This window comes from Ovis canadensis, chromosome 1, assembly GCF_042477335.2.
Source record: "Ovis canadensis isolate MfBH-ARS-UI-01 breed Bighorn chromosome 1, ARS-UI_OviCan_v2, whole genome shotgun sequence".
NCBI lineage: Eukaryota > Metazoa > Chordata > Mammalia > Artiodactyla > Bovidae > Ovis > Ovis canadensis.
This window is the reverse complement of record NC_091245.1, coordinates 247656419-247800597: the sequence shown is the minus strand read 5'-3', so window position 1 is coordinate 247800597 and position 144179 is coordinate 247656419. Positions and strand designations below refer to the sequence as shown.

The 144179-nt window shown below is 38.7% G+C and overlaps 2 long non-coding RNA genes across 2 annotated transcripts; one reads left to right on the top strand and one right to left on the bottom strand.

Annotated features, from left to right (window-relative positions):
* Positions 1 to 26014: 26014 nt before the first annotated feature.
* On the top strand, positions 26015 to 101208 carry LOC138425363 (uncharacterized). The gene is made up of 2 exons (XR_011251188.1): positions 26015 to 26147; positions 100639 to 101208. It is a non-coding gene; the product is annotated as an uncharacterized lncRNA (long non-coding RNA).
* A 2261-nt stretch (positions 101209 to 103469) lies between these two features.
* On the bottom strand, positions 103470 to 121177 carry LOC138425356 (uncharacterized). The gene is made up of 3 exons (XR_011251184.1): positions 121005 to 121177; positions 107792 to 107858; positions 103470 to 103580 (listed from the first exon to the last, which is right to left on the bottom strand). It is a non-coding gene; the product is annotated as an uncharacterized lncRNA (long non-coding RNA).
* Positions 121178 to 144179: the final 23002 nt, after the last annotated feature.

The window sequence follows — 144179 nt, the reverse complement described above, 5'->3', positions numbered from 1 at the left end:
CAGGACTGGTCCTGCCTCATCCAGCTAGAGGTTGTGGAGCACTGCTTGAGCTATACTAGCGATGAAACGCTTGGGGGCAAACCAGTGGCAGGCTTTCAGTTGAAATCTAGTTGTATAACATGCAAAAATGCCTCTTAGCCAACACGATCTGTGGAGTGGCATATCACAGACTACGCAGGATCTTCTCTTTAAGGTGAAAAATATGTAATTAAGGGGAATACAGACATTTTTTATTTGGGTGTGCTGACTGAATTGGTCTTCCCAGGTGGTGCTAGTGGTGAAGAACCTGCCTTCCAGTACAGGAGACATAAGAAACATGGGTTAGATCCCTGTGTTGGGAAGATCTCCTGGAAGAAGGCATGGCAACCCACTCCAGTGATCTTTCCTGGAGAATCCCATGGACAGAGGATCCTGGTGGGCCTCAGTCCATGGGGTTGCAAAAGTCAAACACAACTGAAGCAACTTGGCACACACACTCACACACGCACACGTGCACACGCACGCATGCCAACCAAAGTGCATTGCATTTCATGACATGAACAAGACAATTGTCTTTGTGGACAATGAATGGAATTGCTGGTGGTATTAAAAGGAATATGATCACTGTCTGGAATCATAGTGTGTGACACTGAAGAAATTAAGGATGATATTAGTTTCATGAAGTTTCTGTGAGAAAAGACCACAAACTTAGTGGGTTTTAAAAAATTAATTTCTATTGAAGTGTAGTTGCTTTACAATGTTGTATTAGTTTCTCCTGCACAGCCAAGTGAATCAGCTATACATACACACATGCATGCGTGCTAAGTCTTCATATCCATCAAGGAGGGAGTCTAAATCCTTAACTTAATCACATGTCAAAGACATTGTCATAAATACTCTACATGTACAGGTTCTAGGCATTGGAATATGGATAGCTTTGGGAGGGTTTGCTTTTCAGCCAACTACAGGGAGGGACTGTTATCTGACTTAGTGGAAAGGTAAGGTTTGTAAAGCACCCTCTATGAACCAGATATGGTGCTGAGCACTTTGTATATCAGCTTATTTAATCCTGACACCAGTCTCAGGAGGTATTGTTATCCGCATTTCACAGATGACAAAGCTGGAACAGAGAATTTGAGAACATGTCCAAGATTACGCACCAGCAACTGGCACGTGATTTTAGCAACTAACTTTCAGTAACCATATCCCATTATATTTACAACCTCACTGATCTTACGTTATCTAGTGAGCATACTCTGTTCTCCTGGGTGCAATGGATCCATCTAGTGTCTAGTCAGTCTCCTTGTTCTTTATTGAAGGCATGTTTATTTTACGCTGCCATGACAGTCTAGGGTGAGGACAGACATGATTTTAGACGGTGACCTGTAGCCCTGACAATCTTGAATTCATGGGTGAAGGTAGACTTCCTTAAACAAAAAGAGGGGGAAAAAAACACCTCTCAACCTGGGAGCTAAAGCACAGCACATTATCTCCTTATTTAATATCTAAGCTGCTTCAGAGTTCATCATGTATTCAGCAGTGTAGTTGAATTAATCAATCATAATGATACGTTGTTTATCTTGCCTATAGGAGGCAGAAACATTGCAATTATTCATGTTCACGTGCACTTTAAGTGATCCTAAATTATTTTTAGTAGATGTTGCAATTGCTGCTCAGAGGGGAATTTACCAAGGCTCTTAAATATGAACCTGTCCAACAGCTTTACTTGGATAGAACTTTCGCAAGGCCTATGAAACAAACATTCAGGCAGGAACAAACTTGCCTGAGACATTTCATTTAAGGTCTAGGTTTAGGGAAAATGTTAGCTAGGATTTCCGTGTATCCTCCTTCAATCCAGTTGAAATTAGAAAGCAAATGACGATGAAATCCTTTATCACCATCAGGTTAGATGTGGTTTCCTAGTTGCCTGTGTCATGCTAAGCTTAAAGAGGAAGAGTGACAAAGAAGTAATTCCCTGCAGACCAAAGGTATGTTGACACTGCTTAAAACGCCTGCCAGGGCCTGGTTTCTGAATCCCAAATATAATGCTGCTCTACATGGGGAGAGGAAAGGAAGTGAGCGTGGGCATTGATGTGGGCGCTTCCCACTGTTACATAATGGAGAAAGAGATCATTGAAAAAAAAAAAATTCAGCATTTTGCTCCAAATATGCAAAAGTTCAACAACCATGTGTTTATTTTTGCAAAGGTGAGACTAAAACACAAATAAACAGATTTCTGTCATCATGCACATAGTTATAAGACTTTTTACACTTAATATTCAGAGCTGTTTTCTTTGGAAGGCTGTATTTTCCCTTTGCAAGCTGGGTGAAATAAAGGTGTCTTCTCTCCAAAGCCCCTTCCTCCTTCCTCCCAAACTTCAACTCCAGGCAGTTTCCCCTGATTTCGAACAGCTGCTCCTTTCCAGTTCCTAAAGTTTTGTCTCTTTTCCAATTCCTAAAGGTTTGTGTCATAGCTCTGTATTTATCTTGGACACTCCCCTGCGTTGAGCTTATTATCTTATTACTTTGCCACTGCAGAATTTATTGAATACAAGGGAGCTGCTGCTGACTGTGAGCTATGAGTGGAAAGTTCAGAGTTGCAGAGTCTCATGAATTAGGGCACCAGATGCATAAGTAAGATAAACCTGTTACCCCACTAGCCCCTGGGATGAGATTTCTCTCTTCTAAAGGCACCGTCTGCAGAGTTAACAATTCAGATTAAATTAGTTCAGAACACAAGAAGGCAATTTTCATTTGTAAAGGGATTGAAGGATTTTTTTTTTTGCTTCTTTTTCTTTTTAAGCTAGACCAACAGTCTAAACACAAAGATAAATTGAAATGAGATTTCTTTTAAATGGCTTTCAGTAATACAAATAATAATATGAAAGGAAAGCTATTGGTATGGTGCTGAGCAGCATCTGATCATGGCATTTTAATAACTGTAGGTAATAAATTTAAGGTTTTAATTTGCGATGTCGGTATTTTAACTGCTTTACAGAAATATATGATTGGGAACTGATAATAGCTGTTAGGACACTTCTTCCAAGAAAACTAGCAGAAATATTGATATATCAGTCTCTAGGGAGATATCCTAGGGCTACACGGAAGAGAACCATGAAGGAGATACTCTTTGGTTTACAATAACTCACATTCCTAATGCATGTTAATCTATAAGATATTTGGCTGAATGTTTTATACTGGGGAAACTCCTATTCATCCTATAAAATATAATCAAATGCATTTCATGGCAATGAAATGCTCAGGTTTAATGAAGTTTTTTCTTTCAACGTGTAGTTAATATCCTAGAGTTGCAGAGGATGAGATGGTCAGATAGCATCACTGACTCAATGGACATGAATCTGAGCAAACTCCGGGAGAGAGTGAAGGACAGGGAAGCCTGGCATGCTGCAGTCCTTGGGCTCGCAAAGGAGTCAGACACAACTTGGTGAATGAACAGCAACACGACAATGTCCTGTTTCAGAATTATTTTGTCCAGTGAATCTTTGAGTGAGTGATTACTCACTTAAATATTCTATGGAGTCTTTCACAGACATCAGGAGAATGGTGACAAAATGTTCCTTATTTCCATTTGCTTCAAAAGTACAATGATGAAAAATAAACAGCATAGAGAGTCTAACACTGAGACACAGTTCATACTTTTCTGTGGCTCGGGTGACTTGTGGAGGAAGTCATGCGGTCCCTGGTTACCACCTGCTCCTTTGGTCATAGATTAATAACATCTGACCAAGCATGAAGGCATGCTGAGGCCATCTGCCGTACACATAGCTGGTGGGTTTCAGCTTCCTTAAGTAGAATTCTGACTAATAGTCATCCTATTGGGCGGCATGACCTAGTTATTTTGATAAGAATTTGGTACTCATCTCAGTCAAACCAGAACTACTTAGTCTGAGGTAGTGGTTAAAGTATTAGGCCGGCTGTGTAATTTCAGTGATAATTATAAGCTCGCTTCTGAGTTTCCGTAGTATTAGGATGTCCAGTAAGATCTTTGCATTCATCTCTGTGCTTTGATGTGGTGTTCAAAACTGAGAAAAATAGATACCAAGAACCTATGTATTTTAAAATGAATTGGATCCTCTTTCCTCCACACTGATCCCTCACCTCCCACTTGCTTTACCATACAGACTCTGTCACCTTTACCACCATGATCTTCATAATTGTGACTGCTGGACCACTGCTCTCTTTAAGATTTCTTCATGCTCTGGCCTTTGGATGCCAAGGAGCCATGAGCTGATTCTATGGAAGATAAAGAATGATGGGGTTACAGAGAAGGATGCTCCCCTCATCTGTTATCCTTAGTGTAAGGGTTCTTATGAGTTGGTGATACAACCCTCTCCTCACCTTTCTCCTTTAGAATAAAGAGTGGTCCCCAATGTCATCATTATTGGCATTCCAGAGGAATTCCACTCAATAGTCAGAGAGTGGGAGGAGGAGGGAGGGTGCAATAAAAATGACATTAGCCCAAAGAGTAAAAGCACTTATTCTAAATCTAAGAGGCTAGGCCATATATCAAAAACAATTCATCTCACAAAACAGTTGAAATTTTTCCGCTCCTCAAAAATTAGAGGACTAGAATTGATAATCTTAAAATTACGTTATAAAATTTTATGGTGGTGTTCTTAGAACCATTGATCAGACCTCATGCCTCCCTTCTTCATTCCATCTGGAATAAGACTGATTCAGTTCAGTTCAGTCACTCAGTCATGTCTGACTCTGTGACCCCATGAACCGCAGCATGCCAGGCCTTCCTGTCCATCACCAACTCCCACAGTTCACACAAATCCATGCCCATTGAGTCAGTGATGCCATCCAACCATCTTATCCTCTGTCGTCCCCTTCTCCTCCTGCACTCAATCTTTCCCAGCATCAGTGTCTTTTCCAATGAATCAGCTCTTCGCATCAGGTGGCCAAAGTATTGGAGTTTCAGCTTTAGCATTGATCCTTCCAATGAACACCCAGGGCTGATCTCCTTTAGGATGGGCTGGTTGGATCTCCTTGCAGTCCAAGGGACTCGCAAGAGTCTTCTTCAACACCACAGTTCAAAAGCATCAATTCTTCGGAGCTCAGCTTTCTTCATAGTCCAACTCTCACATCCATACATGACTACTGGAAAAATCATAGCCTTGACTAGATGGACCTTTGTTGGTAAAGTAATGTCCCTGCTTTTCAATATGCTGTGTAGGTTGGGTATAACTTTCCTTCCAAGGAGTAAGCATCTTTTAATTTCATGGCTGCAATCACCATCTGCAGTGATTTTGGAGCCCAGAAAAATAAAGTCAGCCACTGTTTCCACTATTTCCCCATCTATTTCCCACGAAGTGATGGGACCAGATGCCATGATCTTCGTTTTCTGAATGTTGAGCTTTAAGCCAACTTTTACTTTCATCCTCTTTCACTTTCATCAAGAGGCTCTTTAGTTCTTCTTCGCTTTCTGCCATAAGGGTGGTGTCATCTGCATATCTGAGGTTATTGATATTTCTCCCAGCAATCTTGATTCCAGCTTGTGCTTCCTCCAGCCCAGCGTTTCTCATGATGTACTCTGCATAGAAGTTAAATAATCAGGGTGATAATATACAGCCTTGATGTACTCCTTTTCCTATTTGGAACCAGTCTGTTGTTTCATGTCCAGTTCTAACTGTTGCTTCCTGACCTGCATACAGATTTCTCAAGAGGCAGGTCAGATGGTCTGGTATTCCCATCTCTTTCACAATTTTCCACAGTTGATTGTGATCCACACAGTCAAAGGCTTTGGCATAGTCAAAAAAGCAGAAATAGATGTTTTTCTGGAACTTTCTTGCTTTTTCCATGATCCAACGGATGTTGGCAATCTGATCTCTGGTTCCTCTGCCGTTTCTAAAACTGGCTGGAATATCAGGGAGTTCACGGTTCACGTATTGCTGAAGCCTGGCTTGGCCAATTTTGAGCATTACTTTATTAGCATGTGAGATGAGTGCAATTGTGTGGTAGTTTGAGAATTCTTTGGCATTGCCTTTCTTTGGAATTGGAATGAAAACTGACCTTTTCCAGTCCTGTGGCCACTGCTGAGTTTTCCGAATTTGCTGGCATATTGAGTGCAGCACTTTCACAGCATCATCTTTCAGGATTTGAAACAGCTCAACTGGAATTCCATCACCTCCATTAGCTTTGTTCGTAGTGATGCTTTCTAAGGCCCACTTGACTTCACATTCCAGGATGTCTGGCTCTAGATTAGTGATCACATCATCATGATTATCTGTGTCATGAAGATCTTTTTTGTACAGTTCTTCCATGTATTCTTGCCACCTCTTCTTATCTTCTGCTTCTGTTAGGTCCATACCATTTCTGTCCTTTATCGAGCCCATCTTTGCATGAAATGTTCCCTTGGTATCTCTAATTTTCTTGAAGAGATCTCTAGTCTTTCCCATTCTGTTGTTTTACTCTATTTCTTTGTATTGATCACTGAAGAAGTCTTTCTTATCTCTTCTTGGTATTCTTTGGAACTCTGCATTCAGATGCTCATATCTTTCCTTTTCTCCTTTGCTTTTCTCGTCTCTTCTTTTCACAGCTATTTGTAAGGCCTCCCCAAACAGCCATTTTGCTTTTTTGCATTTCTTTTCCATGGGGATGGTCTTGATCCCTGTCTCCTGAAACCAAGCCATGCCCGCGGGGCAACCCTAGACGGGCGGGTCATGGTGGAGAGGTCTGACAGAATGTGGTCCACTGGAGAAGGGAATGGCAAACCACTTCAGTATTCTTGCCTTGAGAACCCCATGAACAGTATGAAAAGGCAAAATGATAGCATACTGAAAGAAGAACTCCCCAGGTCAGTAGGTGCCCAATATGCTACTGGAGATCTGTGGAGAAATAACTCCAGAAAGAAGGAAGGAACAGAGCCAAAGCAAAAACAACACCCACTTGTAGATGTGACTGGTGATAGAAGCAATGTTTGATGCTGTAAAGAGCAATATTGCATAGGAACCTGGAATGTTAGGTTCATGAATCAAGGCAAATTGGAAGTGGTCAAACAGGAGATGACAGGAGTGTACATTGACATTCTAAGAATCAGCGAACTAAGATGGACTGGAATGGGTGAATTTAACTCAGATGACCATTATATCTATTACTGCGGGCAGGAATCCCTTAGAAGAAATGGAATAGCCATCATGGTCAACAAAAGAGTCTGAAATGCAGTACTTGGATGCAATCTCAAAAACGACGGAATGATCTCTGTTCGTTTCCAAGGCAAACCATTCAATAGCATGGTAATCCAAGTCTAAGACTGATTACCTGTGCATTAAGATTTGGGAATCTGGGCCCCTGATGACAGCACTCAAGCGCCATTCCAGCCCCAAACTACCTTTTCTCAACTTTTTGTTGTGTAAAACAATGCACTCATATAGTGAGAATACTTTTAGTTGTTTTTGTGTTACAAAGAACTGAATACAGTTTTAATGAATTCAGTCTTATACTAGTACCACTCATTAGGCAGTTTTGAGATCAATAAGCTAATTTTACTGAGCATTCAGTTAGTATTTTGTAACCATCTCAAGTTTAAACTGTTTCTATCAGATACTTGAAGATTTTAATTTCTTTTAAAAACAGAGTTTTTAGCACCCCTGCAGATAAAATTGCTTTAGTGTTCTCTTATAAATGTCTTATTTTTAAATGACAAATCTCAGCACAGTATTTATAATTCACCCCTTCCTTATAAACTCATAACCAAGAAAAGGTGATTCCATAAATCAAAATGGGAAATACCAAACCAGAGAAACTACTCCATCATTAACAACTAGCATAGTTAATCACAATGATTTTTTAGACTAAAAGAGGATGATATTCTCATGCACTAAAGTCATAACCTAATCTCTTTGCTAATTTTAGATAGACATTCATTTCTTTTTACCTTAATAAACCAAATACAATATTTCCTATAAAACTGAGTGACTGGCAATTTTAACTTTGAAATAAGACTTGGATTTGAATTGCATTTCAACAGTGAAATAGATTTAATAAGTAAATGTTTGTCTTTAAAAATGTGATTGAAATGTTCTAGTCTTCTATATATTCACATTTTGATAAGTATCAGTGGATTGCTAAAATAATTGAAATTCAACTGTAGTCTTCAAACAAACACAAAAATCCTTTGGAATAAGATTCTGGCTTGAAATTTGAAAATGTTGAAGACATATTTGGTTGAAAGATGTAGTGGAAACATGTTACCTAGGTTACATGAATTTATGATCAAAAATATAAAATGGATCTTTTAAAAGCATATAATCCATCCTCCTCTAATTTAAATACATCTGAAGTCTGTTGCCAATTTGATGACTCCTGCTTTATAACATCACTCATATTTTTTATATCAAAGGGAAAACATGTTTTCAAGAGAGTTAGTATCTCTGTTCCATAAAGGTACAATGGCTTATTTATAACATGAAATTTGTATCATAGGTCACCAGAGAGAGATATCAGGCTTTTTTTTTGGAAGGAGTTCTTACTGGAAATAGAAAAAGTATGGATTTTTTTAACCAATATATTAAATTTCTATGTAATAGTTTACACTTATGTAAAAGTTGTATAGATTAATGAAAGGGATGTAGCCTTTGAAGCCAGACAGGCTTGCATGGAATTCCAGTTCTTGTAATCCACCTGTGGCTGACACATGTTTAGCTCACCCAACTGGCTTTCCCAGCTTCCTTTTCTCTCCCCATCTTCCCACAGAGAAACTGAGAAAGTAAGACTCCTGCTTCCTCCTCCCTTCCCAATAAATTCTGTCCACGAAGCTGTACAGGGAAGCTTCCAGGGCACTTCTAGGAAAACTTTTTTCTTAAAAACACAGAACAACATGAGGAAAAAGTCATTTCCTTTTTTGCCACCACCTCGACTTCTTCTTGTATTGCATCTGTAAGTGGGTGAAGCCATTGTATTTATCTTCTGACCAGGAATCAGAGAACAAGATGCCAGGACCCCATCTGGCATTCCCATCTGGTTGAATCATTGACCCAGTCCTGGGGTTATCTGCTTTCTGATTCCTTGCTGTGTGGTTTAAAAAAAAAAAAAAAAGTACTTTCATTGCTTGTATCCAAAAGCATTCCTTACTGATGTACAACACATTGTGATGGGCAAACATGTTAACTTTTCAGAGCTTCAATTTCCTTTTATGTAAAATGGGACTAATGATTGCTGTTCTGTAAAAATTCATTGAACAATGCATTTTTACAGACAAAGCAGCGATTCACTAATAAATACTTCTTTAGTTATGCTATTGGATTTGTGTTGCTTTAATCAACATGCAGAAGGGAGAATAAGGACCTTCTAGTTTGCCAAAACTTCAGCTTCCTCTTTCTCATTATTTAATTCTTCCAGCAAATCTACAAGTAGGCTATGATTTTCCATTTACACATAAGGACACCAAAGCTTAGAAATAGAGACCTTTCCAAGATTACACAGTTTGAATGTGTTGGAGCTGGTGTTTGTACCCTAAAGATCACCCTACGTGCCTTAGAAGATAAGAGATCTCTGACCCTGGATCTTGAAAAGGTGTCAACTTAGAGAAAGAGGATTTAAAACTCAGCCAGAGAAGTCCAAGGTGAGTGCCAAAGAGAGATACTGAGAGTTCCAGAATGTACATATCTAGGGATGCCAGTGGGAGGTGAAGTGGAGGACTTGGCAGCAACCGGGATAGACTGCAAGAAATATGACTGAGAAACAGGAGCCAAGAACCAGGGTCCGGAAAAGCAGATAAGGCTGGTGGCTGATTCACATGTTTTCATGAGCTTAGTTGGTAATATGAATGCGTGAGTCTAGTGGAAGCAAGAAAAAATGGATGCGAAGCAAGAAAAAATTGGAGAGGAGGAACATGTCTCAACTAAAGTCATTTAATTTTTTTTTTTAATACCATGCTGACCTAATAAGACACATCTTTGGAAAATATTTTCTTGCTGGCCATTTGTTTGCAGACTTTCAGAAAGTGATATAGCACAAAGTTTGCAAATGATTTCAAAGCCCAAGCTATTTTCCTTACCACGTATTATTTGATATTCATTTACTCCTCCATTCATTCATTGGTTTTACCAGTCAGTAGTTGGAGAAGGCAGTGGCACCCCGCTCCAGTACTGTTGCCTGGAAAACCCCATGGATGGAGGAGGCTGGTAGGCTGCAGTCCATGGGGTCGCTGAGGGTCGGACACGACTGAGCGACTTCACTTTCACTTTTCACTTCCATGCATTGGAGAAGGAAATGGCACCCCACTCCAGTGTTCTTGCCTGGAGAATCTCAGGGATTGGGGAGCCTGGTGGGCTGCCGTCTATGGAGTCGCACAGAGTCGGACACGACTGAAGTGACTTAGCAGCAGCAGCAGCAGCAGCAGCAGCATTATTTAGTATCTTTGGGCCACACACTATGCTAGATTCTGGAGATATTGAGACTCCAGAATGGAACAAAACACAATCCCTGTTCTTAATAGAAAGAATACCGTATTTATACATGGGACTAATCAGTGAGAGGCCTTAGGGTAGTTTTTTACAGAGTGCCCAGATGGACAAAGGACAGAGCCACCGAGTCTGCTATGAGTGATGATGGGAGACTGCTCAGAGGAAGGGAGATTTTACTCAGTCTGTAGGAATAAATAGGATTTTGCTTTTGCTGTACATTGTGCATTGTATGAGGGCAGTAGTTGGAGTAAAGGAGATTAAGAAGAAACTGCTTTAGTGAATTGATGAGAATAGGTGGCTCAGATGGTAAAGAATCTGCCTGAAAAGGGAACTCTCTGGTTCATTCCTTGAGTCGGGAAGATCCCCTGGGCAAGGGAATGGCTATGCACTCCAGTATTCTTGCCTGAAGAATCCCACGGACAGAGAAGCCTGGCAAGCTACCGTCCATTGGGTCGCAAAGAGCTGGACACAACTGAGTGACTAATACTAATAATATTATTTTATAGATCCAGCTCTCTGGTTTAAGTAATTCATTTCAAGCATAGGAAACCGTATGTGTAATGGAGAAGAGGCATTAGAATGGGCAAAGGAGTGTTGCTTTTTGGGGTACACAGCCTTGAAGGAGGGCCAGATAATACCGGGCTTTTATGGCAGTTAAGGCATTTGAATTTTATCCTGCAGGCATTTGAAGAATTTCAGTTAGGAAAATTCATATGCAAATTAGTATTTAGAAAACTAGCTCTTGACTCTTTGTGAAGGCTGGATGCAGAAGGAGCAAGCTTGACTACAGGGAAACCATACACAGGTTTCTTCCATAGCATGGGTGAAATATGAACAGGGATTGGATTAGGATATGGGAAAGAATGGAACTGACAGGAAAAATAGGGAGGAAAGTGATAGGCTATGCTTATTGTTCAGAAAAGGCAGAAAAGAGAGAGAAATCTAGGGTGGTGTTGTCAAACTCTAGTGAGCAACAGAACTGCCTGAAAGACCCCTAGCAGTTTGGGCTGGTGGTTAATTGGCATTTCTGACACCTTTCTAGCTGATTCTGCTGGTCTAGGTACCACACTTTGAGAAAGTCTGGTCAGGACTCTGCCTTGGGTTAGTGAAGGCTTAAATTAATTCTACCATGAACTTTAGAAATTGAGACAAGTGCTGAATTGGCAACATATCTTATTAATGAGTTATAAGCAAGTCATACGAAAATAAGTAGTTAGACAGGGAGTTGATGATTTGTTGAGTCTCCTATTCTAATATGGACTGATATCAAAAGGTTTTTAAGACCACACAGTTTTATTTTCCATAAATGATACAGTCATTGAGACTTCTATAATTAGGAATATAGAATAATTTGGAGAGATGGTTCAGTGAGGTTTCTTTGTAGTAGTTATCATAAGAGGTATAAACAGGCAAATAATAAAAAAAATGAAGTAATAATTCATGCCCTGTAGAAAATATGGAAATGTGATTTTCTCAGAAAAGCATCTTAGAAGTAAGGTTTGGCTGGAGGATAATAAATGGCACTATTGTTTCCTGAGGCTTTTTGTAGATTTCTGTGGTAGTCTACAGCTCCTCAGCTCTTTGCTTCTGCTTCACTGTGAGTTAGTCCAGCCACTGCCAACATATTTGGGTGTATATTTGGGTGTTTGATGGTGCGGCTGTGGCAGTGACCCTCCACCAAAGACTGACTGAAATCAGAGTCTCTGGGGAGAGAAGCTCTGAATCTACAGAAACAAATTCCCAGGTGAGTCACAGTCACACTGAAGTTTGAGAACTGATAGCATAAGTATTTGGTTCACAGGGAAAGAGGTTTTCTTCTCTCAAGAGACATTCCTATACTTATATTGTTGGTCCAGCTTGTGCGCCTCCAATGTTTTCCCTTTAGTCCCCTCCAGTTTTATTGAGATTTAATTGACACATAATATTGTGAAAATGTAAGGTGTACAGCATATATATGAGACATATATATTGTGAAATTATTACCACAGTATGGTTAACGCTCCATAGCCTCATGGGATCACTTGTGTGTTTCTTTGTGCATGTGGTGAGAACATTTAAGATCTAGTCTCTTGGCAGCTTTCAAGTATATAATGCAGTGTCTTTAACATTGTCTCTTAACAAGCGATTATGGTAGGTGTTCATCTCAGTCTACAAACTCTGGATCTTCAGAAGCAGCTCTTTTTTTCTCTCTCCATTCCTCTCTTCTTCCCTCCCCCCCTCTCCCTCTATCTCTCTTCCTTCTTTCCTCCATCCCTCCCTTCCATTCTATCTCTTTGCTTCATTTCCCCTTGGTTGAAGCTTGGTTACCCTCAGTGCTGGGGAGGGGGAGAGAAGTATAGCTTTTGTTTTCAGCAATGGCACAAGTGTTGCCCATAGCACTTTCACTCATGTCCAGTGGGTGAGAACTCAGCCATGTAGTGCCTTCTTGATTCAAGGGAGCCTGACTAATGTCCTGGCTGGGCAAACCCATGCCCAGCTAAATTCTCATAATTTGGAAGGAGGGCAGAATGGATATTGGAGGACTAACTAGCAACCTGCCATGCTCTCTTTACATTTTTCTTTCCTTCTAATTTTGGCTAGCTCTCTAGAAGTTTACCTGAAGATTTAACTTGCATTAAGTGGTTTTTTTCCTCAAAGCTTGAACAATATTATTTCAAGCCTGTTTCTTGAGGATTGAAGAGCTGCCTGGGAAAGCACTTAACCTGCATTCACTGCCAAGTTTAAGAAACATCTAGGCTTGTGGGGGAACCAGTGAATGTCCTGACAGAGGTCTGTGTGCAGAGGGAAGGGCCTCCCCAAGGACTTCTCATCCTGAGGCAAGAAGCCCGCCAAGGCCAGCAGAGCCTGCTAGCGTCAAAAGGGTACACCCAGCCAGTGCAGGGTGGTGATTGGCCCTAAGCTACTGATGGCATGTTTGCACCCTTGGGAGGAAGAGCAGTGTGCAACTAACACCCAAAAGAACTTTGTAATATTTTTGGACCCATGACACATTGCTTTTTGAGAACATTCTAGTAGTTTTTAACATGAATGGGAGCACTGATTTTTCTCCCATTGTGCACACATTTTGACACCCAAGAAACACAAGAGTACACCTGTGTAGGACTGTTGAATCTGAGGGGCTTTCAGAGAGGGGGTCCTCCTGGTGGAAGCAACACAAGGCAGCCTGAGTGTTTGGTAAAACTCTCATTTGCATCACAGTGAAATTTGTGTCCTAACGACGCTGGTCCCAGATGAGGATGGAGGATGGCTGTATCCTGAGAAGCATAGCAGTTGATCAAAAGAACAAAGCAGAGCCAATTAACAACAGTGTCATTGGAAGGACTGATGCTGAACCTCCAATACTTTGGCCACCTGATGCGAAGAGCCAACTCATTGGAAAAGGCCTTGATGCTTGGAAAGAATGAAGGCAGGAGGAGAAGGGGATGCCAGAGGATAAGATGCTTGGATGACATCATTGACTCAATGGACATGAGTTTAGGCAAGCTCCGGGAGATGGTGAAGGATAGGGAAGCCTGCCATGCTGCAGTCCATGGGGTTGCAAAGAGTCAGACACGACTGAGTGACTGAACAACCACTGGGTGCCGCTTGGACGGGGGTGAATAGCCTGGAGGGTCCAGCACATGTGAGACCCTCCCTGGGGACACCCCTGACAGGGAGTTTGTCATAGGTCAGGGCTCTTGTGCAAGCTGACAGAAGCCAGAGACAGCATAATTTAGATTCCCTGTGTGACTTAGGCCAGGTGAAAAATATTCCCTTTTACTGGTAAGGAAAGGACTTCTACTCGATAAATTCTATACTTGAAAGCTCTGGAATTAGAACTTGAAAATATCTCATAATATAAATTGTACTGGTTTGTGCTAAAGAATACTTCCCAGACTGATCACACGCCTTAAATAATTTGAGTTAGTAGAGAATGAGCAACACTTTAAGATGAGACAGTATGTGAAATGTAACTAAACCCGGAGAGACACTAACAATAATCTTCCTTCCTGTGGGCCCTCATAGCACTTTACGTTTCTCCTGTGTTGTTGTTGTTCAGTTACTGAATCATGTCTGAATCATGTGACCCCTTGGACTACCGCATGCCAGACTCCTCTGTCCTCCACTATCTCCCAGAGTTTGCTCGAATTCATGTCCACTGAGGGGCTTCCCTGTTGGCTCAGCGGTGAAGAGCCCATTTGCCAGTGCGGGAGACACAGGAGATGCAGTTCAATCCCTGGATCAGAAATACCCCCTGGAAGAGGAAAATGGCAGCCCAGTATAGTATTCTTGCCTGGAAAATTCCATGGACAGAGGATTCGGTGGGCTATAGTCCATGGGGTCTCAAAGAGTTGGGCAGGACTGACGCAGCTGAGCATGCACGCATGCAGGTCCATTGAGTCGGTGACGCTATCGAATCATCATCCTCTGTTGCCCTCTTCTCCTTTTGCCTCACTGCCTCCATTTTTCCCCCTTCTATTTGCCATGCATATCTTTTTGCCTTTTCATACTCTCCATGGGGTTCTCTAAGCAAGATACTGGAGTGGGTTGCCATTTCCTTCTCCAGTGGACTATATATATATTTTTTTTTTTTTTCAGATTTTTTTCCCTTATAGGTCATTACAAAATATTGAGTATAGTTGCCTGTAAGTCCTTATTGGTCGTCTATTTTATATATCATAGTGCTGTGCTATACGCAGAGTACAAAGAGTCACAACTCTTTGTAATCCCATGGACTATAGCCTGTCAGGGTTCTCTGTCCATGGAGATTCTCTAGGCAAGAATGCTGGAGTGGGTTGCCATGGCCTCCTGCAAGAGATCTTCCCAACCCAGGGATCGAACCCAGGTCTCCCACATTGCAGGACAATTCTTTGCCATCTGAGTCACCAAGGAACCCCAAGAATACTGGAGTGGTTGGCCTATCCTTTCTCCAGGGGATCTTCCCAATCCAGAGATCAAATCAGGGTCTCCTGCATTTACAGGCAGATTTTTTACAAGCTGAGCTACAAGGGAATCCCATATATAGTAGTATGTATGATGCTGCTGCTAAGTCACTTCAGTCGTGTTCAACTCTGTGCGACCCCATAGATGGCAGCCCACCAGGCTCCCCTGTCCCTGGGATTCTCCAGGCAAGAACACTGGAGTGGGTTGCCATTTCCTTCTCCAATGCATGAAAGTGAAAAGTGAAAGTGAAGTCACTCAGTCGTGTCCGACTCTTAGCGACCCCATGCACTGCAGCCCACCAGGCTCCTCCGTCCATGGGATTCTCCAGGCAAGAGGACTGGAGTGGGATGCCATTGCCTTCTCTGAGTAGTATGTATATGTTAATCCTAAACATTTATGTGGGCTTCCTTGGTGGCTTAGACAGTAAAAAAGAATCCACCTGCAACATGGAGGACCTGGGTTTGATCCCTGGGTTGGGAAGATCCTTTGAAGAAGGGAATGGCTACCCACTCCAGTATTTCTGGCCTGGAGAATTCCATGGACAGAGGAGCCTGGAAGGCTACAATCCATGGGGTTGCAAAGAGTAGGACTTCACTAAGCAACTTTCATTTTAAGCATTTATGTAATTCTTACCACACGTCAGGCATTGTTGCAACAGTTTTACAAACTTTCACTCCTTTGACCTTCATAATAGGCCTAAGAATTAGATCCTATAATCTTCACTTTATAGATAAGGAAAGGAAGAGATGGAAAAGCAAGTAACTTATCGTGGATCATACAATGAATAATGATAGAACTGAGATTTAAACCCAGTCAGCCTGGCTCCATGCTGCTTCTCCAGGAGTGTGGACTGCTTGAGAAGTTCTGAGCAATTCTCCCTCTCTTTAAAATTATTACTGATGTAAGGCTTCCTTTGGCAATTTCTCTAGCCTGGTCAGAAGCACCATGTGAGGTTCCAAGAAGTTGACATTACCACGGCTGACATATATTCAAGTCTGTGTCAGCACAGGATGAACCACAGCCAAACATGAGACAACTGTTGAGGGTCTGGGACAGGTGCGCTGATCAAATCCTCAGGCAGAATCAGCACAGGCAGAAACTTGTGTGACTTTGCTGACACAGCTTGCCAACCTCAAGAGACTTTTTGTGGTGATCAGAGTGGGTTGGGAGGAAGTTAAGACATCAGGGTTTGTAACTTTCTTCCTGCATCTTGCAGGGACTGTAATTCATTCTGGGGAAAGCACTGGAACTTCAAGCATCAGATCTATGTCCTTGAATAACTTTTCTTATCCAAGATTTGAACAAAGTACAAAAGTGGTTAAACTGTCGTTTAGACTTGCCAGAGAACACAGAAGTGACTGGAACAATTTGCCATAAAAGGAAAAGTACTCATTTCCAAAGCTTTTACTGAAATGATTGCTTTCCTCAAATTTCAGATTTCCCCCCAAAAGATATAAACCTAGCCAGAGACTCTTGGTTCAAACTGAGGTTGTTTTATCTTAATGACATGTGTGGATTCTACAGTAGAAAACTGTGGAGATTTTAAACCTCACATGTAACCTGAAGTTGGTATTTAGTGGGTTAGTGGGAAACAGATTGAGAACAAGTTGTGGATGAATACCAAAACTTGAAAGAAACCTTGAAATGTTCTTTGATGTGATTGTCATGAAATATCAGCAGTCAATATCCTTACTTAAGCTCTTTTGAATTCCTATGCTGTTGTGATTTGGCCAGTATAAAGAAAGGAGTCATTCATCAACGTGTGGCCATTTCCAAGTCAAAGCCCTACCTTGGGACAGACTGCTTGTCATCTGCTCAGTTGTTTCACAGAGACTCAGTAAAAGGAGCATCTTTCCCATTATAAAGAGGAAATTCCATTTTAAAAAGCTGTATAATTGGATACAGTGTAAATCAACCCTGAAATAATATTAGAACCAGATCACATTCTCAGGTTAAAATCATTACCTTCGGACATAGTCAACAGTTTGATGACAAAAGCCCACTTCCTGGGTTTTATAGCCTGAGAGACTTTCACTTTGTTTGGAAACAAATTAAAGAAAAAGATTTGAGCCAAAACACGTAGCTGCAAACAATATGTGGGGCTCAGATATTTTCCATTTGTTTTCAAGATCAAAATACATGAATTTCAACGAGGTGCCAGATATAATGTATAGTATGGTACAATGAGAGATAGTTCTGACCTCAACAAGTTTACAAATTAGATTAATTTAAGGAATTGTTGCATAGTTTTTACTCTTTTTTTGTGTCAATGGATCCTAGATGGGTTAGGATTAACTTCAGCTGAAAGGGACCAAAAACTTCAAATAACTATGGCTTTAACTAGGTAGTAGTTAATTTTTCTTTCCTGCAAACTCAAGCAAACTGTAGCTAGAACATGATCTCCATGATCATCAAGGATGAAGGATTCAAACTGATTTTCCTTTCGTCTTCAACACTAGATTTCTATCTTATTCCAAGAAGGCTGATCAAGCCCTAGTCATCATGTTGATGGAAAGGAGATGAAGATAAACTCTTCTTATTTAATAACATAATCGTCTGTTGATGCCTTGATGCAAGGCAAGGTGGATAATCCAACTTTTTTTTTCTCAGCTAAAAATGAAGGGAAGGATGAATACTGGAAAAATTGATAATCATCATTCTATATGACAGACATCTTCAAGAATCTTTTCAAATACCAGGAAAAAAAAGGAACAACACAATTACATAAAGACTAAACAACATGCTACTGCAAAAAATAAAAGGGGTCAACAGTGAAATCAGGGAATACCTCAAGACAAACAACCTCAAAAAATCTATGGGATACAGTGAAAGAACTGAGAGGGATGTCCAAGGAATATGGGCCTTCCTCAAGAAACAAGAAAAATCTCAAAGAATCTTTTTAAAATGACAAGATGTCTTTTGAAAACCTCCCATATGCACACATACATATATGATTTTAGGATTTTTTTTCAGACTCACCCTCTGCCAGAGTCTGACCAAGATCCCTAGGAATATGAAAATATATAAACGACACTTTTCATCAGCACCACCTGTGTCACAAAGAGGATTCTCGAGGAAGCATATTTGAGATGGAGCTGCAAATTTTAAAGGTTTTGTTGGAGGGAAAATAATTGTAAAAATAAAAGGAGAGGGAATAGGGTTGGGCAGGTGGGAGGCATCAGATAACTATGCAGAACTAAGAAAACTGTGCAAATTCAATGGAGGGACTTTTGGGCAAAAAGCAAGGACTTTTGCCTTTTAGAGAAGTCTCAGACTGGGCAGAAATGCCGAGGCCCGATTACCTTGCTTAATCATTCATCTGTGGCTTTTCTGGTTACAGAGGGACCTTGAGAGTAATGCTTAAGGGAGGTCTTAAAGGAGGTAAAAGCAGAGACATCACTTTGCTGACAAAGGTCCGTCTAGTCAAAGCTATGGCTTTTCCAGTAGTCATGTATGGATGTGAGAGTTGGACAATAAAGAAGACTGAGCAGGAAGAATTGGTGCTTTCAAATTGTGGTGCTGGAGAAGACTCTTGAGAGTCTCCTGGATAGCAAGGAGATCAAACCAGTTAATCCTAAATGAAATCAACACAAATATTCATTGGAAGGACTAATGCTGAAGCTCTAATACTTTGGCCACCTGATGGGAAGAGCTGACTCATTGAAAAAGACTCTGATGCTGGGAATGACTAAAGGCAGGAGGAGAAGGGAGTGACAGAGGATGAGAAGGTTAGATGGCATCACTGACTCAATGGACATGTGAAGTGAAAGTTACTCAGTTGTGTCTGACTCTTTGCGACAGTCCATGGAATTCTCCAGGTGAGAACACTGGCGTGGATAATCTTTCCCTTCTCCAGAGGATCTCCCCAACCCAGGGATTGAATCCAGGTCTCCCACTCTGCAGGCAGATTCTTTACCAGCTGAGCCACAAGGGAAGCCCAGGAATACTGGAATGGGTAGCTTATCCCTTCTCCAGCAGATCTTCCTGACCCAGGAATCAGACCAGGGTCTCCTGCATTGAAGGCAGATTCTTTACCAACTGAGTTATTGGGGAAGCCACAATGGACATGAGTTTGAGCAAACTCCAGGGAACAGTGAAGGACAGGGAAGCCTGGTGTGCTAACAGTCCATGGGGTCTCAAAGCGTTGGATCAACTGTCTGAACAAGAACAAAAGAGATAAAAGCTAGTGGCTATCTAGTAATCAAGGCTTGCAGCTGGACAGGAGTCCTTTCTCGAAGGGATCTGAGTGGTGTGTCTCATTTTCTGCAACAAAAAACTACCATTCCGAGGTATGAGTTACCATAGGACCATCAAAGCCTGCTGTGGGTCTTAATGTCACTCTTGTAAAATTATACCTCTGTGTTACCACTGAAATTCACTGAGATTTTCCTCATTCATTAATCTTGCATATTGAGTTCATCATGAAGCCAGGTAACAATGCCTTTGGCCATTTTTAATGAATGGCTCAAGAAAGGAGCAGGACACCATCACTATAGGATAACAAAATGGAAGAGAAGCTTCAACATCTGAGCCTTCTGTGTCTGAAATGTCATCTCTACCATTACCTACTAACCTGACAGGGGCTAATGTTGGTCAACAGATGAGTCATGGATATTCCCCATTACCTGAGAGCAAGTTTAATGGTATCAATTACTCTACCAGGCCAAAGAGTAACATCCCACACTCTAGGTCTTGTTCAGGGAGGAAGAATATAAATTCTACATATTGACAAAATAGCTTGATTACTCAAAGTGATCAAAATGGAGCACAGTCAGTTTTGTAGAAATTCAGCTCAATTCCTGTCATGAGTTCATGATTATTCACATAACTTAAAGCCTAGAAGTTGTTGCTGCATAACTTATCCATAAATGATGAGCTTGCTCAGTGCCAGGAAGAACTCCACCATAACAATATGTTAACCCTCTAGTGAAAATGTGAATTTGAGATATTCGGAGTCATTTTTTCTTTCTTTTTAGACAACAGGTACTAAAAGTTGATTTGATTATGCTCTTCAATTAATGGCGCACTTATTAAGTAACTATTGTACTCTGTGGCTTCCTTTATTCTTAATTTAATTTGATTATCCTTTGGTCAGTCTGTATCTTTTTAAAATCTGTATGGTTATTCTGTGTGTATCTGTATCTTAAATTTTGTACATTACTCTATCAAACTCTCAATTTTTAAAGATGTAACACTATGTTTTAAAGTTATTCTCATGTTGCTCTATATCCATCCAGTTCTTTACATCTAACTGCTGCCTAAGATTTCAGAGCATGTGCCATATGACTTTATTGACCCCTGTGCCTACTGGTAGATCTCTTAGGTCACTCTCAACTCTTTGATGCCACCATCAGTGCTTTTGAGAGTCACATCTGCTGAGATAAGATACAGGAAATGCAAGCCATAACTCAGTGCCATTAAAGCACTCTCAGAGTTGAACTGCAAAAACTGTTGAAATAGTAAAAAATCTAGCAAAGTGGTACCTAACAGGGGGTGTTCTGGCTCTCCTTAGGTCAGGAGACATTAGACAACGTCTGGAAACATTTTTGGTTGTCATAACTGGCATCTGGTGGGTGGAGGCTAAGAATGCTATAATGAAGGATAGCTCTCTACAACAAAGAATTATTCAATCTAGAATGTCAGTAGCATGAGATTGAGAAACTTTCTTATAGCACAATCACATTTAACTCTGTAAATGTATTCCTTATATACATTCTTAGAGTTTTTTCTTTAATTTTTTAATTAGAGTATAATTGCTTTACAATGTTGTGTTAGTTTCTGCTGTATAAGAGTGTTAATCAACTGTTTGTACATGCATATCCTCCTCCCTCCCTTCCCAGCCCCTCATCTCATCCCTCTAGGTCATCACAGAGTGTCAGGAGACTCCCCGTGTTATATAAAAGCTTTCCATTAGCTACCTATTTAACCTATAGTAGGATGGAGGAGTCTCCTAGGCTGCAGTCCATGGGGTCGCTAAGAGTCAGCACGATTGAGCGACTTCACTTTCACTTTTCACTTTCATGCACTGGAGAAGGAAATGGCAACCCACTCCAGTATTCTTGCCTGGAGAATCTCAGGGCAGAGGAGCCTAGTGGGGTGCCATCTATGGGGTCGCACAGAGTCGGACACGACTGAAGCGACTTAGCAGCAGCAGCATCAGGAGTGTATACATGTCAATGCTACTTTCTAAACTCATCCCACCCTCTCCTTCCTCCACTGTGTTCAAAAGTCCATTCTCTACTCTGTATCTATTACTATCCTGAAAATAGATTCATCAGTACCATTTCCCTAGGTTCTATATGTATGTGTAATATATGATATTTGTTTTTCTCTTTATGACCTATTTCACTTTGTAAGGCAGACTCTAGGTTCATCCACATCATTAGAACTGACTCAATTTCATTCCTTTTCATAACTAAGTAATATTCCATTGTATATATGTACCACAACTTCTTTATTCATTCATCTGCTGATGGACATTTATGTTCTTCCCATGGCCTGGCTATTGTAAATGGTGTTGCAATGAGCACTGAGGTGTATGTGTCTTTTTGAATGACAGTTTTCTCAAAGTATATGTCCAATAGTGGGATTGCTGAGTCATAGGGTAGTTTTATTTTTAGTTTTTTAAGGAAACTCCATGATGATTGTATCAGTTTACATCCCCGCTAACAGTGAAGTTTTGTCCTGGGTTGTTTTCTTGTTTCTGCTTCCTTGCTGTTACACTGACATTCCTTTCCTTGTTTGTCCTGCTTTGCTCATTGACTTTGATTTCTGCTCTGTCTTGTTCCTCAAACTGTGGTCACCTGTTTTGACTGGGATCAATTCTTGGCAATTTCCACTGGTCTGGGAACTAAGATCCCACATGTTGTGCAGTGCAACCAAAAAAAGAAAAGAGATTGTGTCATAATTTAGTCCATGGATGGCCAATACAAAGGTGTCATGGAATTTCCCTTAATGATGACATTATTTTTATGAGGTTGGATGACCAAGAGTATTATCAGTATCCCTCTAATCCAGAAATATCAAGGGTTCATATTTTGACTGGATGCCTCATCTCTTAAGGATGTTTCAGAAACTATAAGGTGAACATGACAATAATCCTTCTTAGGACGCTACAACTGCTGAAGCTGTTCCAATCCACTTTGTGGATTTGGAAACATCACTCTAAATACCTCAGGATATGATATCTGATTGTTATATATAGATAATGTTAGATCAAGGTATAGAAGTGTAACAGGAGCTGGGGAGGCTGAGATTCATTGTTTCTAGTCCTGAGGTGAGGGTAGTTCTAGGCCAGTCTATAAACTGGGGAATGACCACTTTCCTCTGTCTATCTGAAATTCTGGGGCAGACGAGTGCTTGGCTGTACTCTAAAGAGAATGCTGTCTGAATGAATTAGTGCTGAGTCACTTGAAGTTACCCAGGGGAGTTTTATGAAACTTCATAAAAGCCTGACCAGTGTTTTGTTTTTTTTTTCAACCACTATTGACATAATCTGACAGAATTTTTGAAAAAAGTTAGAGCTGATTCCAGGAGCAAAGCTGGAAAATGGAGAACATCAGGATATACACAATAATTGATATTAGGGAAGACCAATCGTGTGGCCTTCCTCAATATTTCCAGGGATCTCAGAGGCCTGCTTTTTCTGGTTCATTTTTAGTTTTGAATCCTGACTTCTAAATTTTCCCTTCTCTGTTGTGCATTTCATGTACAGCCTTTTAAAACTTGGCATCACCAGGCTGGGCACTATCTACATCCCTTTATTTTTTAAAGTGCAAGGAGATATGACATAAGTGTTGCCTTCTTGCAGTGTACCCCTTCTTGCAGGGGTACAAAGTGGTTAATAAACTTGCCCAAAGTCACCCAGCTAGTGAGTTAGAAAGAAAACATCATGGACCATGTTCTCAGGTAACTTACAGTCTTGGGACAAGGCATACAATGACTATACAAAGTTCCAAGGAGTGCTGGGATGGAGGGAGGGAGAGTGATGGGATAGTTGCTCTGCCTGGTAGAGGAACAATGCCCTCAGAGAGGAAAGACTGCCATACACCAGAGTCAAGATGTGAAAGACAAATAGACACTCAGAAGTTAGGAAGAGGGTGGCGAATATGCAAACAAAAACCCAGAGGCAGGAAAGTATGGCCGCATTCTGAATCACCAACTATGGGAAGTAGCAACAGTAGCTAGAAGGTTGCTCAGATAGAGGTGTGCCATGCTGAGGCTTTATGCCGTGGGCCTTTGGGGGGCATTGGAGGATTTTGAGCAGGGGCAGGGTAGGGCTGAATTTCTAGGTTATTCTATTTCAGTGAGTTCTCTGCTCACTGGCAGTGTCCTTATTCCCTACTGAAGCCTGTCATTGATGTGCTATGAAACCTGGGTCTATGATCTCAGGAACTGTCTGCATGAGCTGACTCCCTGTGAGAGTAAGCACCATATCAGGCATGCCATCATCTCTTCCTCAGTGACCAGGAAGCCACCGGCATCATCAGCTCTCTGGGTGTTTTGCTCTCCCAAGGCAGAAGAAGACAGCTTCAGGGATTCAAGTCAATTTCCTTCTAACTGAATCGCCAACTTCCCTGTGGAAATACAATTGTGCCCGACTCTTTTGAGACCCCATGGACTGTGGCCCACCAGGCTCCTCTCTCCATAGGATTTCCCAGGGAAGAATACTGGAAGAATACCCATAGAAGAGAAGGATCACTTCCACCAATCCTTAGGTCCTATGATACATATGGTGCTGGCCTCAGCCAAGCCTCTGTGATCTACCCAGTCATCTTCTCTATTCACCTCCCTTAAAAACTTTGGGATTCAAACCAGCAACTGCTTCCTTCTATTACAAGTGTCTCAAAAATGATGTTCCTGTTCACACTACAGCAGTTAGAGGCATAAAGTGCTCTTGAGAGAGACTCGCTGGTTCTGAAAAATAAGGTTCTTTTCAATATTGTGAGAATATTCAAGAACTGATAAAGTTTCTGTGAATTCTGCCCTTTAAAGCCCCCACCCCAAATTCTAAACTGAAGCACTAAGCAGCAGTTATCTAAAATTGTCCTAATCATTTTGCCATAAGTAACCTTTCCCCAAACAGTCTAATGACATAAAGAGTTTTCCTTCAAAAGAAATGTTCCAAACTTCATTTCTAATATTTTTCCCAAGATGGTTGAATTATCTGAAATGTACATAAGACTTATAAAATGGAAATAAAATTACCTTATTAAGACTTTCATCTCATATTGAGTTTCTGAAGTCATAGTTCTCCTCTGGGACAGGTCTGAGGCAAAATGATACTATAGGAAATATTTGTGCATACTTTGTTGGCATTTTTTTTTCAGGGATATCTGCTTTCAGATTTTATACCTTAGTGTGGCTGTACAGTCATGTAATATCTCTCACAGGTTAATTCTCATTTTGAGACAGATTGCTACATTACAGGATCCAGATTTTCCCTAGCTGAGACTCAGTGAATCAAGGAGTGGGGTTAGATGAATCCTCCCTGTCTTTAACGACTATCAATGTGCATTTATTAACTAACCAGGGAGTGAGAAGTTGCTAGGAAAAAAAAAAATTGAATCGTGTTCACAAATTGCCTTTGGACTTATATAGACTGCTTGATGAACTTGGGAACCAGGAAGCTCCATATCAATAATCAAATGGTTCTAAATGTGTGAGAGGATTTGATTCCTATTTACCCCTTCCACTAGACTGAGCTCCATGAGGGTGAGGGCCACGTCTCTTTTTTCTTATCCTGATATTTCGCATACACAGTATTGGGCACTTAGGTATAGGCAGAGAGAATGAGATGGCCTGGAAACTAATTGAAAGTGACACATGAGAGGAAAGGGAATGGGTGTTTTAGTTATCTCAGGCTGCTCTAACAAAGTGCCAAAATCTGGGTCGCTTAAACAATAGAATTTTATGTTTTACATTTCTGGGGGTTGGAAAATCCAAGGTCATAGTGCTGGTCAAGTTGGTTCCTGGTAAGAGCTCTCTTCTTGGCTTGCAGATGGCTGCCTTCTCCCTGGGCACGGTGGTGGTAGTGTAGGGAGAGGGGAATGGAGAGAGGGAGGGATCTTCCATCTTCCTGTTGTTACAAGGCCACAGTCCTATTGAATTAGGGCCCCACCCTTATGACTTCGTTTAACCTCAATTACCTCCTAAAGGGGGCTTCCCTGGTGGCTCAGCAGTAAAGAATTCACTTGCAAAGCCAAAGATGTAGCTTTGATCCCCTGGAGAAGGAAATGGCAACTCCCTCCAGTATTCTTCCCTGGGAAATCCTATGGAGAGAGGAGCCTGGTGGGCCACAGTCCATGGGGTCTCAAAAGAGTCAGGCACAACTTAGGGACTAAACAACAACAAAATATCTCCTAAAGACCCTATCTCCAGATATAGTCACACTGGGAGTTAGAGCTTCAACATACACATTTTGGAAGGACGTAAACCTATAGCAATGGGTTTCAGAGAAAGAAGGGCCTGAGGTCAAATAATGATAATGTACTTATGCTCTGTATGATCTCAGGCAGCTTAAAGTTTCTGAGTCTCAGTTTCTTTATATTAAAATGAAAATAATAATAGATACCTACAGGTTTATGAGAAGGATAAGTAATATAAACAACACTTGACTCAGGACTTAGGGAAAGAACTCAACAAATATTTGCTCCTTTGTTTGTCTTTGTGGGCTTTCCTAGGACTGGCTTCAGATGGGACTGAGGCATGCCTGGCAAACGCTGGAGGGTGGGATGTCCAGAAGCCGCTTTACATGGGGATCCTCAGTGAGGAAGAATCTGGGTTCAAGAAGCCTGACTGTTGAACATCATACAGGTGAGAGGAATTTGAGTGATAACTGATTTATCTGAGCCCTCCTTTAACTTGTACTCAAGTACTGCGGTGACCAAGGACTTGAACAAAGAACAAAGACGTCGTCAGTAAAAATGGTGATGAGAAATTTCACTATAAAACCTGTGAATGAAGTATTAATAGCTTTACATGGATATTTCTGAAACAGAATGGAGGACAGGAGTGGGGAAGGAGAGAGAGAAAAAGAGAGATATACATATCTCTATGTATATGCTATAGTATATGTATATATGTGTGTGTTGTATATATATGTATGTATATAATGTATAGCATATAGATATGCTATAATACAACAGAACAAAATCCAAGTCTAGAATCTTGAGTTCTCTGGTTCGCTGGTGAAAATGCTCAGTGAATATCTGATGAGAAACGGTGGTGCCCTTCTGACCTGACAATACCCAATATATACCTGGCAGGAAGGAACATTTGAGAATTTGTGCCCAGATAGAAACATACATTTTTCAAAGAAAATCTCCTAGAAATACTGTAGATTTTCAGGTGGATGGAATCCAACCTGGGCAGAAAAGGGCTAAAAGAGAGGATGTTCTAGATGATTATTATTAATATGACTTCTTTGGGGCTGGTAAGTCTAGAGGTCTAAACGGCCTGGAACTTTTATTGGCTATTTGGTGAGATATATGAGGAAAAGAACTGCATCTGCCACCAGAAGTCTCACCTGGAGCAAACTCAATTCTGCTACTTGCTAGGTATATAACTCTCTTTTTAAAAATGCAAGGTCTAGCTTACTTATATATATCATGATGATCATGTATTATCCTATAGGATGATGCTATGGATTGAATGAAATAAAGCATGAAACACTTGCACCTTATGGGTCATGAACATGTATATTGAACTGAGTTGCCTGGGTAGCCAGACTCATGGAGTTTTTCCATCCCTACCTTCCACTAGCTGTATCCACTTTAGGAAGTCTTTAATAATTGCTGACTTATTACTAGATTCTACCTTTAAGCAATCTGTAAATACCACCAATTTCTCTGATCTGTTTCTACCTTGCCAGGTTTTATTTATTTATAATTTGTCCTGTAACTCATTGGTAATAGAGATTGGTTGTGAGAATGTAGCTGCATTGCATGAGTAGCATTTTTGAGTGAATCCCCATGGTGGTCCCAAGAAAGTGAATCCTACCGGACTCATGCTGCATAGAATTCATGAGACCATTTCATAAGTGATGTTTCCCAGAGGAATTCTGGCTTCATCATCTCCACAGCAAACTTTGGACTCAGGTCAAGATTTTGTAAGTATTTTTACTCTCTGGGGCCAAATTCTTAATTTATAAAAGGGGAGGCGTTGAGGTGGCGGAGATGAGTTTAAAAGATTATAGTGACTCAGTGCTAAGGACAATCAGTCCTAAAGAGAACTTGGTTGGTTTACCCTGAATTAGATCCTTTAACTTTAGCAAATGTTAAGCTTGTAATAGATTGTTATGAGAAATTAATTGGCATCTTGTGTTATTTTTTTATGATGTATGTTCTTTCTTTAGAAACAAGAGGACTTAAATTGGGTTTCTTCCCAAGGTTTGAGCTCTCCTTGTTCCCAAGAGAGGATTAACAGATTTTTGTGAAGAAAAGGGAGTTTTAGGCATGACCCAAAGAGCAGGAGAGAACTCTGTTGGTACATTGTGTTTTCACGGCGTAATTTCTCTATCCAAGAGGTTGATGGATCAAACACAGAAGGAACACAAAAGGGTTGCAAGTGAGTCGATGAGGGCACTGAGAGGTGGCAGGATCTTGAAGTGAATGCCTGCCTGGGAGTAAGGGGGCATGTCCACTGAACTCAGTGAAGTGTGCCTGGTGAGGCTTGGAGCAGAGGGAGAAGAGCCACAGAGCTTTGGAAGGATTCTGTGGACCTGGTCAGGGAACAGCCTCATCAGCCACCAGATGGACTGATAATTAGATGCCTCATTCTTAACAGTTTGAGGTTCTAGTAAAATGGATGTGAGAGTGAGGAAACCATGAAAATTTATGATATTGGATGTCTAGTGAGCCTTGGTGAACAGATACAGAATTTTAGTCAGTTTAGTCCAAGCAAATAAATGTGACATGACTTGCACATTGAGGGCTGTTGAACAAATTATACATGTTACTAGTCTACCTAATCCTGGAATAAAGAGCCACCCTCTCAGGAAATTATTTACATGCCTAAATGGGAACCAGTTATGAAAAATTTAAGGTTCTGTTGATGGGAAAGTTTTCCTAAAAGCATAAAAGGAGCAAAATATCAAATCAGCATATTAAAATTTTAGAAAAGTTTAAATGTCCATTTGCAGAGAATAGAGTGTGAGGTTTTAACACTGAGGAATTCAATGACAGTATTTATCAGACTTGAGTGTACATCTCTATTATGCAAGAATCTTGTTAAAATGTGGGTTCTAATCCTTTAGGTCTGAAGTGGGTCCCAAGATTCCACATTTTTAACAGACTCCCAGGTAATGTGATACTGCTTGTCCACAGACACTACCTGGAGTAGAAAGGTTCTATCCAACAGTAAAAATGAACCAACCAAGATAAAGAAATCTCAAAGATATGTCTTTGAGGTCAAGAAGTTGTATAGGCTATGTAGGATATGATACAATTTACATAAAATTTAAATAATCCAAAGCAATGTATATTTTGTATTGATTCCTGACAGTACGTACTACAAGTGTAAAAGCAAAGGTAAGGGGGCTTCCCAGGTGGCTCAGTGGTGAAGAGTCCACCTGTCAGTGCAGGGGACATGGGGGTCCTTGATCTTGGGGGGGGGTCCCACATGGCTCGGAGCAGCCAAGCTCATGTGCCCCAACTACTGAGCCTGCGCTCTACAGCCCAGGAACCGCAGCTACTGAGCCATGTGCTCTGGGAGCCTGTGCTTCACATAAGAGAAGCCACCGCAGCGAGAAAGCCTCACACAGCAACCAGAGAGAAGCTCCCACTTGCTGCAACTAGAGGAAAGCCCACGTAGAAACAAAGAACCAACATGGCCAAAAATAGATAAAATTATAAAAATGAAGCAAAGCAAGAGTAAAATTGATAAACATGGAGTTTATAGTAGTGGTCATAAATAGTGGCCGAATTTGAGGGGATTGGAGAGGAAAGAGATCGAGGAGATTTTAGACAGGGATTTGATATGATCTGAAATGTTCATTTCTTAAGCTTGGTGGTACCTACAAAGGTTTATGTAACATCATTTTCTTTACTTTTGTATGTCAACTTTAGGACTTGTGTGTGTGTGTGTGTGTGTGTGTTTATTTATATTCAGTTGTTCATAGAGACTTTGTATAAAAATTTGATCTTTTTTCCTTGTGATATTTTGTTTTGAAGATACAGTTAAAGAATAATCACCACTGATTTTATTCCTTGGAGACATGAAAGATGGGTAAAGGACAGTCAACAGTACCATACTGAGAAAAAGAAAACAAAATTTATTTAAGAAGAGATATGACATTTTCCTGAGTATCTTTAGCAGAAGTTTCTGTTTTTTCCACATAGCTAATTCATCACATATTTCATTGTTAACATTTAAAATTTGCCAACCAATAAATGTTGACATTCTGGTAAGAGAGGAGCTGGTAACACATTGGAAGAGTGTTATTTAAAAACAGTTCATGTTTTATCATTAGCTGCATGTAGCATTGATGTACTTACAAGGAAACATTTTCTATTTAGTTATTCTATATTTAAAATTAGAGGGGTTTTTGGTATCTTTATTATTTTTTAAATTTATTTATTTTTTGTTGAAGGATAAGTGCTTTACAGAATTTTTTTGTTTTCTGTCAACCTCAACAGGAATCAGCCATAGGTATGTATATCCCCTCCCTTTTGAACCTCCCTCCCATCTCCCTCACCATCCCACCCCTCTAAGGCTGATACAGAGCCCCTGTTTAAGTTTCCTGAGTTTTTTTTTTTTTTAAAGGAAATAAAGGAACTAGGACTTTTAGTGAATAAAAATAAATACCACAAAAAGTAAGATCTACAAAAAGTAAATGGATAAAATACATAAATATAATTCTAACAAAGGAAATACAATTTATGTACAAATCTCTACAATTATGCTCAAGTGTTTTTGGTTTGATATGTGTGTAACAAAACAGCTGTGAATGATGATTTGTACCCTCCTAATGAGCAAAAAGGTTTTATTTTTGTAAGTGATAATCTTTAATTTTGCTGAGGATTTGATATAACCACTTTTTGTTGAAACTAGAGTAATTTGTAACAATTTGAAACCTATTTGGCAGCCTGTGCCAGGAGTTATAAAATGTTCATTTTGCTTACTGAAGAATCTCATTTAAGAATTTTATCTGAAATTCAGGAAGCATGCATAAATATTTTCATTAAATTTTATATATAATGGTGACAATTCTGGCGTAACCTAAGTTGGTTTGTATCTTACAGAAAGATGATGTGAAGATGAGATTATACATGTGAGATTTATTGGACAAATCTGTGAAAGATAAAGAAGAGGGAACAGAGATTGGAAGAGCCTTCAGATTGTAGTGCAGTCTTAGAAAGCCTCAGCTATACTGGTGGGGAGTATACATAACTTGAACAAAGGTTGTAGGGTTCTTGGATTAACCCAGCTGTAGTTTGCACCATGTGCTCAGCTGCTGACTGGGAGCGAGCAGTCCAGAAGCAGCCTGGCCTGGCTGTGAGCACCAGGACAGAGCTGAGGAACAGTGCCTGAAGCTGCCAATTAACTATGCTGCCTGTTCCTCTTGTAGAGGTGTGAGCAGTGCACTTCCATGACAACCACAGAACCAACATGTCTGGAAGATAAAATGTTACGGTGGGTTAGTCACCAATGAGGGTAATTTGAGAATGTAACATACAACCACTCTCATGACATAAAGAATAAAGTTTTAATTCTTGCTCATGTCACCATACAATCAGGTATTTGGTAAATGGCTTTTTATAAAACAACACAGCCTGGTGGACACTGTTTGGTAAACAACACTGTTTTTTCAGTGGTGCAGATTCTTTCTGATTCCTGCCTCTTTAGCTTGTTCCTCTCTATCCAGCTGAGAGAAGAAGGAAGGGAGAGCAGAGGGGAGATTTGAGGGAGAGGCTTAAGAGTGATATACATCATTCTCATCTACAGTCCACTGACTGGAATATCACTAACCTAACTTCAAGGACATCTGGGAATGAGCAGAAACACATAGGTGCTGGTACCAAGAGTTCCAGTATTCTGCCACATCCACAGTCCATCCATTCAGCAAAATATTATGCAGAGATTTACAAATGTCTTTAAAACTCATCCTTAATTTTATTGAAATCTACAGGTAAAGGTAGTAAGGTAATAAGATTATAAGGCATATATGTATTTTAGCTTTTAAAAATAGCCTCATAGCATCACTGACTCAATGGATATGAATCTGGGGAACTGCAAGATAGTGAAGAATAGTGGCATGCTTCAGTTCATGGGGTTGAAAAGAGTCAGACATGACTTAGCAATTGAACATGAATAGAAATAATTCAAGAAAGAAATTTTCTAAAATATTATCTAAAATAAAATGACTTTCTTAGAACATTCCATTGTGGAAGCTTTGTCATTTTAACTGTTATTTTTCAGCCATTTTGTCAGGATTCCTGTAATCTGCTATTTTATGAACATAATGTATAATAGAAAATGTGAAGAAATTAATTACAGGCCTTTAATATTAATTACTGAAAAATTGAATTAGGAATGGGGAAAGGTGAGCTGAACAAAAGGAAACAAAATTATTACACTAAGAGAAATGATATACAAAGGTAAAATACCCTCCAGATATTTAGTACAGAAATTCAGCTGAAGTTAGAGTTTACATTTCAAAGATGTAATATTATTTATTTTTGAAAAACAAATGTTTCATCATTTAAATAATTAAAATGAAGTTACTGACTTTTGTGTCTATCTAACTCCCCCAGTTTAAGCAACTTCTCCATGGTTAACATGGGGTGGTGTTGGATATAGGCCTCTCCGATCTGCTGAAATGTCTGTACTCTGCCCCTCTCTTTTTCCCTGCCCTACCTCCGCCCGCAAAGATGCACTACTCTTGCCCACAAGTAGTGCTCTGCTCTGGTTTCTTCCGATGCCACATTCTCTCCCAATAGGTTAGTGCCCTTTAACTAAATGACAGCTTTAATGTCAGCCACTATGGCAGGCGTGAAGCCATTCCTGCTTAAGTAGGACTGCTGCCACGCACACAGTGAAACCAGCGCTCTAAATTTTGGTTCTCTTTTCAAAACCTATCAGCTATTTCCAAAATAAATTAATCCAACTCCAGGGGTCTCCAATCTATAGTATGCTTACTTCTGATCACTGGCTTCCATCTTGAAGTCCAGATGGGGACTGGGAGCCGCTAAACTTTCTTTCTGATTGGATCGGGGGTTACTGTAGCAGCTGGAGGCAATCTCTGGGGAATTTGATTGGTGTGAGTTCTGTCCCTTAAATGAAGAAGCTCACTTTATCTTCAACCCCAATTCTCTAAATCTGCTTACTTGCCATATACGAATACCAGCAGCAAATTGGCCTAGAATTTTAACCACTGCTATTTATTTGATGAAAATTCACCACAATTATCCTTATCTGGACCAATTTTGTACTGATTACTAGATTGGACTCTGATTTGGAAAACCTTTGGAAGGAATTGTAGGTGGCCTATTTGCATAAAATAGCCAATCGGGTACTTGCTTCATAATATGCTCATCTGATTTAGTTGGTGATTAAAAGGAAATATTCTAGATTCCCTCAGGAGCCATAGAAATATCACAGCCAACAGATGTTCTCAGGAACAAACCTCGATTCATCATGGAACCTAGTCTACCCACTCTTGGTGGCACTTAGGCTCTGGAGCACAGATTACGACGAACATTTACTAGGTGATTTTATGTGTGAACACAGTGTTCCTGTAAGACTGGCACACAGATGATTTGTGGACTTTGGTCTTTGGGTTTGTACTACAATTCAATCTGTTAACACCTACCACTCCAAATATGGATGCTGGATGAGTGATTGCTGATGACACCTTCATATATCCAGTACTTTGTGATCTTTTACTTCTTTTTTTTACTTTAAACTTTTTATTTTGTATTGGGGTATAGCTAACAATGTGGTGGCCGTTTCAGGTGAACAGCAAAGGGACTCTTTTACTTTTGGTAACTGCTTCCCAACTGCCCAATTCAAAGGCCTAGATATCTGACTTAGTGCCACACAGATGATGGTGTACACATATTTTACTATTTTTCTTCTTGGATTTCAGGCAAATGACTGTCTATGCTAATAATGGGAAAAGAAAGTACCATTCAACACTTGACTTAGATTTTTATCAACAGCTTTCAGGATTGTTATGGAGGTGTAATTAATAATATTTTCTCATCCCCAGGTTAGTTCTTTGATCTATTGCTGACTCTCAGCACTTCTTTTTTCTATAATGGCTTCAGCATCCTCGAGGAATAGCAGGCATTGGCTATGTCTAACCAGCGAAGAAACATGGATTTGTTCTTCCACCAAAAAGTCTCTTCAAAGTCAAACTGGTTCTTCTTAGCAATTCTTTAACCTGTTTCTATATTTAATGTTAAGTTTAAATAATGCTTTTTATTTTGGTGCTGTTTAGCCCTCCTATTTTTTTTTTAAGTTAGGAGATAATTGCTTGACAATGCTGTGCTAGTTCCTGCTCTACAAAAACTTGAATCGGCCATGAGTATACATACTTTCTCTCCATCCTGAGCCTCCTCTTACCCTTACATCCTGCTCCTCTAGGTCATCACAGAGCACCCCAGGTTGAGCTCCCTGTATTATACAGTGGTTTCCCACTAGCTGTCTATTTTCATCTGGTAATGTATGTTGGGCGGTGGCCGAGAGGAGCTACCCTGTGTCCAAGGCCAGGGGCGGCCAGGAGAAGCCACCTCACGCCCGAGGCCAGGGGCAGTGGCCCTGAGGACACACCTTTGCCTGAGGCCGGGGCAGCAGCCAGGAAGAGCAACCCAAGGAGTAGTGGCTGCACGGGCACAGGAGGGCCTAGAGGAGCCATCCCATGTTGAAGGTCAGGAACGGCGGCGGTAGGGAGATACCGCTCGTCCAAGGTAAGGAGCAGTGGCTATGCTTTGCTGGAGCAGCCGTGAAGAGATACCCCATGCCCAAGATAAGAGAAACCCAAGTAAGACAGTAGATGTTGCAAGAGGGCATCAGAGGGCAGACACACTGAAACCATACTCACAGAAAACTACTCAATCTAATCACACTAGGACCACAGCCTTGTCTAACTCAATGAAACCAAGCCATGCCTGCGGGGCAACCCAAGACGGGCGGGTCATGGTGGAGAGGTCTGACAGAATGTGGTCCACTGGAGAAGGGAATGGCAAACCACTTCAGTATTCTTGCCTTGAGAAGCCCATGAACAGTATGAAAAGGCAGAATGATAGGATACCAAAAGAGGAACTCCCCAGGTCAGTAGGTGCCCAATATGCTACTAGAGATCAGTGGAGAAATAACTCCAGAAAGAATGAAGGGATGGAGCCAAAGCAAAAACAATACCCAGCTGTGGATGGGACTAGTGATAGAAGCAAGGTCTGATGCTGTAAAGAGCAATATTGCATAGGAACCTGGAATGTCAGGTCCATGAATCAAGGCAAATTGGAAGTGGTCAAACAAGAGATGGCAAGGGTGAACGTTGACACTCTAGGAATCAGCTAACTAAAATGGACTGAAATGGGTGAATTTAATTCAGATGACCATTATATCTACTACTGCGGGCGGGAATCCCTCAGAAGAAATGGAGTAGCCATCGTGGTCAACAAGAGTCCGAAATACAGTACTTGGATGCAATCACAAAAATGACAGAATGATCTCTGTTCGTTTCCAAGGCAAACCATTCAACATCCCAGTTATCCAAGTCTATGCCCCAACCAGTAACACTGAAGAAGCTGAAGTTGAATAGTTTTATGAAGACCTACAAGACCTTTTAGAACTAACACCCAAAAAAGATGTTATTTTCATTATAGGGGACTGGAATGCAAAAGTAGGAAGTCAAGAAATACCTGCAGTAACAGGCAAATTTGGCCTTGGAATGCGAAATGAAGCAGGGCAAAGACTAACAGAGTTTTGCCAACAAAATGTACTGGTCATAGCAAACACCCCCTTCCAACAACACAAGAGAAGACTCTACACATGGACATCACCAGATGGTCAACACTGAAATCAGATTGATTATATTCTTTGCAGCCAAAGATGGAGAAGCTGTATACAGTCAGCAAAAATAAGACTGAGAGCTGACTGTGGCTTAGATCATGGACTCCTTATTGACAAATTCAGACTTAAATTGAAGAAAGTAGGGAAAACCACTAGACCATTCAGGTATGACCTAAATCGAATCCCTTATGACTATACAGTGGAAGTGAAAAATAGATTTAAGGGACTAGATCTGATAGATAGAGTGCCTGATGAACTATGGATGGAGGTTTGTGACACAGTACATGAGACAGGGATCAAGACCATCCCCATGGAAAAGAAATGCAAAAAAGCAAAATGGCTATCTGGGGAGGCCTTACAAATAGCTGTGAAAAGAAGAGAAGAGAAAAGCAAAGAGAAAAGGAAAGATATAAACATCTGAATGCAGAGTTCCAAAGAATAGCAAGAAGAGATAAGAAAGCCTTCTTCAGTGATCAATGCAAAGAAATAGAGGAAAAGAACAGGATGGGAAAGACTAGAGATCTTTTCAAGAAAATCAGAGATACCAAGGGAACATTTCATGCAAAGATGGGCTTGATAAAGGAAAAAAATGGTATGGACCTAACAGAAGCAGAAGATATTAAGAAGAGGTGGCAAGAATACATGGAAGAACTGTACAAAAAAGATCTTCACGACCATGATAATCATGATGGTGTGATTACTCATCGAGAGCCAGACATCTTGGAATGTGAATTCAAGTGGGCCTTAGAAAGCATCACTATGAACAAAGCTAGTGGAGGTGATGGAATTCCAGCTGAGCTGTTTCAAATCCTGAAAGATGATGCTGTGAAGGTGCTGCACTCAATATGCCAGCAAGTTTGGAAAACTCAGCAGTGGCCACAGGACTGGAAAAGCTCAGTTTTCATTCCAATTCCAAAGAAAGTCAATGCCAAAGAATGCTCAAACTACTGCACAATTGCAGTCATCTCACATGCTAGTAAAGTAATGCTCAAAATTCTCCAAGCCAGGCTTCAGCAATACGTGAACTGTTAATTTCCTGGTGTTCAAGCTGGTTTTAGAAAAGGCAGAGGAACCACAGATCAAAATGCCAACATCCGCTGGATCATGGAAAAAGCAAGAGAGTTCCAGAAAAACATCTATTTCTGCTTTATTGACTATGCCAAAGCCTTTGACTGTGTGGATCACAATAAACTGTGGAAAATTCTGAAAGAGATGGGAATACCAGACCACCTGACTTGCCTCTTGAGAAATCTGTATGCAGGTCAGGAAGCAACAGTTTGAACTGGACATGGAACAACAGACTGGTTCCAAATAGGAAAAGGAGTAAGTCATGGCTGTATATTGTCACCCTGCTTATTTAACTTATATGCAGAGTACATCATGAGAAACGCTGGACTGGAAGAAGCACAAGCTGGAATCAAGATTGCTGGGAGAAATATCAATAACCTCAGATATGCAGATAACACCACCCTTATGGCAGAAAGTGAGGAGGAACTAGAAAGCCTCTTAATGACAGTGAAAGAGGAGAGTCAAAAGTTGGCTTAAAGCTCAACATTCAGAAAATGAAGATCATGGCATCTGGTCCCATCACTTCATGGGAAATAGATGGGGAAAGAGTGGAAACACAGTCAGACTTTATTTTTCTGGGGCTCCAAAATCACTGCAGATGGTGACTGCAGCCATGTTGTGACCAACCTAGATTGCATATTCAAAAGCAGAGACATTATTTGCCGACTAAGGTCCGTCTAGTCAAGGCTATGGTTTTTCCTGTGGTCATGTATGGATGTGAGAGTTGGACTATGAAGAGGGCAGAGTGCTGAAGAATTGATGCTTTTGAACTGTGGTGTTGGAGAAGACTCTTGAGAGTCCCTTGGACTGCATGGAGATTCAACCAGTCCATTTTGAAGGGGATCAGCCCTGGGATTTCTTTGGAAGGAATGATGCTAACGCTGAAACTCCAGTACTTTGGCCACCTCATGCGAAGAGATGACTTTGGAAAAGACTCTGATGCTGGGAGGGATTGGAGGCAGGAGGAGAAGGGGACGACATAGGATGAGATGGATGGATGGCATCACCAACTCTATGGACGCGAGTCTGAGTGAACTCCGGGAGTTGATGATGGACAGGGAGGCCTGGTGTGTTGCAATTCATGGGGTCGCAAAGAGTTGGACAGGACTGAGCGACTAAACTGAATGTACGTTTCAGTGCTACTCTCTCAGTTTGTCCTTTCCTTTCCTTCCTCTGCTGTGTCCACGGTCTGTGCTCTGTGTCTCTCTTCCTTCCTTGCGAATAGTTCATCAGTACTATTTTTCTACATTCCATATATATACATATATATATGTGTGTGTTAATATACAATATTTACTTTTCTCTTTCTAACTTACTTCACTCTGTATGACAGATTCTAGGTTCATCCACCTCACTACAACTGACTCAATTTCATTCTTTTTATGGATGAGCAATATTCCATTGTGGATAGTTACCATAGCTTCTTTATCCATTTATCTGTTGATGGACATTTAGGTTGCTTCCATGTCTTGGCTATTATAAATAGTGCTGCAGTGAACATTAGAGTACATGCGTCTTGTATAATTATGGTTTTCTCAGGACATATGCCCGTAGTAGGACAGCTGGGTCATATGGTAATTAGCCTTTCTATTTACCCACTTGTTGGAATGGTCACTTTCCTGAGTAGTGGGTTTCCCCAACACCTATAGGGGAAGTGCTGCCTTGACCTCTGTCTCTGCCCTGTGGATCTGGGTCCTGTTGAATTCAGTGCAGAAGGAAGATCAATGTGTCATTTCTACTCTGTGTGGCCTTTGTAAAGCGTCAGGTGCACGAGGACTTATTTTGATTTGGGGGTGCTTTTTCCCATGAAGCATAGCTCTTCCATGACCATTTTCTTCACTCTGGAGTTCACTTGTCAACCACCTGTGAAAATTATTGCAGAAGTGTGAGAAAATTAATAGACTGAATGCTAGTCAGCGTTTTACAGATGATAAGTACTTTACCATGGCTAATTATAATTTATTTAATTATTAAATTTTTTTATTATGTGAAATTGTATCTATAGAATTTCTGTTGACAAGGTAAATGTGCTGAAACATTTTTGCTTTGAGCCAAAACAGATAAAGTAGTTTAAGTCAAAATGATGATTCCCCAAATTTCCTTTTGGAACGATTGGCTTAAAACCAAACTAAGTTTAACCAAATTAAAATGAACCAAGCCAAACTCTCCAGACAATAATATCCTTAAGAATAGCCAATACATCTTACTATGTCATCATATTATGGGGCAATGTCATGGCTTAATGGTATGAGTTTTGAAGTTGCAGAAACTAGACACAAATTCACACTTTTCCCATTTATAGCTGTAAAATATAGGGCAGTTATTTAACCTTTCTCAAAATCAGTCTTCTTATCTGTAAAAAAGGATGTTGGGAGTGAAACTGTAATTCATACCAGGATTGAACCCATATGCTGGGACTCAAACACAGTCAAAAGCCACTGTCTTCCAACTGAGATCACATACCTGGTTTCAGAATTTAATGAAACTCAGGTTCTTGATGCCTCATCATAGAAAGAGTTCACTGAGGCAAAGTGATAGGCAAGTAGTGGATTTATTTAGAAAGAAATATTCTTTAAATTCCATTTAGTGGAATTTCATTCCATTATTCTTTAAATTTATTTAGTGTGGGCCATCTCAAAAGGTGAGAGGCCTTGGGAGAAACACACTCCACAGACAGAGTGTGTGTCACCTCAGAAGGTGAGAGTGGCCTTGAAATATGATGTGGTTAGCTTTTAAGGTCTGGGTGATTTTATAAGCTAATGAATGGGAGGATCATTCTAACTATTTTGGGGAAGGGGCAGAGATTTCCAGGAGCTGGGCCACTGCCCACTTTCTGGTCTTTGCCGGTTCACCTTGGAACTGCCGTGGTGCCCATGGGTGTGTTATTTAGTTTGCTGACATGCTGCAGTGAGCAAATACTGATACTCAAATTCTAGTGGAAGTCAACTTGTCCACCATATTGGACCCATTTGGTTCTAATCAGTTTATGTCATGTTCTCTGGCTATGGCATTCTTTCAAAGGTCCCTTTCCTCCTGTCCCTTTCCTAGTCCCTTGCAAATAGTCCCTTTCCTCCTGTTTCAGGAGGACTAAGTATTATAATGTGTTTGTAAAATAGTGACTGGTTCAAAGTAAGTGCTTGATTAATCTGTTTGGGCTATTATAACAAAAATTCCATGCACTGGTGGCTTAAACAGCTATTTATTTCTTACATTTCTGGAGTCTGGGAAGTCCAAGGCTAAGGTGCTCGTGGATTCAATTTCTGCTGAGAGCCTGTTTCCTAGTTCATAATCGGCCATCTTCTTGGTGTGTCTTCAGATGATAAAGCTCTCTGGGCTCTTTTTTATAAGGCACCAATCTCATTCACAAGCACTCTGTCTTTATAACCTAATCATCTCCCAAAGACCACACCTACTTAAATGAATACTCTGGGGGTTTCAATTTCAATATATGATTCTGGGTGGACACAAGCATTCACTCTATAACAGTGCTCAACAAAAACTAGGGCTATGACTTGTGAACATTGACATTCAGCCAGTGTGCACTAGTGTCTCATTTCTTTAAACCATAAGCTATGGTGAGCATCTGGACTGATTGGTGATATTGGAGACTAATTAATTGATATTCTTGGTTCACCTGTGTTTTAACATTTGTTAGTATTACCCTTATGTAGTAATACATTGTGAGACTATTTCAAAGCAAAAAGAAACTAGCCTCTTCATTCTCTAATTTCCCCACCTCAAATTTCATACCTCTTACCCCTTAAACAGACCTCAAAATAAAAACCGACTAATAAAATAAAAAAAAAATTAACCCAAACAATGATAAAATAATAAATTAAATTGTCTAAAGACAAATACAGATAAACAATAGCAAGAAACTTAAAATCTTCTACTGGTTTCAGAAAATCTTTCCTAAGCTATAAAACTTTGAGTTACTTCATATATTTGGTTGAGTACCAACTTATCTCCCTTTGTTATCTTTTGCTTGATCTTCTACCTAAAGCAAAGACTCTCTTTGTAGGAGGTGGCATAGCCTTTGTTGAATTCTAAATTAGGAAACACTTGTTCTAGTTCTGACTTGGTTGTTGACTTGCTGTGTGACTCTGACCTCCTCACATAGCTTCTCTGATCCTTAGTTTCCTCTACTCTTTTGGTAGCATGGTGTATGTAAGTGGTAACTATTGGGTGTTAATGATGATGTTATTTTGGCAAAATAGATATGAATTCTTGGGGCTTCCCAGGTGGTGCTAGTGGTAAAGAACCTGCCTGTCAATGCAGGAAACATGAGAGATGCAGGTTCGATCCCTGGGTTGGGAAGATCCCCTGGAGAAGGACATGGCAGCCCCCAGCATTCTTGCCTGTAGAATCACACAGACAGAGGAGCCTGACTGGCTATAGTCTGTAGGGTCAGACAAGAGTTGCATGACTGAAGTGACTTAGCACACACAGCACAGATATGAATTCTTAAATAGAAACTATTTTTTTTCTTCTCAGGAAGTCACCATTTGAGATAAACAAAAAATAAAAATGAGAATATAGTGGCAGCACAAACAGAATTGACAATGGCTTTGGTCTTTGAATTTAGGCAGTTCTGATAACTCAGCTGAACCTTGAGGAATTATTTTCTCTTTTGATTTAATGCTAAATAGGCCAAGAGAACATCAAACTAAATCTGGCTTTGCCTGTTTTTCTCCTAAGCACAACCTAGAAACCTTTTTCTCACCCAGGAAACCTGAATATAAGGCATAAAAGAGAAAACCAGCAAATATCCAGGAGGATCACCTACCTTAAGGAGAGGGCAAGAGGGATGAAGAAGGTGGGGGGCCTGGGGAGAGGTGGAGATTGAGGATCTGAACAAGAACAGCACATTGACCATTCAGAAATTATACAGTGAAGGAATACCTCTCATGACTAACATTAACTCGAGTAGAGTAACACCATTGTGCACTGCCCAGAATATGGGATGCTCAACATTTGTGGTGTTACTCGACAAAGTTGGGGTGCTATACTTTTTCAGTCATAAACAAAAATCACTTTGGCTGTTATCCTGGTTAAGAAATCACAGAATTGAAACAAGGCTTTTATTGTAAATAGGACTTCCCTGGTGGCTCAGATGGTAAAGCGTCTGTCTACAATGTGGGAGACCCAGGTTCGATCCCTGGGTCAGGAAGATCCCCCAGAGAAGGAAACCCACTCCAGTACTATTGCCTAGAAAATCCCATGGATGGAGGAGCCTAGTAGGCTACAGTCTATGGGGTCGCAAAGAGTCAGACATGACTGAGTGACTTCACTTATAACGTGACTTGGATTAGGCTTGATTTCAAAGGGGTTAACAGCTTGGTTTGAAAGTAGCAATAGCTGGAGGATGGACCAGTTATGGGGACTTGTTCTGGGTCTTCCTATGGATCAAACACAACAGTTCAGTGCTTAAAAGCATAAAGCCTGAGTTTGAACCCCATCTCTGCTACTACTTATACAGCCATGGGTAAGTCATTTGACCTCATACTTCAGTTTTTGTTTTCTTATTCTTAAAATGAGAGCTGCTATGAAAAAAATTCAACTTTGCACAAAGAGTGGTCTGACCTTTGCCTAAGTATTGGAGATTATATGTAAGTCCTTAGAATGTCCTGCCTGATAAGGATGTCTTTGTTTACCCAGGGGCTTTGAGCCTTGCCAGAAGGTCTGCTAATGTGATTTATGGTGATGATGTTGAATTCCATGCTATTACTTTGACCTCTGAAGGGACTGGAAACTGATGCTAGCTATGTGGACAGTCACTGATGGAGCCCCAGTAAAGATTCCAGAGTTCAAGTGAGCATTCCAGGTTGGCAATGCTCCATGTATACATTCACCCATCATCGTCAGGAGGAGATAACACCACCCACAGCTCCATGGAGAGGACCTGTGGAAGCTTTGGACCATCCTAGACTTGGCTCTATGCACCTCTTTCATTGGCTGATCTTTAATTTTTATTTTATGTTGAAGCATAGTTGATTAACAATGTTGTGTTAATTTCAAGTGCTCAACAAAGTGATTCAGTTGTAAATATATGTGTATCTATTCTTTTATCAATTCTTTTCTCATTCAAGTTGTTACAGAATATTGAGTAGAATAGTGAACCTATGCATAGCATAGGTTATCTATTTCATAGTAGGTATACATGTCAAGCCCTTGGTTGATTTTAATCCATATTATTATTATTATTATTTTGGTCTCACTGTGCAGGATTTTAGTTCCCTGATCAGGAATCCAACCCTGACCCCTTCAGTGAAAGCATAGACTCCTAACCATTGGCCCATCAGGGAATTCCCTAATCTGTAGTATTTAGTTTATAATAAACTGTAACTAGTGAATGAGTGAAACTAAAAGTTGTCTTGAGGATTCTGAACTTTCAACTGGTGTCAGCAGTGAGGCAGTCTTATGGCCTGTGCTCCTTCTGACTCACACCCTCTTATAGGGTTTTTGTAGAGGATTAAGTTGAATAATAGATGTTGAAGACAAATATGCCTGACACAGAGAAAACTTTCAATAATTCAGTTACTGTCATTGTTTACATAATTTCAAATTATATCACACAAGACCCAAGAAGTTATTCAGCCAGGGTTGTCAAATTTAGCAATTAAAAATACCGAGCATACTTATTAAAAAAAATTTTTTTTCATCTGAAACTCAAATTTAACAGAGCTTCCTGTATTTTACCTCATGACCATAAACATAGCTCTACATGTTAATTTTCTAGATGAAGAAACTATATCTACAGGGGTTAAATATGCTGGTATCTATAGCTAGAATGTGGCTGACATGGGATAAGAATGAGGATCTTTTGATTCCTAGGTATTTAGGGGGGGAAAAAAAACTGAAATATACTACAGGTAGGAGAGAATTACTTTGAAAGGAAAGTGAATGAGGGAATATAAAAGCTGGTGATGTATAATGAGGAGTTTTAAGTGCCCATTTTCAGCTACTCAATCAAGGAACCCTAAGAGGTCTTCTGGGTTCTATCCAAGGAGTGGGGTAATCACTTGACAGAGAAATTTAAATTTTATGTGTTAGGACAGGCTGTTTGAAATTTAGTCTGAGCGTTAGATCTACTCAATGCCTTGGTACTATAAACATTTTCCACATCTGTTTGAAGGAAATTGATATTTTTTTGGTACCTGTCATATTTTACTTGCATCACTTTCCCAACAACGGTCCATATAGTCAAAGCTATGGTTTTCCAGTAGTCCTGTATGGATGTGAGTTGGTCCATAAAGAAGGCTAAGCGCTGAAGAATTGATGCTTTTGAATTTTGGTGCTCTAGAAGACACTTGAGAGTCTCTTGGACTGCAAAATTACACCAGTCATTCCTAAAGGAAATCAACCCTGTATGTTCATTGGAAGGACTGTTGCTGAAACTGAAGCTCCAAAGCTTTGGCCACCTTATACAAAGAGCCAGTTCATTGGAAAAGCCCCTGATGCTGGCAAAGATTGAAGACAAAAGGAGAAGAGGGCAGCAGAGGATGGGATGGTTAGATAGCTTCATCAACTCAATGGACATGAATTTTAAGCAAACTCTGGGAGATAGTGGAGGACAGAGTAACCTGGTGTGCTACAGTCCATGGGGTCAAAGGGAGTCAGACACGACTTAGAAACTGAACAACAACATTTCCTTGTGGTTGTTTAGTTCTTTACAGTTTATAAAGCACGAGTATTATGTCCATCTTCACAATAACTTGGAGGGCTGAGCAGTAGTAAAATCTCAGTTTTATAAATGAGTAAACTGGGGCTCAAAGAATTTTTGGCATGCCCACATTCACTGGCTGCTGTGTTGAGAGATGGTATAAGATCTTCCAACTCCTGGTCCAGGGATTTCTTTACTATTCAAAGTTTATGATTCCAGACATATGTAGTGAAATTATACATGAATTTCAAAATCATTCCTTTCTGTACTAGTTTTTTCTTGCTACCATACAGAATATCTAGGTGGTTTAAATGACAGAAATTTACTTTCTCAAAATTCTAGAGGCTAGAAGTCCAAGATCAAGATGCCAACATAGTTGGTCTTTAGATAGAGCCCTCTTCTTGGCTTATAGATGGCCACCAATCTCACTATGTCTTAAGATAACTTCTTTTTTGTGCACTTATGGAGAGAAAGAGATCTCTGGTGTCTCATCCTTTTTGTATGTTTGTTCGCATTTTAAAGAATTTTGTAAAAATTTTATTGAAGTATAGTTGATTTACAATGTTAATTTCTACTGAAGAGCAAAGTGATTCAACTATATATAAGTTAAGTCGCTCAGTTGTGTCCGACTCTTTGTGACCCCATGGACTGTAGCCCACAAGGCTCCTCCGTCCATGGAATTCTCTAGGCAAGAATACTGGAGTGGGTTGCCATTTTCTTCTCCAGGGGATCTTCCCGACCCAGGGACCCAGGTCTCCCGTGTTAGAGGCAGATGCTTTAACCTCTGAGCCACCAGGGAATATATATATATATATTCTTCTTCATATTCTTTTTCCATTAGGGCTTATCAGAGGATATCAAATATAGTTACCTGTGCTTTATAGGAGGACAATGTTGTTTATCCATTCTAAATTTAATAGTTTGCACCTGCTAGTCCCAAACTTCAAATCTCTCCCTCCTCCATCCCCCTCCCCCTTGACAACCACAAATCTGTTCTCTATGTCTGTGAGTATATTGTGTCTCTGCTTCCTGTGAGCACATCAGTCTCAGCACATCTGGGCTCCACACTTACGGTGTCAATTAACCTTAATTACCTCCTTAAAGGCTTCATCTCCAAATGCAGTCACATTAGGCGTTAGGGGCTTCAAAATATGAATTTTGTAGGGACACAATTCAGTCTATAATACCTTCATTAGGGACCTGTGTTCAGTTCTTGGTTAATGCCAAGAGATGTAATGGGAAAGAGTGAGATTTCTACATGAGACTGATGAGGTCCACTCTTACCTTCTTCTCATAGAGTGGTTAAAGTACTTTAACCTCCACGAGCCTCAATAATAATACCTCATAGGGCTGTTGTGTGCGTGACAATGAAATGATGTTGGTAAAGTACCTAACATGTACAGAAGAAAGTGTTCAAATACTAACACCCTATCCCTTTCAATGACATAAGGAAGAAATAAAATGAAATACTGATTAATTTGTCTTGAGCATTATATTTTTATTTTGGGGGGGAGAGAATTATGAGGTTGCTCACCAGTCAAATTTTTAATTTAAAAAAATTTAATTTTTTTTCAAAATTGTTTCTGCAAGTTCATTTTTAGACTGCATTTGCTTTTAAACCATACTTATTATGTTTTAAATATTCTTATTTTAACTTGAAGGATCCCTGTAAAATCCTTGTCTATGGGTGGTCTAAAAATGCTGTTTTAGGTGAAACTGTTTATTCTGCAGATAATTCAGTAACAATCCTGTTTTGACTTTCCTCCCTTGGATAGTATCATGTTTTACAAACATATGAGTGAAACATGCTGATGAAAAAAACAAAGAGGCCTTCATTCAGAACAGACATAACCTTCCCAAATCATGAGGATCAACTACAGACTTGCCTATGCAACCTGTCTGACTAATGTCTATAGCATATTTGGCTACAGAAATTGTTTGACTCATCAACATTGAAATATACAATGCTTACATTACAATGTGTCACAATATAGTTGTTGTGTTGGAAAAGCAATGCAGGACCACTTTGATTATCTCAAGAGCAAAGCCAGTTGATTTGAACTTAAAATTTTGTAAGCATTTAAGCTTGACTTTGGATGTTACAAATTTTGAAGCATGAGAAAAAGAGGATTCATTCCTTCAGCTTTTCATGATGTCGTTTCATCCTCTGTTCTACCTCCTTGAAATATTTAAAAAGAGAAGCCTTTAGTTTCTTGCTGCTATTTTGTTTAGAACGTTGTCTATAAATTGAAACCACCTGGGGAGTTTTTAACTCTAGGGATGCCAGAATCTCACATAAGCCAATTAAATCAGAATTTTTCTGGGTGGGGCTCAGGCATCCATATGTATTTGTGAAAGCTCTCCAGGTGCTTCCAGCCAGGGCTCCTCATAGACAAGACAGACAAACCTTTTTACCAGAACAGTAGTTTTCAACTTAGCTAAGCATTACTATCACCTGGGAGAATATGGAGAAACTGTCATTGCCTGGGGCGCCAGAGTAAGTTGCTTTAATTTTATGTGTTTGGGAATTTTCTCTACTAGACAGCAACTTACCTGCTGATATATATCTAGAGTTAAACCCATAGCTTTGAGCTGTGAGAACAAAGCAGTAAGCTCCTTCGCAAATCTCTGGGTGGTGATTAGATATATAATTCCCAGGTTCTGTTGTATTTTATGAGTGCTTTAACCTTCCATTACCATACAAATTCTCACATGGTTAAAACAAAAGAAAAAAATGAATATGCACAGTACTCCAAAAAGATGAATTGTACATATAAAAAGAGAAAAATGTATATATAAAGCCAAAAATGTCAGGAAAAACACAAAGAGTAAAAATCAACACTAGTTAACTTACTTGTGAGCATTTACAGTTCCAGGAACTATGCTAAATATTTCTTGGGTGTTAATCTTATTTAAACATCTAGCAGTCCTGCAAGATAAGGACTGTTGTTAACCTCGTTTTTCAGATGTGAAAACCAAAGGTTCATTTCCAAGGTCACATGCCGGTTAAGTGGCAGAGTGTCAGGTCTGAGGTTTTTACCCAAATTGTAAGTTAGCATGTTAACCCCTCATAGTTTCATGGATGCCTGCAAAAGACACAACACTCCTGGTTTAAAAATCCAGGTAGCATGAATTTCAGGCTCCTGTCTGTTACTCTTGTCCCTCAAGTCCCAAGGAGGCAATGTGCAGGCAGACCCAGCTGGATGCTATGTGTTTGCCTCACAGTGGAGGAACCCCAAGTTTATGAGATCCCTAACTTCTTAATGGGTTACACACAAACTTGTCCAATGATTGCTCCAGGTAGAGACATTATTATATTGGGCAACAAATAATATTCCCCCTGCTCCAGAGACACTTGGACCATCTCTGTTGTCAAAGGTTGTTTGCTATACAACAACTCTGAAAAATTAATCCAGAATGAAGGCCATTAGTACCTCTGCTGAAAGGATGTGTAGAAATGTGAGAGACACATGAAGAATTGTCTTCCAGTATGGAGTCATATTTTCAGCCCAGATGGTCTGACTCTAGCCTGTGCTTTCAACTATCACATAGCCTCTCCTTGATAAACTGGAATAAACAATCAGAAGAGAAGAGATAGGAAAATAAAATTCAAAGTGGATAGAGGGAGAAGCTGTGGAGTAAGTGTTGAAGTTGGCAAAAGAATTAACCAGTTACATATCATTTCCATTTGTCATGTAAAAGTGCCTGACTTAGGAATATGGACCACCTTTAACAGAAGGTAATCACCATTCTATTTCTCTTGAGCTTCTTTTTCTGGGGATAATTAAGATACTTTATTGTCTTTCTTACCTCTGGCATCTTGAGAAATCAATAAAGAAGGGACAGAGGTTGAGGGTTTTTTTCCTGCTAGAACAGCATGCCCAGAAATGAGGTCTTAGAGCTTCCTCTAGGATAGAATGACTTTCTTCACAGCACTGATATTGTAAGTAAGCATTATCGTTGATGATGCAGGTTCAATCCCTGGGTTAGGAAGATATTCTGTAGTAGGAAATGGCGATTCCAGTATTCTTGCCTGGGAAATTCCGTGAACAGAGGAGCCTAGCAGGCTACAGTTCATAGGGGGTAGCAAAGAGCTGGACACAACTGAATGACTGAACATGCGCACGTTATTATTGATATGGTACATTGCTATTGATAGGTATTGATGCAGTATAACCAAGTTGTGGGGCCCATAATTGTATTGTTTCCAAGTAGAATGTTATTTTAGGCAACTATCCTTTGAATGAAATTTTGGAGTGTAATATACCATAAATGGAGAGTATTTCTGTAATATCAGTTGTGTGCATATTTCTTTTAAAAAGGTAAATTTTTATTCCTAATTTCAATTGTTTCTTGAATGTAGCATGGTCAGATGCCATTTATCCTCTAATAACTCTTTAGTGGAAAAATTCAGCACTAAGAGAAAAATATGTTAGACTCAATAAGGCTGTATGCATGCTCATATCAACTGGACATGTTATCCAAATATATTTTATAATTTAAGAGTGGAATGATAGAATATAAACTGAAATGGTGCATATACTAACATGACATGAATTATATTGCTTTAAGATATAAAGTGTCTGTCTCTCAATTTATAGATGGATGCAGAGGTTTGGTGAGTGCTTTGTTGGCTTCCTACCCTTATGAGAACAACCAATAATTATCTTAATATCTCCTGAAATGATCTACAAGTAATTCAAATTGATGACAACTTGAGTGGTGCCAAATGACTTGGCAGGAAGTCAGAGACATCTTTGAACACAGACATTTGTGCTGACCTGCTCTGTAACTCGATATAATGTGATTTGACTGATGCAGCCTAACATTAGGCATCTAGAATAAAACTGGGAAGTAGCATTCTCTGCAAGATATCAACATGAAAAAATATAGCTCTGAACTGTGTGTGGAAAGGATTCATTTTCTTCTTGCTATTTGCTAGTTTAACATGAGACCACTGAGTCTGGGATAACTGGCCTATGTAAATGAGCTGGATATGCCCCCAGAGATCTGTGATGCTTCACCATTCAGAAGTAATAAACTGGCCAATAGATGACAGATAGTTGAAAGCAGAGACATCTTTTGTCCAGGGTTATTTCTATATGGAGTCAGGGCTTAGAGAAATCTACTCCTGACTTCTAAATAGTACTTTATTTTCAGGATTATGAATCCCAATTCTTTCCATCCCTAGCTTTCATTAGAGATGAGAAAATAATCCACTTATTGTCTTGAAATTATCCCTATGACATTCTTGGTCATTACATTACTTCTCTAAACGTGTCAACGATTTTTGTCAAGGAGTAAATTGACATGGTTGTGGAAGCTGGGGGCAGCATGCCGTCTCTCCCACTTATGATAATGGTGATATTTTGTGACCTTTCATTTCAATGTGAATCACATGGGTCAAACTCTTCTATTCATTATAATCCTTCTTTCATTGATTGTCATGTGATTTAATTTTTTTAAGGAAAAATGTTTTATTTTTAGCAGCTTCAAAATGTAATGTCCATATTAGGCAGGAAAGTTTATTTATATATAATTTTTATTTTTTAAGTTAATTCTCGCTGGAGTATGGTTGATTTACAATGTTGTGTTAGTTTCAGGTGTAGCGTACAGTGACTCAGTTATATTTATACATACATACGCATATACGGATATGCTTTATGTATTATATACTTTTTCAGATTCTTTTCCCATGAGGTTATTACAAAATACTGAGTATGTTCCCTGTGCTATACAGTAGGTCCTTGTTGGCCATCTATTTTTTATATAGTAATGTGTGTTATGTTAATACCAACCTCTTTATTTATCCTTCCCCAACCCCTTGCCCCTTTGGCAACCATAAGTTCGTTTTCCATGTCTGTGGATCTATTTCTGTTTTATACATAAGTTCATTTATATATATATATATATATACATATTTAAATTCCACATATAACTGATATTTGTCTTTCTCTGGCTTACTTCACTTGATATGATAATCTCTAGGAATAAAAGCTAATTTTAAAAATATATTAATTTCCCTTAATTATTAAACAAATAAACTGTGGATCAGCTATGAACCAAGCAAAGGGCTGTATTTCACAGATAAAGAGGTGAATTATACATGGCCTCCATAGTTGAGGAGTCTCTACCATTAAGTTCATAGCCCTGCTTGTCTCAGAAGTGTCAATTCTCCTTGCTAAGTAAGTTGCTTGGAAATTTTTCCTAATTTTTAACATTTATTTTTTCTAAATGTTCAGATGCAAGTTTGCTAAAAGCCACATGCAGTAGACACTAAGCTTCATAGCCCAGATACCCATTACCTGTGTTGGCAGGCCTCAGTTCTAAACTCTTTCCAGGAATCTTCCTCAGCCACTTCACTCAAGGAAGTGTCCCCTCCCTGGGGCATCCAATATCTACTCCTTAGAGGATCATGTAGAAAAGTCCAGCCCCCTCTCCCCAACTCAGAACAACTCTGCAAGGCCATCATAGCTCCAGGGCTCCCTATGGGATTTCTGCATAGCTGATGTATATATGAGTTTCCTAAAGTTGGAAATACAATTAGATGAATCATGTTAGAGTAAATACATTAATTTATGTTGGGTCCTTCATGAAACCCTATGAAAATGATATCAAAGATATTAAAAGGCAAAGAAACCTGCAGGGGAAAAATGAGGAAAAAAAGAGAAGACTACAATAGATTAAAAACATTAATTTTTTAAATGCTGGAACTGATGTAAGAGTGGTAATTGACTTATCAGACTACAGAAATCTCAAATCAAAAGAGAGTCATGAAGAACTGATCAGTTTGTCCTAAGGATGCCTGGAAAGGCTAGAGTTGGTGACACTGGGTACCTTAGGATGCAGGATATTTGATGGAAAAAAGAAAGATCAGATGAAAGTCTTAACAGTATCAAACCACAAGATCAGCTTCCTGATTGTACATGGTTACTTTTCTTTAATCCATGAAGAAGAGTGAGTAAGATTTTCTTACCCTAGATATTCAGTCAGACAAATTCTGACTTGAAGAATACTGAATACATCCAAGGTGGCTGTGGCAGGACACACGGAAATCATAGGAATTAAGTGAAAGCTATGTACTGAGTTGTGAGATCCTTACACCATACTTCCCTTCCTTGGTTCCCAGAATGCTCTGAGCTGGGTGATTTCCCCAGAAAAAGATAGGAAAATTGCTTTCTGCAAAGCTGATTAGCCTAAGAAAAAATTCCTATATGCTTAATCAGGGTTCCTCAATGAAACTACTGGGTTTTAATTTGACTATGCTACAATAAAGCCCATCCATTGTCAAGATCACCCAGATCTATAGAAATCCCAGTCATCAGTTTAGTGCCTTGCTCTTAAATGTGAAGACATAGCCAAAAATCACCTAACTTCCAAGGAAGCTTCTCTAATGAAGATGGATGGAGAAAAGAAGAGGAGAGAGAATAAAGTGACAATAGAAGAGGCAATACAGGTAACAGGCTAACACATATGTGCGCACACACTTACACACACTACTATAGACACTCCTGTCCCTTGCCCAGACACATATGTGAAACCTAATCTCCTGTGTAATAGTATTTGGAAGTGAGGACTTTGGGGAGTGATTAGGAAGCTCTGTCATGAAAGGGATTGGTGCCCCTGTAAAGGAGACCTCAGAGAGCTCTTCACCATGTGAAAGCACTCTGAGAAGACAGTGCCCTACGAACCAGAAGGAGCTCTCACAAGAAATCACATTTGTTAGTGCCTTGATCTTGGACTTTCCAGGCTCAAGAATTGTGAGAAATACATTTCTGTTGTTTATAAGCCACCTGGGTCAAGTCTGTGGTACTTTGTTATAGCAGCTCATACACACACACACACCCCCTAATTAACATCCTCATAGAGATTATACAAATGAAGTAAGAACAAGGAACCATAAAATAAAGATGAGTCAAATAGTAAGATACGGTAATATAATGTTAAAAAATGGTGATATAAAAGTCAAAAAGAAGGATTGAAAGTTAACTTCTAAATAACTTCCAAAGTGTGTAAAAATAGTGGAGGCAAGTTAAAAATAATATGCCTAATAAACCTGACATTCAGTGAAAATGAGTTTCAGAAGGACAGAACAAAGAAAGGAGATGCAAGAAAATTACCAATATGTTTGAACCTTTTCCAGATTCTCCAGTTTGAAAAGCCCATCAAGTTTCCAGCAAAACATCTCAAGTTCTCAACAAAGTACATCATCTGTATATTTTAAGTGTCAAGGCCAAAGTGAAGAACCTTTAAAACTTAGAGTCTAAAAACAAAATTAAAAATTATTGTGTAAATGAATTAGAAATCACAATGGATTAACCTAGACCAGGGAGTAGCATATTACGGCCTGTTTTTGTAAAGTTTTACTGGAACATGGCCATTTGCTTATAAATTTTCTATGACCCCTTCCAGCCACAACAGCGGAGGTAGGTGACTGCAACAAAGTTTACACAATCTACAAAGCCTAAAAATTTGACATCTGATTCCTTATTGAAAAAAATTGGCCAACCCCTGAACTAGAAGATAATTAAGGCCTTCCAAATGCTGAAAATGTATGATTTACAACTGATAATTTGTTACATAGCCACACTAAAAATCAAACATGTCTGTAGTCTAATGGCATTTTCAAACATGTAAAATCTTGAACATTTTACCACGCAAGCACCCTTCTCAGAAAGCTACTAAAAAAATGAAGGGGAGTCACTAAGAAATTAAAGCATATTTTAGGGTGAAATGTATAGATCAAATAATGCAGTTTGAAGTAGGTAGATGGGGGATTTAGTAGGGATATTCTGACGAATAACTAATATTTCTAGAACACTGAATATCTATATTTAGAGGGTGTTGCAACACTTGGAATGAATTCAGTTCAGTTCAGTCACTCAGTCGTGTCCGACTCTTTGCAACCCCATGAATCGCAGCACGCCAGGCCTCCCTGTCCATCACCAACTCCCGGAGTTCACTCAGACTCACGTCCATCGAGTCAGCGATGCCATCCAGCCATCTCATCCTCTCTCATCCCCTTCTCCTCCTGCCCCCAATCCCTCCCAGCATCAGAGTCTTTTCCAATGAGTCAACTCTTTGCATGAGGTGGCCAAAGTACTGGAGTTTCAGCTTTAGCATCATTCCTTCCAAAGAAATCCCAGGGTTGATCTCCTTCAGAATGGACTGGTTGGATCTCCTTGCAGTCCAAGGGCCTCTCAAGAGTCTTCTCCAACACCACAGTTCAAAAGCATCAATTCTTTGGAATGAATTACTGTCAGGTATATGTACATTATACAGCAGGTATAAAGTATAAGGAAAGTATACCTGCAGGGAAGTACAGTTTTGTGTGGGAAAGAAAATATAGTAATAGTATACTTAGTAGCTTAACTGTGAACAATATTTAGCTGTCTGTAATAATGTGAACATCAAGTACTAATTTAACCCCAAAAGTTGATATAACTGTATTTGGAGGATGGGGGTGAGGAAGTGTGTGTGTCTCTGTGCGTGTGTGTGAAAGAGAGAGAGATAGATTGTATATGGACAATGGCATTATTCCATATAAGAATAAGAACTGATAGCAGTATTTTTGGTTGTTGTTTAGTCACTCAGTCATGTCTGACTCTTTGTGACCCCATGGACTATAGCCCTCCAGGCTTACCTGTTGATGGGATTTCCCAGGCAAGAATACTGGAGAGGGGATAGCAGTATAATCACCCACTTTCAACTCTTGTAGCTTTTTCTTAGGGTATATGCATTCATATTTTAAGATAGTAGTATAATCATGTTACGACCCCTGTATGCAAGACAGCAAAAAAGACACAGATGTGTATAACGGACTTTTGGACTCAGAGGGAGAGGGAGAGGGTGGGATGATTTGGGAGAATGGCATTCTAACATGTATACTATCATGTAAGAATCGAATCGCCAGTCTATGTCCGACGCAGGATACAGCATGCTTGGGGCTGGTGCACGGTGATGACCCAGAGAGACGTTATGGGGAGGGAGGTGGGTGGGGGGTTCATGTTAGGGAATGCATGTACACCCGTGGTGGATTCATGTCAATGTATGGCAAAACCAATACAGTATTGTAAATTAAAATAAAGGAAAAAAATTATTATAAAAAAATAAAATTTGGATGTATATATACCCTAAGAAAAAGCTACAAGAGTTGAAACTGGTTGCTTCTGATGAGTGAGAATCAGTTGTTGTCAAGGAAAATTGGGAGTGGGAAAAGAAAGGACAGAAGACAGCAGCTTTTCATTTTAAGTCTAGTATATACTTTGTTTTTAAACTGTGAACCTCTATTTTTTAAAAAATTGAAGTATAATTGATTTGCAATACTATTTCAGTTTGTGTATAGCAGCACAGGGATTCAGTTATACATATATATATATTCATTTTCAGATTATTTTCCATTATAGGTTATTACATGGTATTGAATATTATTCCCTGTATACTGTATGTAGTTCCTTGCTATAGAATAGGTCCTTGTTGTTTATTTTATATGCAGCGGTATGTATCTGTTGATCCCAAACTCCTAATTTTTCCCTCCCCACCACCTTTCCCCTTTGGTAATTGTAAGTTTGTTTTCTCTGATTTATATACAGATTCATTTATATTAGTTTTTAGATGCCATATATAAGTGAAATAATATCTGTCTTTCTCTGACTTATTTTACTTAGTATGATAATTTGTAGATCCTAAAATGTGAACCCCTTAATTACTTTCAGAAAAATGAAACTTAAGTCTTAATTTAAAAAAGAGGTCTGAATCCTAGCCTTTTACTAATTTGAGCCTATTTGAAATTCTTTAATTATCAGTTTTCATGTACAAAATCAGATGTTCATGGATGCTGAAATTTTTTTCGAGGTGAAATGTCATCATTCTGTAGATTGAAAATTTCCCCATTTTCATTGCACATAGTTATTTCAGAATGAAGGAATAGCTCAGAATCACTGAGAATTTGAAAATGGTTCTCCTTCCTAGAAACAGGTCAAATATTCAAGGGAAAAGTGATGAAAATATAATTCCTTTCTAGTAGTTATAGCAATCTATAATAAAGACATTCACTGAAAAGATTTTTAGAATGTAATACTAACTTTGAGGCAGATGGCTTAATGCCAGAAGAAAATTAATAATCCGTAATTATAAAAGATGAAGATAAATATAAAAATGATAAATACAAAAATCTGCTCATTAAACTGAAAGATTAACTTGACCTACAATTTGGGAATTTCAACTACATTCCTAGACAGAGGCCTGAATGCACAGTAGCAATAATAACTATTGCATCTTTTATGCAGGATTAATAATACACTTCCACTGGTGATTATGATTTATAACATAATACATATTTCATAGAGGTTCAATCATGCATTTTCCAAAGAAATTATGCATTCTTGATACTAGAATCCAAAGTTCACTAATGTTCTCATAGCATAGGTCTCTAAGATAGCATGGCCATGCTCTTAGAGCAATTAGAAATATAATTCATTTGAATGCAAAAAAGAATAAAATTTATGTATGAGTTTCTAGAAATATAAGAAAATTATAAGAACCATTCAATTTCCAATACTGTCTATCCCCAAATCTTGGAAAAAGGAATTTACATAATAAAGAATAAAATAGTATATATAGTAAGATATGCAAAATAGCAGACAACGATAGAATCCACATCAAACTTTAGAAAGGCACTCATTTTAGAATCTGGTTGTTAGGATTCCCTAGGTTTCAGAGATTTTAGGGTTACGTTTCTACTGATTTTGTCCAATTTAAAATTATTTTGTAAAGTGGATATGGTCCAACTGCCAATTACTATACCAAAGTTTCTCAGCAAAGTACAGAAAATGATGGTCAAATGCACTCTCTAGCCATGGTTTTGAGCTTCTCCATTCAACTTCCATTTACTCTCCTACTGTAACAAGCTAGATGGGAAGGTAGGACATTGCACATCTACTGTCATTTCTATCTTGCTCTTTTATTTTAAAATGCATTAAAATATTTTTTCAAAATATAATATTAATATATATATTTAAAGAAAACTTGTATTGGCATATAGTTGCTTTATAATGTGTTATTTTCTGCTATACAGTAAAGCAAATAAGCCATATGTACACATGTATCCCTTCTTATTTTGGATTTCCTCTCCATTTAGGTCACCACAGAGTACGAAGTACCATTTGCAGAGACGTGGATAGACCTAGAGTCTGTCATACAGAGTGAAGTAAGTCAGAAAGAGGAAAACAAATAAACACACATATGTGGAATCTAGAAAAATAATATAGGTGAATCTATTTGCAAAGCAGAAATGAGACATGGTTGTATAATACATAATTAATTGGGGAGTTTCTCACTGAGATTTTTGGGGTGATAGTAGAAAGGGGATTTGGATACTGAAAAGAAAAAAAAAGTTTAGCAAGTATCCACATAAGTCCTCCACTCTTGTGGGTGCCCGACAACCCTCTTTCCTTAGAACCAGCCAGCCTAACATGCACAGTTACTCTGTATACCACCAGTGTCATGGTACTCCACTTTGCCTGGAAGGAATGATGTCATGAGGTAAAGATTTGTATACATGAGTGAATGACAGGTAATGCCTTGGTCACGTGTTTGGAAAATTGGAAGTGGCATAATTGGAGAAGTAGTGACAGGATGTTCTGGAAGAAAACATATAGATGAATCTCAAGCTAAGTCCCCAAATGCTGATGTATATCTCCATTACACAAGAAATTCATAAAAATCAGGTGGATAAGATGTACACTATGATTTTCAGTCAGCCATTTACCACTGCTATCCTGATGTTCATTTACTGAGCTCATAAAAAAAATGGTCATATTGGTAGGATGGACATGGAGTCCATCTTGGGACTTAAGAGCATTTCCTTCTCATGAAGGGTGATGTGGCTATTCTTACTGAGAGCCCAATTTGCAAGAAAGCAGTTACTAACCTGGAGCTTTAATTTGGCTTTATATATCTATGACCATCCAACCATATGGTAGAAAGTTGATTACTCTTGGAACTGTTTACAGCTTATTCCCACTGGGATAAATGTCTGTTCTGAATTTGCATTGTTTTCTATTCACCTTAAGGCTCTGTTTACTGATGAAATTTCTTATACCTTGTCACAATATCCCTTATTTTATTATTTATGACCAAAGAATTGGATTTAAAGTAAAGAAGTTTCACTGAAATTATAAAATAGTTGAACTGACTATTGCAGGTTCACTAAAGATTCCGTTTGACACATATCATTTTATGAAATTTAGAGTTTCCCTAACATCAGAATATATGGATTAAATAATCAAGGAAAGTAAGTGAAGGGGGTTGACATTTGTTTTCTGACTCTATGTTGCCATTCAAAATTTAGTTTTGTTTCTACCTGGGGAATGTTTCTGTTTGGAAATATAGCAGTGGATTCAACGCTTTTGGAAGCTTGGATTACCATCTAGTAGTCATGCCTTTGTCATGCAACTGGGAAAATTGTGAAAAACAGAATTATGGCATTAATTAAGGTTATTGGCCCTGTTCATCAAGAGGAAATAGGGCTTCTGCTGTACAGTGGTGCAAAGAGACAAATGCAAGGAACCTGGTAAGCCATTGGGGGTACCAACCTGCTTTGGCATGACTAGAAGAAACAATTATGACTATTACAATCCAACATATGCAAGACCACCAACCACTCAGATCTCTCAAACTTCAAATTTGGATTATGTCACAGAAGAGATAATCTCCTCCAGCTGGGATACTGCTGATACCAGCTAAAAGCCAGGAAAGTATATAATAGGTAATAGGGAAAGGAAGAAAAAAGCAATCTCATGACCAGTAGCAGAAATGATGGTATTAACCTTTACAATTATTTTACTTCTTATATGTTACACACTTATGCTTATACTTTAAATCAATATGTATTCTCATTTCTTCCCATTATTCCACTATTTTATAAAGGGAGTTCTGTGACAGTTGAACTTCTCAGGTGGTGCAGTGGTAAAGAATTGCCTGCCAATGCAAGAGCCGCAAGAGACGGACTTGATCCCTGGATGGGGAAGATCTTCTGGAGGAGGAAAATGGCAGTCCACTCCAGTATTCTTGCCTGCAAAATCCCATGGACAGAAGAGCCTGGTGGGCTATAGTCCTTGGGGTCACAAAGAGTTGGACACACACACACACACGTGGTTATTAAATATTCCATTTAGCTCCTACGCTGTAGAACAGAGGTCACCAACCTCCAGAATCTAATGCCTGATGATCGAAGGTGGAGCTGATGTGATAATAATAGAAATAAAGTCCACAATAAATGTAACACACTTGAATCATTCTGAAAAATTGTCTTCTACAAAAATGGTCTCTGGTAACAAAAAGATTGGGAACGGCTACTGCAGAATATTGAGATGGTATCATGAAAGAATTAGATTAGGTAAAGAACAATGCCAGAAACAATGCCAACAGGCTTGGGTCTGAATGAATTTTTGTTGCTTCTCTAAGGGAATAGGTGGATTTGTGTTATATACAGATATTGTTGGACTTCTCTGGTGGCTCAGACGGTAAAGCGTCTGTCTACAATGTGGGAGACCTGGGTTCGATCCCTGGGTTGGGAAGATCCGCTGGAGAAGGAAATGGCAATCCACTCCAGTGCTATTGCCTGGAAAATCCCATGGACAGAGGAGCCTGATAGATTATAGTCCATGGGGTCGCAAAGAGTCGGACATGACTGAGCGATGTTGGAAATGTACATATGACAGTTTGGGTGTACAAATATTGTATAGTCAGAGTAGACTGCAGTGGAATTTGTTTCCCATTGTCAGGATAGCACAATTTCCTCTTAAAAAAAAACAGTACTCTTATTTCCTCTGGAATGATTAGTTATTTATTGAATCTAGTCTTATAGGTATGCTTTGATTGCTCACATCCTCCCTTAGACAGGGGCAGAACATCATCTGAGATAAGTGGATTGGATACTGTCTAAAATTTTGGTCAGTGAGACAAGTCAACTGACTGTTTGGAAGTAGATTTTGCCCTGGTGGTGGTGTATTGACTAGATTGCTCATGTTACAATCAAACTTGTTCCCTGCATAATTTCCTCACTAGGCCTCCTACCTTCAAACTGTGTTGTGAGACTCCAATAACTTCTCTTTTGTTTAAGTTAGCCAGAGTATTTTTGTTGCTTGCAATTACTTATTGGCACAGAAGCAAAAGGTGTGGAGAGTTCAGACAAGCATGCAAGATGCTGAATGGCATGTATGGTTTAAATGTTATGGAGAAAATAATAAACTGTAAGTAGCAGGAGATGTTTAGGAGATTGCAGACCACACCTTCTCTTGGATTATATTGGACATTAGAAGGTGCAGATTGCACTCAAGAAGAATATAAGGGGGTTATTTGTGGTTAAGGTATCAGTGCATTAATTGAGGTATGGAAGATCCTGTGAAGAGTTCAGAGATAATTCCTACTGAGTGTGAGCTTCAGGGAGAAATTAAAAAGCAGTCAATTTTGAGAGTTTTAGTAGGCTATTTACATAGTGATATTAAAGAAGTTTTTAAAAAATACCTGAAATGATTTTTTAAAAACTCTCTTAATAATCTTATATTATAGTCTGTATGAAAATCAAAAGGGCAAGTATCATAAAAATACACTGAAAATATATGAAGAACCATACAAAAGCATGAATATTATTATGATTATTGTGACTATGATTGTTGTTGTTACTTAAATTGATTCATATTGGTTCATGAAATATTCTCTTTGAACCATTACAAAAAAATTTTCCAGATGCTGTAAGTCAAAAATGATGCTGTAAGTCACTGGGCACAGTAGTTTAAATACATCCTTCATTATTGAGGAGTTAAAAAATACAGCACCAGGAAAAAAATCTATTGACTTTATAGTTTCTACATACATGAGTGAAAATGGAATGTGAATATGCCTTTTAGAATGCTTTCCTTTTAAAAGATGCATTTTTAATAGCTTTTGCTTATTGACTCCCTAGGAAAAATCATAAATGCTATGGTATGATGGAAATATCGGTGAACTTGGAATAAAAAAACCTGGAATCAAAACTCAGGCTAACATCTGTATGGGTCCTCTCAGTCACAGTATTCTTCATTTTTATAAAGAGAGTAATAATCTCAACTCCCAGGGTTGCAGTGATTTTTAAATGAGACATTTTAAATGAAAATATTTGTAAAACATAAAGCAGCATGTGAGCAATTATTATTAATAATTAATAGGCTTTTCAGTATATTTCAGCTTGCTTTTCAGAAAAGCAACCAAAGTAAGACAAGATTCATTCTTTCACCCCCAAAATATTTACTAAGTTATTACTCTGTGTTTGACAGTATTCTAAGTATTAAGGATGAAACAGTAAATGAAACAGGCAAGATTTCTTCTCTCATGCAACTTATCCTAATGATCAAATAGAAAATAAACAGGAATCAAATAAATGGAAGAAAAGATTCAGATATATGTGTGTGTGTATTTGTTTGTTGGTCATATAGTAGAACAATTAATGTGAAATAGGGTTATTGGGAGAGTTAGCTTAGGTTACATCTACTTGGAATGGCTATCAGAATTAAACAAGGGAGTCAAGAGCAGAAATCAAGAATTTGTCCATGGATATATTCCAGTGGGAATGATAGGTAAGAACATAATATTTGAAGGACAGGTTTAGACTCAGATATAAGTTTGAGAGTTTTCAGCATCTGGAAGTTGTCTAAAGCCATTGCAAACCTTGAAATCATCTAATGAGGAAATTACATTACAAATTAGAAATGATTCCAGGTGGTGAGAACCTTGGTAAATTCTTGTTTTTAAAGATTGAGGACAGGAGAAGAAACCACAAAAGAGAGTAAAACTGAATGACCAGAGACGTAACAGGAAAAAACCTCAAAGAGAATGAAATCATAGAACAAGAAAAGAAATTGTTTCTGGAAGGTATAAGTAATCAGCAATGGAAAATACTGTTAAGAGTGTGAGTTGTCTGAGGAAAGAAATGTATTCACTGACTTGACAATGTGGAGGATATTGTTGACCTGAGAAATGCAATTGTGTGGAGTGTTAGCTGTCTGAAGGATGAATGGAAATTGAAGAAAATTGGATGACTGGTGTCATTTGAGAGCTAAGTTTCTCAAGATGCTTAGGATATGGAGCCTGGAGCAAGTCATCTTGAGAAATAATTGAGACCAGAGGAAGTAAGGAACATGAATGGAAGGTAGTGTTTTTGAAAATTTGAGGAGCATTAAAAAGTATTGTACATGTTTACATGCAGGAGGAAAAAGGACTCTTGGCAGATATCAGTTCAGTTCAGTCGCTCAGTCGTGTCTGACTCTTTGCAACCCCATGAATTGCAGCACGCCAGGCCTTCCTGTCCATCACCAACTCCCGGAGTTCACTCAAACTCACGTCCATTGAGTCCGTGATGCCATCCAGCCATATCATCCTCAGTTGTCTCCTTCTCCTCCTGCCCCCAATCCCTCCCAGCATCAGAGTCTTTTCCAAAGAGTCAACTCTTCACATGAGGTGGCCAAAGTACTGGAGTTTCAGCGTTAGCATCATTCCTTCCAAAGAAATCCCAGGGTTGATCTCCTTCAGAATGGACTGGTTGGATCTCCTTGCAGTCCAAGGGACTCTCAAGAGTCTTCTCCAACACGACAGTTCAAAAGCATCAATTCTTCGGTGCTCAGCCTTCTTCACAGTCTGACTCTCACATCCAAACATGACCACTGGAAAAACCATAGCCTTGACTAGACAGACCTTAGTCGGCAAAGTAATGTCTCTGCTTTTCAATATGCGATCTAGGTTGGTCATAACTTTTCTTTCAAGGAGTAAGCGTCTTTTAATTTCATGGCTGCAGTCACCATCTGCAGTGACTTTGGAGTCCAAAAAAAAATAAAGTCTGACACTGTTTCCAGTGTTTCCCCATCTATTTTTGAAGAAGTGATGGGACCGGATGCCATGATCTTCGTTTTCTGAATGTTGAGCTTTAAGCCAACTTTTTCACTCTCCTCTTTCACTTTCATCAAGAGGCTTTTTAGTTCCTCTTCACTTTCTGCCATAAGGGTGGTGTCATCTGCATATCTGAGGTTATTGATATTTCTCCCAGAAATCTTGATTCCAGCTTGTGTTTCTTCCAGTCCAGCATTTCTCATGATGTACTCTGCATATAAGTTAAATAAGCAGAGTGACAATATTCAGCCTTGACACACTCCTTTTCCTATTTGGAACCAGTCTGTTGTTCCATGTCCAGTTCTAACTGTTGTTTCCTGACCTGCATACAGATTTCTCAAGAGGCAGGTCAGGTGGTCTGGTATTGCCATCTCTCTCAGAATTTTCCACAGTTTATTGTGATCCACACAATCAAAGGCTTTGGAAGATATAGGGGACTGAAAACCAAGTTACTACTATGTGCCAGGTATGTGCAGATGTTACGTTTAATTCTTATAATCCAGTGAGATATGTTGGAGTATCACTAATTAGTTGATGTGAAAAATGGAAGGAGTACATGCACAAAACTTAACAGACCATCCCAGTTCCCAATACTGTACAGTAATACATACCCCTCATTCTTCCCCTTTGAGAAAAGAATAATCACAGGCACATGAAAAGGTTCAATAGATTCCAATGAACATATCAATCCCTGACATCAATGAATGTATTTTTATATAAAAGAATCCTTGGATAGTGGTTAAGGGCATAAGCTTTTTAAAATTTTTGTCCAGATTTAAAGTGCTGTCATTTAATACATAGACCACTTGCATGAATGATTGTGTATTCACTTAGGCAATCCAGATTCATCCCTTTTTTCCCCCTGTAACAGGCAGCTTTCTCCCACAAAAGGCTCAGGATATATTTCCTTACTTCTTTACTTTAAGTTCAGCCATGTGACTTTAAGAATTGATGATGTGCCAGTTTCCAGCATAAGCCTTCTGAATTCTTGCATATTTCTGCTTGTCTTCTTGCACTTTTTACTACCATCATTAAATGACCGTATATAGCCTAGCTCACTGTTCCCAGAAGGAAGAGGAGAGTCACATGGAACAAAGTGTAACCACTTGGATAATCCCACCTAGATCAGCCAAGCTCCATCTAAGACCTGGACCCTTAAGCAAGCCAACCAAGATGAACTATGTCTTCCAAATGCAGCCAGCCAGGTCTAGCCTATGGCTTTTTAATGTTACTAAAGCTTTATAAACCCCAGGTTTCTTGTCTGTTGAATATGAATAATATAAAGATATAATGCATGCAAATCTATGAAATATCAGTTCAGTTCAGTCATTCAGTCATGTCCTACTCTTTGCAACCCCATGGACTGCAGCATGCCAGGCTGTCCTGTCCATCACCAACTCCCAGAGCTTGCTCAAACTTGTGTCCATAGAGTTGGTGATGCCGTCCAACCATCTCATCCTCCATTGTCCCCCTTCTCCTGCTTTCAATCTTTCCCAGCATCAGGGTCTTTTCCAATGAGTCAGTTCTTTGCATCAGGTGGCCAAAAGTATTGGAGTTTCAGCTTCACCATCAGTCCTTCCAATGAATATTCAGGACTGATTTCCTTTAGGAAGGACTAGTTTGATCTCCTTGTAGTCCAAGGGACTCTTAAGAGTCTTGTCCAACACCACAGTTCAAGAACATCAATTCTTTGGTGCTCAGGTTTCTTTATAGTCCAACTCTCATATCCATACATGACCACGGGAAAAATCATAGCCTTGACTAGACGGACCTTTGTTGGCAAAGTAATGTCTGTGCTTTTTAATATGCTGTCTATGTTGGTCATAGCTTTTCTTCCAATGAGCAAGCACCTTTTAATTTCATGGCTGCAGTCATCATCTGCAGTGATTTTGAAGTGCAAAAAAATAAAGTCTGACACTATTTCCACTGTTTCTCCATCTATTTCCCATGAAGTGATGGGACCAGATGCCATGAGCTTAGTTTTCTGAATGTTGAGCTTTAAGCCAACTTTTTTGCTCTCTTCTTTCACTTTCATTAAGAGGCTTTTAGTTCTTCTTCACTTTCTGCCATAAGGGTGATGCCATCTCCATATCTGAGGTTATTAATATTCTCCCAGCAATCTCGATTCCAACTTGTGCTTCCTCTAGCCTGGGTTTTGCATGATGTACTCTGCATATATGTTAAATAAGCAAGGTGACAATATACAGCCTTGACATACTCCTTTCCTGATTTGGAACCAGTCTCTTATTCCATGTCCAGTTCTAACTGTTACTTCTTGACCTGCATACGGATTTCCCAGGAGGCAGGTCATATGGTCTGGTATTCCCATCTCTTTAAGGATTTTTCACAGTTTGTTGTGATCCACACATTCAAAGGCTTTTTCATGGTCAATAAAGCAGAAAGTGAAAGTGAAAGTGAAAGTGAATTCACTCAGTCCTGTCCAACTCTTTGCGACCCCATGGACTGTAGACTACCAGGCTCTTCTGTCCATGGGATTCTCCAGGCAAGAGTACTGGAGTGGGTTGCCATTTCCTTCTCCAGGAGATCAGAAGTAGAAGTTTTTCTGGAACTCTCTTGCTTTTTTGATGATTCAGCAATGTTGGCAATTTGATTTCTGGTTCCTCTGCCTTTTCTAAATCCAGCTTGAACATCTGGAAGTTCATGGTTCACATACTGTGGAAGCCTGGCTTGGAGAATTTTAAGCATTAATTTGCTAGCATGTGAGATGAGTGTAATTGTGAAACATGGTAAGCATGTAATGAAAATATTTAATATAGACTGAAACATATCATTTAATGAAATTATCACTATTATTATTTTGTTTGATTATTTAATAAGATAATATTCTCAATGAGATTGAGAGAAAATTGTTTTTTCTGGAGATGAAAAATGCAATAGCAAATACAATATGCAATAAAATTAGTGAATAAAAGTTTGGTATTTAAAAATAACCTAATTTGACTTTTTAACAGTTTCCAATGAAAGCTCAAGGACTCAGAAACAAAACATAAAGAGAAAAACATAAAAGAGAAAACACAAAAGGCTGTAAATATAGATCCAGTAGATCCAAAATATATAAAACAGGAATTCTGAAAGTCAATAACTAAGAAGGCAGAAGAGAAAAAAAATTAAAAATATAGTAAATTAGTTGAGCCCACATACAACTTGTATCTTCTGAATTATAGCATTTACTAAGTAGTAGACACTATTTTCAACTTTTTATTATGGAAAATTACAAGCCTATAGAAAGACAGACTAGGTTGATGAACCCCCATATACCCATCAACCATCTAGTTATTAGTCCTTGGTCAATCTTGTTTCATCTACACATAAATTAACTTCTTCCTTCTCAATTATTTGGAAGTAAATTCTAGACCCCAAGTCATTTCCTCTGTAAATATTTCAGTTCTTATTTCTAAAACAAATACTTTCAAAGAGCTTAACCATTACCATTCTTAAAAAAATGAATTGATACTATTTCCTTAATATCATCAAATACTTATGTAAGGCAAATGCTAACAAGTATGAAAGGGGAAATTAACAATAACACAATAGTAGTGGGAGACTTTAATACCCCACTCACACCTATGGATAGATCAACTAAACAGAAAATTTGCAAGGAAACACTAACTTTAAATGATACAATGGACCAGTTAGACCTAATTGATATCTACAGGACATTTCACCCCAAAATAATGAGTTTCACTTTTTTCTCAAGTGCACATGGAACCTTTTTCAGGATAGATCACATCCTGGGCCATAAATCTAGCCTTGCTAAATTCAAAAAATTTGAAATCATTCCAAGCATCTATTCTGATCACAAAGCAGTAAGATTAGATGTCAATTATAGGAAAAAATAACTATTAAAAATTCCAACATATGGAGGCTAAACAACACACTTCTGAATAACCAACAAATCACAGAAGAAATAAAAAACAAAAATGAAAACACAACAACCTAAAAGCTATAGGACACTGTAAAAGCAGTGCTAAGGGGAAGATTCATAGCAATACAGGCTTACCTCAAGAAACAAGAAAAAAGTCAAATAAAAGCCCTAAATCTACACCTAAAGCAACTAGAAAAGGAAGAAATGAAGAACCCCAGGGCTAGTAGAAGGAAAGAATGATAAAAATTAGGGCAGAAATAAATGCAAAAGAAACAAAAGAGACCATAGCAAAAATCTACAAAGCTAAAAGCTTGTTCTTTGAGAAGATAAATAAAATTGACAAAACATTAGCCAGACTCATCAAGAAACAAAAGGAGAAGAATCAAATCAATAAAACTAGAAATGAAAATGGATAAATCACAACAGATAACACAGAAATACAAAGGATCATAAGAGACTACTATGAGTGATTATATGTCAATAAAATGGACAACTTGGAAAAAATGGGCAAATTCTTAGAAAAGTGTAACTTTCCAAAACGGAACCAGGAAGAAATAGAAAATCTTAACAGACCCATCACAAGCATGGAAATCAAAACTGTAATCAGAAATTTTCCATCAAACAAAAGCCCAGGACCAGACGGCTTCACAGCTGAATTCTACCAAAAATATAGAAAAGAGCTAAACCTATCCTACACAAACTCTTCCAGAAAATTGCAGAGGAAGATAAACTTCCAAACTTATTCTATGAGGCCACCATCACCCTAATACCAAAACCAGACAAAGATATCACAAAAAAAGAAAACTACAAGCCAATATCACTGATGAACATAGCTGCAAAAATCCTTAATAAAATCCTAGCAAACAGAATCCAACAACATATTAAAAAGATCATACATCATGACCAAGTGGGCTTTATCCCAGGGATACAAGGATTCTTTAATATCCAAAAATCAATCAATGTAATACACCACATTAACAAATTGAAAGATAAAAACCATGTGATTATCTCAATAGAAGTAGAGAAAGCCTTTGACAAAATTCAACATCCATTTATGATAAAAACCCACCAGAAAGCAGGAATAGAAGGAACATACCTCAACATAATAAAAGCTATATATGACAAATCCACAGCAAACATTATCCTCAATGGTGAAAAATTGAAAGCATCTCCCCTAAAGTCAGGAACAAGACAAGGGTGCCCACTCTCACCACTACTATTCAGCATAGTTTTGAAAGTTTTAGCCATAGCAACCAGAGAAGAAAAAGAAATAAAAGGAATCCAGATTGGAAAAGAATAAGTAAAACTTTCACTGTTTGCAGATGACATGATCCTCTACATAGAAAACCCTGAAGACTCCACCAGAAAATTACTAGAGCTAATCAGTGAATATTGTAAAGTTGCAGGATATAAAATTAACACAGAGAAATCCCTTGCATTCCTATACACTAACAATGAGAAAACAGAAGGAAAAATTAAGGAAATAATCCCATTCACCATTGCAACGAAAAGAATAAAATACTTAGGAATAAATCTACCTAAGGAAACAAAAGACCTATATATACGAAACAATAAAATACTGATGGAAGAAATCAAAGAGGATACAAATAGATGGAGAAATATACTATGTTCATGGATTGAAAGAATCAATATAGTGAAAATGAGTATACTACCTAAAGCAATCTATAGATTCAATACAATCCCTATCAAGCTAGCAATGGTATTTTTCACAGAACTAGAACAAATAATTTCACAATTTGTATGGAAATACAAAAAACCTCGAATAGCCAAATAATCTTGAGAAAGAAGAATGGAACTGGAGGAATCAACCTGCCTGACTTCAGGCTCTACTACAAAGCCACAGTCATCAAGACAGTATGGTACTGGCACAAAGACAGAAATATAGATCAATGGAACAAAATAGAAAGCCCAGAGATAAATCCATGCACCTATGGACACCTTATCTTTGACAAAAGAGGCAAAAATATACAATGGGAAAAAGACAATCTCTTTAACAAGTGGTGCTGGGAAAACTGGTCAACCACTTGTAAAAGAATGAAGCTAGAACAGTTTCTAACACCATACACAAAAGTAAACTCAAAATGGATTAAAGATCTAAATGTAAGACCAGAAACTATTAAACTCCTAAAGGAAAACATAGGCAAAACACTCTCTGACATAAATCACAGCACGATCCTCTATGAGCCACTGCCCAGAATATTGGAAATAAAAGCAAAAATGAACAAATGGGACCTAATTAAAATTAAAAGCTTCTGCACAACAAAGGAAACTATAAGCAAGGTGAAAAGACAGCCTTCAGAATGGGAGAAAATAATAGCAAATGAAGCAACTGACAAACAACTAATCTCAAAAATATGCAAGCAGCTCCTGCTGCTCAATTCCAGAAAAATAAATGACCCAATTAAAAAACAGACCAAAGAACTAAACAGATATTTCTCCAAAGAAGACATACAGATGGCTAACAAACACATGAAAAGATGCTGAACATCACTCATTATCAGAGGAATGCAAATAAAAACCACAATGAGGTACCATTGCATGCCGGTCAGAATGGCTGCTATCAAAAAGTCTACAAGCAATAAATGCTGGAGAGGGTGTAGAGAAAAGTGAACCCTCTTACACTGTTGGTGGGAATGCAAACTAGTACAGCCACTATGGAGAACAGTGTGGAGATTCCTTAAAAAACTGGAAATAGAACTGCCATATGATCTAGCAATCCCACTGCTGGGCATACACACGGAGGAAACCAGAATTGAAAGAGACATGTGTACCCCAATGCTGAGCAACCTCAGCAGATGAATGGATAAGAAAGCTGTGGTACATATACACAATGGGGTATTACTCAGCCATTAAAAAGAAAACATTTGAATCAGTTCGAATGAGGTGGATGAAACTGGAGCCTATTATACAGAGTGAAGTAAGTCAGAACAAAAAATACCAATACAGTATACTAATGCATATATATGGAATTTAGAAAGATGGTAATGATGACCCTATATGTGAGACAGCAAAAGAGACACAGATGTATAGAACAGTCTTTTGGACTCTGTGGGAGAAGGTGAAGGTGGGATGATTTGAGAGAATAGCATTGAAACACGTATATTATCATATGTGATCACATGTGAAACAGATTGCCAGTCCAGGTTCGATGCAGGAGACACGGTGCTTAGGGCCGGTGCCCTGGGATGACCCTGAGGGATGGGATGGGGAATACATGTACACCCATGGCTTATTCATGTCAATGTATGGCAAAACCCACTACAATAGTGCAAAGTTACTAGCCTCCAATTAAAATAAATAAAATTTTAAAATGTCATCAAATACTGAATCTTGTTGAATTTCTAATTGTCTCATGAAGTGAAGTGTTAGTCAGTCATGTCTGAATCTTTGTGACCCCATGGACATAGCCCACCAGGCTTCTCTGTCCATGTAGTTCTCCAAGCAAGAATACTGGAAAGGGTAACCATTCCCTTTGCCATGGTATCTCCCTGACCCAGGAATCAAACCTAGGTCTCCTGCATTGCAGGCAATTTTTTTTTTTTTTTTCATCTGAGCCACTAGGGAAGCCCAGCTGTGTTATAAATGTCAGAAAACAATTTTTAAAGTTTTTTGGCCATTTGGTTGAATCAAGGTCTAAATAATGTCCTCACATAGGAACTGGTTGATTTTGTCTTATGTGCCTTTTTATATTCCTTTCCATCTTTTTTGTTTGTTTTTAATTTTTACAAGTATTTCTTATTAAAGAAAAGGTAGGTTTCTGTTTTGTTTTTAATCCTGGAGTTTTCCAGTCTGAGTTTTGTGAATTGCCTCCCTGGTGTATTAAATGACAAATATTTTTTAACTCTAGTATTTTCTAAAAGTTAGTATATGGATCTAGAGGCTTGATCGGAAAAGACTTTTTTCTCTCTCTCTCTCTCTTTTTTGTAAGGCTGCTTCATTAGCGCTTTCTATTAGGAAGGATGGAATGTCTGTGTTTTTATCTTTTTGTGATATTATAAACAGTTGATGATCAATGTGCAGACTCATTACGGTTTGAATAATAGTAATATTCTGTCATTCATTCCTTAGTTAGTAACTGGAATATTTCTGTAAAAGAAGTTTCCTTTCATCACTATCTGGTTACTCTGTTGTACAGAATAGGAAAGGCAGAAAAGGCATATAATCATTTCCCTCTTTACTAGCTTTCAAAATTATGACTTGGTTCACTAACATCTTATATGTTTAATTTTTCATACTATGGAAAAATAGATTTAAGTATTTCTGATGATTTTCAAACTACTTAATTTTTTAATTAATGCTGAAAATGTCTGTCTTTGACTTATGCGAGCCTCTTCAGATTGACTTCTGAGACCTGTCTTGGAATGTTTCCTTGCTGTGAGGTCTGATGGTATATTGAGCTCACTTTGTAAAATTTCTACTCTAGACTAAAAATCAAACATTTCTCCAAAGAACCTCAGTCGTTTTTAATGAGAAACAGTATGTGGTGGCCATAATTTAAATGCTAAGAGCATTTGTTGTAAATGGGTTGGTCATTCTCTCTTGGTTTTTTTAACATGCAGAGTTAGGAAATATTTTCTTTTAAAGGAAAATTCATCACAACTTTGCCTTGGTACTTTCAATTCAAATTCAAGATTACAAAAGATTTTACTTAACTATTTCAATGTTACCTTTATATCTCCTCTAGTCAATGCTGAGACTCCTGGTTCTCAATAACATGGGAGAATTATAGAATCAGAATATCACATTTATACTTTTTTATACCAAAATACCCATTTCAGATTCAGACTAACAAAATCAACACCTTGCTTACAATATGATTACTTAAAAATTCATTTCTAAATTCTTTTTACTTCTTGGGTTATATCCTTCTAATTTACAATCAAATTATTGTTTTTAAAAGTCATTTGGAATAATCTCTATGCCATCAATTAAATACACATTGTTTACTCACAAACTATCATTTTAATTTTTCAGAAATTGCTTTAAAATAAATTTATTTATAAATATATAAAATGTATAAAGCAAGATATATTCAAATAAATTAGATTTTTAAATTTATTTTCTCCTTTTATAGGAAACCATTGTTTTTATTTTTTTATATTGTTTACTTCTTAAGATCAGAAAATGATTCCTTATTCTATTTTAGAGTTACATAATACTACTTTGTGGGTATATTTATACTTTTAAAACTAGCTCTGTTGAAGGATATTTGGGTTTTACAAGGTAATAATCTTGTAATGAATAACTCTGTACAAATAGCTTCATACTTTTGCCAGGATATCTTCGTGAAATTTTTTAGAAGTAGAATTGTTGGTTAGAAGGTAATATGTAAGTAATTTTATTAGATGTTAACAAATTACGTGCCATAGAAGTTATGCATTACATATTCATATGAGCAATATGAGAGAGTTCATTTCCCTATAGTCTCATTGACAGAGAATGTTGTCAAACTTCCAGATTTTAATTGCAGGCAAAATTAACAAAAATCACACGTCCAAAGTATATCTTGGAAAAAGTTGAATTTTTATAACCAAAGGAAATCATACATTTTTTGCAGGTGGTAAAATTCCCTTCTTCTTAGCTTTACTAAACTAAAACCAGTTATCTAAACAAGGAGTTAAGAAATACACGTGCACACACACACACACACACACACACACGGGGTGCCACTGGATTCTCCATAATAGTGAATATAAGAGACATTGGAATAGTTTCTTCAATGTTTTAAAGGGATAATTGACACCAAAGCATTCCATAACCCATGAATCTATATTACTTAAATAAATACTTCAGAAAGAAATTTTAGACAGGCAATGATTTAGAAAGTAGACAACCCAAATAGACTTCCTAGTGAAAAAAAAAAAAGTTAGGAAACTTTCTTTAGCTACTTAATAAATGAAACCAAATGAATATTTAAAGTATATGGAAAATCTGAGTTGTGAAAAAATTAACATATTTATGCACTGTGTATGTGTGTGCATAGTCACTCAGTTGTGTCTGACTCTTTGCAACCCTGTGAACTGTAGCCTGCCAGGCTCTTCTGTCTATGGGATTTTTTCAGGCTAGAATACTGGAGTGGGTTGACATTTCTTCCTCCAGGGGATCTTCCTGACCCAGGGATCAAACCTGGGTCTCCTGTGTCTCCTGCATCTGCAGGTGAATACTTTGCCACTGAGCCATTGGAGAAGCCTGTTGTTGGGATGAGGGAGGCTTCCAGTGACAAGCAGCCCCTGAGGGATGGGGTCGGGGAGAGGTTCAGGTGTATGTTCTAGGGGAGGAACTAAACAGAGTGTGGGGACCAATGGGCAAGAAGGCCAGGAAGGAAACTGAGGCCAGAGGATAGAGAACTGTGAAGGGAAGGTTAAAGCTCTCCATTAAAAGGAAGCACGTCATGGGGGCAGAAATCAGGAGACAGCCTGGGGAAGCCACATTTGTGATCATGGCCCCCAGGGTTGCTGCCCTTTCCTCACCTCTCAGCTTTGTTCTCTTGAATGAGGCCTGTGCCAAGTGGTGAGTCTGTGCCCCCATCCTCTAGAGGACACCTCCTACCCCCAGGTGAGGATCCAGAACTGGTTGGAGTCACTAGGTGCCCAATTGTACCAGGCCTGCTTGAATGCACTAATATGTGTCAAAGTATTGTTTTTTAAGAGAGGACACAATAAGAACAAATGAAATATTCTGGATATAAAGTTTCCAGACTATTCTAATGAAAACTGAGTTGAGTGTGGTTAGAAAGAAATATATGCCAATTTTTTTATCCTGATGATGAGAAAATTCTTTTCTTTAATGGTAATAGAGAAATGACAGCTCAGTTTTTAAAACTTAATTTAATGATAAGCACTAAAACCAAAAATTTAAACTACTTGATGAAAAATATAAAGAAAACTCGAGTAATATAGCAATATTAGAAAGGAGAAAGCAAAGAAGCAAAAGAAAACATAAACACACACACACACACAAAAAGCCCAAAATAAGACCCAGGAAAGAAGACTTTATGCAGTTTATATCCAATATACTTAAGACAAAAATTATATACAGAAGAAGATTGAAAACAAGACTACACATCAGGAATAGTATAAGTGAAAGTTGCGCAGTCATGTCTGACTTTTTACAACCCCATGGACTATACAGTCCATGGAATTCTCCAGGCCAGAATACTGGAGTGGGTTCAGTTCAGTTCAGTGGCTCAGTCGTGTCTGACTCTTTGTGACCCCATGAATTGCAGCACGCCAGGCCTCCCTGTCCATCACCAACTCCCAGAGTTCACTCAGACTCACATCCATCGAGTCCGTGATGCCATCCAGCCATCTCATCCTCTGTCGTCCCCTTCTCCTCCTGCCCCCAATCCCTCCCAGCATCAGAGTCTTTTCCAATGAGTCAACTCTTTGCATGAGGTGGCCAAAGTACTGGAGTTTCAGCTTCAGCATCATTTCTTCCAAAGAACACCCAGGACTGATCTCCTTCAGAATGGACAGGTTGGATCTCCTTGCAGTCCAAGGGCCTCTCAAGAGTCTTCTCCAACACCACAGTTCAAAAGCATCAATTCTTCGGTGCTCAGCTTTCTTCACAGTCCAACTCTCACATCCATACATGACCACTGGTAGCCTATCCCTTCTCCAGGGGATCTTTCCAACCCAGGAATTGAACTGGGATCTTCTGCATTGGAGGTGGATTCTTTACCAACTGAGCTAACAGCAATAGTGAATATCTGTTATATTTTTTGATTATCTAGCATTTTTGAAAACTGTCCTATGTTTGGAGAATTTCCTCCTTATGTATTCAGCATACTCAAAGTAGAAACTAGAAAATTCATTTCGTCACCCTACTGCACTTAAGGCACAAGTGTGTACCCTGGGTAAATCCAATTAAACGTGACGCTAGACTATAGGTCAGAAGTGAGCCAGTTGTCAGAAAGGGGCTCCATGAAGAATTCATTGTACTAGCCATACTAGTCATTATATATTTAAGCATTTGGCTGTCACGTATGAATTGCTTCCAGGACTGAATTCCTGGCATAGAAGTTCCATCAGTATCAGATGCAAATAAAGTTTTATCACTAAAACTCATGTAAACTCTAGTCTTAAATACTCAGTACTGGTGGCAGTGAATTTCCCTCCTTGGGCTGGTTCTGTGATATGGTTATGGGCTTTAACTCTAAAATCTTTCACCTGTTCCTCCATCCCTCTCAAAATTTCATCAGCTGCCATATCTTTATAACAAATTCATTTTCTGCTTCAACTATTAAAATTAGCTTCCTTTGCTTGCAACCTATAACCCTGACTGATATAGACATTGACTCTGGAAATCATATAAGAAAACATCATATTAGAACCTCGGGCAAATAGAAAGTATCAGGAATTGATTATCTGGTCTGATTCAGGCTGAAGGCTCTGAAATCTAGCCAATATGAAAGGTTTTTGGCAAGCAGTGTGAAACAGCCCTCTAATTTTCATCTGTGGTCACCTGCAATGAAGTAGCCACAGAAGGTAAGTCTTTGAGAGAACCAGGGCTACAGCCAAATAACCATTTGCAGAGACATAAGGAACTCCAGGAAAATAGAGTGTTTGATTCTAACAGCATTTAATGACTTAAAAAAGAATTACAAGTTCAAAACCTGAGGTTCATACTTTAAAAGATAGAGAGAAAGAATTTCTTGGCTAAAAGGCTGAAAAATATTTTATCAATTGTGGCATAGGTCTGAGGATACATAAAAAAGCAATTCACATTTTGATCCTGCAGTTTCCAGTATTTTGCAGTTAAATTCACAGTCTTGTCTGGAGTAGGAAATGACAACCCACTCCAATATTCTGGCCTGAAAAATTCCATGGACAGAGAAGCCTGGTGGGCTACAGTCCATAAGGTCACAAAGAATCGGACGTGACTGAGCAACTAAGCACACACATCACAGTCTTGTCTGATCTCATATGTGACAGTCAAGGCTTTGGGAAGGACTCTGAAGACAGAGAGAAATGGACTGATCACATACAACACATTCATTTATGTCTGTCCCTAACCCATGTTGCCCAAAAGGGCTCTGAAAAAGGCTCTCTAAAGGCATAATTATTGGGAAAAAAACTGTTGGTAACATCAGTCCCATCATTATCTTTGAAAAGCTCTTGAAACTGTTCTCTGTTAACTTGGGATGCTGGTAAGAGACACTCCCATTGAAATGGAATGCCTCATTTAAGATGCAAAGACAGCTCCTGGAGTGGTAGATTCAAGCCTTTAAATGCCAGAGCGTGGACATGACTATAGTAATTGGTAGAAAGATAGGTTTGTTCATTAGACTGGTTTGACTCACAGTGATCCATGGTAAGTAATTGTTTATTGATCCCTAGACCTGAAAAAAATGTGAAGTCTATCTTATCAAGAAGAATAGTACTTGATTTTTATAATTAAAAAGAAAAAGTATGGTGAACAGAAACCAAAGAGTCATAGCTTTTCACTCAAATCTTAAAAGTATTCTTGCCTGGAGAATTCCATCGATAGAGAATGCTGGTGGGTTACAGTCCATGGGATTGCAAAGAGTTGGACGTGACTGAGCAACTAACACTTTCACTTTTCTTTTTTTTACCTGAGTTACTATACTGGGAAAAGACAAGTGATCAGAGTTTTCAGATATTGTTGGAGATGGACTTGAACAGACAGAAAAATCACAGCTCTCAGAACATCATTTTCGTCCACCAATCAGAATGGAAGCTTGTGTGGATCAATAGAGGAGATTTGGACCCAATTCATCTTCATGGACAACTTATTGGTACCCCCAAACCATTATCTGGCTTTTCTCCAAATTCTGTGTATATAATTTTATGTAAATATGCTTAGCAAATGATAGGATTTCCATAGTGATTTTCCAATTCTTTGAGTGACAGATTTTAGGATACAATGAAGCATGTAGAAGCTCCTCAAGATTCCCCTTTCATCAAAACTGAAAACCAAGAGCAAATTTCTTACTAAAGCATCTTGGCGAAACAAATGCAAAATGCAAGCCAGAAGAAGAGTTTGCTTCCTAACTGAAATTTTTGAGATCCAGCAGAATGGGGCTTGCAGTCAATTTCTGAAAAAGCAAAGGACAGCTTGCTATAACTTGAATTTTGTAAGCAACATATATTACAATTGAGAATTTTACTCCATTTACTATTGTTTTGTTGTTGTCTAGTCACTAAGTCATATCCAACTCTTTGTGACCTGCAGCTTGCCAAGGCTTACCAGCCCTTCACTATCTTCGAGAGTTTGCTCAAACTGAAATCCATTGAGTCAGTGATGCCATTTAACCATCTCATTCTCTGTCACCTTCTCCTCTTGCCCTCAATCTTTCCCAGCATCAAGGTCCAACTATTTTTTAATGGGTAGAAGGAGCTAGCTCCCAACTCTAGATTTATGCTTTTAGATTTGGAAAATTAGCCAACTTTAAAGGTATATCTTAAAAGGGGGACAGTCTGACAGTTGAGACAGATTCAGAAAGTATAACAATCTTATGTATCATCGAGGCAGTCTTGTGAGACACTATTTGATTGTGAGAAGGAATTTACTTGGCATTGATATTCTAGACTTAGGTTTGTCAATAATTTTGTCTTCATATCTTTCATCATACATAACAAGAACAAAATATTGTAAATAAAGTCTCAGGAGCAGGGCCATGAGAGGGCATTAGAGAAAGAGAGAAAGAGCCACCAGAAGACAGCTCTCCCCACCCTTAAAATACTCATTATGAATAATGAAACAGGCAGAAAAGGTAGGGTAAATTTCTAAACTATTTTAGTATCAGTTCAGTTCAGTTCAGTCGCTCAGTCGTGTCCAACTCTGTGACCCCAGGAATCGCAGCACGCCAGGCCTCTCTGTCAATCACCAACTCCTGGAGTTCACTCAAACTCACATCCATCAAGTTGGTGATCCCATCCAGCCATCTCATCCTCTGTTGTCCACTTCTCTTCCTGCCCCTAATCCCTCCCAGCATCAGAGTCTTTTCCAACGAGTCAACTCTTCGCATGAGATGGCCAAAGTACTGGAGTTTCAGCTTTAGCGTCGTTCCTTTGAAAGAACACCCAGGGCTGATCTCCTTCAGAATGGACTGGTTGGATCTCCTTGCAGTCCAAGGGACTCTCAAGAGTCTTCTCCAACAACACAGTTCAAAAGCATCAATTCTTTGGCGCTCGGCTTTCTTCACAGTCCAACTCTCACATCCATACATGACCACTGGAAAAACCATAGCCTTGACTAGACAGACCTTTGTTGGCAAAGTAGTGTCTCTGCTTCTCAATATGCTATCTAGTTTGGTCATAACTTTCCTAGCATATTATGTAGAAATTGCTAAATTATGGTGGATATAAAAGTACATTGTAAGATTATAAGACTTTTGAACCCCCATTCTTGGATAAATTTTCTGCAGAGGTTCCATAAACTTTGAGTAGTACTTTAAATAAACACAACCGGCAATATGAAACAGTCAGATTTGATCATCCTTTTCCTTTGCACTATTTTCTAATCACTTGTATTGTTATGTTCAACCTTATTTACTATTCATGAATATGCATATGATTGAGCTTCTTGTATCAATTCCTACTTAAATTTGATTCCCTTAATTTCAGGGTTATAATAACTTGGAAATGGAATAGAATGAAAATTATCATTAATGCATACCTATAATTATTTTTAAAAAATGAAAAATAAAGAACATTGAAAAAAATAGTAAAACAAATACCCATAAACCTCCTTGGAGATTAAGCAGGGATTATTTTTCACTATTATTCCAGATTTTTAAAAAATTAAATATTACAAATAAAATCTAATTCTCTTTCCTTAAATCTTTCAGCCTGTTTCCTCTTTGAGACAATCCTAATCTAAAACTCTGGGGTATTATTTTCTATAGCTATGCATCCATATACAATATGTTATATTGTATTAGTATATTATTATGTGTACTTGAAAAGGGACATACACATTTACAAGTATAAGTCTAGAACTGGGTGCTAGCTCTATCTTCCTCACTGCTATGATTTTCCATTAATTTACTCAATAATTTTCCCTATTTTTTGTTTCTGAGATTTATATATATATTTCTAGTTTAATAATTTGTAATATGTCATATTAATATATGTATATGTATATATTTCATTGGTCTCATTGGAAAATACCCTGATGCTGAGAATGACTGACAGCAAAAGAAGGGATGGCAGAGATTGAGATGGTTAGATAGCATCACCAACGCAAAGGACTTGAGTCTGAGCAAACTCGTGGAGATAGTGGAGAACAGAGGACTCTGGCATGTTGCACTCCATGGAGTTGTGAAGAGTTGGACATGACTTAGCAACTGAGCAACAACATTTCATTGACTTTATCTAATGTATAGGCTTCCATTGCACACATAAATCACGGTTATGCCTCTTTCTCCCACTGAGAATCAGATTGCTCCTCTTTTTCACTATTATTATCAGAGCTGCTATGCCTAATTTTGAATTTGTCCCCATGTGCACATGTAATGTCTTCTCTAAGGTAGACCCCAAAAAATGATATTGTCAAACAGTCTCCAAAGAAACGGTAACATTCTACAGTTTCACCAGTAGAGTATAAAAGTTTCCTTTACATTTTCACTTTCATTACTTTCTAACCTGCTGTATAATAAATCTCATTGTTCCCTAATTTTTATGTTACTTTTGTGGTAGGCAGGCTAATGAAATGTCCAAATGTCCATGTTCTAATCCCAGAATCTGTAAATATATTCCCCTCCATTGCAAAAGGGCCGTTGTAGGTGTGATTAATTTAAGGTTTTAAAAATAGGAATATTATCCTAGATTCCCTTGGTGGCCCAAATAAAATCACAAAGGTCCTTAAAAGATGTAAGAGGGAGGCAGAAGAGTCAGAGAAGGAGATAGGAAGCAAATGTTGAAGACAGAGTAGGGCCACAAATCAAAGAATGTGGACAGCCTCTGAAAGCTGCAAAAGTCAAGTTATTACTGGTTGAATTCCAGATGGTACATATTAAATTGCAGAGATCTGCTTAATACTTTCTTTATCAAGCTTCACTTTTTGCAAGTCAGGTAAGAATGGGGCTGAGCTCATTAATCCAGTCGGAAACCAGGCTGGCTTGAAACTGATTTGTAACTTTGGTGGGGCTCAGTTTACCTTTCCTTCTTCTCTGCTCCACATCGTAGCCCTCCAGAACATTCAACTGGGAGGGTATTGTATGCCCTCGGACTCTTCTCCCTGGTTATTTCTGGAACTCTAGTCCTTACCTCTTTGGCCCACCAGGTTTCTAGAAAATTCTGCTCTGCCTATCTGGGTCTCCAAGCCTCAGCCTCCTTCCTCCTCCAGCATCAACATTTGGCAATTGTCTAAAGGAGAACACCATCAAGTCTCCAATTAGAGAATCATCAAGTCTCTAATTTTATCTTTCCATCTTTTAGACTACTAAGATCTCTGATGATTTTTCTATTCCTAGGAGAATTTTCTGCCCAGGTAAAGTCTAAATTCTTAGCCTTTCACCCAGTTTCTAAAATCAATAAGTGAACCAGAGAAAAAAATAGCTGCAAAAAAGTCAGCTCATTTTTTCATGGTTCTATCTCCATAATTCAGACCCTCCTGCATTTCATTGATCTGTAGTCTCCAATAATATTTCCAAGTAGAGAGTTTTTGTTATCACCCAGCTTTTCCTACTGTTCTGATAAGAAATAAAACTTCAACTTATCTAGAAATTGATGTGTTGTTCTATTACATAAAATTCTATGGGATCAAATCTTGTTTTTACATCTCTTGACTCTTGCCTGGGTACATTTCCCATGTGTTATGCCATGGTTGCAAGCTGAGTTTTAGCAAGGTCTGCTTTATCCATTAGCCTTGGGTGGCTAATTAGTCTCTGTGAGCAGAGCCCTTCATAGCCATTTGAGAGTTTTTCTCCATACTCCAAAGCCACCAGTTCACAGAGTGGGCAGCCCATTTAAAGATTATGACTTTTTGCTAGGATCCCAAGTAGTGTGGTTCTATTGCTACTTTAAGTCCCTAGATTAATCTCAAAACTCAAGTCCCTAGATTACTAGTACTGGATTCTTTCAGTATTATTTCATACACACAGAATGGAGTCTTCAGAACCCTCTTGAGGTTTACCATCTGAGATTTCCCCTTACTGTTTTATTAAGTTATGCTTTGCATTGAAAAAACAAATATTCTATTTTACCCAGCTTTTATAAAAGTTTGTATCAGAAGACTTTTTATATAGTAGTCTACCAATTTGCTTTTTCTACTGATTATAAAACAAGGATTGGGAAGGATAATTTGCTACCAAAAAAAAAAAATCATTGTAATTTAGTGAATGAACCATATTTGCACTTGAGAATATATTTGATGTACTATTTAGAAATATTTTTTATTCATATTCTTTGAAACAAGTTGTTAGGAATATTTTTGGTCTGGTTTGAGTTACTGCATATCCTTGAAAGAGAAAAAAAAGGTACAAGAAGAAAAACAAGACAAAACAAATATTCCATAATTCAGATTTATCATCCACCAGAATTGATGAAGATATTCAAAATTCCTTCTTATCAGGATATAATTTTTAAATACTTTAAACTTCAATGCTTGAAGCAACTTGGCAATCATAAAATTTATCTAGAACTAGAATTTCCTCTGATACCTCCTCCTACAAGTATGCACACACTTCTACCAATAAAAAGCAGAATAGGAATAGGAAAAGTCTTTGCAATCATAACAGCATTTAAATGTTATCATCTGATTCCAAGGAGCTGAATTATTTGTCCTTTAATAAATTTAGAGCCAGGATTTTTTTTTTTTTTTGCTGTTGTTATGGGATAAAATACTTTGTAATATTGGAAAGGAAAGAGGCGATTAACACAGGAATGAGGTTTCTTTGATTAGGACTAGTCATTTTGAAAACTTTATTGTTGCAGAATTTTAGTCATGCCTAACAGACTATACTAAAATTGATGTGCAAATTTCTCATTGCTTGATGAAATTTTCAGTAAATGAATTTTCCCTTAGAAGTCAGAATAGAGGTCCTTTTATGATCCAGTAGCAAACATCATTAGTAGAGATGGTAGAGACTTCCTGAGTTTTTAATGCATTCTAAGAAACCACCACAACTTGGCAAATTTTCTCTGTGGTTGCTTTATTGTGCAGAGCCTCACTCTGTGTAGCAAAACTAAAACCAAATTCATTTGGGCACAGTCTTTTTGTTGCTTTATTTAATTTTCACTTTGGCGTATGGCCCTTCAGTCTTTCATAGGGCAGATGTAGCTTTGGAAGAGTTTACTAATCCAACTTGGTTAATGACTTCCACAGCAGAAGCCAGCTCAGCAGTTTTCTCTCTGTTCATCTTTAGTTCCTCTTCTCTTTGATTTTTCCTACGGAGGAAATGTCCCCATGGGGTCACTTATTATCAGTAGACATTTTCTTGAATTTTGAGGCAACTGCCTACAGGCTTTTGGGCTGCAAAAGCACAGGCAGAGTAAATGCTACTAATAGTAAGTTATTGATTCCTGGAGGGAAAAAGCAAGTTGCAACTCCTTTCATGACCCACAGCATGGTAGTTCTAGATTGCTCTGTAGGAGAGAGAGTTGATTACATAGAGTTAGTGTTTGGGAAAATCCTGCATGAATTAGAATTTTTGATGATCTCTGGCCTTCCTGACATCAAGGCAGCACCATGAGGGAATATGAGCTGCAGAACCAGGCAGTCCATCCATTAGTTCCTGAGGGACTGGATAATGTTCTAGTTTTTCTGAGTCTAATTTCTGGCAGCAATATATATGAGTGACTAGTTGACAGGATTTTGGGAGAATTCAGGGTCTAGAAGTGGTGTTTCTCAAACTTTAGTTATTCATATACCATGTGAGCAATTTTGAATGTTATATCTGGGTTCTATGTATATTACTATTTACTTAATCATGTTCTAACAAGTAGTAGTTCCCACTCCCATTTTTAAACTTATGCTTCCTGGGCCTTATCTCAAAGTAATATTTTCAAAAGTTTGATGCGCTGGACTTTCCTATTACACAGTAAAAAATGTAAAATTTTCTCTTTGCATTTTGGACAACACTGACATTATGTTCAGATAGTATTTAATATGGTAGCCTTAATTGTACTAGCTTGTATCTCCCACTAGACTACAAGTTACTTGACAGCCAGCACTTTTATCCAATTTATTTATGCTTATATTCTTGATACCTAGCATAAACTATGGCATATAGGAGAGCCTCAAACTGTCTGAACATTACTCTGAAGGTTTTTGTTTCCTTGGTAAAGGAGACAGATGAGAGGGGAGACTATTCCTTTTCTCCATGGAAGGTATTGCACCCATATTGAGTAACCCACAGGACTGGGGCACAAGGGGTGCTGGCAGGAGCGTCTGGACTTGAATGAAACTTCCCATGAGCTCTTAGAGCTATATGATTTTACTTTCCCAGATGACTACAGAGACTTCTAGAACTTTACCCAACCTGCCTTGTTTCCCAGTATTCTGATTCTCATGTCCACATTCTCACTTCTAAACTTTTCTTTTCACACCTACCCACATCCTCTTTCTCTCTTTTAAATACGCACACACACACAGAGTTTTTATGATCACCTGATAAGAAGGGAGACACATACAGTGGCATGGGCCCTCTCCTGGAACCTTCACCCATGGCATGTTGAGGCATATCCATCTGCCGGATGACAAAAGGATGGAGGCTTTGCCTTCTCTTCTGTTGTAAATCTAGGTTTGCTACACATGTCCCCACTGTAGCCTTTTCCTTAGCCTATACAAAATGATGTTGTGTAACTCTTCCCTAGTCCTCCTTCATGACAACTGGCAAGAAAAAAGGAACACGCTGTACAACCAAAGGATGGCAGTCTATATTTGTAAACTCATGTTTAGTTGAATAAAATAACCTGAAATTAGATCATGTCCTGACCCAGTGCCCAGTCTCTGGCACATAGCAGCTACACAATAAACATCTGTTGGCCCATAATGAGTGGATAAATGAATACTTGTAGCCAGTGAAAGACTATATGGTTAAAAAAAAAAAAAGAAAACTTTTCACAAGTTGTTTCAGGTCTAATAGAGTGAAATGCAGAAATCTCAGAGTAGTAGTAAACTAGAATTTAAGTTAGCTTGTACTTTTAGAGGATAAATTATTCTAGGTAGTCAACTTCCCCAAACAAGTGAAATTTATTCTTTAAAATATATATGCATTTACTTTTGAATAAGCTCTTTTAAAGGATAACCTATTTATCTGCCTTATTAAATTGAATATGCTTTATATAATTCAACATTACCCTTAATGCTTATTAGTAAAAACCCCATTTTAAAGACAATTAAAATTAGATATAGACCTAGAAAGTCTAGGAGTCTTCTTTGCTGTAATTTTTGCTTTGCTGCAAAAATAACCTGTGTAACCAAGGGATACAGACACAAAGTATGTAGAATGTGAGTAGTCTTTGCTTGGAGTCTATTCTTTATTTTTATAATGTTTATCTAACATGGATACTTCTCTAGAGAAAGGAATTTGAAAAGATACCTGGGTAGACCTCAGAGATTTTCCAGGTTTGGTTCCAGACTACTGCAATAAAGTGAATATTGCCACAATCATGTGATTTTTTTTTGTTTTTGGTTTCCCAGTGCATAGCAAATTTATGTTTATATTATATTGTAGTCTATTAAGTGTGTGGTAGCATATGTATGAAAAATGTACACCATAATTAAAAAATAATTTATTGCTAAAGAATGCTAACTATCATCTGCGCCTCTGTAAAGTTGTAATCTTTTTGCTGGTGGAGGGTCTTGCCTCAATACTGATGGATGCTGACTGGTTAGGGTGTTAGTTGCTGAAGGTTAGAGTAGCGGTAGTAATTTCTTAAAATGAAACAGCAGTGAAGCTTGCTGCATTAAATGATTCTTCCTTTTGTGAATAATTTCTCTGTAGCATGCAATGCTTTTGGCAGCATTTTAACCACAGTAGAACTTCTTTCAAAATTGGAGTCAATTCTGACTGCTACTCAAAGCAGTCTACTGATTGAATTAAATCCTTATCAAATTATCAATGGCATTATTAACAGAAATCAATAAAAAAATCTTAAATTTCTTTGAAAACACAAAAGACCCTGATTAACCAAAGCAATCTCAAGAAAGAAAAAACTGACCTGCAGGGATCAGATTTCTTGACTTCAGGCTATTCTACAAAGCTACATTTTTCAGAACAGTATGGTATTGGCAGAAAAGTAGGAATATGGATCAATGGAACGGGACAGAAAATTCAGAGATAAACCCACACACCTAATCTGTGGCAAAGGAGGCAAAAATATAAAATGGAGAAGAGATGGTCTCTTCAATATGTGGTGCTGGAAAAACTGGACAGCTACATATAAAACAATGAAATTAGAAAACTCCCTAACAACATACACAAAAATAAACTCAAAATGGATTAAATACCTAAATCTAAGACCAGATACTATAGAGCTCTTAGAGGAAAACAGGCAGAGCACTCTCTGACATAAATTGCAGCAAGATCTTTTTTGATCCACCTCCTAGAGTAGTGTCAATAAAAACAAAAATAAATAAATGGGATTTAACTAAACTTAAAAGCTTTTCCCCAGCAAAGGAAACCATAAACAAAACAAAAGACAACCACAGAACAGGAGAATATATTTGCAAACAAAGCAACCAACTTAGGGATTAATCTCAAAATACACAGACAGCTTCATGTAGCTCTCTTTCTTAAAAAAAAAAAATATATATATATATAAATTTATATATGTATATATAATTAAAATTATTTATAAATTCTATAATATAATTTTATTTATATAATATAAATATAATAACTATAAATAATATTATTTATAAATACATATGTATATATAAAATAAACAACCCAATCATAAAATGGGCAGAAGATCTAAATAGACATTTTTCAAAAAAAGACATACAGATGTCCAGCAAAGACATTACTATATGCTCAACATTACTAATTATTAGAGAAATGCAAATAAAACTACAATGAGGTATCACCTCACACTGGTCAGAATGACCATCATCTACAAACAATGAGTGCTAGAGAGGGTGTGGAGAAAAAGGGGCCCTCCTACATTGTTGGGAATGTAAATTGATACAGCTGCTATGGAGAAGAGTATGGCAATTCCTTAAAAAACTAAAATTAGAGCTACCAATATGATCCTGCAACCCCACTCCTGGGCATATATCTGGAGAAAACCATAATTCAAAATGATACATGCCCTCCAGTCTTCATTGTGGCACTATTTATAATAGCCATCACATGGAAGCAACCTAAATGTCCATTGACAGGGGAATGGATAAGGAAGATGTACATATACACAAAGGGATTTTATTCAGCTATAAAAAACAATAAATACTGAGAGGGTGTGGAGAAAAGGGAATCCTCGTGCACTGTTGATAGGAATACAAGTTGATACAGCCACTATGGAGAACAGTATGGAGATTCCTTAAAAAGCTAGGAATAAGACTACCATATGACCCCACAATCCCACTACTGGGCATATACCTTGAGGAAACCATAACTGAAAAAGACATATGTACCCCAATGTTCATTGCAGCACGATTTACAATAGCCAGGACATGGAATCAACTTGTATGTCCCTTGACAGATGAATGGGTAAAGAAGTTGTGGTACAAATACACATGGAATATAACTCAGCTATAAAAAAGGAAAGCATTTGAGTCAGTTCTAATGAGGTGGACAAACCTAGATGCTATCATACAGAGTGAAGTAAGTCAGAAAGAGATAAATAGATATCATATGTTAATGTATGTATATGGAACTAGAAAGATAGTATTGATGAACCTATTAGCAGGGCAGCAATGGAGATGTAGACAGACATAGAGACCAGACTTGCAGACTTGGGAGAAAGAGTGGATGAATGAAAGGATAACATACAGTATTATACTGATAATATACAGTTGCATTATCTACTGTGTATTACATATGCATTATCATATGTAAAACAGATAGCCAGTGGAATTGCTGTTTAGGATTCACCAGGCAAGAACACTGGAGTGCGTTGCCATTTCCTTCTCCATGGAACTTCCCGACCCAGGGATCAAACCCAGGTCTCCCGCATTGCAGGCAGACACTTTAACCTCTGAGCCACCACAGAAGCAGCCCATTACATATACATTATCATATGTAAAACAGATAGCCAGTGGAATTGCTGTATGACTCAGGGAGCTCAAACTTTTGCTCTGTGACAACCTAGAGGGGTAGAATGGGGTGCGAGGTGGGAAGGAAGTTCAAAAGGGATGGGACATACATATACCTATGTTGATGTATGGCAGAAAGCAATACAATATTGTAAAGCAATCATCCCTCAAAAATAAATACATTTTAAAAAGAATGAAAAAATGCCATTTGCAGCAACATGGATGGATCAAAAGATTATCATACTAAGTGAAGTAAGACAAAGACAAATATCATATGATACCACTTAAATATAGAATCTAGTAAAATGTGATACACATAAACTTATTTATAAAACAGATATAGACTCACAGATCTTGAAATCAAACTCTTGGTTACCAAAGAAATGTGGGGGAAAGTGATAAATTAAGATAGTGGGATAAACATATATACACTACTGTATATAAAATAGATAACTAATAAGGACCTGCTGTATAGCACAGGGAACCCTACTCAATTTTCTGTAATAACCTAGGTGGGAAAAGAATCTGAATAAATGGATTTATATATAATACATAACTGATTCACTTTGCTATGCAACTGAAGCTAACACAATGTTGTAAGTCAACTCTATTCCAATCTTGAAATGAGGCCAATTTAACATAGAGACTGTCTCTAAATGTTCATGTGACAAGAACAATTGCATATCTTTCACTTTAAATCAGAAGCTAGAAATGATTAAACTTAGTGAGGGAAGCATGTCAAAAGCCAAGACAGGCTGAAAATCAGGATTCTTATACCAGGTAGCCAAGTTGTGAATGCAAAGGAAAAGTTCTTGGAGTAAATTAGAAGCACTACTCCAGTGAACATATGAGTTATAAGAAAGTAAGACAGACATTGCTGATATGGAGAAAGGTTTAGTGGCCTGGATAGAAGATCAAACCAGTCACATTTCCTTAAGCCAAAGCCTAGTTGAGAGCAAGATCTTAATGCTCTTGAATTCTGTGAAGGCTGAGAGAGAGAAGATGCAGAAGAAAAGCTTAAAGCTAGCAGAGGTTGGTTCATGACGTTTAAGTAAAGAAGCTATTTCTGTAACATAAAAGTACAAGATGAATCAGCAGGTGCTGATGCAGAAGCTGCAGCAAGGTATCCGGCTGCTAAGTCAGTTAAGTTCTGTCCGACTCTGTGTGACCCCATAGATGGCAGCCCACCAGGCTCCCCTGTCCCTGGGATTCTCCAGGCAAGAACACTGGAGTGGGTTGCCATTTCCTTCTCCAATGCATGAAAGTGAAAAGTGAAAGTGAAGTTGCTCAGTCGTGTCTGACTCTTAGCAACCCCATGGACTGCTGCCTTCCAGGCTCCTCCGTCCAGGGGTTTTCCAGGCAAGAGTACTGGAGTGGGGTGCCATTGCCTTCTCTGAAGGTATCCAGACTATCTAGCTAAAATAATCCATGAAGTTGGCTACTCTAAACAGCTGCTTGTCATGTAGAAGAATGAAATTAGAACACAAAGACAAAGTCAAAGTGGATTGAGGACTTAATGGTGTTTGGCCTTACATTAGGTCTTCAATCCACTTTGACTTTATTTTTGTGTTCTAATTTCATTCTTTTACGTGTATCTGTCCAGTTTACCCAGTATCACTTATTGAAGAGGCTGTCTTTTTTCCATTGTATATTCTTGCCTCCTTTGTCAAAGGTAAGGTACCCATAGGTGGGTGGGCTTATATATGGGTGTTCTATCCTTTCCCTTTGATCTATATTTCTGTTTTTATGCCAGTACCATATTGTCTTGATTACTATAGCTTTGTGTGTGCTTAGCCGATCAGTCGTGTCCAACTCTTGCGACCCGATAGACTGTAGCCTGCCAGGCTCCTGTGTCCATGAGAATCTCCAGACAAGAATACTGGAGTGGGTTGCCATTTCCTTCTCCAGGAATCGAACCCGGGTCTCTTGCATTGCAGGAGGCAGTGTTATAGACAGCTTCATAGTTTTGCAGTATAGTCCAAAGTCAGGGACCTTGATTCTTCCAGCTTCATTTGCTTCTCAAGACTACTTTGGCTCTTTAGGGTCTTTTGTGCTTCCATACAAGTTGTAAAAATTTTTGTAGTTCTGTGGATAATACCATTACTAATTTAATAGGGATTCCAGTTCACTTTATAATTCCAGTTCCTCTTTATAATTTCCCCTTCCTTCAGACCATGAATAGTTTGGTGTTCCTCATTCCCTAAGAGGATTTTCTAGATTTTTCCCTAAACAAAGGTCCGTCTCCATTAGTATATGGAAATAGTGATGGTTAATGTTTTTTGTTTGTTTGTCTTAAATATTAATATTTTCTTATCATTACATCTATTACTATTGAAAATTACGTAAGTGTGTGATAAGACAGTGACAACAGAAAGATATGGCTATAGGATGAATTGTATGTTTAATTTCATAGGAAAGTATCCGCCAAACATTAGTGCAAAAAGCAGATTATGAAGGATTACAAAACACTATGTGCAGTTCGATACTTGAAAAGTCTATTAGTTGTCATAGACTAAAACAAGTGATCCCCTCTGGGTCCATCCTGATATGGAAGAGCCTTTGTTCTCACTCAAATCCGCATAACTATTGTGCCTTCCTATACCACTTTCGCTAACAGTTACAGACTCTGGGGGCTTATTCTGCCCCAAATACTGTTCTGTGCACTTCACAAGAACTAATTCATTTAAACTCATTCAAAACAACCCACAGAGGAATGCACCACTATTATTCCCACTTTATAACTGGGTAAACTGAGGCACAGAGAAGTTAAGTGCCTTGTTCAACTCATAAAGCAATCAGTAGGCAAACCAAATTTGAACCCAGAAAATCTGGTTTGGGACCATACATTCTTTCTGCTAAGCTGGGCTGTTTATCCTCTTTCCTCTCTACTTCTCAGCTGTTTGTTCCTGCTTCAATCGGTTCTGCTTCAATTGACATTTGCCATCTCTCCTGTGTGTTCCTCTGTTTGTTAAGGCAGAGTGAGGATGTTCAGAGTAAATATAATCTAACTTAGTAAATCAATAATCTTAATTTTATGTACAATTCTAAATCAACAGCATGTGGTCAAAGGAATGTTTATTAAAGCTCTCCTGGCCCTCCCATATAGAAAGGGAGTAGGTCTTTCCTTGTCATTTAGAAACCTCTTCTTGTTTAACACAGGTATGAGGCTGTTTCCAGTAGTTGAGTAGCTGGGAATCTGACTGTCGGATGTCATCATGCTGTGATGGTTATACACGTAGTGCTATTTGCCGGTTGGCCCCTTTACTGTCTATGGACGAGCTCAGAGATAAGGGGGTTAAGGGAGCATCTGGTGCCTCCAGTGATAAACTTGAAAAAGCCCCAGGCCTGTAAATAATAGATTGTGGGTGGATTATTTTCTTTTTTAATTTACCCTTGGACAGTCGCTGGGGTGAAGAATAATGGGTGGGAGATTCCCACACAGCATAGTGACCCTGAGAACACACTTGACAGTGGGCAGTGCCCTTTCTTCCCTGCTCCACTGTAGCCAGGCCCTCAACAGGACTCCTGAAGCATACCCACTCAGCCGATGTTTGCCTCCTCCACGGGAGAAATGAGCAGCCCGGTTGGCAGGAGAACAGTGGGCCTCCCAGGATGTTGTTATGAAGTTATGTTTTCATCTTGTTCCAACCTCTGCCTGGCTGGAGAGAACTTTCTTCTCTGGAAGGGTGCATCGTAAATGTGTCACCACATGCTTTCTTGGTAAGAACTGGTAATTCTTCATGTCTTCCTTCAAATGTTTTAGTAATCAATTTCCCTGAAGTCTCCTGATGGAGAATATCAAGCCAGGATATCAAAGACAGCTGCACAAGTGAGGGTGCTGAGAGGGGGAAGGTGACACTGATTTCCAGTAGATAAGATGATGTTTGTTGTTTTACTGTGGTCTCCAAAACCAAATACATGATGAAAATTAATAGGACATTCCTGGAGCTTGGTTATACATGAACTGATTTTTATTGTGCTCTCTGTGGCTGCAGTGGGAGAAAAGGCCTCAGAAGATGATATGAGATGATTGAAAAGCAAATGCCTTTGCACTGAATTTATTATCGAGTCTTTGCAGTTGGTTGACAGTGGGATTCTGCTCTCCGCCCTTCTTACTGCTCTACCATGTCTTGTCTATTATTATAAGGTATCCAGGTGGCTCAGAGGCAAAGAGCCCACCTGCCGATGCAGGAGACCTGGATTCCATCCCTGGGTCAGGAAGATCCCCTGGAGAAGGAAATGGCAACCCACTCCAGTATTCTTGCCAGGGAAATCCCATGGACAGAGGAGCCTGGAGGGCTACAGTCCATGGAGTCACAAAAGAGTCAGTCACGACTTAGTGACTAAACAACAGCAATACTTTAAATGAATGCATGTGAAAAATTGATGCTTTTGAACTGTGGTGTTGGAGAAGACTCTTGAGAGTCCCTTGGACTGTAAGGAGAGCCAACCAGTCCATCCTAAAAGAAATCAGTCCTGAATATTCATTGGAAGGACGGATGCTAACACTGAAACTCTAATACTTTGGCCACCTAATGGGAAGAACTGACTCATTTGCAAAGACCCTGATGCTGGGAAAGATTGAAGGTGGGAGGAAAAGAGGGGATGACAGATGATGAGATGGTTGGATGGCATCACCGACTCAATGGACATGAGTTTGAGTAAACTCCGAGAGTTGGTGATGGACAGGGAGGCCTGGCATGCTGCACGCCATGGGGTCACAGAGTCAGACCTGACTGAGCAACTGAACTGAACTGAAGGCCCTCGCATAATCTCCCTTTAAATCATGTGTTCTTCTGGACATGTACAGATTGCCTTGGGCTCCTGTAAGATGCCAAACTTTTGCATGTTAGGATTGCTGCCCCATGGCCCTTTGATTGACTGTGTTGCCTTTGTTATCACAGTAACTCAACCTAGATTTGCCCTTTCACACAAATGTGCCATCAGTAGCTTAATTTTGACAGTTTTAGTTATGTGTCTTCTTGTACCATATTGTCACACACTGACAAGAAGTAGTGTAGTTTGCTAAATATAAATCCTATGGGAAAAAGAAAGAAATAGCTCTTGGGGTAAAAGCCATAAATTATTTTTGAGTTCATTTGCTGCATGTTGGATCAAGAACCATTTCTAGGTGATGAAAAATGTTTTAATACTTAGTTTATAAAAAACAAAGTGTTTTAAGCAGAAAACTAATGAATGATTTAATAACATTGAAAATTTATCCTTCAATTGTATGCAGTTACCATAAAATAGGTAATTGCACACACACACACACAAAATGGGTTTCACTGGTGGCTCAGACGGTAAAGCGTCTGCCTGTAATGCAGGAGACCTGGGTTCGATTCCTGGGTCGGGAAGATCCCCTGGAAAAGGAAATGGCAATCCACTCCAGCACTCTTGCCTGGAAAATCCCATGGATGGAGGAGCCTGATAGGCTACAGTCCATGGGGTTGCAAAGAGTCGGACACAACTGAGCAACTTCACTTGCACCATAAAATGCTAGTAAAAATAAGGATGTGGTAAGACCAACCTCACTTATGGCACCAAATTTATACATGCTCCGCTCTACTGAAGGAAGTTCATGATGGTTTGTGACTCCAAACATGAAGGGTCACAGGGTGATGCTGGTATAGACATACACTGACCATCTGGTATGGAGGAGGTCAGTTACCTTGGAGACATCTGATCTCAAGCATAGTTTTGTGAGGAATACAATAGAATTTTTAAAAAATGGATTATAGACGTCCCTGGTGGTCGAATGGTTACGAATCCGCCTGCCAATGCAAGGGTTGCAGTTTTGACCCCTGGTCTTGGAAGATTCCACATGCTGAGGAGCAACTAAGCCTAGGTGCCACAACTACTGAGCCCAAGTACTGCAGCTACTGAAGCCCACATGCCTAGAACCTGTGCTGTACAAGAGAAGCCACTGCAACAAGAAGCCAGCACCCTGCAACTGGAAAGTAGTCCCCATTTGCCACAAGTAGAGAAAAGCCTGCATGCACCAACAAAGACCCAGTGCAGCCAAAAATAACTAAATGAATAAAACTTAGAAACAGGTTTCAACAGGCTGGCTCAGGTGGTAGAATATGAACATGAAACTATTCAACTCATTGTTGAGTCCATGTTCCTAACAACATCAACAACAGCAACAGGTTTCAGTGCTTATGTGCCAGAATATTCGCTCTGCCTCTATTCCCATCAATCCCAGCTCAAGGTTTCTTAGGTTTTGTCTTCTCTTTTAGATTAATTTTTATTTGGTCAGCATTTGATATGATAAAAGCTTAGCCTTATGAATGAAATGTTTTTTATCTGATATATCTGAAGTCTGAATGCCCAAATATGGCTTTCCAGATGCCAACAATCAAGATTTTTCTGATTGGCTTTTCACTGTCTCACAAACACAAGATGAAACAGTCTGCCCTTTGGCCAGTGCGGCCCTTTGGTTGGGGACATCCTGATGTCTTCTTGGTTTCTCTCAATCTATTTTTGCCCTTCATGGCTAATTCTTTCCTCTATCTTATCATGCAAATGTGCCTACCTTCTTAGAGGCTATTTTGTTCTTATATTCCTTTTTTTTAAAAATTGAAGCACAGTTAATTTATAATGTTGTGTTAGTTTCAAGTATACAGCAAAGTGATTCAGATATACATATATATATATATATATATATATATATATATATATTCTTTTTCAGATTCTTTCCATTATAGATTATTATAAGGTATGAAGTACAGTTCCCTGTGTGATACAGTAGATCCTTGGTGTTTACTTACAGTAGAGACTATATGTTAATCCTAAACTCCGAATTTATCTCCTTCCCCAGCCCCCACTTTCCTCTTTAGGAATCATAAGCTTGTTTTCTATGTCTGTGAGTCTATTTCTGTTTTGTAAATAAGTCTTTTTGTATCACTTTTTAGATTCCACATATAAATGATATCATATGATATCTGTCTTTCTCTTTCTGACTTATTTTACTTACTATGACAATCTCTAGGTCCATCCATGTTGCTGCAAATGACATGATTTCACTTTTTCTTATGGCTGAGTAATATTCTGTTATATATGTATACAGTGCATCTTTACCACTTCATAATGGGTTTCCCTGGTGGCTTGGATGGTAAAGAATCTGCCTGCAATGCAGGAGACCTGGGTTTGATCCCTGGGTTGGGAAGATCCTTTGGAGAAGGGAATGGCTATCCACTCCAGTGAGAATTCCAAGGACAGAGGAGTCTGGAGGGCTACAGTCACTTGGGTCACATAGGAGTTGGACAGAACTGAGCAACTAACACTTACCCATTCATCTGTTGATGGACATCTCTTTCTTATATTCCTGTCAGCTAACTTCATGTCTATCTTAAAGTCTATCTACAGTTGATGTCCTATCAACTGTAAATTCCTCAAGTGATAGGAATATTTCTTCTTTAACTTTGTTTCCTGCAGGGAGAGTAAGTGCTCAGTAATTACAAATGTAAGTAGAAGGCCCTGAAGGAGGCCTGAGAGCATGGAGCACATGGTGTCATTATCCTTGTAAAAGAGTCCAGGAGCTTCTAGTCTGAGTGATGTTTCATTTCATGGTGCCTCTATACATCTGGATGATTTATTGGCCAAGTGGATGAACCTGAAAATAATTTTCTCCTCTCAGAGTTGACTTCATTGTTGCTTTTATTTCTTTATTCAAGAGTACATTCATCATAAAAGATACAGAAACAATAAAACTAAACAGAACAAAACCAACAACAATAAAACATATAACAAAAATTAGACAAAGCAACAGCAACAACAACAAAAACAAATACAAAAACCAAAATGAAATGCTGCTGCTGCTAAGTCGCTTCAGTCGTGTCCGACTTTATGCGACCCCATAGACGGCAGCCCACCAGGCTCCCCCATCCCTGGGATTCTCCAGTCAAGAACATTGGAGTGGGTTGCCATTTCCTTCTCCAATGCATGAAAGTGAAAAGTGAAAGTGAAGTCGCTCAGTCATGTCCTACTCTTAGCGACCCCATGGACTGCAGCCCACCAGGCTCCTCCATCCATGGGATTTTCCAGGCAAGAGTACTGGAGTGGGGTGCCATTGCCTTCTCCAAAAATGAAATGATTAAAGCCAAATAATAAAAGGTAGAAGATAAAAAGAAAGCTAGGAAGTTTAGCTTAATTAAGGTACTCTCTTGTACATTTACTGACTCTCTTGTACACTTACTGTAAGGGATCATTAAAAGCATTTGCAGTGTCTCTGACATAATTAAACCAGTGGCCATTATGGCAATTCTTTGAGAGCACAGATGAATTAATTCGCATATTCCATAGCATTAATGGAGTTCCCAGGTGGCTCTAGTAGTAAAGAACCCATTTGCCAATGCAGGGGAAGTAAGAGACGTGGGTCAGGAAGATCCCCTGGAGTCGGAAATGGCAATCAACTCCAGTATTCTTGCCTGGAGAATCCCATGGACAGAAGAGCCTGACAGGCTACAGTCCATAGAGTCGCAAAGAGCTGGACAGGACTGAAGCAACTTAGCATGCACATATAGCATTAATAAGATCAGCTGGGCTTTTTCAGGACCTGTACAAGAAACACACACTGAAATTTCTAATAAGTATCTTAATTGGAGATATTGTGAGCTGCTGAAAGAACTTCCCAATCTAGGGCCCCCATTTCTTGGATTACTTGCCTCAAGACTGATAGGACTGAATGTGGGTGGAAAAGTGGCCTTAACCAATGAGTCTGTGATGCTGGGTGTTCAGTAATCCATTAGTAACCACCTCTAGGTATATAAAAAATGTCAGTGGTATTTCTGTGTACATATTGTCACTGGTTAAAACAAAGGGTCACAGAGTCAGAGGTAAGACTTGTAAAGCACTGACAGGTAAATTGATCACAGAACAAAAGGTTTCCTCAAGCCTGTCCAGTCCTAACCAATTAAAGTAAAAGGCAGGGAGAAGGTAAGGGACGCTTACAAGAAAACAGTGGAACTTTACCAAATGGAAGGGCAAACTGTGGATCCAGAGCTAAAAGGTCAAAAATAGAGGTTCTTCCACTTTTTCCTTGACTGCCTCTATTTGTTTCAGTCCGTCTGCTTCACCTTCTGCCTCTTTAAAGATCATTTTTCTCTACTTCTTCATGTAAGAACTACAAGTACCAATATGAGGCTCATCATTTATATGTCCTTAAAAATTCAGTGTCATCAGGTAAGTGACCAGAATCTCTGAGTCTTAACAATAAACTCACAGGTGGGAGGATCTCATTAATCCAGCTTGGATCAATGTTTACCTTAATTGAACAATTTAGGCAAAGGGAGTAGGGTCTGAGAAGGTAACTGCTATTGTTCAGTCACTAAGTCATGTCCAATTCTTTGCAACCCCATTGACTGCAGCATGCCAGGCCTCCCTGTCCCTCTCTATCTCCCAGAGTTTGCCCAAGTTCATGTCCATTAAATCGGTGATGCAAACCAATCATCTCATCCTCTGCCACCCTCTTCTTCTTTAACCTCCAAGTTAACTGCTGGAAAGGGGTTAGAGAGAAGGACAGAGCCTGGGCAGTGTTCACAAAGATCTCATTTAAAGAATGTAGGACCAACCACATTTGCAGAAAGTGAGGACCATGAAGGGACTTTGGTCTGTTGTAGGAAAGGAACATTCCAGAATACTCAGGAGTTAGTTTTCATCTCCTTTTAGGTTAATGGAGGGAAGTATTTTGTACCTTAATAAAAGCTCTGCTTGGATCATAAGTGGCATTAGTTAGAAACACTGAGTCTCAGCCACTCCTATAGAAAGCAAGAGAGGGAAGTGCAAACACACTGGGGAAATGCAAAGGCAGGAATAATCACTTACATAATCATTTCTGCCCATTTGTCTTGAGAAAAGCAGTATCAGGGACAAAAATTAATGATTTTAATAATAGTTGTCCTTTCTTGCTGTGGACATTAGTCAGTATCCGGCCTTCGGCTGTAACACTATCCTCTCAGCCATCTAATCACTTTTTTTTTTTTTTTAGATCCATGTAGAACAAGACCCAAATATCAGCTCCCTTTGAACCATCAAAAATGATGATAGCTGTGGTGATGGTAGCTACTTCCTTTCCCCTGCACTCCTCCGGGGCTCCCAGCAGGACTGCTGTCTCCCTTTGTCATCATTGGCTCCTTGCCTTCTCCTCTCCCCATGGATCCTTGTGCTGCTCTTACGTCTGCTATAGACACTGCTCAGCTCTACACTCACAACCTCCACACTCCAGTCAGTACACGGAGCCACGCTTTACACTTGACACTTTCCCCATGAAGTGTAGACCTTTACGAACATGAAGTTTAAAATATAAATTGCATATCTGAGTCAGACCAACCTACAGCAAGTCCATTTTAAGAATGACTGGGTAATATATCTTTCTCCTTTTCCTTTTACCTTTTCAAGTGATGATTTTTCTTTTTACATCATACTGTGACTTTCATTATTGTGGTTTAGTTATGATGACGGCATTACCAAAATAATAATGGTGTCTGTTCTAGTAATTTCACAGAGGAAAATTCACCATCAACCATTCTGAAGCATTAGTAAAAAGCTTGGAGCTATGGGCGCTCCAATGGTGCTGGAAGGAAAGACATTAGATATCAAGGAGGGGAAAGGTTACTTCTAAGCAAACTAGGTATTATGACAATTTGAGAATCTAATAGTTACCTATTTTCCTTTTTGTGTTTCTATTGTTATGGAAATATAGTGAGCCTTTATTCTATTCTTTGTTTAGTATCTCATATAATTTCAAGTAGATGTGTGACAGAAACCTTTTCAGATTGCTAATGCCTCAGCTGAGCACACAGCAGGTGTTCAATAAATGTTTGTTGATTGATCGATATGAACAAATGTTAATAAATAGTTACCCTCGTAAAAAGTTTTCCTGGGCCTTAAATAAGTCTTAGAAAAGCTCAATGTAGCACAGAGTACAGTTTTTTTTTTCCTTATTCCTGCTTCTCTTTCCTCCTTAAATAATTCAAATGGGATTGACAAAGGTATCCATGTCATTGGAAATGGGAAGCCAGGAGGGCCCAGAGTGAGCTGGCAGTTAGAGGTTTCACAGGGTCAGAAGGTCACCTACATCATCTCAGGGTGGCTCAGTATGTTTAGTCAGAACCTGAGCAGGGTGACTTCACTGAGTCATCCAGTGGTTAAGAATCTGCCTTCCAATGCAGAGGACATGGGTTAGATCCTGGTCAGGGAACTAAGATCTCACATGCTGCAAGGCAACTAAGCCCATGTACCACAGCTACTGAACCCCCACATCACAACTGCTGAAGTCCATGCGCTCTAAAGCCTGTGCTCTACAACCAGAGAAGCCCACGTACTGCAACTAGAGAAAGCCCGTGTGCCACCACAAAGCGCCCGTGTGCTGCGGCAAAGCGCCCATGTGCCGCTGCAAAGAAGACCCAGTTCAGCCAAAATAAATAAATATATTTAAAAAGAAAAACTGAGCTGGAAGAGAGAGAAATTCGTGTGGATGGGTGGTATTGTGTAGCATGTCAGAGTATAAGCAAGTTGAAGAGGTCTTCACAGACAAGGCGGACAGATGCCATGGGGAGACAGAGGCTGGGCAGGCTGGAGTGGACATCCAAGCTTGCTTTTTGAGTTTTTGGATGAGAATATCCAAAAGTGGAATATTGACTGTGAAAAGAGTCAGTCATAGAGTCACAGTCCTTAGAGTTACAAAAAGTTGGACACACCTGAGCACGGATGCACTTATGCACATGGAGAAACTGTTCAAATAAATAAGTATTTTAAAGATAACAGGTATCAGTTTCTTATGGTTGGAAAAGGCATTACAAGTATAGCAAGGGAGAAAACTGGAATGAACTCTGTGGTTCTGATTCAACAGTAGGTGTGTGAACTCATAGTGTTTAGTATAGATTGAGAAAGATAGAATTAAATATAGTTAGAGATCAAACCAGTCAATCTTAAAGGAAATCAGTCCTGAATATTCATTGAAAAGACTGATGCTGAAGCTGAAACTCCAATAATTTGGCCACCTGATGCAAAGAACTGACTCATTGGAAAAGACCCTGAATCTGGGAAAGACTGAGGGCAGGAGGAGAAGGGGACAACAGAGGATAAGATAGTTGGATGGCATCACCAACTCTATAGACATAAGTCTGAGTAAGCTCTGGGAGTTGGTGATGGACAGGGAAGTAAGACTGGTGTACTACAGTCCATGGTGTCACAATGAGTCTGACATGACTGAGTGACTGAACTGAATTGAACTGATGTGTTTGTAAACACATTGAATATTGATGCACATGTATGTCTGTGAATGTGTTATGTGTATACTCACATATATTTCCTACGTCTGTCTACTGAGAGCCTCTGAAACAACTATTCTGCATGAAAAGATCCAGGGCTCCTTTGAGAAATGCTGCTTTCAGGGCTGGAGTGGGAGAAGCTTGAGAAGCCTGTGTTATCTGTGGCAGAAGAAAGCACTCAGAAGTCTTCTTGGAGAGGTTCCCAGTAACCAAACCAAGTAGAATTTGAGTATTGAAACAATGAATGATTTTAATGAATTATAACACATTGGCAAAGTAGGAAATCATGAGTCTACAATGATATAATTAAATAAATAAACAAACTAAAACCTTGATGAGAAACAGGATATTTAGATCCCATTTAATTAAGGGATCAAAGTGAATATCACTATCAATTGGACAAACTGAAATTATGCCCCAATTCTTATATCTTAGATGAATAAGTGAATGACTAATAAAATATGAAGAAGGGATTAATGTAGATAAAAGTTGAAATATAGAGAGATAGAATAAAAGTCTTATTAATCAATAAAAGCAATAGATAGCAAAATTGATAAGCATTTGCTAATTCTGATTGAGGGGGAAAAGAAATGGATAATAATACAGTAATAGAAAAGAGGAATAGGACTGCTAATTAGAGCTGCGGAAATTAATGAATTTGAAGAAAATGCTTTTTAGCATTTGGAACCAAACACATTTGCAATTCTACAAGAAAAAAATCATTTTTCTAAGAAGTTGTAAATAAATAGCAATGACAAAAAGTAGAAAACTTTGAAGCCATCAATAACCACAGAAGAAACGGCAAATGTAGTCAGAAAATCACCCTCAAAGGAAGAACTAGTGCCAGACGGTTTACTCTGTTTCATAAAAATATAAAGGAAGAGCTAATTCTGATGTTTTAGAAATTCTTCCAGATGATTAAAACTAAGTAATTTTTCATGGCTAGTTTTAGAGTATGATATTAATACAAAAAGGAAAATTTCTAGTAGTATTCTGATTATAAACATAGATGCAAAAATTCAAAGTAAGTTATTAGCAAGGAAATTGCAGCAGAGTATTGAAGGTATGGCTAAGTAGGGATTATCTCAGAAATTCAGTGTTTTCATCAAGAGATCTAATGTAATGCTCTGTAGAAAGAAGGGGGAAATACCATATAATTATCTTAATTGATGTCCTTCAAAAACAGTTTAAAAATATAATACCAATTAATATTTAAAACTCTTGGAACAGAAGGGAAGTTCCTTAATGTGCAAATAGGTAACCTATCCACAGCAAGTATCTGAGAAAATGGTGTAGCTACTGAAGAATTCTTAAAGTCAGGAATAAAACAAAGATACTAACAATCACTGAAGCTCTTCAACACTGCCAGAGGAATAAGCCCAAACAGTAAGTTCAATAAGAAAAAGAGAGGAACTGTTGGAGAGTAAGAAACAATGGTCATTATCTATAGATGACACAATTACTTTACATAGAAAACCGTAAAGTTAAACCAGAAACATTTAAGATCAGCAAGACAAATGTATAATTAGAATGGAAACTCTAGGCTTATGAGAGGGACCACTGTCAATGATATCGCTCCATTTCTGGTCCCTTTTGGCCAGGAAACAAAATTAATTTTATATTTAAAAGCATTATTAAATATGTGTACTATGTTAGCTCAAGTTGGTTCTATACGAAGTCACTTTGTTATCTTTAGCAATGAAGCTTCTATGTGTTACGTCATTATTTGGAAAAAGTTTCAACATAGAAAATAGAATTGGGCTGGATTCCAATAATTTTGCTGTTCTTTCAAAATTACCATTTCCAGATATTTACTTTCCTTTTTCAGATGATTATGAAAAGCTAGCAGATTCCCACATTTGAATATATACAAATTCACATTTTATATTGGCACTGTTCTTTTTTTATTTGTATGACCTTCTGAGTTGAAGAAATTATTATTATTGCCATTATTATTTTCATGCATCATTGAACCCTTTTCAAGCCATTGAGCTAAGTTTTCAAACCGAGGCATTAACTCAGCATGATATCTTCAGTAGAAAATATTAAATTCACAATTATGAAAAACATATCATAAGTGATGGAAAAAATCATCAGCCAAGACAAAAATATGCTCTGTTAACTGAAGAACAGGCAGGAAGAATTGATCAATACACTCACAGAACCTAGAAAACTTTTCAAAAGATGATGATGATTAGATGTGTGACAAGATTTCTGTGAAAATCAGATCATTTTACATTTCATCTCATTTCTGTTAGCATAATCATTTCATTGCTTTTTCTTTTAAAGTTTCCATGTTATCTAAGACCACTTGATTGACAACTGTGGACCACCAGCTGCCTGGAAACCTCACTGCAGGAAACCCTGTTCCCGAATTTGAGGATAGAAAGTTGAGATAACATCTGAATTGAAATCATATAGATGGCATGGCTGAGAAAACGGCTTACCTCAACCCCGTTTCCATTGGAAGTGAAGTGAAGTGAAGTGAAGTTGCTCAGCCGTGTCCGACTCTGCAACCCCGTGGACAGTAGCCCACCAGGCTCCTCCGTCCACGGGATTCTCCAGGCAAGAATCCTGGAGTGGGTCGTCATTTCCTTCTCCAGGGGATCTTCCCGACCCAGGGATCGAACCTAGGTCTCCCGCATTAGAGGCAGACGCTTTAACCTCTGAGCCACCAGGGAAGCCTCAAAGCCATTCCCTGGAACTGAGCTTGGATTTAATCCTTCCTTTTCCATATTTGAGGACTTAAGTGTCAAAGTCTGGAATCTTCCACGGTGATGATGATGCTTTAGAAGTCATTGGGAGCAGGAACACAGAACCTCATGGGACTTTTTTTCTCAATAAAATTATTTAAAACTATTTATATCTTGTCTTTGTTTTCAAAAGCCACATATTCGTCTTCTAAGTTTAAAGGAAGCTTTTTAAAAACATTTTTCAAAAGTATAAAATCTACTTTTTTATTGTAATAATCAAGAAATTTGAGTCCATTTAGTATAATATTTGGTGACTTTTAGACAAAGAAAGTAAACAAAACCTTCAAATTGCTTAGGAAAACATTCAAACTTGATGGAGCCTCTAGCCATTGATATAGGCATATGGCTTTTGGTTTCTACAATATTGAAGGGATTGGCTATGGCAAAGTAAAATAAAAACGTATGCTTGTGTGAGTGAGAGGAAAAAGGAAAGAGAGAGAAGAGACTTTTGTGGAAGATTCCCTTTGCTAACCTCATGTTTCTTTGGCTTTGAAGTGGAAATATCTGGCATTTCCAGCTTGGACTAAATCACAGATTTCTAATGAGTTTTCTTGATATTTGCTCTGACCTGATTCAGGTCAGCTTATTGCTTTTTTCTTGTAGTCTAAAAGCAAAGGAACAGGAGGTAAGCCTTCCTTTGCTCATTAAGGTTTCAGCGAGTGATCTTAACTCAAGCATTTCTAATTAAAATATAAAGATCATTAGTATGCATCATTAATAGAGGTTTGTCTTTGGACTCAGAATGCTCAGATGGAAGTGCCAGGCGCACTCCTGCACCCACTGGGGCTGAACAATTGCTGCTCTTGGCAAGGTCTCAAAACAGGCTGGGGTTTCTGTCTGCTACCTAGGCTGCTGGTGACAACTGCAACTTATGTCAGGCTCATGGGCAAGGAGGAGCCGAGAGGAGAAACAAATTGCAAAGGCAGGTTTTCTTTTTACTGCGACAGATTTCCAGCACTGGCATTGCTGAATCAGAAAGAGGAAGAAGAATAGTGAGGCTGATAAGACATTAAATACTATTTTAAAATTATTTGCCACCTCTCCCTTCCCCCTCAAAAATAAGATATATATTCATATGGTGGCATCATTTGTATTCCTTTTGGGCTGGAGGGATTCAAGTCTCTATGCAATCCCTAATCATGCTGAACATTTTAATATGTTTTATCTTTTCCTAAATGAATATTAATTTTAGCTTGTCATTTAAGTTGAGATCAGCTAAAAGAAATTTTAATTGTAATAACTAAATTATTTAATTTTAAATATAAAAATTGTAATTAATTGAATTGTTAAAGGCATATTATGTGTGTATAGGAATTTAATGAAGGGTTTAACCCAGAGCTTATAATACTTACTGCTTGTTTTATATATGTTAAAAGACTAAACTGAAGAGACATAATAAACAAATTGAAACACAGAAAGCTATGAGAATGGCCTATTATTTTTACATGGCCTTCATTTTAGAATTAATAATATTAATGCAGGGATTTAAGGCAAATCAGAAATAAGAATAAATTAATGATGTTCTAGACACTTTTTAATTATAGACATTTTTTGTTAATTTATTTGCTTCTCTGTGCAATCATCTGAACTTCTGACTCATTTCAAATAAGTTACAATAGAATTTGGAGCTAATAGAATAATAGTTTCTTCCATAATCAAGGCTACAGTGTTATCTAGGGAAGACTTCGCTGGTACATGTGTGTGTGTGTGTGTGTGTGTGTGTGTGTGTGTGTGTGTGGCAGGAGGAGGTGGGAGGGGATGGCTATTTGTGATTTCAAATTTGGTTAGATTCAATGGCAAATACTCATAATTTGTTGTTGTTCAGTTGCTAAGTTGTGTCCAACTCTTTGCAACTCTCTGGACCATAGCCTGCCAGGCTCCTCTGTCCATAGGATTTCCCAGGTAAGAATATTGGAGTGCATTGCCATTTCTTTCTCTAGGGATCTTCCAGACCCAGGGATTGAACCCATGTCTCCTGCAGTGCAGATGGATTATTTATCACTGAGCCACCTGGGAAACCCCATTCATAACTTACATTTATATTATTATGCCTTTTTTTTTGGAAGTCACTCCTTAACAGGTGTTTTTGTTTGTTTACTTAAAAAGAGATTCTCATTCTTAAAAAGTCTGAAAATTCTTGCTACGTACAATCTCAAAAAGGATTTAGAGTCCCCTCCCATGTTACTGAGTCAAGAATTGTATGTTGAATAACTGGTCTTCCCTAGTGGTTCAGCACCAAAGAATCCACCTTTGAATTAACCTTGTTTGAATTATTTGAAGAATAAAATTCATTGAAGATTTAGAAAGTTTGAAGGCTGAAAATTTATTCTATGCTATGACAAGAGGAAGAAGATTACTGTTCCCCATATACTTGTTATAAGAAGGTGCTGGGTTTTCATCTGCATCATGAATGAAATGCTCACTTCATATAAGGCTGTAAGTAGTTGGAGGACATCAAGGAATATAATCATCTGACTGCTGTGACAGAGAAAAAGGGTGATAGAAGCAGAGTTGAAGTCAGAGAAGTGGTATGTTACAATCACTTTCTTTTATACTAACAGACACTGTCCAGTTTTCATTTAGATATGGCTATATACACAACCTGGTGACTGAACAGCAACAGAGTGACCAATTGATTCCCTCTCAAATACTGAGTAAGCCCAGTGTGCCCAAGGTAAAAGTCCGCTGAAAGACGTTGAGTAACACACATGGTTTCTGTGCCATGTTGAGCTTATTAGAGTGTGCAAGACCATAATGGTTAGACTAGTTCACAAGCCTGAATGGTCATCAGACTCACCTGAGGGCTCATTCAATCCATACTGCTGGGCCCTACCCTCAGATGTTCTAACAAGTTCCCAGGAAACATTGATACTGCTATCTAGGGGCCCTATTTTGAGAACTATTGCATTAGAAGATGCTTAAGAGATTTTGAGACAAGATTTTTCTGCCTTTTTCTGCCTTTACATATGACAAGATTTTTTTTCCTGTGTAACTTATCAGAAAAAAAACAGCTGTGACATCACTCTAAGATACAATATGCAAATATTTTCACATTGTTTTACATTCCAACAAACATATATTATGTATATCTAAAACATATATGGTTTTATATCTATCCATTTATCTCTATGACTTATTAAAATATAGTTTTTTAACAGAATGGTTTGGTTAGAAAAGGATTGGAAATAAATCTCTAAGGATTAAATACCACAGCTCCCCCACCCCCAGGGTGATTTCAGTGACTTGCTATTGGCTTTTGCAGAGAAAAGGGTAAGAAAAATTCAAAAGAGATCTCAAGCATATCAGATATCTTGATTTGTTCTGTACTTTTCCAAAAATACTTTAGCACTGAGATGTTCTAATATTTGAGATTAATAATATTTTAAAATAATAAAATTAGTTAAATGTGAGTACTTTGGTTTGACTCATCTACACATTTGGGTGTCTTTTCTTTAAACTGTACACTTTAGACTTCTTCAATTCAATCTTTTTTTTTCATTATTTAGTTTTGGTTGCCCTAGGTCTTCATTGCTGTGCTTGGGCTTTCTCTAGAAGCACTGAGTTGGGGCTCTTCTTCTTTGTTGTGCACGGGCTTTTCATAGCAGTGGCTTCTCTTGTTGCAGAGCATGAGCTCTAGATGCATGGGTTTCAATATTGCAGCAGCTGGGCTCCGTAGTTTTGGCTCAGGGACTCTAGAGTGAGGGCTCAATAGTTGCCCTGGAGCATGTGAGAATATCCTAGAACAGGGATCTAACCCATGTCCCCTGCATTGCCAGGCAGATTCTCAGCCACTGTACCACCAGGGAAATTTCCCAATCTTAAAACCCTGTCTGGAAAAGGGATTGCTGGGAGAAGATGTTGGGTGAATAGCTGTGGAGTATCTGTCTGAGCCCCCCATTCTTCCTTGTTGTGGGCTGGTGGAGACTTAGAAGGGCTCCCACTCTCTCCTCTGGCTCTCCTCTGCCCACCCTTGATAGGAATTTGAAAATGACAGACCCTTTTGAAAATGGCAGAATTTGAAAATGACCCTTATAAGGGGCAGGCCTCTTAGCAGAGAAGACGCCTCCAGTTCTCCTCCTAGGAGTCTGTCTGATCTTGGCGGGAAGTGTCACCATCATGGGTCTCCTGGCACATTATCTCCATGTCTTGTTTTGTCTGGAGACAGACTAGGCAAACAGTTGAGGCTTCAAGTTTTTGTTGGAAGATTGCCTCTGATTTTTTTTTTCCCAGCATGGTTTTTGTTATCTGGGGCATGGCAAATTAGCATATATTTGTGAAAGTTCAGCACCCTATGTCTACTGAAAAACATCTCATTTTTTTTAACTTTTATTTTTTATTGAAGTATAGTTAATTTACAATGTTGTATTAGTTTCAGCTGTACAACACAGTGATTCTGATAGACAGATAGATAGATATTCTTTTTCAGAATATTTTCTCCTGTAGATTATTACCAAATTAAGTCTAGTTCCCTGTGTTTTACAGTAGATCCTTGTTGGTAATGTATTTTACATATAGAAGTGTGTATTAATATATGTTAATCCCAGCCTCCTAATTTATCCCTTCTCCCTATCTTCCCTTTTGATATCCATACATTTGTTTTACATGTCTCTAGGTCTATTTCTCTTTTGTAAATAAGTTTTTTTTTTTTCACTGAGAAGCATTTTAATCTTTATTTGATCAGAAGCTACAAGGGTGTGATGGTAGTGGAATTGTAGTTGTCTTCATAAGGTATGAATTTGAAAGGTGGATCTCATATTCACAAGGAAATTGAGAAAGGTTCAAAAGGAGATGACTCATAAGTAGGTTGAAGCATGGATGTATAATTACATCATGTGTATCTATAACATTTTTTTAATTTGTATGTTTAAGTTTTCAATGCATATTGTTCTTAAACAGTTTGTTTTGACTTCAAAGCATATTATGAAGATTTTTCCAGCTTGGTTAGTATAGACATACTTTATGCTTTTTAATGGTAGCCTAAATTTGTTGTTGTATGGTTGAGTTCTAACTGATTTAACCAATCTCCTGTTGATGCACTTTTGTTATCTCCATATTGTTGCAATATATAGCAAATGATACTACAGTGACTATGTGTGTATGTGTTTGTGTGTCTTTGTATGCATGTAAGAATATAACTATGAGACAAATTCCTCAAAACTAAAGTTTCTGGATTGACATATATGCACATTTGGAATTTGGAGTTATTGTCTAAATGTCCTTTAAAATCCATATTTAGAATTCCACTCACATTTGAGAATGACTTTTTTCATTCCCCTCACATATTTATAAGATATTCTGATAAGTGATAAGATGTATAGACTAGATATTTTGATTTATACTTATCTAATCATTAAGTTTATCATCATATATATTAATAGTTATTTGCATCCTATGTTTAGTTACTTGTTCTTTTTTCCATAACTTTGCACACTGTAGCTGATTTTTAGAAAAATTATTTTTATAAATGATATTCTAATAGTTATATAGTTTTATTTTAAATTTTCAAATTACTAAAGTTCTGGAATCTAGTTTTGAATAAACCATAAGGCAGGGGTCTAGGTTTACTTATTTTCTGAATAATTTGCCAATTCTTCCAATGCTTGTTGTGGACAAAATAATTAACTCACTGATTTGATTTGTCATCTTTATAATATAAAAAATTATCTCATGCCTATATCTGTATCTGGATTCTCTTTTGTTCATATGAACAAAAAACTTCCTTGTTGGCTAGTTTTCTGTGTATCAGGGATTGTAGAAAATGCATATTCTCCACAGAACAATAGCCTGTGGAAAACCATAGGGCCATGAGGCAAGTGCTTCATTAAATGCAAAGATTTTAGTGTGGTTGGAGCTTTAAGTTTAAGAAAAAATAATTACAAACATTATTAGGAAGTCCAGAGCAAAATCAATGAAAAAAATTACTGTAAATAAAACACCACTCTCTGATAGAAACATATTAATAATATTTATCCATTTCAATTTGTTTTAGATTATCCATAAGTGGCCTTATTTTAGGTCTTTATGATTTTCTTATAGAAGATCAATATATTTAAGTACAAAATTTTAATGAATCTTTGCCTTTAACCCATTATTGTTAGTTTCTCAAAGTAAATATTTTCACCTATTTCTGTAGTTTTCCTCTCTTTCCTTCGGAAGAAGAAATACTGAGAAAAAGATGTTCTGGGATTTTGGTGTTTTCATCTAATCTTACTGAATTTCTCAGCTTCTTCCTCCCTCCCTCCCTCCTTTCCTTCCTTCCTCTGGAGTTCAACAGAACCTAAATATAAGATCATGTGACAGTGGAAGCAATGGCATACATGTAGACAGAAATTGTGCATTACAGTGTTGGTCGTTAATTTTTCATCCTCAGTGTTGACACTTTTGTAAAACAATTTCAACCATAGTAGCCTGCATGCTCACGTGTCCAAACGTTGCCTACTGCACCTACATCTTTCCATTGCTATTATCAACCCTAATGCAAATTAACAACAAAAAAACCCAGACTCACAACTCATTAGATTTTTTAGTTAGAACTTATTCTCTTTTTATTCTCTTTTCCCATTTCCTTCCTGTCAGGTATCCAGATAGCTGCAGGCAAGAAAAACACTCTCAAAAGTTATTTTGACTTAAATCAGCATCACTTCCAAGGTTTAACCATTAACATGTAATTAAAATGTCATAATACTTACTTTTAAATTGCTGATTCAGATTCACATATCTTAATGTAATCTAAATTTTTCAAAAATATCGGCTTCCCTGCACCAAACAGACAAATAAAACAACAATATTGTTTCAGATTTGCTAATAAAATTAACGTACTGTTCTACAACTCCAAAATATTCACTGAAATAAATTTAAGCTTCTTTTTGTTGTTGTGGAAAGGCTGAATGTTTAAGGATATTTCCTTTCCAATATCATAGGTATGGTACACAGGGAAAATAATGTAAGAGATTCCTGGGAAAATAACATAAGAGAAATGTGAGAGAATGCTGTTTATAATGATCGGTAGTTTCAAAGCTCTACATTGGAGCATGTAAATATGCCAAATTGACTGTTGCGAAAATAGACAATTTGTGAAATTCTGGACATTTTCCACATCCAGTGATGCCAGACCCTGGAGGGGGTGGGTATTCTGGTCTAGAGGCAAGTAAACAAGTCAATAGAAAAACTGATTGTTGGAAAGACTGACCTCTGAACAATGGTATTGTTTTGCTGAGCTCCTCAAAGGGTCAAGTTAGATTTGGGAAATACTTCAGTTCTCACTGTGACATGAAACCTTGGGTGCTGATCAAAGTGCTTTGTTTTGGTATCTAAAAGCTTAGCCTCTGAGATGGTGCCAAAGGTTTGGCTGTCATGATGTGTGGGGTATGTGAGCCAAGCATTGCTGGCTTGAGAACTCTGCACATTGTTCTAAACTAGAGAATTTGCTTCTTACTGTTCCCCTTCTTGGTTTGTATAATAAAAACTCCATAATAAGAAACTGTTCTTCTTTTTTTTTTTTTTCCTAGTAGACTTGGAAAAGAATTAAGGAGCAGCCTTCTTAGTACCGTGGTATTGGGAGAGCTTAGGGGAGACAATGACTTGGTTGAAATGAAAAATGATATAAAAGACTCTATGAAGACCACTAATGTGGGTCCCAAATAGTTGAGTTTCAACCTAAGTTGAATGTGTGTCCAACCCTTGCTTTTAACATTTCTATTTATAGAAGGAAGGCAAACAGGCTGTGTTGTATCTTGTTTTCTGGAAAAGTATTAGAACCTTGTTAATTATGGTAGAGTGAACATGGCAGGAAAAGGAAAAATATAATTTTAAATATAATGGTGCATGCTGGAAACACAGATTGGCAAGCATATGGGATTCTGGCATCTGGACAGAAGCCTTCATAACCATCTGCTTCTCAGAGGTTATTTTGGCAATTTTTGCAGCCGTTTTAGTGATTCACAGGTCTGGGATAAGGATGTTAGCAAGCAGCTAGAGGGCACGGGTACGCAGAGGCAGTTACTGGGTTTTCTGTCCATACATTAGTTTCATTGTTGTGAATCTTGTCACTTTAAAATGGTCTATGTGCCTGTATTTCATTGTGATGGCAGCAGATGCTCCTCCATGCTAATAATTTTTTCCCAATTTTATTCCCCCAGTGACACTCATTTTTTGCCTTCAGAATCAATTTGGTGTATTGCCTCCCTTGGCTGTGGAGATGTTAGAAATATGTGAAGGGACTGGTGTTTTTGTGCTGCTGCTGGTTCTGAAGTGTGGAGACCTTGTTGGTAACCTCCAACTCTCCTTGGCTTTCTCATTCTACCAATATGCCTTGGGGATTTTGAGAGTTACAGCATGTTATTAATAGTTAGTGTGATGTCATGTAATAATATAATAAGAACTCACATACATAGAGTCATTTAACATAGGACTTTTATGGCTAATGATAAAGGAAAATATTAACTAACTTGATGCATTATAAATTGAAAATCTATATTAATTTTTAAAATTGAAATGCAGTTGATTTGTAATGTTATGTTAGTTTCAGGTGGACAACAAAGCAATTCAGCTACATCTATCTATCAATCTAGTTATCTATTTATCCTTTTTCAGATTCATTTCCATTACAGTTTATTACAAGATATTGAATATAGTTCCCTGTACTATACAGTAGGTCCTTGTGGTTTATCTATTTCATATATATACTAGTGTGTTTTTGCTAATCCCTAACTCCTAATTTATCCTTCTACCTTCCAATTTTCATTTGGTAACCATAAGTTTGTTTTCTATGTCTGTGAGTCTGTTTCTGTTGTATAAATAAGGTAGTTCATTTATATATATATTTTTTAGGTTCCACATATAAGTGATATCATGATATTCTTCTCTCTCTCTCACTTCACTTAGTATGATAATCTCTGCTAAGTCACTTCAGTCGTGTCCGACTCTGTGTGACCCCATAGACAGCAGCCCACCAGGCTCCCCCATCCCTGGGATTCTCCAGGCAAGAACACTGGAGTGGGTTGCCATTTCCTTCTCCAATGCATGAAAGTGAAAAGTGAAAGTGAATTTGCTCAGTTGTGTCTGACTCTAGCGACCCCATGGACTGCTGCCCACCAGGCTCCTCTGTCCCTGGGATTTTCCAGGCAAGAGTACTGGAGTGGGGTGCCGTTGCCTTCTCCATGATAATCTTTAGGTCCATCCATGTTGCTTCATATAGTGTGATTCATCCTTTGTGTGGCTGAGTAGTATTCCATTGTATAATGTACCATACCTTCTTTATCCATTCATCTGTTGATGGACACCTAAGTTACTTCCATGCATTGGCTATTGTAAATAGTGCTTCTATGAACATTGGGGTTTATGTATCTTTTTAAATTTGAGTTTTCACCTTTTCTGGGTATACACCCTGTCTATATCAATTTTTCATCATAAAAATACTATTGCTTGCTCATGCAGCTCAATAAAAGAAAAAAAAAAACAATCAAAAAGTGGGCCAAGGAAGTAGCAGACATTTCTCCAAAAAAGACATTCAGATGGCTAATAAACACATGAAAAGATGCTCAACATCACTCATTACTGGAGAAAAGCAAATCAAAACTGCAATGAGGTATCATCTCATACTGGTCAGAATGACTAGAATAAAAAAAAAAGTCTACAAACAATAAATGCTGGAGAGGGTGTGGAGAAAAGGGAACCTTCTTACTCTGCTGGTGGGAATGCAAACTGGTACAAACTAGGGTGATAGTGTGGAGATTCCTTAAAAAACTGGAAATATAGGTGTCATACAACCCAGCAATTGCACTGCTGGGCATACACACTGAGGAAACCAGAACTGAAAGAGTCACATGTACCCCACTGTTCATTGTAGCCTTTCTTACAATAACTAGTACATGGAAGCAACCTTGATGTCCATCAGCAGATGAATGGATAAGGATGTTGTGGTACATGTACAGAATGGGATATTACTCAGCTGTAAGAAAGAACATATTTGAGTCAGTTCTAATGAGGTGGATGAAGCTGGAGCCCATTATACAGAGTGAAGTAAGTTACAAAGAGAAACACCAACAGTATACTAACACACATATATGGAATTTAGAAAGATAGTAACAACGATCCTATATACAAGGCAGCAAAAGAGACACAGATGTAAAGAACAGACTTTTGGACTATGGGAGAAGGTGAGAGTGGGATGATTTGAGAGAATAGCATTTAAACATGTATATAGATGAGAATACCAGACCACCTGACCTGCCTCTTGAGAAATCTGTATGCAGGTCAGGAAGCAGCAGTTAGAACTGGACATGGAACAACAGACTGGTTCCAAATAGGAAAAGGAGTACGTCAAGGCTGTATATTGTCACCCTGCTTATTTAACTTCTATGCAGAGTACATCATGAGAAACGCTGGACTGGAAGAAACACAAGCTGGAATCAAGACTTCCGGGAGAAATATCAATCACCTCAGATATGCAGATGACACCACCCTTATGGCAGAAAGTGAAGAGGACCTAAAAAGCCTCTTGATGAAAGTGAAAGTGGAGAGTGAAAAAGTTGGCCTAAAGTTCAACATTCAGAAAACGAAGATCATGGCATCTGGTCCCATCACTTCATCGGAAATGAATGGGGAAACAGTGGAAACAGTGTCAGACTTTATTTTTGGGGGCTCCAAAATCACTGCAGATGGTGACTGCAGCCATGAAATTAAAAAGGCACTTACTCCTTGGAAGAAAAGTTATGACCAACCTAGATAGCATATTCAAAAGCAGAGATATTACTTTGCCGACTAAGGTCTGTCTAGTCAAGGCTATGGTTTTTCCTGTGGTCATGTATGGCTGTGAGAGTTGGACTGTGAAGAAGGCTGAGCATCGAAGAATTGATGCTTTTGAACTGTGGTGTTGAAGAAGACTCTTGAGAGTCCCTTGGACTACAAGGAGATCCAACCAGTCCATTCTGAAGGAGATCAGCCCTGGGATTTCTTTGGAAGGAATGATGCTAAAGCTGAAACTCCAGTACTTTGGACACCTCATGGAAGAGTTGACTCATTGGAAAAGACTCTGATGCTGGGAGGGATTGGGGGCAGGAGTAGAAGGGGACGACAGAGGATGAGATGGCTGGATGGCATCAATGACTCGATGGACGTGAGTCTGAGTGAACTGCGGGAGTTGGTGATGGACAGGGAGGCCTGGTGTGCTGCAATTCATGGGGTCACAAAGAGTCAGACATGACTGAGCGACTGAACTGAACTGAACTGATTACCATATATAAAATAGATGACCAGTGCAAGTTCAATACATGAAGCAGGGCACTCAAAGCTGGTGCTCTGGGACAACCCAGAGAGATGGGGTAGGGAGGGATGTGGGAGGGAGGTTCAGGGTGGAAGGATGCACGTGCACTCGTGGCTGATTCATGTAAATGTATGGCAAAAACCACCACAATATTGTAAAGTAATTATCCTCCAATTAAGATTAATCAATTTAAAAATAATATTGCTTGAGCATTTGCAGAGTATCAGAAAATAGGATAAATGTTTGAAACACAGGATTGTCAATATAAGGTTGTGAGTAAAGGGCTTGTGGGTGAGAATGAAAAAAATGGGAGTAGGAGAGCCCTCTGCAGGACCATTTGGTAGTGGCTCTCAATGTCTTAAAAGCATGCGTTCTATGACTACTCAGCCCAACCTCATTCTTCTAAGACTCCATCTATCCTGTAGAAATATTATAACATACTCATAGGATTGTATATGCTAACTGAAAGATTAGTAGAGAAAAATGAAAATGACCTAAGTGTCATTCAATAGAAAATGGTTAAATAAATTTTGGAAATGCCATACTATGGACTATCATATACTATTTTAAAACGTTAGATTGATCCACAAGGACTGATATGCAAGGATACCTGTGATCTAGTTTTAAGTTAAAAAACTTACTTAAAAGAACATATACAGCATATTTCTATTGTAAAAACCAGTATTGATTTATTTAAATGTGTAAATATGCAGAAGATATGTACTGAGGATTGAATGCTTTTGTCCTTTCAAAATTCATATTTTGAAACCCTAATCCCCAATTTGATAGCATTTGAAGGTGAGGCCTTTGGGAGGTAATTAGATTTAGGTGAGGTCACAAGAGTGAAGCTTTAATACTTTGGCCACCTGATGTGGTCTTTCCATTAGGAAAGACCCTGATTCTGGGAATGATTGAAGGCAAGAGAAGGGGGCGGCAGATGATGAGATGATTAGATAACACCACCAACTTAATGGACATGAATTTGAGCAAACTCCAGGTAATAGTGCAGAACAGGGGAGCCTGGTGTGCTGCTGTCCATGGGGTCACAAACAGTCAGACAGGACTTAGTGACTGAACAACAACAACGAGTGTGATCATGATGGCATTAGTGTTTTTATGAAAAGAGATCAGAACTCGTGGCCCCCTCACCCTCTGTCATGTGAGGAAACAGCAAGAAGGTGGCCATCTGCAAACCAGTAAGACAGCACTCACCAGAAATGAGCCATGCTGGCATCCCGAACTTAGACTTCCCAGCCTTTCAGAACTTTGGGAAATATCTATCTGTTGTTTAGCCTTCCACGCATGCATCCATGCTCAGTTGCATCTGACTCTTTGTGACCCCAAGTACTATAGCTCTCCAGGCTCTTCTGTCCATGGAATTCTCCAGGCAGGAAAACTGGACTGGATTTCCATTCCCTTCTCCAGGGGATCTTCCCAACTCTGGAATCGAACATGCCTCTCTTGCATCTCCTGCACTGGCAGGCAGATTCTTTACCAAGGTACCACTTGAGAAGTCCTTAAGCCTTCCAGTCTGGAGAATTTTGTTACAGCAGCTTGAATTGAGATGATATGGAGGACTTCCAGGTAGATTCTAAATACGGCATTATTAACTCTGGGGTGAGATGAGGTGGACAGAATAAGAGATTCTCCTTTTTTCAATATATGGTTCTTTATTGTTTGAATCTTGTCAAATAAGTGTTTTATTTGTAGAGGAAAGAAGGACAGAAGCCCTGCCTCAGCTGAGGATTGATATTTGGCAATAAATCAACTGATACAACATATATCACAAAAGCCCTTGAGAGAGATCTCAAAAACACAATTCCAACTTCCTGGAGCAGCTCATACTGGTATCCAAGCTTTCTTTGTCCTTATAATGTGCCTATTGATGATCATGCAATGTAGGGTCATAAGTAATAGAGAGGCCAGATATCAGGGAGGGTGGCCAAATCTTGCAATGAGAGAGAAGGTTTTGGCTTAAGAAAGTCTCTGACATAGGAAAAGACCATCAAGTTGTCTGTTTCCACACTCTGGTGAATGTTATGAGACCAATCAAGTTTTATGAGATGCTCTGAGTCAGGGATTTCCCTGGTGGTCCAGCAGTTAAGAATCTGTGTTTCAATGCATGGAATGAGGGTTGGATCCCTGGTCATGAAACTAAGATCCCACATGCCGGGGGGGCAGCTAAGCTAGTGTGGCATGACTACTGAACCTGTGTGCTCTGGAGCCCATGCATCACAACTAGAGAAGCCTGCACACGGTGCAACTAAGACCTGGTACAACTAAGTAAGTAAGTAAATAAATATAAAAAAGATGCTCTGAGCCAGATGTGTTCCGGTGCTCAGTTCTTTGAGCTCTCAGGGATCTAGGACTACTGCAGGGGTTTCTCATATTGGTTTTGGAAAGCTTTTTAAAAGCAAAAATTAGATCCCATTATACTCTAATTTTTATCTATAACAAATTCCGAGTGCTGCAAAGAAATTTGCACAAAATCTCTTATCCTCAAGGATTTAAAAATAGTGGAAGTGCTGTTTAAGGTGGTGAGTGCCAGCAAAAGGGATTTTGATATATTTACTAAACAAGCTTTGGTTTGCAGTAATTAGTAAAGCACAGAGGAAGAGTCTACATCATATATACAGATATATTTATTTTTCTACTTTTTAAACTGTGTTCTGAACATATCCAAGACAGAGAAGAGTGCGATGAATATTCAGGTACCTCTCACCTTAATACATTAACCAACAAGGTTCTGCATTAACTTCCATTTGTGCACCTTAAAAAAAAATTTTTTTTCCTGGAGTATTGTAAAGAAAATCCTAGGCATAGTATCACATTAGCCATAAATACTTCAATGTGAAAAGGACATTGAAAATAAAGATAAACCAAATGACATATCTACATAGACAATAATAGTTTCACCCACTACTTCGATACTTGAAATCTCACTTTTGTTTTACATTTTACACTTGTCCTAATTTAAGATGAATAATATAGGATTATCATAAGAATTATTTATAAAATAAACTGAGTAGAAAGATAATTTATAAAACAATAGATGTTAAAACTCTTTGGAGAGCAACATTATAACCTACAAAGAGAAGTGTTTCTTTTGTAAATTATTATGTTTGTTTTACTGTACTTCAATAAGAAAAACGAAAAAATTATTGACCCAGAGGGATGGGATGGGGAGGGAGGTGGGAAGGGGGTTCAGGATGGGGAACACATGTACACCCATGGCGGATTCATGTCAATATATAGCAAAACCACTACAATATTGTAATTAGCCTCTAATTAAAATAAATAAATTTATATTTAAAAAAAGAAAAAGAAAAAAGTCTACAATATCAAATTCTGCAATGGGCACCAAGACAAATGAGACTGCTGGTCCTATGAAATTGTGCATGTGTTCTTATTCACCTATAAAATGGGAGACTTGGAATAAATGTCAAAAATGTCTTCAAGAAAATAAAAAGGTTCCTAATACAAGACATATAAAACATTTTCATATATGATTACTATTAATTAGATAAAGAATATTCAGGAGCAATCAAAATAATCCTGGATATCTGTAAATACTATCAACAATTGGGAAAAACATAGTTATCCATAAGAGAATTCAACTTATTATTTATTTGTATATTTACTAAAAATTTTATTTTATTGATATATAATTGGCATACAATATTATGTTAGTTTCAAGTGTACAGCACAATTATTCTATATCTGTATATATTGTTAAATGATTACAATAATAAGTCTAGACAACATCCGTTACCTCACGTAGTTACAAATCTATTTCTCTTGTAAGGAGACCTTTTAAGATATAGTCTCTTAGCAATCAAATATTCAGTATTATTAACTTTAGTCATCATACTGTACATTACATTCCTATAACTTATTTATTTTACAACTGGAAGTTGTGTCTTTTGCCTCTGTTCACCCATTGTGTCCATCTCTTAGTCTCTGCTCTCATCTCTGGCAAGCACATATTTATTCTCTGTATTTATGAGTTTTTTTTTAATTCCACATGTAAGTGAGAGAATACATCTGTCTTTCTGTGTCTTGCTAATTTAGTGAAGCATAATGCCCTTCAAATCTATTTATGTTGTCACAATGGCAAGATTGCCTTCATTTTGATGGTTGAATAGTATTCCATGTGTATTTCTATATATGTGTATATACATAAAAATTCCATGTGTTTTTATATATATGTGTATGGTAGAAAGTTCTGACAAAATATGGCCCACCAGAGAAAAGAATGGCAAAACACTCTAGTATCGTTGCCTTGAGAACCACATGAAGTGAAGTGAAGTGAAGTGAATTTGCTCAGTTGTGTCTGACTCTTTGAGACCCCATGGACTCTTGCCCACCTGGCTCCTCCTTCCATGAGATTCTCCAGGCAAGAGTACTGGAGTGGGTTGCCATTTCATTCTCCAGGGGATCTTCCCAACCCAGGGATCAAACCCGGGTCTCCTGCATTCCAGACAGACGCTTTAACCTCCTGAACAGTATGAAAAGGCAAAAAGATGAGAAACTAAAAGATGAATTCTCCAGGTTGGTAGGTGCCCAATATGCTACTGGAGAAGAGTGGAGAAATAACTCCAGAAAGAATGAAGAGATGGAGCCAAAGCAAAAACAATACCCAGTTGTGGATGTGACTAGTGATGGAAGTAAAATCCGATGCTGTAAAGAACAATATTGCATACGAACCTGGAACATAAAGTTTATGAATCAACCTTGGAAGTGCTCAGACAGGAGATGACAAGAGTGAACATTGATATTTTAGGAATCACTGAACTAAAATGGACTGGAATGGGTGATTTTAACTCAGATGACCATTATATCTACTACTGTGGTCAAGAATCCCTTAGAAGAAATGGAGTAGCCCTCATAGTCAACAAAAGAGTCCAAAATGCAGTACTTGGATGCAATCTCAAAAATGACGGAATGATCTCTGTTTGCTTCCAAGGCAAACCATTCAATATCAGAGTAATCCAAATATATGCCCCAACCAGTAATGCTAAAGAAGCTGAAGTTGAATGGTTCTATGAAGACCTATAAGACCTTCTAGAACTAACACCAAAAAAAGATGTCCTTTTCATTATAGGGGACTGGAATGCAAAAGTAGGAAATGAAGAGATACCTGGAATAATAGGCAAATTTGGCCTCAGAGTACAAAATGAAGCAGGACAAAGGCTAATAGAATTTTGCCAAGAGAATGCACTGGTCATAGCAAACACCCTCTCCCAACAACACGAGAGAACACTCTACACATGGACATTACCAGATGGTCAATACAAAAATCTGATTATATTCTTTGCAGCCAAAGATATAGAATTCTCTACAGTCAGCAAAAGCAAGACTGGGAGCTGACTATGGCTCAGCTCATGAACTCCTTGTTGCCAAATTCAGAGTTAAATTGAAGAAAGTAGGGAAAACCACTAGATCATTCAGGTATGACCTAAATCAAATCCCTTACGAATATACAGTGGAAGTGACAAACAGATTCAAGGGATTAGATTTGATAAACAGAGTGCCTGAAGAATTATGGATGGAGGCTCATGACATTGTACAAAAGGCAGTGATCAAGACCATTCCCTGGGGAAAAAAAGTGCAAAAGGCAAAATGATTATCTAGGAGGCCTTAAAAGTAGCTGAGAAGAGAAGAGACGCTAAAGGCAAATGAGAAATGGAAAGATATACCCATTTGAATGCAGAGTTCCAAAGAATAGGAAGGAGAGATATGAAAGCCTTCTTCAGTGATCAATGCAAAGAAATAGAGGATAACAATAGAATGGGAAAGACTAGAGATCTCTTTAAGAAAATTAGCGCTATCAAGAGAACGTTTTATGCAAAGATGGGCACAATTAAGGACAGAAAGGGTATGGACCTAACAAGCAATTAAGAAGAGTTGGCAACAATGCGCAGAAGAACTATACAGAAAAGATCTTCATGACCCAGATAACCATGATGTGTGATCATTCACCTAGAGCCAACATCCTAGAATACGAAGTCAAGTGGGACTTAGAAAGCATCACTATGAACAAAGCTAGTGGAGGTGATGGAATTTTAGTTGAGCTATTTCAAATCCTAAAAGATGATGCTGTGAAAGCACTGCTCTCAATATGCCAGCAAATTTGGAAAACTCAGCAATGGCCATAGGACTGGAAAAGGTCAGTTTTCATTCCAATCCCATTAAAAGGCAATGTCAAAGGATGTTCAAACTACCGCACAATTGCACTCATCTCATCTCCTAGTAAAATAATGCTCAAAATTCTCCAAGTCAGGCTTCAACAATATGTGAACCAAGAAATTCCAGACGTTCAAGCTGGATTTAGAAAAAGCAGAGGAACCAGAGATCAAACTGCCAACATCCACTGGGTCATTGAAAAAGCAAGAGAGTTCCAGAAGAACATCTATTTTTGCTTTATTGACTATGCCAAAGCCTTTGACTGTGTGGATCACAATAAACTGGAAAATTCTTCAACAAATGGGAATACCAGACCACCTTACTTGCCTCCTGAGAAATCTGTATGGAGGTCGAGAAACAACAGTTAGAACTAGACATGGAACAACAGACTGGTTCCAAATTGGGAAAGGAGTATGTCAAGGTTGTATATTGTCACCCTGCTTATATAAATTATATGCATGATGTCGCATATGAAATGCCAGGCTGGAAGAAGCACAAGCTAGAATCAAGATATCTGGGAGAAATATCAATAATCTCAGATATGCAGATGACACCACCCTTATGATAGAAAGCAAAGAAGAACTATAGAGCCTCCTGATGAAAGTGAAGAAGGAGCGTGAAAAAGTTGGCTTAAAACTCAACATTCAGAAAACTAAGATTATTACGTTTGTTTCCATCACTTCATGGCAAATAGATGGTGAAACAATGGAAACAGTGAGAGACTTTACTTTGGGGGGCTCCAAAATCACTGCAGATGGTGACTTCAGCCATGAAATGAAAAGACGCATGCTCTTTGGAAGAAAAGCTATGAGCAACCTAGACAGCATATTAAAAAGCAGAGACATATCCTTGTCAACAAAGGTCTGTCTCATCAAAGCTATGGTTTTTCCCAGTAGTCACGTATGGATGTGCGCATTGGACTATAAAGAAAGCTGTGAGTGAGTGAGTGAAGTTGCTCAGTCATGTCCGACTCTTTGCTACCCCATGGACTGTAGCCTACCAGGCTCCTCCATCCATGGGATTTTCCAGGCAAGAATACTGGAGTGAGTTGCCATTTCCTTCTCCAGGAGACCTTCCCGACCCAGGGATTGAACCCTGGTTTCCTGCATTGTAGGTAGATGCTATACCGTCTGAACTAGGAGTGCCGAATAATTGATGCTTTTTAACTGTTGTGTTGGAGAAGACTTGAGAGTCCCTTGGACTGCAAGGAGATCCAACCAGTCAATCCTAAAGGAAATCAGTCCTGATTATTCACTGGAAGGTCTGATGCTGAAGCTAAAAACCAATACTTTGGCCTCCTGATGAGAAGAACGACTTATTGAAAAGACCCTGATGCTGGGAAAGATTGCAGGCAGGAGGAGAAGGGGACGACAGAGGATGAGATGGCTGAATAGCATCACTCACTTGATCGACATGAGTTTGAGTAAGCTCCAGGGGTTGGTGATGGACAGGGAAGCCTGGTGTGCTGCACTCCAAAGAGTCCGGAGAGTCTGACACGACTGAGCTACTGGACTGAAACTGAAATATATGTATATATATATATATATATATATATATGCACACACACACAAATTTTCTTTATCCATTATTCATCAATAGACACTTAGATTACTTCATGTCTTGGCCACTATAAATAATAATGTGGTATAAGTAGTACTATTATAAACTGGGGGTGCATGCATCTTTTTGAGTTACCATTTTCCTTTCTTTCAGATGAACCAAAAATTGGAAATGATGGATCATATGGTAATTGTACTTTTAATATTTTTATCAAACTCTATACTGTTTTCCCTAATGTCTGCACCAATTTTCATCTTTTTTTTTTAATGACTCTCTAAACTAAAAGAGCAGAGTATAGTCCTAAAAAATATAAATGGGATTATTTGGGTTGTCTTTATTTACTTGTTGTTGTTACTAATAATGCATTAACAATAAATTTAGGCTTGTAAACTATATAAAGCAGATGCTGATTACTTTGTTTCTTTACTATTCACTCACATATTTAGTTTAGGAAAGACTCAGCCCATTTGAAGATAGTGGTGCCTCTTGTTTTTTCCCGTAATTAATCACATTTGCCAGTTCCAAACTTTCTAGTCTGCAGGGATGACCTTAACCAACAGGATTTAAATAAAACTGCTTCAACTTCCATCACAAGACTAGGAACCTGTGAGAAATTCTGTTCCCATCTTAAGAGATTGGAGATCTTTGTTAGATTTCAATTTATCATTGTCTCCTCTTGCTCTACTTTTTGGTGTTGGTCAAGCTCCCCACTCTCAGGCATTCTGTTACTTTCATACCTACATTGACCCACACACCACCCAGTTTATTTCACCTTCAAAAGGCTCATCCTCAGGAGACAGGCAACTGATGCTGGTGTTTGGGGAGTTAGCGCATGGATAATTATTTCATCTCCACCCTCAACTGCCTCTTAGTCCTTCTTGCCCTCTGCTTACCTCACCAGCTTCACCCACAGAGGTGGGCAGCCACCGCATCCAGTCATCTTGCTGGGCCTTCTCTTCTTCCTTCTTAGACCCTTCATCATGCATGTCCCAGCTTTTGACGCTTAAACTTCTTCTAACATATCCTCTGCTAAATGATTCAGTATCCTTTGTTTAACATATCTGGCTGAATAACTGTGCCTGAGCACTTCATTTTTTATATGTAGGAAGGATTTTTTTGAATGCAGTGTGCCAAAGGGAGAAAAATTATTTTATTCCCCTAGAAGACAGGGATCCTAGTTATGGGCAGATTTAAATGGCAATTTTTACCCTCTTGATTACATTCTCTCTATATATCCTCTTTCTCCGGTGCACTCTCTTTCCTTGTTCCTCTTGCTCTCCGTCTGTCTCTATTTATCAACTCACCCAACCATCTACACAGTTTCACAAATATTTGAGCAAGGGCAAGCTGACATACACATACTCTCAAACATTACCTCGCCTGTCTCTGAGCTCATTCTTCCAAGAGACAAGTAAGAAAATATCCTGTGGGCAAGTTAAGTGATTTTGGAAATGTGAGAAAATTCTTATATGGATGGCTTTTCATATAAGCCCCTCTGGATGACAAAGCAGAGGGATTCAGTGAAGATTGTTTTACTGCTGGGTAAGTGGGAAATTATCAGAAGGCTTCACAGATTGGCAGAGCTTGGAGAGAGAGAGAGAGAGAGGGAGAGAGAGAGAGAGAGAGAGAGAGAGAGAACACACCACTCCCCTAAACAGATCTCTTCACTATGACCCCTTTACACCTCTGCTTATATACTTAGAGGAATGTAGGCCTTATTCCTCTGTGAGAGGGCCAATTTTATTTTTTCAATAGTCCTAATTGTAAATGTTCCCTTTACATTGCATCAAAATGCGATTCTGTAACATCTATTCATTGGCCTTGGCTTTATTCTCTGGAGTCTCACAACATAAGCTTATTCATTCTTTCAAAGAATAGCATTTCAAATATTTGAAAGTAACTCTCATTTATTTCACGTAGTCATCTCTTGCCAGGCTAGACACCTCCTTTTCCTTCAGCAATGTCTTTTTTGTTGCAGCTTCCAGACCCCTTACCTTTCTCATTGCAGTGCTTTGGAGTCAGCTGTTTTGACACTGTATATTCTCAAAATGCCATATCCAGCTAAGTGACACTCACAAAGCAGGAGGATAAATGCTGACAGAATTTAATGTAACTGAACCCCATACATTACCTCCATGACCAAGTCCAGAGAAAATATCCCCATCTTTCATCTGGACATTATACTTTTATTAATACAATGTAAGATTGCATTAGCTTTATTATAAATCACATGGCCTTCTAATATAACATGTCCTGACCTTTTCCTCTTAATCTCCATTCCTTTATCTGAATCTGAGCATTGTTTTCCAGAATTGCAATGCAAAGTTTTACATTTTACCTCATACATTTCATTTTGTCAATTCTACCCCATGTTTTTTTGAAAATTTGAATCTCTATCCTATCATCAAAAATATCAATTTTCCTATCACTTTGGGGGGATTTTTTTTTTTTTTTACCTTTTATTGAGGATTTGATTCTTTCAATGAAAGTCCATTGCAGTGATGGACTTGTAACCTAAATTTCTTTGTTTCTGTCTCTGGCATTGTAGGACCACATATCTTTTGGGGAGATCACAGGACTTGTGTCCGGAGAAGGCAATGGCACCCCACTCCAGTACTCTTGCTTGAAAAATCCCATGGAGGGAGGAGCCCAGTGGGCTGCAGTCCATGGGGTCGCTAAGAGTCAGATACGACTGAACGACTTCACTTTCACTTTTTACTTTCATGCATTGGAGAAGGAAATGGCAGCCCACCCCAGTGTTCTTGCCTGGAGAATCCCAGGGACGGGGGAGCCTGGTGGGCTGCCGTCCATGGGGTCGCAGAGTCGGACACGACTGAAGCGACTCAGCAGCAGCAGCAGCAGCAGCAGCAGCAGCAGCAGCAGCAGCAGCAGCAGCAGCAGCAGCAGCAGCAGCAGCAGCAGCAGGACTTGTGTCGCACCTGGTCATGCACAGTCGAATCGGCTGCAGTGTGGGATCTGTGAGGCTGTTCTTCCCTTTTGCCCCTCCTGTGTGCCTATTAAGCATGTCCACACACCAGTTCCCACCACTACTATCACTCAGTGCCCACGAGGGCCACTGCCACTTGTTCCCAGGCAACAGGCACTGTTCCTCCTGTCACTTCTGTTGCCCTGAATCATTCCAGGTGCTACAACCCTGAGTGCTCGGTAGCAAAATCAAGGGTGACTCTTTCCTTAGAACACTAGTGTTCTGTGTGCCCTGATGTCAAACAGCATTTTAATCAAAACTGCTTGTCTTAATCAATTTTGTTTTTCACTGTGACAATGCTGCCCAACAAGGAACACCAAAATATGTGGGCTTACAGTCACTAGCATTTAATTTTGACATATGGGTTCACGGGTTGGCCATGGCTCTGCTGGGTTTGGGTAGAGTTGCCCGGGCTTAGGCTGCAGGTTGCATTCATGTATATGTTCTTATGGAAATGGCAAAAGCTCAAGTACTCAGGAAAGGCATGATACCTTTTACCACCACAGAAAACATTTTAACTTCCATCCACCTATTGGTCCAAACAAGTCACATGGCCAAGAAGTATCTACTCCAGTCATAGTGAACCATGGTGAGGAAGGAAAGAAATTTTTGGAGATAAATCTCATTTTTTATACAGCCTTCAGTTTCATTCTCTTCAGGAGTCTAGAGGGCAGCAAAAGAATCCCTTTGATAAATATCATATTAGAATCACCTCTTCACCATGAGGCACAGAGCTCTAAGTCAAGCCTATTTTCCCATTTCAAGATGTTTCGTCTTCCTAAAAATATCCTAATAAAGAGATGCCAGCAGGCCTACTCCACCACTCTCCCCCAAGCATTTCCAGGCCTGTTTGAAACTAGCAGTAGATATAGTTATGCTCAAGCTGAGGAGAGCTTTGCACCCTTTGTTACCTTCTGAATCAAACCTATTTGGGGAAATAGGTGGGATTCCATAGTGAAACACAGTAAAGCGTCTTTATTTTTCTACCATCTGTCTCTTTTAACCTGCTCAGGGCACTAGATCCCCCCCCACACCCCCCCCCACCACTCTTTAGGTAAAAAGTTGGGTAAATTTAGAGACTTTTCTCATCACTCTCAGATAATGGAATATCTTCCAGTCATTTGTGTATATTAAGATAATTTTTAAAGATAGTTTTATTTATGTATTTATTTGGCTGCATTAGGTCTAGCTTTATCATTTGGGATCTTCAGTAGGGCTCATGGACTCCCCAGTTGTGGCCCACAGGCTCAGTAGTTGCCACGAGGGGGCTTAGTTAGTCCATTGGCATGTGGGCTCTTTGTTCCCCAACCAAGGATGAAACCTGTGCTCTCTGCATTGCAAGGGCAGATTCTTAACCACTGAAACACCAATGAAGTTCCAAGATAACTTTAGTTCAGTATTTAACATGTTCAGTCCTCACAAAAATCCAAACTCCAAATGTCATTCTGTTTTTCCAACTTGGCATGGCTGTGGCTACAAGCCTGCTGGGCAGTGCACACACGGCCAGCGTCTTCTCTATTTCCTTGTTGAGTGACAGCCCCTCCGCGACTCAGAAGGCTTCCCTGACTCTCCAAGAATGGAAGCAGGTAGGGAGGAGAGGTAAGGGGCAAGATTTTGATATTGTTGTTTAGTGGCCAAGTCCTGTCTGACTCTTTCGCTGACCACATGGACTGTAGCCTGCCAGGCTCCTCTGTCCATGGGCTTTCCCAGGCAAGAATATTAAAATAGGTTGCTATTTCCTTCTCCAGGGGATCTTCCCACCCCAGGGATCGAACCTAAGTCTCTTGCATTACAGGTGGATTCTATACTGCTGAGCCACTTGGGAAGGCCAAGGGGTAGGGTTAGTACTAAAGAAATCTGGCATTGGTTCCTCTTGGCCTTGGCAGGTGCTTAAAGCTGAAGTTTTATCTGTGGTAGCATCCTGAATATCTTTCCCGAGTTCCAGACTAATCCTTTGGTGTGCTGCGAACCTCCCCTGCCAATGGCTGCTTATACTGTCCTTCCACTCCCACCCCCACTCTGGCCTCTCTCTGCTGAGAAAGCCTTACCCTGGCCATTCCCTGACAGACTGCTGTACTGTAGTGTTGGGCTGTATTCCACAGGCCTGGAAGCCCTTTACTTGCCCAGCTTCAAGACTGAAGAAAAAAGCCCAGAGTCAGCAACAGAGACATCAGCGGTTTAGTGGATAAAAAACTCTTGCACATCTGAAGCAAAGTCTTGGAGTGACACCCCACTGTGGGGGGCAGGCGGTGGGCAGGGCATGGCGGCAGTAGTCACTACATTGGGAGGAGGGGGGTGTTACCAATTATAGGGGGAATTGATATCAGGTTGTCTCATCAGTTACCACAGGAAGCAGCAGAGCTGGCATACCCCTCTCCACCTCTTTGATAAGAACAATCACCAGCTGGGGCCTGGGGCGAGTATGTCAGAAGGTCAGTCATGTGAGCAGGGAGTTGGTGAAGCAGGCACTGGTCAGGCAGGGAATGCACAGAGAGCAAGAGAACAACCACCTTGAGTGGCCTGACCATACAAGTAGGTTTCACACTTGGATTTGGGGAAATAGATACACATGCCTTTGATCTGCTCTCAGTGGTAATGCAGGCATTTCCCAAATACTGCCTTTTCATCATTGCTACAAATTATTTCAGTTAGGACTTTTTAAAAAATGAGAAACCATTTTACTGTAAATCCTAAATTTCAAAGAGCTGTTCTGCGCTGTCCCTAGGAAGCTCCTGGCAAGTAGCTGAAGGTCAAGGGAAAGGACTTCTTTCCTCTGCCCTGCCCAGCAGGAACAGCTACGGTGGGGAGAGGAGAGGGTATGTGAGGTACACGGCCACAGCACATCAATGACTTTCTCCAGTAAGACTGTTTTGCCCTCTTCAACCTTCATCTGGTTAAACTTTCAGAGTGGGTGTTGGCTGACTAGACAGAACATGTTTTTGGCCCCTCCTGGATAAGTCTTGCGATGGCACCCTCTTCCAGTACTCTTGCCTGGAAAATCCCATGGACGGAGGGGCCTGGTGGGCTGCAGTCCATGGGGCTGCAAAGAGTCAGACGCGACTGAGTGACTTCCCTTTCACTTTTCACTTTCATGCACTGGAGGAGGAAATGGCAACCCACTCCAGTGTTCTTGCCTGGAGAATCCCAGGGATGGGGGAGCCTGGTGGGCTGCAGTCCATGGGGTCGCTAAGAGTCAGGCATGACTGAGTGACTTCACTTTCACTTTTCACTTTCATGCATTGGAGAAGGAAATGGCAACCCACTCCAGTGTTCTTGCCTGGAGAATCCCAGGGACAGAGGAGTCTGGTGGGCTGCTGTCTCTGGGGTTGCACAGAGTTGGACACAACTGAAGTGACTTTGCAGCAGCAGCAGCAGATAAGTCTTGGGCTTCACAGGTGGCGCTAGTGGTAAAGAACACACCTAAATGCAGGAGACATAAGAAAGTCGGGTTCAATCACTGGGTCAGGAAGATCCCCTGGAGGAGGGCCAGCAACCCGCTCTAATATTCTTGCCTAGAGAGTCCCATGGACAGAGGAGCCTGGTACAGTAGAGTCCATAGGATCACACAGAGTTGGACATGACTGAAGTGCCTTAGCACGCACGCAGATAAGTCTTACCTAAGTGGTTTTGTATCTTCAGATTGGAATTTGGAGATACCTCAAGGTATTGGCAGCATTCTTTCTATTAAAGAAAGAGATCTGAACATCTTATTTATTTTATAAATGAGATAAGTTTCTGAGAAGTTAGGCAAATGTTCCAAAGTCACACAGCTTCTTGCCATAAAAGTATTCAAGTTATATGTAATCTGTGATCCTCTTAACGCCTCTTTTCTTAAATTGATCATAGTTAGAATGGGCTAATATACAAGAGAAGATGGTAAGTCAAGGCTTACAGTAAAGGTTAAATGAATGTTAGTGTTGAGAGCTTTTAGCAGAATGTGGTAGAGATGAAGCACTCAGTGCTGGCCCCTTCTTCTCTTTTCCTTCCTTCTCTCGCTCCATCTTTTGACTTCTTTCACCTTCTCCAAAGATTCATGTGTACAGTATTGCATACATAAGCAAGCTGAATAAAAATTGCCATTAATCACTAACCAATTAGGCAAAAATTATCTTTAAAGTTATAAAGCCTAGTTTTTTTTTAAAATTTTATTTATTTATTTATTTTAAATTTTAAAATCTTTAATTCTTACATGCATTCCCAAACATGACCCCCCCTCCCACCTCCCTCCCGACAACATCTCTCTGGGTCATCCCCATGCACCAGCCCCAAGCATGCTGCACCCTACGTCAGACATGGACTGGTGATTCAATTCTTACATGATAGTATACATGTTAGAATTCCCATTCTCCCAAATCATCCCACCCTCTCCCACTCCCTCTGAGTCCAAAAATCCGTTATACACATCTGTGTCTTTTTTCCTGTCTTGCATACAGGGTCGTCATTGCCATCTTCCTAAATTCCATATATATGTGTTAGTATACTGTATTGGTTTTATCCTTTATCCTTTAAAGCTATGAAGGAATATGTAACAAGAACTTCCAAACTGTAGCATTAGTTCCGCTCTCTCTATAAAAGCAAGTGATTTAGGAAAACTTAAACGTCCAAAAATAAGGGAATCTTTAAAGGAATTAAGGGAGGTCTGCACAGTGATGACGTGGACACTAAAATCTCAGAGATAAGCAAAAACACATTAAATGAACAAAAGTATTTTTCAAAACTGTGGTATAGTCTAATGTCAGTTTTATTAATAAACATTTTTATTTCTTTATATTTTATTTCTGGAAGGATAAACCTGAGGTTGTGAATCACAATGGTCATCTTTGGGTTGGGAGTTATTGGTGATGTTTTACTTTTACACTTATCTTTTTTTCCCAAACATTTATACTATAGTTTTTGTTTGTTTGTTTGTTTGTTTGTTTGTTTTAGTGTATATGAAAAAAAGGGTGAGGGGTGATTGTGAAATTGAAAAACAATGTTGAACTTTAGGATAAATGGGTTTTGCCAGAGTTATGCTCTATTGGTGAAAGGAAGACCTAACCCCACATATATGCAGGAGGCTATGCTCACTGATTCTCTGCCCAGGAGCAATGGTAGAAACGTAGAGAATAAGAGGCTCTTCTGACCAGGAGCAGATGTTTCATCTGAGCACAAGCCTCCAAGGCTTCATATCATGCTCAAGAAACCATTTTATAAAGTCTGTAAATTTGACAGAAGTAAACAAATGCTCCTAGTCAGTGAAACCATTTAAAATGTCTGCTTTTCCAAAGAGGTTGATGAGAAATAATAGTTTCTCCACTCATTTCATTTTTCTCTAAAGAAAGCGAGATAGAAAGTGAAACGTGACATAATAGAAAAATAGAAGAGCCAGAAGGCTGAATATACTGTTTCTTTTCTTTTCTCTTTTTTTTTTTTTTTTTGATGTGCAGGGGACAGGCGATCACTCTCTCAGTGGGGAGAACTCTGCTTCTGTTTCATTCGGACATCCATGTAGCCAGCAAGTGTTCAAACACTCACAGAATGCCTGCAGGTGAATTTGGTGAGACATCTGAAAGTTTTGCAAATTTGGTATTTCACTGAAAGGCAGGAAGAAAATTTCTATATTAAATTGAATTTTAAATTTTCTGACAATAAGAAAGGAGTCAAGGATGAATGATAACTGAACTTCAAGGGGTATCTTTTAAAGAAATTGTAGTGGAAAAGTTGTACTTATAAAATTTAAAAATGCATACTATATATAATATATATATATATACATATACACACACACTCATAACAGGCAAAAATCAAATTCCTTTTTCTTTGGCCTTTATATACCTTGTGTGTGTGTGTGTGTGTGTGTGTGTGCGTGTGTGTGTGTGTGTGTGTGTGTGTGTATGGGCAGGGTTCTAAAGGGAAGAAAAAAATAAATACCTGCTGTTTTTTAATCTTATAGAAATATATTAATAAAATGGCATGAAATAAGTGAAATGAAAGATTGGCTTATTGGCTCATTATGGAAGAGGTTCAGACTTCGGAGTTCTTGAGACAGATCATTACTTACGATGCTCAAATCAGGGAAGTATATCTGCAATATTCAAACCTCTCATTTCTTAAAGAATTAATCCCATATGGGTCAGTTCCGGTTGCCAGGACCAATGTTTACTCAGTGTAGAAACAGATGGAGGCTCTATATATTCTGTCTTGATCATGGTAATTAACTTCTGGTCTGTTGTCAAGTACTGGTCAGGGTAGTGTTAGGATCCAAGATAAAGCAAGATTGACATATAAATTTATCCCTGTATAAGCAATCCAAATGGCAAAAGGACACAGCAATAAGGATGGTGCTTGAGAATTCCAAATCTTGCCAAGAGTGGTGTTTTTCTCAACCCAAGGCAAGACCTGGAGCAGCAAGTTAAAAACAAAACAAAACAAAACTCTACAGGTCAGGAAGGAGAGGGAAGAAGGCATTTTAGCAGGCAATGATCACAACTGATTCAGTGATGTTTAAATGGGCCCCATAAGAATTAAAATGACACCTCATTCAGAAACCGATGCAGATACAGGAACAGGCCAGGAAACTGCAAAGCTGTGATAAACCTTTGAATACCAATAATTGCACTGCTTTAGGTAAAAGGCTGAAAGTGCATCAACATTAGGTTAAATTGGTTAATATGCTTTCCAAATAATAAAATGACTTTGAAAATGTCAGAACAATCTACAACTTTTCTGCTTATCATACCTAGCTTTAACCAATTTCAGATATAAGTGTGTTAGTCACTCAGTCATGTCCAATTCTTTATGACCCCACAGACTGTAGCCCACTAGGCTCCTCTGTCCATGGGATTCTCCAGGCAAGAATAATGAAGTGGGTTGCCAATCCCTTCTCTAGGGGATCTTCCTGACTTAGGGATCAAACAGGTCTCCCGCATTGCAGGCAGATTCTTTACCGTCTGAGCCACCCTTGAAATGATGTCCTTTGTTAAATTCTCCTTAATATTTTCCAACTTAGGGCATTCTTTTGTTTTGAACACTTTTTATAGGAAAAATATGTATTGGCCACTAATCTGTTATAATAAGAGGCAGATGTATTTAAAGAGAACAATACATTGTTTCTCAGGAATTATGTTCACATTTATGATGATAAAATATTAATCAGATTCCTATATCCCATGAAATACTGAAGGGAAAATGATAATTTAAGTGATATTCTTAACTTTTACCATGATGTCACTTATCAAAGGCATCAGTGATATCAAAGAATTGTGTATTAAAATGGTATTTTGCCCCTAAAGGAAAGCACAGCTGTTTTAAAAGCTCTGTAAAGGTTTTAATTCTGTTAAAAGTCCTTTGAACACTCAAGGAAAAAGACGTTGCAAAAAAGACAAAGTATTTGTGATAACCATAGTCAGTTTAGGGTCTTATTATTGTACACCTGATTAGTAATAAAACATGAACATATCATTTTTGGTTAACTGCAAGAGGTTTAAAAAAATATTTATTTATAACTACATCAGGTCTCAGTTGCAGCACTCAGGGGGCTTCTTTCTAGTTGTGGCTTGAGGACTGTCTGGTTGTGGCACACAGATTCAGTAGCCCCATGACATGTGGATTTTAGTTCCCTGACCAGAGACCAAACCTGCATCTCCTGCATTGGAAGGTGGATTCTTAACCACCAGACCACCAGGGAAATTCCTGCATGAATTTTAAATAAAGTCTAAAGACTTTTTCCTCTGCTGATGCAAAATGTATTTAAATAGGCAGGAGAATTTTCTGCTACAATATATTTCTATCACTCAGACACAAATCAATGTTTTCAAGGTTTAAATTGAAAATATGTTAATTCTCCAAGCTCTCAGATTTCAGGAAAGATTATAATTGCCAAGAGAAGAACAAAGAAACTATGAGATTTTCTGCACTCTTAAAAGCTCAAAGTTGTTTAATTCATGTTTTATCATTCAGATAAAACCAGGAGCTCCATGATCTCCGATGTAATGTTTTCACAGATAAGTGATTAGTTTTTTGGAAAGCTTTACCAGATGCCATAGCTTCATTAGTTGCACAAGCCCCATTTGCCACTCCAGGGCTGTGATTCATGAACAAAACTAGTGGAGGTGATGGGATTCCAACTGAGCTATTTAAAATCCTAAAAGATGGTGATGTTAAAGTGCTGCCCTGAATATGTTGGAAAAATCAGCAGTGGCCACAGGACTGGAAAAAGCAAGTTTAAGAAGGGCAAGCCCAAGGAATGTTCAAGTTACTATACAATTGCACTCATTTTACATGCTAGTAGAGTTGTACTCAAAATCCTTCAAGCTAGATTTCAGCAGTACATGAACTGAGAACTTCCAGATATACAAGCTATATTTAGAAAAGGCAGAGGAACCAGAGATCAAATTGTCTACATTTGCTGGATCATAGAGAAAGGAAGAGAGGTCCAAAAAAACATCTACTTCTGCTTCACTGACTACACTAAAGCCTTTGACTATGTGGATCACAAAAAACTGTAGAAAATTCTTAAAGAGATGGGAATGCTAGATCATTTTACCTGTCTCCTGAGACATCTGTATGAGGGTCAAGAAGCAACAGTTACAACCAGACATGGAGTAAAGAACTGGTTCAAAATTGGGAAAGAAGTACATCGAGGCTGTATATTGTCACCCTGCTTATTTAACTTATATGCAGAGTATATCATGTGAAATGCAGGTGTGGATGAGTTACACATTAGAATCAAGATTGCCAGAAATATCAACAACCCCAGATATACAGATGAAACCACCTTAATGACAGAAAGTGAAGAGAAACTAAAGAGACTCAGTGATGGTGAAAGAGGAAAGTGAAAAAGCCAGCTTAAAACTCATCATTAAAAAAACTAAGATTATAGTATCCATCCCTATCGCTTCTTGGAAAATAGAAGGGGAAAAAGTGGAAGCAGGAACAGATTTTATTTTCTTGGGCTCTCAAATGACTGTGGACAGTGACTGCAGCCATGAATTTAAAAGACACATGCTCCTTAGAAGGAAAGCTATGACAAACCTAGATAGCATATTATAAAACAGAGACATCACTTGGCTGACAAAGGTCTGTATAGTCAAAGCTATGGTTACTCTGGGCTTCCCTGGTGGCTCAGATGCTAAAGCATCTGCCTGCAGTGCGGGAGACCCAGGTTCGATTCCTGAGTTGGGAAGATCCCCTGGAGAAGGAAATGGCAATCCACTCCAGCACTCTTGCCTGGAAAATTCTCTAGTAGCATGTACAGATGTGGAGGGTTGGACCATCAATAAGGCTGAGTGCCAGAATCGATACTTTCAAACTGTGGTATTGGAGAAGACTTCTGAGAGTCCCTTGGACTGAAAGGAGATCAAACCAGTCAATCCTAAAGGAAATCAACCCTGAATATTAATTGGAAGGACTGATGCTGAAGCTCCAATAGTTTGGCTACCTGATGCAAAGAACTGACTCATTGAAAAAGACCCTGATGCTGCGAGAGATTGAAGGCAATATGAGAAGCGGGTATCAGAGGATAAGATGAATAGATAGCATCACTGACTCAATGGACATGTATTTGAACAAACTCCAGGAGATAGTGAAACACAGGGGAACCTGTGATGCTGCAGTCCATGGGTCTCAAAGAGTCAGACACAACTTAGTGACTGAACAACAACAACAACCAGATGCCATGTTTCATACGTGTTTCAACATGTGCTTAGGCTAATAAACTGACACGTTTAGATTTAGTAAAATATCTCATTATTTTTTAAGAATTTAAATGCAGTGCATTCTTTCAGGTGGTACAGTGGTAAAGAATTTGCCTGCCAATGCAGGAGATGTGGGTTTGATCCTTGGGTTAGGAAGATCCCCTTGAGAAAGTGAAAGAAGTGAAAGTCACTCAGTCCTGTCTGACTCTTTGTGACTCCATGGACTATATAGTCCATGGATCTCTCCAGGCCAGAATACTGGCATGGGTAGCCTTTCCCTTCACCAGGGGATCTTTCTAACCCAGGAATTGAACCAGGGTCTCCTGCATTTCAGGCAGATTCTTTACCAACTGAGCTATCAAGGAAGCCCTAGGAACTGGCAACCCACTCCAGTATTCTTGGCTGGAAAAGTTCATGGACAGAGGAGCTTGTTTGACTACAGTCCCTAGAGTCACAAAAGTGACAAACACAACTGAACACACACACACACACACACACACACATTTTCTTTTGCTTGTACAAAAATGTGTTTAAATAATGGAGGAGAATTTTCTGTTACAATAGATTTCTATCACTGAGACACAAATGGACATTTTCAAGGTTCAAATAGAAAATATGTAAATTCTCCAAGCTCTCAGATTTCAGGAAAGACTGTAATTGCCAAGAGAAGATTAAAGAAAATATGAGATTTCTGCACTCTTAAAAACCCAAAGCTGTTTAATGTATGTTTTATCATTCAGATAAAGGCAGGAACTTCATGTTCTCTGCTATAATTGTTTCACAGATAGATGATTATTTTTTTGGAAAGCCTTACCAGATGTTGTTTCATATGTGTTTCAACATGTGATTAGGCTAATAAAATAAGTTCAGATGTAAAATTTCTTGTTATTTTTTAAAATGTAAATGCTGTGCATTCTCCTCTGGATTTTGATCAATCTAAAATGATTCAAAGTGTTCTAGGCTATCACGATTATTATGTTACTGAAACTTTACTTGTAATGTGAAATACTCAGTCTAGGTAATAATAATAATATCCAGTTTGAAGAGCTTCTGAGCATTGATCTTTATGTGTTTTGTAGTAAGTAGTGGATAAAATAATACCAGGAGGACTGTGAATCTGTGTTTTCATATTATCAGAAACAGATTTTGAGATGAAAAATTACACACAGGAAGTTTAACAGGAGTAAGTTCCCGAACAACACCTGTGGGGGTTGAAGGAAGCAGAATTGTCAGCAGGAGAAGATGGAAAGCTATCATGAGTCCAAATGGTATTCTCTGTTTCTCTCTGTTTCGTGCATTTGTTTCAATCTTTGCATCTTTTTTATTCGTCTTTACCAGGATCTGGTTTCTCTCCTTTTCCATGCACATGGCAAGAGGAAGATGACTGACTGATCAGTTCCCTTCTCCTTAGTTTATATCCCTTCTGTACAAATTCCCAGGGAAGAAAGAATCTGATTGGCCCAATTTGGATCAGATGTTTATTTTGAGCCAATCATCTGTGGCCAGAATGGCAGAGTCACAGTGTTTTAAACATGGCTACTGAAATCCTTCCCTGGTGGGTGGAATTAGTTCTCAGAAGAAGGGACTTAGCATAGGCTGAGAAGACAGCACAAAAACACCTTCTGCACCTGTTTTATTCTCCTTAGGTCCCTCTGCATCTCTGCAAATTGCAGGACATTCTTGATGGGAAGTTTCCTTAGTATTTTTCAGCTTTACAAATATGGATGCAGAAAGCTAGATACAAATGTGAATCTTTCCAAATTGAAATAATGTATTAATTAGTTTAACCATGTGGAGCAATATCACATGCTGTAGTTGAAAATAAATTGCTTCATACAGAGATCTTCAAATAGAGCTCTTTCTCCTAATCAAAAGAAAAATACACTGAAGTTGATCTGTGTAATGCTTAGAGTGGTACATTTACCAGATACCAGGGAGAACGTCCTCCATAATCCTTGACACCCAGGTGTTTACACTGAAAAATAGATCTTTCTGAATTAAACCAGAAAAGCTTTAGATAATATTTTCTTTACGAATTATACTTTTTTTACTCTGTAAGTCACTCTGCCTCACTGCTATCAGCAGTGGGTTTAAGTAATAAAAGGAAGAAACGTGTAAGCTGGGTCCACAGATTGCAAAGTGTGTGGTGATCATCTTTGTTTTTTGCCTTTAGCATAACATTTACTTGTACCTTATCTTAACTGCCAGTCTTTATCCCTGTAGTAAAAGTAAGATACCAGACGTGAATGTGGATGATTTCTTCTTCCAAAAGACAGTGAAATCCTTTGACTCTGCCAAGTAAACAAAAGCAAGCCCTTATCCATTAGTTGGCCAGTTCCTTGGTTTCTCAAATGCCTGGTCCCTATGCATGGGCAGAATCAGTGCAGCTCCCTGTAAAGGGAATGCCAGTTCATCCCCAGGAAAGTACAAGGGTGACAAGTTTCTGTGATAATTGCTTTCTGTTCTGTTCCTAACTCACATCTTTTAAAAAGGAAATTTTATCATGCCAGTCTTGGGCTTGGAGCCTCAGGTGAGACCCAACAAGAAGAGAGCTGTACTTCTTAACACGAGTGAACATGGTTTGAAGAATAAAGAGTGTTTGTAAAACATGTTTAGGGTACATTGAGCACACCATCCCGCAGGGATGGGTTGGGGGAGGGTGATTGGTGGGGAGAGGAGGGAGGTTGAAAGTTTGATAAGTGGGATCATCTAAATGTCTAAGGTAAGATGACAGATGAGCTTCCTCATATATAAACTTCACTTCTTATTAAAGGAAGGAGAGAAAGAAAGTGCAATAGATAAAAGACATGCAGCTACTGGAACACTCGCAGCAGCTGGATCATTCTTTCCCTATCATGGGCCTGAATAAGTTGCAAGGCAGAACAAATGTTCATTTTTCTTGTTGGGAAAATGGATTCTAATTTTTATGGTCATGATGTATCACCAAGTTTTTAAAGTGAAACTAAATGGTCACAGGAAGATGAAAATAGAAAAGGCAATGTTAGAATATTATTTTGAGACCTTTCTTGTGCTGGTAGCATACAACTTTACACTGGTAATAACAAATGATTTCCTTTTGTGAGAGTTTTCCTTTCAGTGCAAGGTCACTCTTCTTATACTGATTTTTGACTTTTGCAGTAGCTGAGTTTAGCACACCAGCTTACAGGTTTCTATTGTTTTTCCATTTGGGGTCCGATTATTTTGTCAAACATTTCTGTCATTTTTAGTGATATTCCTTTTGTATCTTGTGATTTTTTTTCTTATTTTATTTATGGGCTTTATTTTTGTTGAAATGCTTGAATGTGGATTTTGTGAGATGTTGGTAACTTAAATCTGGTCTTCAATTGTATGTTTTTTCATACTTCTACCTTCATTCAGTCTCCCTTTTTAGTCAGTCTCTAAATTTGACTATTCAGTTCAGTTCAGTTTGGTCGCTTTGTTGTGTCCAACTCTTTGCGACCCATGAACTGCAGCACGCCAGGCCTCCCTGTCCATCACCAACTCCCGGAGTCCACCCAAACCCATGTCCATTGAGTCGGTGATGCCATCCAACCATCTCATCCTCTGTCATCCCCTTCTCTTCCTGCCCTCATTCTTTCCCAGCATCAAGGTTTTTCAAATGAGTCAGCTCTTCTCATCAGGTGGCCAAAGTATTGGAGTTTCAGCTTTAACATCAGTCCTTCCAATGAACATCCAGGCCTGATCTCCTGTAGGATGGACTGGTTGGATCTCCTTGCAGTCCAAGGGACTCTCAAGAGTCTTCTCCAACACCACAGTTCAAACGCATCAATTCTTCTGCGCTCAGCTTTCTTTATAGTCCAACTCTCACATCCATACATGATTACTGGAAAAACCGCAGCCTTGACTAGACAGACCTTTGTTGACAAAGTAATGTCTGTGTTTTTTAATATGCTGTCTAGGTTGGTCATAACTTTCCTTCCAAGGAGTAAGCGTCTTTTAATTTCATGGCTGCAATCACCATCTGCAGGGATTTTGGAGCCCCCAAAATAAAGTCAGCTACTGTTTCCACTGTTTCCCCATCTATTTCCCATTAAGTGATGGGAGTGGATGCCATGATCTTAGTTTTCTGAATGTTGAGTGTTAAGCCAACTTTTTCATTCTCCTCTTTCACTTTCATCAAGAGGCTCTTTAGTTTGTCTTTACTTTTTTGACTATTAGCATTCTTATTTATAATGACCATGGGGTTCTCCCCTGAATATTCATTGGAAGGACTGATACTGAAGCTCCAATACTTTGGACACCTGATATAAAGAGCGAGCTCATTAGAAAAGACCCTGATATTTGGAAAGATTGTGAACAGGAGGAGAAGTGGGCAACAGAAGATGACATGATTGGATGGCATCATTGACTCTATGGACATAAGTTTGAGCAAACTCTGGGAGATAGTGAAGGATAGGGAGCTGCAGTCCATGAGGTCACAAAGAGTCAGACATGACTTAGCAATTGAACAGTAAACAAAAATTCTTTCATATGTTTACTTTACATTACAAAAAGTAACTTTTTCTGGTACAATTTAAACCAATAAAATCACCATTTGACCATTAAAAACCAATTCTGTGAGTGCATTTCACTCTTATCTGGTCAACAGGGCTTTGTAGTTATTCCTTGGTGATTAGACCTAAGGATCTTAGCTTAGTTAATAATATTTCATTAGTAGTATTAATATCTATTGGCATTTTTCCTACTTTTTTCTTATAATTCATTTCAGACTGACTTTGAGAATTTGCTATGTATTTTATGATAGAGGATAATGAGGTGTATTTATAATTAGTGAGAATTCTCAGGTTTTTCTTAAAACTGCTGGTGCAGTTGCAAAAGTAACATGGCTTTTCTGAGTCCATTCTGGTGTGGCTAAGCTTACCTTGTCACTTCAAGACACCCCAGTGAGAATCTGCAATGTCTGGTATTGCTATTAATCTATCAACTTCATGAACATGATTGCCCTTTTCTGTCATTTCTGCAATATAATTTTTCAAAGCACATATATATAATATCATATATCACTGTGATATATTTACCTCTAAGCCACCTGTGAGGCTCCATATGTGTCTATAATGTCACATATATCTGTGAAGTTTCTATGGTATCCTATAGATGATGTACCTATGATATATGATATTACTTTAAAATATATCATGTGCGTGTGTTAGTTGCTCAGTTGGTTTGGACTTTTTGTGACCCCATGAACTGTAGCTGGCCAGGCACCTGTGTCCGTGGAATTCTCAAGGCAAGAATACTGCAGTGGGTTATCATTCCCCTTGCCAGGGGATCTTCCCAACCCAGGGATCAAACCCAGGTCTCCTGCATTGCAGGCAGGTTCTTTACCATCTGAGCCACCAGGGAAGGCCCAAATATATCATAGATATATATTATTTGGATCTCCTTCAATTCACTATATTAGAATCATCTCAGAATTCTAAAAATACTTTCAGTAATCTCTTATTTTTAATTTTTTGAGAATTAAAGAATCTAATGTGTCTGTAACTACCCTGTAAGTTTGTGAGAAAGGATACCACCATATGAAAATGATCGCTTTCAGGCACACCGTTCATACCTCTCTGATCAGTATATGAGGATTGGTTATTGTTTTGAAAACTGGGATTTAGCAAGAAATGCTGCATTTGTGATTCGTCAGGGCAGTCTGGCTGGTGGAAACCCTGGAAGCCAAGGAACCTGGGCAGTTAGAAGCAGGCCACCTCTTCAGCCACCTCTGTTGTGAATCCCATTGCTTCTCCCTCACACTGACATAAAATCAATGAACCGGCTGCTAGATCATTCTGGAACTGCATACATTTTAATGTCTCCGTTTCCTGTAATGCAGAAGCCCTATAAAGGTGCAAAACAATTTTCTCCAGGGAGGCCTAGAGAAGAAGCCCAATCAAGGAGGCCTAATATAAAATGCTGGAGCCCTGGGCTTGTTGATTTCCGAACTGCCCCTGTGAATTTCTCCTTTAATATCCACTGGACTCCATAGGGGTTCACACAACTGGAATTTTTATAAAGCTAACCACTTCAAATGCTGCTGTGGAGGAAGAGTCCAGAGCAGTTGTTCTGAGGCAGTTTATGGCTGTAAATTCTACTTGTTTTATCAATTGTAGCATCACCCTCTATTCCATTCCTACTTTTACCAGAGAGTGTGGCTATTTTTTTGAGTGGCTTGCATTATCATAAATATTTTGTGTCTGTGTAGGACTTTTGTGGTGGCAATATTCTCTTTAGGTGTAGGAAACTGAATCAAGACAAAGAGAACTATATATTTCATGGGAAATGTTTTAGAAAAGATTATGTGTGTGTGTGTGTGTGTGTGTGTGTTGTGTATGGTATGTGTGTGTGTTCTTCCCTAGAAGAGCTATTAAAATGTTGGATTATGAGTAAAGCTTTTTTTCATTGTTTCCATATTCTCTAGGATTATACTAATTATATTTTAAGCTTTTTTTTTGTGTTTCATTTACATTTTAAGGTTTTGAGGGGCATAGCATTGGACCATTAGCAATTATTGAAAACTTCAGAAAGTAAATATAATTTTGTTGATTTCTTTCTTAACTTAGAACGTATTTTCCTTTCAGTATATTCAAGAGAGATTTCTATAAATCTTTACTAAATCAACCTTATTTTGTTGAACTAAATCTTCTGTAACTTACAATTTTTTTATTTTAGTCTTTACAATTTGTTGATTTCTAAGACTTCCCTGGTGGCTCAGACGGTAAAGTGTCTGTCTACAGTGCGGGAGACCCAGGTTCAATCCCTGGATTGGGAAGATCCCCTGGAGAAGGAAATAGCAATCCACTTCAGTACTATTGCTTGGAGAATCCAATGGATGGAGGAGCCTGGTAGGCTACAGTCCATGGGGCCGCAAAGAGTCAGACATGACTGAGAGACTTCACTTTCATTTTCAAGAGTAGTATAGATTTCTGGACAGGTAAAATCTCTTCTTAGTGAAAGTTGAATGCTCAGATTTTACTGTGTTCTGAAATTGCAGGGCATTTGGGGGGGGCGTGGAACAGTTTGCCAAACATCCTGCTTGGAACTTATTGGGCCATTTTAAACTAAAGACAAGGTGCAAATAAAATTATTTACAGAACAGAAGTAGAGTCACAGATATAGAAAACAAACTTATGGTTACCAGGGGTTAAGGGTGGTAGAGGGATAAACTGAGTGATTGGAATTAATGTGTACACACTACTATATATAAAATAGACAATTAATAACGAGCTAGTGTATAACATAGGGAACTCTGATTAATACTCTGTAATGGCCTATATGGGAAAAGAATCTAAGAAGAAAGGCTAAAAGAATCTAAAAAAGAAAGGCTATATGTATATATAGCTGATTGACTTTGCTGTTCAGCAGAAACTAATACAATATGGTAAATCAACTACACTCCAATAAAAATTAGAAAAAATAAAAATAAATTAAAGACATGTTTCTCTAGAACTTTGTGATTTTTTTAATTACGATTTTTTTAACTGGGAAGTGTTTTGTTTTGTTTTGGTCATGCCATGCAGCTTATGGAATCTTATATCCCTGACTAGGGATTGAAACCAGGCCTTGGGCAGTGAAAGTCTGGAGTCCTAACAACTAAGTCACTAGGGTACTCTGAGGTTCTCTTGGGTTCATTTATTTATTTCTTTCTGTTATCTGTGCTTATGTTTTCATGGTGTTTTTCTTGAATTACATAGTGATTCGCCATCATGTATTTATTTTTGCATTTGAAAATGTCTTATTCTCCTTTTTCTAGGGGTTATTCAGATAACCAGAAGTCATCTGGTGTGACTGCGATAGGGGTGGGTGTGTGAGTGTTGCAGCGAGGGACTTAAACCCATAGTATGCCTTCTGGTGGTTCATAACTAGGTGAGGCACTCCCATCCTTATTACTCTTCTTTATGGACACATGCTTCTGCTGCCAGTTTCTCAGCACAAATGTGGAAGCGGTATATTTGCTTATAACACAGTTTCTTATTTCCAGTTATTGCCCTGGGGTCTCTCATGTTGTTGTTGTTTAGTTGCTAAGTCTTTTTTTTGCAACCCCATGAGCTATAGACCTCCAGCCTCCTCTGTCCATGGGATTTGCCAGGCAATAATAAAGGGAGGGGTTGCCATTCTCTTCTCCAAGGAGATCTTCTTTACCCAAGGATCGAACCCGTATCTCCTGCTTGGTAGGCAGGTTCTTTACCAACTGAGCCCCTGGGGAATTGAGGGCCTCTCACAAGTCCATGAAAAAGCTTGGATAACCCTGGAGATGCCCTCATTTCTGCAGTCATCCCTGCCTGCATGTGTGTGATCTGTGGCTTTCTCTACTTTAACTTAACTTTATCCTGGTTTCTATTTTTTCACAGATTCATCCATGTTTCTGATTCACAACTGACAATATTTCCTGGTTAGTGGTGATGTTTGGCATATATTTTCAGATGAATTTATTTAAATGTCTAGCTAACTCTCTATATATTCTTACAAATTTGAACTGCTTCAGTCAGCCATCTTAACCTAGTTTCTTCTCTTGTAATATTTCAGAGAGATAGAAGGCTGTGGTTGTAAATAGAATCCTCTTTTGCTTATGCTTTTTATTTTAAAGCTGAAGATCTATTTTGATTAATCTTCATATTGAAGTTTCTATTACTACACTAATGGAAATATGGTTTGATACAAGAGTTACTGCTGAGCTAAACAGAGATGTTCTTTATTCAAATCAGAGTGATTTCTAATTTCAGGATTTAAGAAACCCTTAAGCAACATTTTATAATGCAGCACAGGTAGAATATTTAAGAAGCTAAATCTCTGCCTCATTAGCAATCAATGAAAATATCACTAATAAATGCCCATAATTACTCTGGGAGGAAAAAATTATGACAGGATGAAGCAATGTCTTAGAAGAGTCAAGATGATCTCTCTAATCAATGATTTTCTTCTTTGGAGTTGAGTGATGAGACAGTTTTGCCCTTTATCTTACCCTGGTGAAGCAGAGTGGCATGAGATTCAGTAGAATCAGTTATAAGTTGTACTGGTACCATGGAAGACTAGTGGACTGGCTCCCAAGATGTTACTGGTAGCTAGACTTAGAAGAGATTAAGGTGAATATACCCCTAAATATACTGAACTCATATGGTCAGTTTCTCTAATACTGTGTTCAGAGATTCAGTTGATTCCAGAGTCCAAATATTTTGTTGAGAGACAAGATATTTTGGGCTTTTTTGATATGAATCTTCATAAATCCAGTCCAGGTGGAACTATTTAGAAATGAAGTGAGGAAATGTAGCAGCTTAATAATCCTTGGGTTTCCTGCCAGAAATAGCTTGCTAATACAAAGAAAAGATGGTTAGGCAGAAGGAAATACCTCTATTAGTTGATGGTGAGGTGAGGTGACTGTTAGCTATATTATCTCAAAACTGTATAATTTCTATTTTTGAGGTGGTAGAGTATACTGTGTGATTTCCTCAATTCGGTGAGGTGCATTAAGATGATTGGTTGTGTTAACAGCTTTTTTTCTTGATACCAAACAACTCTGAGAAAAGGGAAGTAGAGCAGGAGAAAGTAATATGATAGGCCTTGGACACTGAAGGGACCACTGAGCCATTGTCAGACCTTGGCAGCACTGGTAGGCCTCTGCTGGATGCTGGCTACAGAGATGAGAATCTGGAATAGAGGACCTGAGCTGGGCCGGGAGTATGGCCGGTTTCAGCCTCATGGAAAAAGGCAGCTCTTTGCAAAATGGAGGAAAAAAAAAAAAAAGTCACATTAGAGGAATCTGAACTCAAAGAATTGAAGAATATGATGAATGATGATCACACATAAATGGAAACCAAAAGGGCTAATTAGCCCCAAGTTGATGGGAGCTGGTCCCTTTCAGCTCTAAAATTCTGCTGACAAAATGAACTCAGTCAAACAATCATGACCTCTGCCTTCTGTTTTCTTGGAAAGAAAAAGGGTAGAAAATAAGAACATCTCAACAATCTGTGTTTTCAACACTGTCACTTCCCTTTTCTACTCCCTGTGTCCTGCAGCTGGATTGGAAGTAAGATCTGGAAGCTTAGGCATTCCAGGCTGGGAAATCAGGTTGAGTTTGAGCTAATTCCTTGCTTTCTGTTCACTCTCCCTTTCTTCCTTCTTTATTATTTTCTAAGTCTTGTGATAATAGTCTTTATTATTTTCCCACTAAGAGCTGATGCTCCCTGTTCACAAAGATCTGAAGGAAATAAAGGGATTAGATAGAATGGAGAAGTAGGAAGAAACTGAGGAAAGAGACTGAAAGGGAGGGAGTCGCTCAGTCAGGTCCGACTCTTTGCGATCTCACAGACTGTAAGCCGCCAGGCTCCTCTGTCCATGGAATTTTCCAGGCAAGAATATTGGAGTGGGTTGCCCTTCCCTTCTCCTGGGGATCTTTCCAACCCAGGGGTTGAACCCAGGTCTCCTGCACTGCAGGCAGATTCTTTACCATCTAAGCCACCAAGGAAGCCCAGAGGGAGGGAAGAGAACAGAACAAAGATGTGGGATGCAAAAGAAGAGGCAGTTTCAGTTGGTGATGAACATAATATTTGGTTTTAAATAAATGATTGGACAAAAGCTTTACTGAAACACAGGATTTCCCTAAGAGTGTTTGGTGAAGAAATAGTGGTTGGATGTAAAGAAAAGTAAAGAGGTGACAAGAGAAGGCTGCAAAAGAATACCACCTCTCCTGAAACTTTTTCCAAAGCCATTCCATTTTTGGATTATTTCTGTGTGCTACTGCAGAATGTGTAATATCTCTATGCCCTTTCCTTGAATGTATGTGTTTTTTCCTAATGAGTGTTTGATGAATGAAAGGAATATTGGGGAAAATGGCAATTCTCTTAATTCAGGTTTAAAATTGAAGCCCTTGAATGTAATTTCTAAGTTTTAGTCAAATGAGTTAGTGAGTGAAGGGACAGAAATGGGAAAATGGGGAGAAGTGAAAAGTCCCAAATATGTGTCATATCTACGGGCAGGTATGAAATCTCTTAGGGCAGGGAGACCCAATCCCCAGGCCATGGACCAGTACTGGGAGGTGAGTGGCAGGTGAGCTAGAGAAGCTTCATCTGTAATGACAGCCTCTCCCCATCGCTTATATTACAGCCTGAGCTCCACCTCCCGTCAGATCAGCTGCAGCATAATACATGTAATGTTCTTGAACCATCCCCCACTGTCAGTCTGTGGAAAGATTTTCGTCCATGCAACTTGCCCCTTGTGCCAAAAAGGTTGGGGACCACTGTCTTAGGCATGTGACTAGTTGAAATCTATAATAATATTATTAATAAAATATAGATAACTCAGAGTTAGTTCTGCATGTTCCCAAATAGTTTGGAGCTTTTTAAAATCAGTGCATCCTCTCACTAGTAGAGATGATGTCTCCTGCTTACAGAGATATTTAGCGGTAG